This window comes from Vipera berus (assembly GCF_964194415.1).
Source record: "Vipera berus genome assembly, chromosome: 2".
Taxonomy (NCBI): Eukaryota; Metazoa; Chordata; class Lepidosauria; order Squamata; family Viperidae; genus Vipera; species Vipera berus.
The window spans coordinates 65330610-65474788 of NC_138203.1; the positions used below are offsets into that span (position 1 = coordinate 65330610).

The following is a 144179-nucleotide window of genomic DNA, read 5'->3' on the forward strand; positions in this document are numbered from 1 at the left end:
CCCTCGGGCTCGACATACTCACAGGACACAGGGGAGCACCGGGAGAGGGATCCAGCCGCAGCCGCGCCCGACAGCTGCACAGCAGCCGACAAAGACCCCGGGCGTCCACGCCGAGGCCGCGCCTGCCCGAACAGCTGTTCGGCGGCCAGAAGCGAGTCGCGGAGGAGCCGCGCCTGCCCGAACAGCTGTTTGGCGGCCGGAAACAAGCCTCGCCGATCACGGGGAAGCCGCGCCAGCCCTAGCAGCTGTGCAGCGGTCTGAAACGGGTCCCGGCAGCCAAGGAGAAGCCGCGCAAGCTCGATCAGCTGTGCGGCGGCCTGCAGCGGGTCCCGTCAGTCACACAAGAGCCGCGCCAGCCTGGACAGTGGAGCAGGAACAGCGAGAGGCGGATCCCGGCCATCGCGCAAGAGGCGCGCCTGGCCGGTCAGCTGCGCGGCGGGCCGCGGCTGTAGTTAAGCGGTCGGAGACAGACGTTTCAGCCGGATGCATACCGGCAGAGCTGCAGGGCGCCCTACAGCTGCGATCGGACGATGGGGCTTGCCAAGGGGCTGCGGGTGTGGCACGGAATACCGAGTTGGTGGAGGGGAGCACAATAGGGACTTTAGGGTACGGGAGAGGGGGATACTGGACTTACACCTTCCTTCACGCTGTATGGACCTCGGCGTCAGGGGAAGAAGCAGGGCGTGGGGCGACAGGATAGGGGGGTGGGGTTTTACGCAGTTCAGGCGGATGCTGGTCTGCGTGGGGGAGGGTGGGGCTAACGGGTGGGGCTGTTAATCAATTATTAGCAACCTTTAAAAGAAGCGTTGGGACGAGTGGTTCCCAACGCTGACTTTGCAATTGCTTGGAGATCCTGCTAGTAAAGGTACTCTCGCAGTCATCCGTACTACGTCGTGTTTCTTTGCTTGCTTGCGTTTCCCGGCGTAGACGAGGATTTGACAGTAAGTCAGCGTTGACATAAATATTATAGTGTTAGAAGGGGGAATTTAGTTCAAGTCTCTGTTTACCACAGAGATTTTACAAAACTGTTACTTCAAGGCAAATGACTAAACAGTTGACTAGAAGTACAACCATGTGTTGAAATTGATAAAAAAATCAAACTAATCTTGATTTAGGCATGGTATACCATTGACTTTCTTAGGCAGTTAAGTTCTGTCCTTAACTTGCATCCCTTCTTTAAGTAAAAATGTACATACTGTAAATAACATGCTATTTATCCCAATGAGAGATTCATTATCTTGGCAAGATAAAATTGAGACAAAGCTCAATATTACATACATGTCTTCATAGTGATTAAAGATAGTAACTCTAATTTAAAAAGTATATTTCATAAGTACATAATATGCACAAGATAAATATCTAAATATAACATGAGGAGCTCTCAGTACTAACCTGTTATTTGCATTCACTTTGTTTCATATACTTCCAGAATAACATACTAATTTAGATTAGATCAGTGAATCATTTTCAGCCACTCCTCTTTGTGACCTTTTTACACCAATGTTAGATTTGTGTTTGCATTTTCCCATAACAACATTATCATATGGGGAAACTATATAAAGGAGATTGTGTTTTCTTCTGGCATCTAAGGAGATATAAATACTACTTCATTTGGAAGATGCAATCCATTTGACTGCAGCTCCCTGGCCTGTAGCCCCAATCAAATCAATTTAAGAGAGAATTCTTTCACTTTGCTTCTTCCTTATTTATTGGGCCTGCAATTTCCAATTAATCTAGATTCTAGTGAGTTCCAGATACTAAAAACATGACAAATAATTAACATTTTGGTGGCAAGAATAATTCTAGCTCAGCTACAGAGCCATCTTTCAAGAACCATCTTCTAGTATGATCGCATTGTTTTTTGTTACTCTATCTGCTTGACCAATGACAATCAAGAAATGAAGTTTTTCCCATCCTCATACTGTGTTCCTGTTTGTTAATTCTATATTGAACATTATATGAAGGGGCTACTGCCTCTAACCATCAATTAAACAAGGGAGAAAGAGAACACAGAACTTTTCACCTTGTGGGAAATAAGATATAAGACAAAATGTTCAGGCACGAATATGTGAGAAACAAGCTGACTATCACCTTTCAGAGTACCTAGCCAATGAAATCACAATCAGTACTGATAATTTATGTACAGTGCCAGCTACAAAGATAAATTCTACTTTTTTTGCAGAAGAAACTTCTGATTTATTCTGAACACAATTTTTAGTCTACGCCTGTGAGAAATTAATGATCTCCATGGAAAAATACTTCCAGCCAGGAAAACTTCCCAGTATTTTTCATTAAAATATATTGTAAAATGTTATTGCAGTAGAATTTTATATAACATAGCTCTTCCTGTGCATATGCTGAAATGCTACGTTGCTTTAGCACATCACAAAACATAATGTGCTATCCCCAGGGCTATCATGGCTGTGATTGGGACTTGCTAATGCTGAAAGACTGTAGCTGGCAACTTGTTTATAAGCTCATAAGCTCTGCAGATGAGACCCTATATTACCTTGTATTTTATCCATGTTCAGCTGAAACATATCTTCAAATCAGGATGAAGTGTACAGTCCACTAACAATCCCATGGCACATTTTATATGGTAATAAATCCTTTAGGCAAATTCATTTTATTGATAAACATTATTCACATTCTGCTTTTCTAAATGTCCCATTTGGGAATGAGGATAAGTCTATAAAATTTGTTGTTTTCACTTTTCTTTTCTCAAACTTGATGCTATGGGATGCTTAGCCATTGTTTCCTTCTGGGAGTTTTTCCTCATTTTAGAAAGTCAATAACACCAGATAATATTTTAAAAAAACACAACTCTCCTAGAATATCATTGCCAATCTTTTATAATATGCTAGGACTACCAGATTTCAATTGCAAAAATGAGGATAATTACAAAAATATTGCCATCTAGTGAGAAAGTGGATTTCTGCAGCCTAAATATATCATTATAGTACAATATGTGAGACTAGAATTTTCTTTGAAATTAGTTATACTGTACCACAAAAAAAAACAACAACCTGGATGAAGAGTACATAGTACTTAGGAATTAGCATTTTCTATATCTCTTTGCTGAAATCTAATACTCATTCAGATTTTTACATGAGGGATTTAACTGAAATTGCAGTTTGTATTGCTTCTACCAATTGTTCTAGTATAATTTATCTGATTCTTAAAATGAGTCTGTTTAAATGTCTTATATGTGATAACTAACTTTAGCATATTTGATTCTGTTAATTCTATTTATTTTTTAAATATGAACATAATGGATAAAGTTACTTTTATTTAATTTTATTTTGGATCTTATTAATTTGTAATTTAAAAATAAAATACAAATTCTAAAAGGGACGCAGTGGCTCAGTGGGTTAGGACGCTGAGCCTGTCGATCAGAAGGTTGGCAGTTTGGCTGGTCGAATCCCGAGTGCCGCGTAACAGAGTGAGCGCCTGTTACTCGTCCCAGCTTCTGCCAACCTAGCAGTTTGAAAGCACATAAAAATGCAAGTAGAAAAATAGGGACCACTACGGTGGGAAGGTAACAGCGTTCCGTGCGCCTTTGGCGTCTAGTCATGCCGGCCACATGACCACGGAGACGTCCTTGGACAAACGCTGCCTCTTCGGCTTTGAAATGGAGATGAGCACCGGCTCCTAGAGTCGGAAACGACTAGCACACATGTGCAGGGGAACCTTTACCTTTACCTTACAGATTCTAAATGATGTATAAAATAAAATGCCTTGCTCAATAAATGAAATATTTTTAAACAATTATAATAAAATAGCATTAATGAATAATAAAGCTAGTTTTAAAAATAGAGAATAGAGAATAAAATAGTTTTAACAGAATGTTTAAAAGATCTTGAAGGAAAAAGCACTATTTTTCCTAGTGCTATAAAAATATTAAATTGCTTCTCTGGGGTAAGTTTCACTTTTATATCCAGTGGGTACAACCAAAAAGGAAGCACCTTTGATGAAGTATAAAAGCATTCACCTTTTCAGTTATTAATTTGTTACCAGAATAACATAATTGTGCAATTATGAGAGATTGGAATTTTATGAGTGTCACAGCTTTCAAATTACTGTGTTAACATCATCATTACGTCCATTTAATGAAGTAGCCTGTGATCCACAAAATCTTCCATGATAATAAATGCGAGTCTTTTAAGACTTTTTTTGCTGCAGAATAACATGCTCATAATACCTCTCTAGAAACTTGTACAGTTCAATATGTGAATGGTATTCTTTTGATTATTTCTCCTTTCAAAGGAGGAGAGGGAAATTACTCATCATAAAACTGTCAGCAGACTAAGTACATTTTTCTGCCACTGTGAAATATCTAAGTTAGATGGCTAAGTAAATATAGGGTACATGTGCTGAACAATTGAACAGAATTATTGGGATATGGGTTCAGAACATCAATCCCAAAATAACAATACCATCAAAAGTGGTTCTTATTTATGAATTGTATAGATTTTGTTGGAATAAACATTGAACACACAATTGAATAGCCAAATATAGAGATACCCTCAAAGACATTTTTAAGCATGCAACACATTGATGTTTCTGGTATTTTAGCTGAAAAATCTTCATGGGCCCTCAAATTGCTCTTCCAGAGTCAATACAACAGAAAGTTTTCCATATGTTTGAAATAATATATTTTAAAACTAACACTACTATAAATAGTTACACAGGGAGAGGATATTGGTTTTTATTTATTCCACTATTCTCTTTCACTTTTATTCTGCATTTGTCAGGAATATTTAGATCTTGATTGACTTACAACTGTGTGAATACTAAATACTAAAGCTCGGCTTTCAACACCATTTTGCTGAGCATTCTCATCGAGAAGCTGACTGACTTGAAATTCTCCCCCGCCATCTGCGTTTGGATTCAAGACTTTCTTAGGGACCGGTTACAAACAGTGGGAGTCAGGTCTGCTTTGTCCACCCCCATGAAGCTTTGCACCGGCTTGCCACAGGGCTGTGCGCTTAGCCCCTACCTGTACTCTTTATACACATATGACTGTGTATCATCTGACCCATCCACTGCGATAATTAAGTTCGCAGATGATACAACTGTGGTGGGTCTCATTACAGGTGGGGATGAGACAGCATACAGGGCGGAGGTACAAAAACTATCCACATGGTGTAGTAACAACAACTTGCACCTGAACATTGGCAAGACGAAAGAGATGGTGCTAGACTTCCGTAGGAAAAAGGAGGAACCTGCCCCACTTTACATTGGGGAGGACTGTGTGGAGAGAGTTTCCTCCTTTAAATTTCTGGGAGTCTACCTCTGCGAAGATTTGACCTGGAAAGTTAATACAACCCAGGTGGCTAGAAAGGCCCAACAGAGGCTTCACTTTCTCAGGGTCTTGCGGAAGAACAGGGTAGAACAACGGCTAATGACCCTCTTTTATCGGTCTACTATAGAGAGCGTCCTCTCGTATGGTATTGTGGTTTGGTATGCTCAGTGCTTTTTTTGTAAAAGAAAAAGGTGCCAGAACTCACATGTGTCATACAACCCTCCTTGCCCTCCCTGCAAGGTTCCATCCAAAAAAGGTGCCGGAACTCCGTTCTGAGCGTTCTGTGAGAAAAAAAGCCCTGGGTATGCTGGTCTGACAGCCGCGGATAGGAAAGTATTACAGAGAGTGGTGAGTACAGCACAAGACATTGTGGGCTGTCCCCTGACACCACTGGATGACATCACCAGGGCTCGTTGCTTTGGAAGAGTGAGGAAAATTCTCAGGGATGACTCACACCCTGGACGGTATCTCTTTACTCTCCTACCATCGGGTAGGAGATATAGGAGTATAGCCAGCCGCACCAACAGGCTGAAAAACAGCTTTTATCCGTGGGCTGTTAGGCTTTTGAATGAGAAATAACTTTTGTGAATTTTATGCAGAATTGACTTGGGAGGCCGGTGTGTGGTGTAGTTGGTTCACATGGTGTAGTAAGATGGAGGGTTTGTTGTCACTGTGTGTTGGGGGGTAGGAGCACAAAGGGAGGCTCAGCTAATCTCAATGTACACATAGTTGTACTTTGACAATAAAGGTTCATTTCATTTCATTTCAAATGTTTATGGAAGGGCTTAATAATTATTTAGCATATATTTTCCTTTCGTATAAGATGTGGGAAAGTGAACTAAACTAAGCATGATTCTTCATCCATACTTTATATTCTAACCCTTTGCCATTCACAATACAATGCTTTGAACCCATTTACCGAAGCCTGATTTGGGTGCCAAAAAGGCGCCAAGAAGCTAATATTATCAAGATTTACATCCTCCACTTGGCAGAACAAGACATTTTTAGGAACTGGGAAAAGCCTGACCCTGACAGTTGCCAAGCGTATTGTACGTGATATCTGTTAAGCTGCTTCTTGGATACATAGACAGGGAGAAAAAAACAGAAGAAAATGAAGAACAAAGAAGGCAAGGACAATAAAAAACCAGTAAGAAAGTTAATGTTATATTTCTTCCAATAAATTGCAATAGCCATTTTCTTTTAACAGGCAATTAAAATCAATAAAAGGGTTAAAAACTATCTAGCCACAGGGAAATAATATCAAAAATTAAAGACCTGCAGAAAAAAACACACATAAAGGATAAGGGAGGAAAGCTAAGAGAAACAATATCCAAATTATGGATGCTAGCTGAAGAAGGGGCTTAAAGTATTTCACAAACACCAACTACATTTCCCAGTTTTCACAATGCTGTTTCCCCAGAACTTTCTAAAGTGACATAGTTGAACAAATTTCACAATATAGCAAAGGGGCTCTTTTTCCCCCTCCAAGGTCCAATCCTCATTGTTCCTAAGGTATGGCATAAACATTCCCTGGTAACAAATTTATTTTCAGCTTTGTTCCCAGGATGTTGCCTTCATTTCATTCCATGTGGTAGCCAGGCTTAAAAGGTAGGAGTATTTTCTCATTTATTCAAACACCATACAAGGGCAGGCTCAAGGCATACCTTTCAAGGAGGTTGGAAGATTTCAATAATCTAAAAGAGGCAATAAAGGCAGGATAAAGATCAGTCATGGCCCACCAAAGCCAGGTGGCATATTCCAATGTTCAGTGCTTTTTTTGTAAAAGAAAAAGGTGCTGGAACTCACACGTCATACAACCCACCTTGCCTACCCTACAAGGTTCCATCCAAAAAAGGTGCCGGAACTCCGTTCTGAGCATTCTATGAGAAAAAAAGCTCTGCCAATGTTAATTCATGAATGGTTGGATCAGTAGATTGACAGCTCTTCAATTCACCAGTGCAGAATTCTCCAACTGATAATCAGAATAACAACTTCCCCATTCCCCCCCCTTTAGAAACTCCGGGTCCTGTCCCTCTTATAATGCACTCTGCTCCATTTGGCATTATTGTCCCACCTACTTTCGTTCTTAGGGGGGAAAATGACAAAAGGAAAGATGGAAAATAATAATTAGAGTCATGATCTTCATCATCTCATAAAATTATGAAGAAAGAATGTGAGGGAAAAGGAGGAAGAAGAGGCAACCATGAAAGGAAAGATCCTTCTATGGATAGATGGCACCTTGCACTATCAACCAAAGTCCCTCCTGCAGGTGGGCAGCTATGCCATATTTCCTTTTCAATCCACGTTTGTATTAAGAAAAAAAAGGATAGGCGGTATAAGAAAGCAGGCAAAGATTAAAACTTAGTAAAATTAAATTAATGAGTTACTGCAACTGCACAATAATACTCTTCTTTGGAAGCACCCAAGTGACAAGCAAATGGAGCGAAAGAAGAAGCGGAAAGAAGAAAGAAAGGGAAAATAAGGGATATTTCTGTGGTAGAAAAGGTGAAGAAAAGCACTCGGAGGCCAGGGAGAGACGCTAGAAGAAAGGTGATCAGAGATTTTTATTTTTTTTTATTTTAGGTAAGCTACTACGATAACGGCGTACTTGTATTCCATCTCACACCGCCGGATTTTTCTTTATTTTTTTTAACCACGCAAAGATAAAAAGGCAAGAAGCGTGGGTATATATACTGGTTACAAATGGAAGGCAAGGGCTGTCTGGACCCTCCAACCTTTCGTGAATGAAGCTTCGTTGGAAAGCACCCCGAACAACTGGGGAGGGAATCGAAAGAAGGCAGCTAAGGGGCACACGGAAAAAGGGAAAAGAGGGGAAAGCGGGCAGGCAGGCAAAGCAGGGGAAAGCGCGGGAGGTTGACGAGAAGGCGGGAGGGAATGCGACTGCGGGAGGGGCAGCGGCGAGCCGAGGATGCTGCTGAGGCGGGAGAGGAGAGCAGCGCAGAGCCTGACGCAGCCGCGCAGTCGGCAGGAGCCTCGACAGCCCGTCGCCTCTCGCGCCCCCAAGCGTCTCCCCCAACACCCCCCCCCACACACAATCCAGAGCTTGCGCGTGCCGCGGCCACGCGTCTTCCCCAGCGGCAGCTTTACGCGGCGGCGGCGGCCCTCTGTGGAGCGAGAGGTGGACTTGCCGCCTTCGGCGAGGCAAGCGAAGCGAAGCGGAGCGGAGCCTCCTCCCCCCCTCCCTTTCCAGCATGTTCGCCCAGCAACAGCAGCAGCAGCAGCAACTGGAGCCGGCGCCGCCTCCTCGGGGCTGAGTTGTCCGCCGGCCCACGAGGCAGGCGCTGGGTCGCTCCCTTTTTCGGGGTTTCCCTCCCGGCGAGGAGGGGCCGAAGGAGCGGCAGGGCTGGTCTCCGGCCCCCAGTTCGGGATTGCGGTGCATGTTCGCTCCCTGCGAGTGCGTGAGGCGAGGGGGCAGAAGGACCATGAAAATGATCCGGTTCCGGAGCTCGAGCATCAGGTCGCTGAGCCAGGATATGAAATGCACGATCCGTCTGTTGGACGACTCGGAGATCTCCTGCCACATCCAGGTGACTCGACCCTTCGGGAAGCGGGGGGGGGGGGCAGCTCCGAAGGGGGGGGGCTCACCCTCACGCATCCCTCCCCCTCCCGCCTTCCTTCCTTCCTTCGCGAAAGGAAAGCTGGCTGGCGTTGCCCGCCGCCCGCTCCGCTTCAGTAGCATCCGTGCTGTGTCACCTGCCCAGCCGCCCAGCTCTCTCGCGCTGCCCCGTCCCCGGAGCGTCCGCGCCCGGCTCTAGTGCGAAGTTGTTTACAAGCGAAGCGCCAAGCGAGGCAGGGCTGGTTCCCCGCAAGGTGGTGGCGGGACGGTGGAAGGCGAGAGAGCTCGTGTGGAACCGATGGGAGTGTGTTAAGGTAGTCCTCAACTTAACGACCGCAGTTGAGCCCAACGTTTTATGTTGTTAAGTGAGAAATTTGCTGCTGAGTGAGTTTTGCCCCATTGTACGACTTCCCTTGCCACGTTTGTTAAGTGAATCCCTGCAGTTGAATTAGTCACGTGGGTTGTTAAGGTGAATCTGACTTTTCCCCATTGACTTTGCGTGTCAGAAGGTCTCAAAAGGAGATCGTCATAAGTGTGAGTCAGTTATTATTATTATTATTAATTTTATTTGTATACCGCCCTTCTCCCAAAGGACTCAGGGCAGTGAGCAAGCATCCGAGTGTAAATCATCTGACCATGGGGGAAATGCTACAATGGTCGAAAGTGTGAAGAAGGGTGCCGTTGTAACTTTGAATGGTCGCTAAATGAACTGCTGTAAGTCGAGGATTACCTGTATTGAAGACCCCAGAGTGTTTTACCACACAGCTGCACAGCTGTGAGCATAGTTATGTGTGAAATCCAGTTGGCACTTTCCTCAGGGGAGGTCAGGCTCCCTAAGGGCGGGTTTGTTTGGGTTTCAATGAGAAAGTATCCTGACTTGCCTTCCTAACATATTTATGTGCACAAACTAATCAGAGGAAAATAGGGGAGTTACAAGTGGAGGAAGCTGGTGTTGCTTTGCCTTAGAATCCCAGTATTTTCCCAGAGTTTAAACAATGAAGTTGATGCTTTCCTTCTCCAGATGGACGATTTTTGTGATTTGGAGTGCTTTCTGGAATTTGGCTGAACACTGCCAGTGTACAAAAGACATTTTACTGCACTGTTTATTTAATGTAAAAAAGACAACTGTCACATACAGTAAGGGAGTAATCTCCTGGTCCCTGTTAACTGATGCTGGTTACTGTAGCTCAGGGCCTGAGAGTTCAAGACCTCTCAGTTTATATATGAATATATTTCCACTGTAAACTGAAAAACATAAGCACTCAGTTGTTTCCAAAGAAGGGAGTGGCAGTAAACAACATATGGAAAGAATCAGGAGTTGCACTAATAAAATTATATGATTAACAGTTATATTTTGGATTATGTTTAGACAAACTGCTGTGGTTTTTTTATTCATTCTTCAGAACAATCTTTGAAGTGATTAGGGAGATGAAATCCAGAGGTGCTTGAAGTGTCTTTCTGGAGGGGCAGAGAGATCGCCAATATTTTTGTGTGTGTGTGTGTGTGTGTGTGTGTGTGTGTGTGTGTGTAAGGGGATGGGAGCTGCTGCATTTGAAGGTATTTAATTTCAACCAATCTCATTTTGATGGAAGGAAGAGTGAGATGGCTCATCACTACACAAGAGGTTTCCAGTAAATAGGGCTTTTTTATCTCTGTATGATTTCATCTGGTATCTTTAGCACAGTCAGCATTCTTGTCCTGTATAAAATTAGTGTATTTTAATTTTGCACTGCTACATCCCGAAGGTTGACACTTAATTGAGTGCTGACCATATTTGTGTGGTATTTCTGTTATCTTTTAGACCAATATATTATCCAACATTTGAACTGTAAGTTAAAAACATCTAAGCTGCTAAATAATATTGAGGGGAGAAAGGGGGGAGAAAGAGATATATTTCTTTATTTATTATAGATGCTTTATCCTACTTCCATCATCAACACTTTAAATGACCTATATCATATATTTTAAGCAAAAGAAATAATCATGACTATCTGAGTTAAAATCTGCAATCAAGGACAAGTTTCATAACAAAGTTAAGTACTGTATATTGCAATGTTTTGTGCATATTTTTTCAAAGCTTAAATATGTTTATTTTTGAAAAAATAGCACATTATTCACAGGGATAAATGAATGTCCATTTTTAATAGTTTTTTTCTTTCATTAACTGCACCAGAACAATATGAAAATAATAATCACATTTTAAAAGCCCTTATATTATTAATGAATAAAACCTCTAACTGATTTCTCTTCCAATTAAAAAGATTAGAATTTTTAACTTTATAAAGTTTCTATTTAAAAGTTATTTAATTATTTTAAAATTCTTTTTCAAATCATGTAGATATGGGCACTAAAAATTAGAATATGTTAAGTTGTTTCTGTCTTTAATTGTCAGGACTTTTGCTCCAAAAATATTGTGTACTCTTAACGTGGTTGCAACATAAGGAAATACAGTTTAGACAGTATCTATGGAGTATTTTTATCAAATCCCAGGAATGGTTTCTCTTTATTTTGTGTTAGTTAGACCTTATTGTGGATATGGTGTACAGTTTTCAAGAAGGATTGAGATAAAGTAAAAAAAATCAGAAAAAATCATGATCAAGGTTATAGAAATAATTGAAGAATGTAGCATTAAAAGAGAAAACTAAGAATAGATATGACAGCAATCTTCAGATATTTTTTTAAAAAATCACACATAAGAAGATCAAGACCTGTTTTTGTCACCTCAGCATACAGAAAGATCCACTTAAGTTATGGGAAGGTTGGTTCTAGTTCATTATTAAGAAATCGGTAATGCAAGACCGATTTGATACTGACATATAGAGATAGTGGAGTGCAGAGATTTGGCAGTCATCTTTTCGGAAAAGCATTATGAGCTTTACTGTCTCATTTAGTGATTTTTGCAGTTATGACCAGTAATGAAAAAGTAACTTTAACCAATCTTCACAGTTACAGTCTTAGCAACCACTTTGCTGTCCCAATTATGGCTGTTAAATGAGGACTACCTGTAATTTGAATATATGTTTTGAACAGATGCTGGGTTTAATTGTTAGCTGCCACCTTCAAATCTGTGATTCTGCGATCAGTGACTTTTATTGTGAAGATTTTTGTAGCACGTTTCATCCAATCAGGGATAAATAAATTTTTTTGGCTAGCTGAAAAAGTTATGGATTTCTCTCAGAAATTAAGCTATGTTGTATGCAAATAAAAATATGCTGTCCGCAGTGATTTCATGTTCAAATGAAACATCTGAAATCATTAAAAAATTGTTAATGTATTACCCATTCTTAAGAGTAGAATAGGTAATATAGGATGATATTTAAGATTGCTTAGGCCCAGCAGATGGTAGAGTCTATGCTGATAAAACCTAGCACCTTTATAAAAGGATATTTTAATAGAAGCAGCTGTTCTCATGGTCTCAGATGTTATTAAATATATTAAGTGGTGTATTGTAATTAACTAACTTTGGTTATATAGAAAATCAAGTTATATATAATTGTTTTTAAGACAGAATTTAAAGAATAGGCAATTCTGAATAGTACCGGTAGCTGGAATTTCCTACAACACATTATATCAGTTTGGCAATCTTCTCAGTTCCAGGAGCCAACTGCTATATCAGAGGCTGCACATTTTCTACAATTATGCTGATAAACACAGTAAAAAGCTTACTTTATCCCATTCATCCCATTTGAGATGAATCCAGTTCAGTCAATCAGTTCAGCATCCAATTAGGATCCGCTTGTGCACTTCATTTTGGTGCTCAGTTGAAGGAGCCGTATGTGCTGTGTTCCCATAGGATGCAAGGTAGATGCACTGAGCAGTTACATTGATAGTGTTGCAAAGCCTGTGCTCCATCTAACGTACAAGATAAGTTCATCTATCAGTCTCATTGTTTCAGTTAATGTTTTTAATTTCTTTAGACAGAACATAAAATTGAAGAACACTATTTTTTAAGTGGTTTCCATGCTTTCCTATAACATATTACAGGTAGTCCTCAAATTACAACCACAATTGAGCCAAAAATGTCTCTTGTTAGGCAAGATAGTTGTTAAATGAATTTTGCCCCATTTTACAACCTGCCTTGGCATAGTTGTTAAGTGAATCCAACTTTCCCCATTGACTTGTCAGAAGGTTGCAGAAGAAGATCACTAGATCCTGGGACACTGCAACTGTCATAAATACATGCCAGTTGCCAAGCTTCCAAATTCTGATCATATAACTACAGGGATGCTGCAACAGTTATAAATGTGAAAAATGATCAAAAGTCACTTTTTTCAGTGCCATTGTAACTTTGAATGGTCACTAAATGACTGGTTGTAAATCGAAGGCTATCTGTACATCAGAGTGTGAGAAGTTTTATATCCAAATATATTTCATTTTTTATACTGTTTACATCTTCCCCCTAAAACAGTGATGGCGAACCTTTTAGAGACCAAGTGCCCAAACTGCAACCCAAAACCCACTTATGTATCGTTGGGTGCCGGGTGGGTGTGGTCCATTGGGTGGGTGTGGCCCATTGGCTGGGCGTGGCTGCAATGGTAACGGCAGACTGGGTGGGACTAAAAAGTCCGATCAATCAATTCCAACTTGGAGAGACCTTTTTTTCCCCCGCAAGAAATTGAAATTGATTGATTGAACCTTTTTTTTTTGCACACAGCGGCGGAGGCCTAAAGCGAAAAGGTTTTATAAAACCCAGCTGAAGGCCTAGGACTGGGGCGATGGTGCATGTGCCCACAGAGAGGGCTCTGCGTGCCACCTGTGGCATGCGTGCCATAGGTTTGCCACCACGGCCCTAAAACATTAACAGAATCCACATTGGTCTGAGAATCAGAGTCTCCACTAGGTTACTGACAGTCAAGCTGAAACTAAGATAATCAACTAAAATTAGCAAACTTCCTCAAATAAGTTAACCAGACCTAATCCACGTTAATTAAAGGATAATGTCTGCAAACACAGAGTTAATTAAATTAGATCTCCCAGATGAACTGCATATTCTCAAGAATAAATATACCTACACACACACACACACACACACACACACACACACACACACACTCCTCAGTGTCATTCTAGAGTCAGCACATGCCAGACAAGCTCCCCCTATAAAAATCTGCTGTACCCCATTTCTCTGCAGCTTGCCTCTGTTTTGCTTTAAGGAAGAAATATTCTTTCCTCACAGCTGTCGGGATCTCACTTTTATTTATTCTTGTGCAACCGCAGCTCAGCCTCAAACCTCAAATTATTCTTCTGGCAAGATCTTAGCAATCATATACTGTTCTGTATGATACAATAATCTATGCAGATATTCACCATTTTCACATTGAATGTGGTTAAAATAACATAATTTTTCTTAAACATATTCTGAGGTTCATGTGGATACACATGTCTGTATGTGTACCGCAGACTTGTGTTATTTACACTTCAGGATAACCTCAGGATATTTTTACATGTAATAACTCAGGTCTAGATGAATGCAACTGAATGTTACTTAATCTGCTGCTGTTGATGAAATGAAACATTTTTGCTTCTAAAACTATATTGTCCTTTTAAATATATAGTCCTCAACATACGACCACAATTGAGCCCAAAATTTCTGTTAAGTGTGACAGTTGTTAAGTGAATTTTGCCCCATTTTTTGACGTTTCTTACAGTTGTTAAGGGAACTACTGCAGTTTTTAAGTTAGTAACACAGTTATTAAGTGAATCTGGCTTCCTCATTGACTTTGTCAGAAGGCTGCAGAAGGGTGATCATCTGACACTGCAGTCGTCATAAATATGAACCAGTTGACAAACATCTGGTGATCATGGGGATGCTACAATCATTATAAATGTGAAAAACATGCAAAGTTTTTTTTAAATGCTGTTGTAAGTTGGATGGATGTTTTAATTTGTTTTACTGGTTTACTGTGGTTGATTTAATCTGATAAGATATACCAGAGCTATTAACTGTCAGAATTCGAGTGGATTACAATAATATGAAAGTTTAATAAATATGTGTAATTTTTTAAAACTATGTTTATCATAATTATTCCACAACTGATCAGTAGTGATTTTATGGCTTAAATGAACATGTGATCATAAATATCCTTTATAATGTTATTAATGAAATATGCCTGGAAAATCATAGACCCTAAATATGAGATTCAAAACAAGGGGGTTCATCAGATGAGCAAGTATGATAAAGCATATTAAATTGTGGGCAGATTCATGCTGATTGACATGAGCACAGATTTGGGGATTCAATTTACAAAAGCTGCAAATGAATGGATTTGTAAGAGTACAAATTTATTTGATTCTACTTGGTAAAATGTTAACTGCCAGCTGTTGAATATAAACAGAATATTTACAGTCCCATAAAATATGATTAAAATATGATACTGCCACCCAGAACCGGTTCCCTCACAAAAGAAAAAACTGGGAGCCGCAAAGAAGAATGCGCATGCGCGCGCATGTGCAAAACAAGAGACTTGACAGAACAGTGGAGCCTAAGGGGAGACATACAGGTGCCCTGCCCCCTCCGCTCTCATTCACTCACCTTTGCTTGGAAAAGTTTCTCTCTCGGTCTCATTCACTCATGTTTTGTTTGCAAAAGCTTCTCTCTCGCTCTCTCATTCCCTCACTCTTGCTCCAAAAAGCCTCTTTCATGCTCTCATTCACTCACACTGCTCAAAAAACGTTTCTCTCTCGCTCTCACCAACTCAAAAGGCCAGCCGCGGCGCCTCCATTGACTTCCATGGGGACGCTTGGCAATTAAAACCACTCCCGCTACTGCTGCTAACTTTTTCACTTGCTGCTTGGTTCCGATTTAACCTGCAGAAACAAATCCCTGAGCCAGCCCCCATGGCAGCAGCGAGCCCCAAGGAGCGGGGCGGCCCAGTGTGCTCACTGAGACGCTGGAGCGAGATTGCCCCCAACAATCTGAACACGAGATCGGCATTTCTCAGCCCGCGCTGATCTCGTGCTCCTTACAATCTCTCTCTCTTTGTTTCAGTTTGCTTTCTGCATTTGGGACAAAGACTCGAGATTCGGTGTTTCTCCGCACCCGCTGATCAGCGCGTGCGGAGAAATGCCCATTCCCTCTGCTGAGCCATCCCAGTTACTTCCCTGGAGCACCTCCACATCTTGCAAGGGCGCACAGGGAATCCGCGTTTCTCTGCGCTCGCTGATCAGCGCGTGCGGAGAAATGCCCATTCCCTCTGCTGAGCCATCCCAGTTACTTCCCTGGAGCACCTCCATATCTTGCAAGGGCGCACAGGGAATCCGCGTTTCTCTGCGCTCGCTGATAAGCGCTTGTGGAGAAATGCCCATTCCCTCTGCTGAGCCATCCCAGTTACTTCCCTGGAGCACCTCCATATCTTGCAAGGGCGCACAGGGAATCCGTGTTTCTCCGCGCCCGCTGATCAGCGCATGGGGAAAAATGCCAATTCCCTCTGCTGAGCCATCCCAGTTGTTTGCGTTGCAGAAGGCAAGTATTTGGGATGAAGACTCGAGATTCGGCGTTTCTCAGCCCGTGCTGATCTCGCCCTCCTTACAGTCTCCCTCTCTTTGTTTCAGCTTGCTTTCTGCATTTGGGACAAAGACTGGAGACTCGAGAGAGGGAGATTGTAAGGAGCACGAGATCAGCACTTTCTGCATTTGGGACAAAGACTCGAGATTCGGCGTTTCTCAGTTCGCGCTCATCTCGCGCTCCTTACAGTCTCCCTCTCTCGAGTCTTCATCCCAAATGCAGAAAGCAAGCTGAAACAAAGAGAGGGAGACTGTAAGGAGGGCGAGATCAGCGCGGGTGGAGAAACGCCGAATCTCGTGTCTTCGTTCCAAATGATTGCCTTCCGCAGTGCAAGCAACTGGGATGGCTCAGCAGAGGGAATGGGCATTTCTCCGCACGCAGGAGAGGTTTGTTAGGGAGGCGGTGGTCCGGCGTTGTTTACCTCCTTCCTGTGTGTGTGTGTGTGTGTCAGACCTGTGGGGAACAGCTGGTAGAGGTGGCCGTCCGGCGTTCCCCCCCTCCTGTGTGTGTGTCGGGCCCACAGAGAGATGCAAACACCAGACTACCACCACCTCTACCAGCCGTTCCCCGCAGGTCCGAGACACACACACATTGCTATTTAGCAATTTACCTCCATTAACTGCTAAACATTTATTTGTAAGACAGCTACTTTAGGAGGAAATTCTGTGGAATAATGCATGCTTTATTTTTATTCTTTTAAAAATATGTAGTAGTGGCTTCTTGTCATTCGTGTTGCCAATTTTATAGTGTTCCTGTGGAACTAAAATTGGCTATTAAATTTAGTATGAATTCAAATATTCTCAGATACCTAGAAATAAAATAGTGTACAATAGTGGTTGCTGTATAGAATTGTTCAGTAGGCTGAGTTAGATGAGTCATGTAATGGGGAATTCTACGACATTAGGCTAGGCATTCATCCAATGTTCAAACTGCTTTTTCATCCAAAGGACTTGTTGATGAAACTTCAAGTGAACGTGGCCATTGGAGCTGAAAAGAATCAAGACTATAAGCAAAAGATTTACATATTTTTAAATGTACACACACACACACACACACACACACACACACACACACACACTGTAGTGATCACCTTTTGCAATCTTCTGACAAGCAAAATCAATGGGGAGGTCAGATTCACTTAATAATTGTGTAACTAATTTAACAACTGTGGCAAGAAAGAGAAGATGAGAAGGATAATAATAATACTACAGCCATACAACATGGATAAATATACTTAGACATAAGACAATACTGTGAGTATTAGGTGTTAGCCGAATGATGGCATGAGGGAAAAAGCTGTACCTGTGTCTATCGTGTTTCCCCGAAAATAAGACCCGGTCTTACTTTCTTTGGGGCTCTGAAATAAGCACTAGGATTTACTTTCGGGTAGGGCTTACTTTTTGCTTGTACCAGTAGGCCGTGAGTGCGTGGGGGTGGGGCAGGGCATGTGCATGGCACGGAGAAGCAACTCAGCGATGAGAGCATGGTGGCGGACCAGGTATGGTACCGGGGCAGGCTAGGCGTGTGCCCTTCCTGTGCCAGGCCAGCCCCTGCAGCCCCGAGGTGGCCATACTGGGCGGTGGCAGGAAGGGCACCGAGGTGGGGGTGGCCAGGCTGACCAAAACAGCAGGTGGAGCGCCAGAGGCTTTGGGAGGGAGGGTGGTGAAACAGTCGGGCATCCTGCCATTAGCACCCATGCCAGCTGCCCCTTCCCCATGGAGCTGGAGAGCTTTCCACACCACCACCCAGATGCTCTTGCTTCCCCCAGGAATTGCATTTCTTTCCTTACCTGACTTCCAGCCCCGTGCCATTGCTCCTTCGCAATCTGCTGCTGCCGCATGGAGATAAACAAAAGAAGTTTGTGGGGGGAAAAAAAGGTCAGTTAATTTCAACTTCTTGTAAAAAAAAAGGAAAAGATCTCGCGAAGTTGCTTCTGGCGGCACTGGCAGCAGGTAAGGCGGGGGGAGGTACATGATCTGGCCTGCCAAAAAAAACTACGGTGGGATGGAGTGGGCGGGGTTAAGTAAGACTTACTTTTTGAGGTAGGGCTTATATTAGCCCGAACCCCTCAAAATAAGCTAGGTCTTATTTTATGGCTAGGTCGTATTTTCGGGGAAACACGGTAGTTGTTTTGACCATTCCCATTTTCACTGTTGTAGCACTTTTTATGCGGTAAATTGCTTGGTGTTTGCTGTTTTATTTTAATTTACCAGTTTTCATTTTATTTTATGAATAAGAAATTCAAAGGAGAAAAGAGTTTTGGAGAAATTCAAATTTTGGATTGTTATGGTTTTGCATCAGTTTAGAAACAAGGTGGTCAAGGATTGTATGTGAATATCATATCTTTTATTGTATTATAATTTTTGCAGTGCACTGCAGCTTCCCTAACAAGCTTTCCCATGTTTCAGTTAAATCCCAAGAGAAGGCATTTGTGTTGCTACTGACTCTAGGAAGGACAAGTGTTGCCCTGAAGAAATGGAAGAAACTTTCTTCCTGTGGAAACTTTTATTCCTGAGGGAAGACTAATTAGAAAAGCATACATAATAAACTCTGATAAGTTATTTTATATTAGTGTTTATCATTGGTTTCCATTGTCATTTTGGTAGATTTATACTTTTCCTACAATAATTTGGAGATAAAGATTTTATTTCATCTAGTGGCATAAAATGTTGCATTTTTTTTACTTGTGTTCTCATGTTTCTAAAGGGAAAATATTTATGGTATTCTCTGTGCCCCTGATTTCAAGGGTAAGGTTCATGGCAGGATATTGTTCACATTTACTCTACTCTCAGTTGTACTTTTTCTATTTTAATTTTCTATCCTGGTATTGAATAATTGATTGATTTTCTAACTCTTTGAAAATTTGCCCTAGAACATTAGAGGTTGGGAAGTATTTCAAAAATACATTTAGGAGAAATGTGCAATGCCAGGCAGATCTTTTTAAAAGATAAGATTATTTTTTAAAAAAACTTTTTCATAAAAGTTTTTCCTTTAAATGAAGCTGTATGAATGTTTGACAAAAGGAGACAAGAGCTTTTTAAAAATAAATTGCATGGAAAAGGTTTGTATTAAAAGCAAGAATAAAACTTAAATGAAGTAAATAATGTCTCTCAGCTACTAGTGGATAAGGAAAAAGGGTGAATGTGTATGTGTGTGTGTGTGCGTAGTAAAAATTCAGAAATTCAGAACTCAGAATGAATCATCTAATTGATTTGGAGTATCAAATTGAATGTGATACTTCTCAGGGAATTCAACAGACGTTTGTGTGGGTAGAGTTCTTCCTTTTTTCTGGATCAAATTACCAATGCAAAGTACATCAATAATTCAACTAAAAGCAGGCCTTTACTGTATTTGCATCAGTCTAAATAGATGTGTGGCTCAGTGGGTTAGGACGCTGAGCTTGTCGATCAGAAGGTCGGCAGTTTGGCGGGTCGAATCCTGAGTGCCACGTAACAGAGTGAGCGCCTGTTACTTGTCCCAGCTTCTGCCAACCTAGCAGTTCGAAAGCATGTAAAATTGCAAGTAGAAAAATAGGGACCGTTCCGTGCGCCTTTGGCGTCTAGTCATGCCGGCCACATGACCACGGAGACGTTCTTGGACAAGCGCTGGCTCTTCGGCTTTGAAACGGAGATGAATTAGAAATGACTAGCACGCATGTGCGGGGGAAACTTTACCTTTACCTTTGCCTAAATAGCAATGCTCTTTCCACCTTTTCCCAGTTTGCCATTAAGGTTGGTTGTTGTTGTTGTTGTTGTTATTATTATAAAACTTTTATTCATAAAACATGAAACTCAGTCAACTGAACACTCAAATTGACTGGTACTAATGGTTGACACCGGCTGCTGCCAGCATCCTAGGTATCCACCAGGTATCTCCTTAAAATGTAAGATGTTCCGAGTAGCGCAGTTTTTTGTAGCTTTGCTGGAGTTATTGCAGGAAGTTGCAATTTCTTGATGTGTTTTATAAAGTTTTTGGACATAGTTCCCAGTGCCCCGATGACAATGGGTATCACTGTTACGCGTTTCATCCATAATCGCACAGTTTCGATGGCCAGGTTGCGGTATTTCGTAATTTTTTCCAGTTCTTTTTCTTCGACTCTAGCATCTCCTGGTACAGCGATATCAATCAGCTGTATGCTTTGGTTCTCTACAACTGTGATATCTGGCATGTTGTGTTCCAAATGGCGATCTGTCTATATTCGGAAGTCCCACAAGATCTTCACCCTCTCATTCTCAACTTTTTCCACCCTATGTTCCCACGACTTTTCAGACACAGGCAAGTCGTATTTTTTACACAATGCCCAGTGGATTAGTTTAGCAACTTGGTCATGTCTAGCTTTGTAATCAGTTTGCACGATTTTGCTGCACTCGCATATTAAACGTGAAACAGTTTCAGCTTTGTTGTTGCAAAGTCGGCAATTTGGATTGTCAGTAGATTTTTGTATCTTTGCTTTCATGGCATTAGTTTGTAGTGCTTGTTCTTGAGCAGCCAGTATTAAGCCTTCTGTTTCTTGATGGTTCCAATCTTAAGCCATGCCCATGTCAAGTTGTTATCACATTTTCCTTCAATGTTTTTCAAATGTTGTCCATGCAAAGCTTTGGTTTTCCATCTATTTAATCTATCATCTAGCTGTTTTTCCTTATATTCTGCCTTCGTTTCTGTTATTTTGATAATGCTCTCTGTTTTCACAGCCTGCAGCAATTTTTCTGTACTTTGATTCACATAGTCATTTAAACTTCATTTTTCTTCTTCTACAGTTTGGGGGATTTGCAGTAGCCCTCTGCCCCCTATTCTTCTTGGCAGGTACAATCTGTGGATGTTACTTCATGGATTTAGAGCATGGTGAATGTTAAAAAGTTTATGCGTTTTCCGCTCTAGGTGTTCCAATTCAGCCAATGTCCAGTTGATAATTCCAGCTGGGTAGCCTATCACTGGGGCTGCCCATGTATTAATGGCTTTAATTATATTTCCACCATTCAGCTTTGATTTTAGTATTTTGCAGACTCTTCTGATGTATTCCTTTTGTGTTGACTCTTTGACTTTTCCATTCAAGATGTTATCTGCTTCCAATATGCCTAGGTATTTGTAACCGTCATCCTTTTCTAGTGCTTTCATAATACTTTCGTTTCTCAGTTCTATTCCTTCTATTTTTTCCACTTTTCCTCGTAGCATGGATAATATAGCACATTTTCCAAGTCCAAAGTCCATTCTGATGTCGCTGCTAAACAGTTGAACAGTATTGAGTATTGATTCAAGTTCAGTGTGGCTTTTCGCATACAGTTTTAAGTCATCCATGAATAGTAGATGGTTTATCTTGCCATGCTGCTTGAGATGTGGTATCCCAGTTTTGTGTTTCGTAATATTATTGTCAATGGAATTAATGCGATGTTGAACAGTAGTGGTAAAAGTGAGCCCCCTTGGAAGATTCCTCGTCTGATGTTGATTTCACCAATGTTCTCCCCATTTGCTGTTAGAACTGTTTTCCATTTTTGCATATTTGCTTTCAAAAATGTACAGATGTTTTTGCTGATTTCAAAGTTTTCCAGACACGCATTAATCCAACTGTGGGGTAATGAGTCAAATGCTTTCTTGTAATCAATCCATGCCATATTTAAATTTGTTTTTCGTTGTTTTGCATTTTTAAGTACCATTTTGTCAATGAGCAGCTGATCTTTTGTTCCTCTTGATTTTTTATAATTTCCTTTTTGTTCTGCTGGATACAAATTGTTTTCCATCAGATGATTGAATACTGAATTTACCAGTATTCTTGTAAAAAGTTTGAACGTTGTTGGAAGACAAGTAATTGGGCGGTTGTTGCTTGATTCTGTGCTCTTTTCGGGGTCTTTCATTATCAAGTATGTTCAACCAGCTGTTAACCATTCTTCACTTGTGGCATTTTGAAGCATTTCATCAAACTGAGTGGCCATGTGGTGATAGAGGCTGGTGAGATGTTTCAACCAGTATCCATGCAGCTCGTCCAGGCCAGGTGCGCTCCAGTTCTTGACCTTCTTTACTTGTTTTGCAACCATATCAGTGGTTATTACAATATTCTCCATTTTGTTTTGTGTTGCTTGTTTTTGGATATCTTTGATCCAGGAGGCAGTTTTATTATGTTCCACTGGGTTTCCCCACAGTTCTTTCCAAAAGTTTAAGGTTTTTTCTTTACATGGTACAACTGTAGTTTGGACTTTATTTTCATCAAGTGACTGATAGAAGAGGTGCTGCTTTCTTCTGAACTGGACGTTTTCACGATATTGTTTTATTCGTCCTTCATATCTTTCAATTTTCTTTGCCGTTGCTATTACACGCTGTTTTAGGTTTTCCATGATTTCTGTTATTGTTTTTTCCTCCAGGTTATATTTTTTGTATAAACTATTTTTCAGCTTTTCGTTCTTTAGTTTTTCTTCTTTCAAGTATTTCAATTTGCTGACATCTCGTAGTTTTTTTGTTTTATTTTCAAGTTGAATTTTCCACTTTGGTTTTCCAGTGGGTTTCTTTTTTGGCATTTTATAACCCAATTCTGCAGTTATAACGGCGGCTGTACTGTACATTAGTTGGTTTGTTTCATACAGTGTACTAGATGGGTTGGAAGTTAAAATGTTGTTCACAGCATTTAGTAGTTCTTTCACTCGTTTGCTATGCACTTCACGGATGGCAGGCAGTCTTTTTCTTTCTGTGTTTTCTTTGATGTGGTTTTCAGTCTTTTCTTTCAGCATTTTTGCTAGATTACTTAGCTCTACACTTTCGAGTTGTTGCACAGGGGAATCTTCATCCTGTGTGGTGGCTTCTTCCGCTGGTTAGTCAGTTTGTTGGTCAGTTTGTTCAGGTATTGGAACAATTTCTTCAGCCTCTTCTTCATCATTGCTTGTTGTTTTCTTTTTAGCCAATGTTCCTAGATGTTGAATATCCACATCTGTAAAAACTTTATTACGGATGATGAAACGTCTTTGATCCATTAATTGTTGTTCGGTTACATCACTTTCCGGATGCTTTTCCTTCCACAGTTGCATAACTCTTTTTTGAAATCCCCTGGCTGTTGGTTCTTCCTGGTAGTAGCATTGGATGATTTCTCGATTTTCTTCAGTTGTCCAGGTTTTGCACTTTTGTTCCAGTCGCTTTACAGTTGTACGCTCTGGTTCCCCAGCAGTAGCAACTGAGCCCTGTGGCCCATTTTTAGGCAGATGTCCAGGAGCCATGGCATCTGACGCGGTCCTTGTTGACCCGGGCGACGACCTATTCAGTATGGATTTTTTAAAATTTCTTCTCATCATTGGTGATGGGAGGTGCCTGGGTTGGTTCACGGCCACTACCAATCAGAAGACCGGTAATCCCATAACATAGGGACCGCACCTGACAGCTGTCCAGGCCCAGCCACGGGTATTATTATTGTTGTTGTTGTTGGTAATATTCTGATGATTGTAGAATGATTTCAATAAAATGTAGAGCACCAGCCTCTTCCTTTTGGGAAAGAAAATTATATATCATATAATGGGGTATTATCTTCCGATAGCCTGAGAAACCAGAGCATTTTGTCTAAATCTCAAGACAACCCATGTGTCGCAACACTATTACATAATTTTTAAAAGAAACTTGTAAGCATGTTGTACATTCTGGAGGTATTTGAGCAATTAAAATAAATTGTCTCTTTCCAGTTTTGATGAAGTAGTAAAAATGTAAAACAAATCCCAAAGGTTAAAAAAGCAAACCAGAACAGTCACATTCCTAATATAAAACAGAGCAGGAAATGGAGAGCTGCATGCAGCAGTAATCTGTAGGCTCACATATTCCAAACGGAAAAGAAGCTGGACCAAGATGGAGAATGTAGTATTTGATTTATATAAACTGATTCAGCTCCTACTCCAGATCTTAAATAGAGCACTTAGAAAGTACAGATGGAGACAGATTCTTTTCAGGGCCTGTAAAGAAGACACTTGACCTCCAACCCAACATGAAAGTGCCGGAAATACTCAGTGCCTTTGCTCTGTGGTCCAATCCCCAGATTGTGAATTCTTCGGAAATGTTTTACAATGATATTTTGGTCTGTTCTTGGATAACATTAAAATTCTTCCTTTGAAAATCAGCAGGGTTATCAGTTTTGTCTGGTCATGCAGCCTGAGAGGCCAAGAAAAACGTACTATTAAATTTTATGCCGCCAGTATTTTGGATGGTATACATATTTGTATAATTTCCCATTTTATAAGATAGAAATACCTGCCGGGAGATTACTTCTCTTTTTCCGAGACCTTGACATTTGCACACCTTGAGTCCCTTTTTGCACTTGCATCTAAGTGCAGCACAAACATACCCCTCAGCATCTGTTTTCTACTGTGTCCTTTTGGACATTGGTTTCATCAGGATCCCATCTTTTGCCTAAGGCAGCTTTACCGTGTATTTGTGTGTGTGATGAGATGGGATCCTCTAACAAGCATCACATGTGCTAAAATGTCAATATACTGACAATATTCAGGCATAACATGGTTAATGTGAAAGTGAAGAGGAAGAAATTAATACTCTTTCAAGAAATTTAAAGAAATAATAAAACTACCCTACAATAGTTTAGAAAGCAGCCCAATTTGGTTACTAAAAATCTCCCATGTCTTGATTTGCTTCAAAAGGAGGAACGTGAAATTTTAAAATGCCATCTGATGGATGGGAACATTACAGACTGTTGCAATTCTAATGCAAAGTGTTGCAATATGTCTTTTGGATGAGCAATCCTCTTGCACAAATTAAGAAAAATGGTTGCCAGTAATTTTACAGAATGTGATTGCTGGATACTTGTAGTTCTCAGTCTTCAATGTTGTAGTTATCATTTTTTTTAAAAAAAAATGTTTTATCACATAGTCTTTTTCATTGATATGAGACAAAGAGCTGTTTGTCAGAACATTGAGATCTGCTAAACCTATGACTGTTTTCTAGCTTGTTTCTGTCCAAGGATTCATCTGCAGCTTTTGGAATAATTAGAAGTGTGTTTTTAGACCATATCTGGGGCATGTTTATAGTTGCTCAATAAAAATTCAGATACTACTTTGCATCTGCAAAGAAATGAAATTGCCACTTCATGTAGGGTTGCAGCACCATAACATTCTGCAAGAATAAACATATATTCTTATGGCTTACATTTGTTAGTCAAATCCTCATTTCACCTCCTACCTAGTGGATAATATTCTGATATTTAACATTCTAAAATGGTCAGATATAAATCTTTAAGATGGTTAAAAATATGTCCTAGTTATAATGATCAGAAGAGAAGGCATGTAGATTCTTATTTGGCTTTAAAACTATACACTATTACGATTCGCCCCACTGTAAACCAGATGTTCAGATTGCATTCACATTTTTATCTACCTGTTGAGTCCTTGCTGAGGACCTGGGAGAGTTTAGTGGTATTAAAGGTATTGTTGCAGGTTGTAAGCTGTTCCGAATAAAGTTGCCTTTTGCAATTGACTGATGGTGATTTTGTCAATGCCAGTGGTATTCAAGTGGTGTTCCAGTTGTTTTGGGATTGCACCCAAGATGCTTGTTACTATTGGTACCACCTTTGCTTTCTTTTGCCACAGTTGTTCTATTTGTATTTGCAGGTCTTTGTATTATATCATCTTCTCCAGTTCTTTATCTATTTTGCTGTCTCTACCTATCACAGTGTCCACTATTCAGACATTTTTGTCTTTCTTATTGACAATTGTTAAGTCTAGAATCTTATGTGGCAGGTGCCTGTCTGTTTGAATTCTAAAGTCCCAGAGCACTTTAGCTTCTTCATATTCTATTACTTTTTCTATTTTATGGTCCCACACGTTCTTGCTTGCAGGCAAATGATATTTCTTGCAGATCTTCCAACGCACAGTTGTTGCTACTTTGTCATACCATTGTAGTCAAGTCTGTGTGATCTTCTTGTAGCATCTAACCAGGTGGTCCATGTTTCTTCAGCTTCTTAGCAGAAGCAGAACTTGCTGTCTTCTCAGTTCTGGCTTTGCATGCATTTGTTCTTAAGGCTTGGTCTTGTGCAGCCACAATTAAGCCCTCTTGTTTTTTTCTTCATCTTTTCTGCTGTCTGCTATTATTAGAATAAGGTCATGCATTTATGATTAGCATGTTTTATATTATTTTATACTTTGAAATACATAATTTAATGTGTGTCCTTATTCAGGGATCATAGAAACAAAATGTTTACTGTTGTTTTAAATATTTAAAATATTATTTTTATATTTAAAATCTTGAAGGTCATAGAATTCTATAAGCTGTTTTCAGTTCACTATCATGTTAAATCACTGCTAAAATTAATTATTTAGTTTTCAGATACTTTTTTTTAGAAATGTGAGTTAAATTCTACAACTCAAAAGTTATGTAAGTACACAAATTCACATAATGCAGGTTTTCAAGTTTTCAAAAAACCTTATTAAAAGCTTCTGATATATTTTTACGAACTTTTAATTAGAATAATCAAGGTAGATCCCAACTATGGAAATTGGAAATTTTCTTAGGGCCAACATCTTTTTTTTTTTGTAAGAATAGTTTTTCACCTCCTCCTGGACCTAAATGAATAAAAATTAACAGGTATCATTAATAATTAAAGTAACTCTTTCTTTTACTTCAGGGGTGTCAAACTGCTGACCCACGGGTCGGACGCGTCTCCAGGAAACTGCGCCCACCCCATTGCCGGCAATGGGAAAAAAGCTCAGATACATCACGTGATGTCATGTGATGTCACGGGTTTGACATGTCTCTTCTACTTGATTTTATGCCAGTCTTTTCTCATATTAATCCAAGTAATTCATAATGCTGCTCAGGATGAATTGCATCTTGTTTCTGAATCCAAATGCAAATGGAAGATAATCATACCTTTCTCTCGACTGTGGATGAAAGATCACATGTAAATAAAATAATTATTGTTAGCCTTTGTAGCCTCAGATCCATAAATTTCAAAAAGATTCCAGTGTGTTTCTGAAATCAGAATATTCATAGAGAATATTTGGCCTAGATTGCATTAAAATACTTTTAATTGTTGTAAAAGATAATGGCTGCATTACGATCATCCATGAAAAATATGTCTGTCTGTCTGTGTCTCTCTGTGTGTGTATGTAGGTCCTCTGGAATCAGTCTGAGGAAATGATTGATGGTTGGTTTGTAGATCTGTGGTTTTCTTTGACACATTGGTTTTATATATTGTCTAAATATCCATTCTTATGGTTATACCGTAGACATATGGTTATCACCATTGATCATGGCACTAGAGTTGTAATTCAGCAACCTTTGGATGAACATACATTTCCATATTCTAAAATAAGGAAGATTAGGAGTAACATAAATTTATGATAATTTCACCGTGAATTGTATAGGTAGGATATACAGCAAATATTGTTAATTTCTATATAAAGCGATATTTTGTTTCTGGCAATATCCCTAGTATGTAAGACAAAATAATTCATTATTTCCATCAGATAATGGAACTAGATTCTTTCCTGGCATAGGTTTCATTTTCCATTTAGTGACATTGCCATAGCATTAAGGGTTTGAATTCCTTGGAGGAACAATGAAACAGAATCTTTTGTAGAGTGTCTCATTATTGATGGATATCTTTCCGTGATTGCTTTTAAGTACTTCTTATCATAAATTATTTATTATAATAAATAATAATGACCACATATTCACATTTAGAGAAAGGAACTTACTACAATATCTGACAAATGCCCTAATGTTAAAGATGTTCTTCTGCTTTATATAAATGCAAAAAATGTGCTCTTCAGAGATATTGAATTGCAAAGTTCTTTGGAAGATAATATTACTAAAATAGGACAAAATTTCACATTGTTCAGAATTTTTTATACAAAGATGTAAAGGATAGCTACCTTGAAAATGGTTGCATTTGTTTTTTAAATATTTCATACTCAACTAAAACATATTCTGTATGCCAGAATAAATTTTGCCTCCTATCTATTGCTACATTCTTAATACAAGATTTTAGCTGTACTGATATGTAGGATCACATTTTTATATTATGTTTCAGATAAAAAATGTTGCCTAGGCAGGTCCCAAAAGACAAGGGCAATTTTAAATCATGTATGAATCTAGTAGAATAAAACACAACAATGGGATGAAAAACAGATTATATTAGGAATACTTCCAGGAAAATGTTGATGGAGATCCTCAGGTCATGGTTGTCCCAAAGGTGCTTTTTTCAGGAAGCAACTGGACTTGTTTTTTTCTTTGAAAATGTTTTGCTTCTCATCCAAGAAGTTCTTCAGCTCTGACTGGATGGTGGGGAATGGAAGGATTTATATTCCTTGCAGACAGCTGGTCATTTACATTCATTTAGAGAGTCATTGAGGCCATTTAGAGCTTTACCTGTGTCCTCAGGGTCATCTGAGCAGTGCAAATGTGTGTGGAGCCTTGATGTTTTCTGCCCTGTGTCCATTTACTGTTGAAGACAGGTGCAGGCTGTTGGGGATGAGTGTGTTGTCTGCATCTCAAACTGAAGCGCAAATGGTTCCTGTAGTCTGCAATGTTTTCTGGAAGTCAGTTCATACTCCCACACCATTCAAAGGGTGTTCATCCCAAAGTGCATGGCTAAATGGCTAAAGAATGCAAAAGACCAGCTGTCTGCAAGGAATATAAATCCTTCTATTCCCTTCCATCCAGTCAGAGCTGAAGAAGCTTCTTGGATGAGAAGTGAAACATCTTCAAAGAAAAAACAAAGTCCAGTGGCCTTCTGAAAAAAAGCACCTTTGGGACTTCCAAGAAAACCATGCTAAAACAAAAGCTATAGTAAAATATATAAATCTGGCATTCAAAGGATGTTTTGTTTTTAATTTGGTGTCTTCCAAATTGCTGAGAGTTGCAGTCCAAATACTTCAATGGGCCCTAAAGTTAAAAGAAGGCTGCACAGTTGCTCTCTGTAAAGTATGCTACTCTACAATTGTAGCGAAGTATTTAATAGACTGTTTGCAGAGGAATGTAGATTTTGACCTGGATATGGCTCACAGAATTTACACTCTCTAGGCATTACTGGAGGTAAGCTATTTATAGTTTCATTCATATAATGGATAAATTGGAACGGCAGCAAGAATTTTGGCAGAATACTTAAGAGATGAGCCTGAACTTCGATTTCTTTTCAATCTTAGATTTTAATTTAAATAAATGCTTAGACTCATGAAAGGAGGCCTGGCTACGGCAGTCCTAAGGTAAGAAATTCCCCGAAAATAAGACCTAGTGCCTCTTTTAAAGGCAAATGTAGAAGACAATCTTAGAAGATAATCTGTAATACATTGTTGGGTGGCGTGGAAGGTTAGAAACTTGAGAATCAGTGTTCCCTGCAGTCTGTTATCAAATTCTGCCAGTGCTACATTAGTTATATGGAAACCACTCTTAGAATTTGAGAACCATTTTCCACATTTCATTCTAAACGCTCAGCTTTTTAAAAAATCATTTTAAAAAGAGATATTTGTTGACATTGTTTTTAACTTGGCTGTGTATGTGGAGTTTTGTAAATACATTGCAAAATGCAAGCGATGGAGATACTTGAAAGACCATTTAAAATGGAAAGAGTTGAAATGATGCTGAACCAGACGAATAAACAAGGTCACATCCTTCTGTTGTTTTTTTCTTTCCTTTGTACTTTCCTGTTCCTACTTTTTATATTTTGTGTTCCCATTGTGAGTCTGTCTTTGCAGCTTTGGGTTTACTTTTCCTGTATGGCAACACCAGCAACTAGATGTCTGAAAAGTTTTAATCTAGCCATGTCATAAACACCATTACAAGGAGTTCTCGACTTACAACTAGTTGCTTAATGACTACTCAAAGTTATAGTACTGTTCAAAGGTATAGTACTCAAAAGGTTCAAAGGTACTGTTCTGAACCAGCCTGCTACCGGCCTTGCAATAAGGCAAACCCCTGTTCAAACAGTAGAGACTGGAGAGCGTCTAAGGCTGGAAAGCGTCTGCCAAGATTTATTACTCAAATAACAGAACAAGAAACAAAAACACTGGAACTTGAATCCTCAAACGGAAGGGTTGCTTTCAGCAACCAGCCCTTCCCCAAACACTCCTTTTATTTAGAGTTCAGGGCGTGGCCTCCCTGTGCCTCCTCCCGAGGAGTCCCACAGCCTTTCTCTGTTTGGTCCTGCTCGACTGCCTCCTGCGTCGGGCGTCCTTGAACAGGGCCAGCTGTGGGTCATCATCCTCCGCACTATCGGGCTCACGCAGCTGAGAAGAGGGCCCCGGCTGGGGGCTCTGCGAAGCCTCCAAGCCATCATCAGCCGGTTCGTCTTCCACACACTCCTCCTCCCCCTCATCTGAGTCATCCGAGACATCTGAGCCGGCTGCCGGACCCACAGGCTGGCCCTGAGTCACAACACGTACCAGATATGCCCCCCCATATACTACCACTAGGGACGCGGCGGCTCAGTGGGTTAGGACGCTGAGCTTGTTGATCAGAAGGTCGGCAGTTTGGTGGGTCAAATCCCGAGTGCCGCGTAACAGAGTGAGTGCCTGTTACTCGTCCCAGCTTCTGCCAACCTAGCAGTTCGAAAGCACGTAAAAATGCAAGTAGAAAAATAGGGACCACTACGGTGGGAAGGTAACAGTGTTCCGTGCGCCTTTGGCGTCTAGTCATGCCGGTCACATGACCACGGAGACGTCCTCGGACAAGTGGTGGCTCTTCAGATTTGAAACGGAGATGAGCACCGGCCCCTAGAGTCGGAAACGACTAGCATGCATGTGCGGGGGAACCTTTACCTTTACCTTTTATACTGCAGGATGCATAGCTGTAACGTGCTTGTCGCTATTGCATTCTGTGCACTTGACAGAGGCTTTACAATCTTTAGCAAAATGGTCATATGAAGCACAGCACCTGTAGCATATTCCAAGTTTTTGGAGAACCTCTTTCTGCTCTTGAACAGTCTTTGCTCTAAGCTCACCACATTTCGTAAGAGGGTGAGGTTTTTTGTGAATAGGGCACTGGCGATTAGGATTTTCATCTCCACCACCTGAACCACTCCGTTGAGGAGGAGATGGTACAGGAGGTGAGATGTCCATTTTTTTTGTAAACGCAGCTCTACGTAAGTCTCTGTGTTGAGCTGCTGTGTTAACATACCTTGGTGATGATGATGGAGCAGGCACACTGGATTCACCGAAGTTGAAGCTGGGATCATTTCTTATCCAGGCTTGGTGGCTGATGAACCTGCAAAAATATGAGAATGGGGGGGGGAAAGAAACACCATAGCGTCCTTTGTAGTCTGAGCCTTGCTGTGTCCATTTCTCCTGCAGGCCGTATGGCAGTTTTGACACCACTGGATTGACACCATGGGAAGTGTCCAGGTAGCTTAGACCAGGTAGATGTGGGTCTGTTTTTGCCAATTCTATCTCCATGAGGAGATCACTTAGTTCCTGGAGCTTGTGATTGTCTTTGTTGCCTATCTTCGGAAAGTTTTGTAGTCTTTTGAATAGAGCATTCTCTAATGCTTCTGGGCTTCCGAAGGCTTGTTCAAGTCTTTCCCACGCAGCAGCGAGACCTGCGTCTGAAGAGTCAACATATGTACTGATCTCAGTCTTTTAACACGATCTGCAGATTCTGGCCCCAGCCACTTTATGAGTAGATCAAGTTCCTCCTTGGCGGTAAGGTTGAGATCAGCAATAACAGCTTTGAAGGTTGATCTCCAGGATCTGTAGTTCTCTGGACAGTCATCAAACCTTGAGAGGCTAGTGGTGATGAGCTCTCGACGAGTCATGTGTCTGGCGCAGGTCTGGTGTCTCACTCCTTGATGCCAAAGAAACTTATGGGACCCCTTGGGCCTGAAAGTTCTCTGGTGAATAAGGGTGAGGTATGCCAGGATAGGATGATGTTGCAAGAGCATTCAGCTGTGGTGATCTCTCACTCCTTGATGCCAAGGAAACCTGTGGGACCCCTTGGGTGTGAAAGTTCTCTGGTGAATAAGGGTGAGGTATACCAGGATAGAATGCTGTTGCAAGAGCGTCTAGCTGTGGTGTAGCCCAGGGGTCTTCAAACTTGGCCCTTTTATGACTTGTGGACTTCAACTCCCAGAATTCCTCAGCCAGCAAATCTGGCTGAGGAATTCTGGGAGTTGAAGTCCACAAGTCATAAAAGGGTGTAGCCCTGGTGTAGGGTGTAGCCCTGGTGTAGCCCCTAAGGCTTGTGCTGGCTGTCGATTCAACCGTTGTTTATCGCTGGAAGTTACGTTGTCATTGGCGAGAGGTGATGCAGTTTGAAGTGTTGGCGTACCTGTGTTGTAGTGTTGAAGGGTTGCAGGCCTTTGCAGTTCTGGGGTGTCTGTGTGGTGAGTCAGGACAGCGTTGTTCATAGGAAGTACAGAAGATGGCGCACTTGTGGTGTTGAAGAGGTGCAGGCCTTTGCAGTTCTGGGGTCTCTGCGTGGTGAGTCAGGATGGCATTGTTCGTAGAAAGTGCAGAAGATGGCATTGTTCGTAGAAAGTACAGAAGATAGCGCTGCATTGTTGCAAACATTATGCTTTAGCACATATTGACTGGTGCGTTCCATCGGATCTTCCACTTCTGTTGGGATGGAACAATCTAGATTGGTGCTTTCCTTCATTGCCTGTTCATAGACCTTCAGCTTTGCTCGGGCAGCTGCCTCCTCCCTTTCCATTCACAGAATCTTTATTTTGGATTCTGACTCTGCTTGACGGGCTTCCGACTGCTTGGCGGGCTTTGCTCTGAGCTTCTATTTCAGCTTCCTTTCTGGCAAAGGAAACATGCACTTTCTTTGCCTCTACAAGTGCTCGGGCCTCTACTAGCTTGTCACTCAATGTTGAAGCTCTGGAACAAGAGGATCTAGCAGAGCGTACTGTGACTTTAGTTGATGTGGATCTATGAGATCTGGTCTCGTGCAGTTCAGCAATACGGATTTCTGCCTTATTCTTTGCATCTTGCACTACTAGGGAATCTCTTTGCTGGTTTAGTTCATCAATCGTGGTTAGCTCTGCTGAGGAATCATCTACATTAGAGTCATTCAAAAAACCTGTGTATTTTGCAGACAGCAGCTGGTAACGTTCATAAGCTGCAGATAGGCGATTTATAGAGCCTCTTAATTCAGCAAGATTATCATTAAGGCTCTGCAAAATTGACATGCAACGCGCAGTTTTGTCCCATAAGTCTGACAGATTACTGGAAAATTCATTTCTAGTTACCTCATAGTTTTCTTTGAGTTTCTGGGTTGGTCTTATTGTGCGCTTAGATTTTACAGCAGGATCTGCACCATCAGCTCCCTGTATATCTGTGTGGCCAGAAGCCTGAGGCATCTGCCTTGATTCAACGCTAAAAGAGCGCTCTGAGTCTTCTCTAGACATTTTTCAAGTTTTGCAAAAATAAAATAAAATAGGTACTGTCTCTTTAAGCAAACGAACTGTAGCTTAGATAGGGTTTATAACAAAGTTCAACGTACAGTTTTCAGCTTTGCACAGGAAATGCCACTGAGCTTGTGCGACCATGTGCTTTCACAAAATGGTGGATTGCACTGAGCTTGCTTGCAGATTACACGCACACGCATGAATTGCAGGCAGTAGGAATTCATGTGCGGGGGAACCTTTACCTTTACCTTTTATACTGCCACTGTAACTGAATCTACCCATCTTACTACTGGTTGTCTTCTTTCCTTCTACCTTTTCCAACATTACAACCTTCTCCAAAGAGTTGGATCTTCACATAATGTATCCAAAGTAGGATAAAATGAGTCTGATTATTTGTGCCTTGAGTGAGAACTCTGGGTTGATTTGTTTAAGCATATCCTGAGACAAATTAATTTCCAAAAATGTGTGGACGTGTGGGAAAAAAAACATTAAGAATGTAACTAATGTTACAGTATATGAGCAGTAGCCACTAAAATACACTTGCTGTAGGGTTAGTTTTTATTTTCCTGTTTACAGCATCTATGGGGATTTGTCTCATGTTGTGATGCTATAACGTTCAGATGTCTTAGCTATTTCCAGCCAGTGATGAAAACTAAGTGATAGGAAAATGCTGAATGTTGAGATCTCAGATCACAATGTATATTTGAGTAGATTAAAAAGAAAAAAGAATGAGATAATAATTTTTGGCAGCAATTATTTATTTATAATTGTATCTACTGTAGTTTGACTCTGTAGTGTATGATGATCACCTATATATTCAGTCTTTTGCTTGTTCTCTGTTTTCCTGTTTTGAATTTGGATGACTGAACAGAAGTTTTGCATTGTTTTTATGCTCACTTGATGGACTGGAAATATCTGTGACTCTGATGTCAGTAAGTTGGAACCAAATGGCATTTTGTTTTAAGATAGAATGGCATTTACATTAAGTAATTTTGTGACTGGGACTAAATGCTTAGTATATTTCAAAGAATGCACCCAATTACATGCAAACATTTTTGTGTGTGCATGTGATGGAAGGAGTGGTATAAAAAGAAAGGCAACATTTATCCACTGAATATGCTATGAAAAAATTGTGGAGGCCCTTCTTTTAACATGAGGAATTGTCTAGAATTCTAACATAAAGCAACCTAGATTTGTAACATACAGTATAAAGAAGCATTGGAAAATCTTAGTTCTACAAATGAACAAAAAGCCCCTTAGTTTTCGGCATGAATGCATATTTTTATTTTATTTTTCTTTAATAAATGCATAATGGACATATGACCCAATTAAGAACTTATCCTAGTTCACTTGTGTATATAAAATATGGAGCGCATCTTCTAGCGCATGGGTGTCAAAATTGTATCCCGTGACATATTGTGACATATCGCGATGTTTTTTGCCTTTGTGCAGCCGGGGTGGGCATGGCCTGCGTGTGATGCATCCGATCTGCAGGTCACCAGTTTGACGCCCCTGTTCTAGTGTGTTATGAGTCTCTGCTTTATAGCTTTGCTTTTATTTCTTCCTCTTTACAAGCTTCTTTGATATGATTGATGACATTGAGTTTCTTCATTTTACAACCATTTATTCCTCTTTTTGGTCCTCAGATTACTTCTTTGATTGCTATTTCATAAGGAATGTGTGCATGTCTAGTGCAGCATATTTTGCTAAGACCTAATGTGGTTCGTCTGGTTATGGATATTGTATGTGTTTAGCTATTTTGAAGTGTATTCAAGAAGAAAGGAAGATAAAATAGAATTATTTGCAATTATAATAATAATCATGCTGCTTTGCAAACAGTAGAATATAGTTTAGCATATGTATAACTCTAGTCAATTGTTTGTTCAGTAATCTCTGATTAATAAAACAAAGTCTTGCATATTCTATTTAGGAAGCATTGGAGGGTTCCATCTAATGTTATGTGAATAAATCATCTCCCTTTTCTCTTTGTCCCTGCAGTCTTGTGCCTCCAGTTTCATTCAGAAAATTTTGTAACTCTACAAAGCAAATTTCATATTCATTCAGGGAGTGGAGGGGGAGAATTTGTTCCACTAGCCTTGTCTTGAGTGTTAGTGACACTATTATTTCGTATATTTAGAATATTTTATATCTGAAACAAAACCAGCTCTGCTTTCTGAAAATATTACATTGGCTGAATTGTTCATCATGAACATTCTTACATTAGATTACTTTTTTGTCTCATTCACTAGGTATAATATATGTGTTGTATATGTTGAAATTTGCAACTATACAAGTGATTTACCTTGTGTCCTTAATTTAGCATACTGTTTTGTAGGTTGGAAAAAATGCCTTACTTTTATTATTTGACCTTCTAGGCCTAAGACTGGAAAATCAAGCTTGAACTATATCTCTCTACATCAAAAAACTATTATGTGACTGTAGGTTATCTGTTAACTTAGAACAAAAATGCAGTTAATACATAATTTTGTTTTATGGATAAAGGATATATCAGTATCAATTGATCTAAGTAGCTATTGTTTTTATTTATTTATTTATTTATTTTATTGCATTTATATACCGCCCTTTCCCTGAGGACTCAGGGCGGTTTACAGGGAGTTAAAAATCAAACATACAAAAGTTAAAAACCAAGTTAAAAAATATTAAATCAACCCTGTACTATTAAAAACCCCAATTAAAATAATTTTCTCCTCAGCCTGGGCCCGAGAGCTTAAAGAGCCAGGTCTTCAGGCCCCGGCGGAATGATCGGAGATCGGGGGCAGTCCTCAGCTCCACCGGAGGCTGGTTCCAGAGGGCAGGCGCTCCCACTGAGAAGGCCCTATCCCTGGGTGTCACCCGCCGGCAATCTCTTACCGGCGGAACCCTGAGCAGACCCTCCCTGTGGGAACGCACTGGGCGAAGGGCGTTTGAAGCCGGCAGCAGGTGTTCCCTCAAATACCCCGGACCCAGGCCATGTAGGGCTTTATAGGTAATAACCAGCACCTTGAATTTCACCCGGAGGGCAACCGGAAGCCAATGCAGCTCGCGGAGTAGAGGTGTTACATGGGAGTATCGGGAAACCCCCATTACAACTCGCACGGCCGCATTCTGCACCAGTTGAAGCCTCCGAGTGGTCTTCAAGGGCAGCCCCATGTAGAGAGCGTTACAGTAGTCCAAACGGGAGGTCACAAGCGCATGAGTAACTGTGCGTAGGGCGTCTCGGTCCAGATAGGGACGCAACTGGCACACCAGGTGAACCTGTGCAAAAGCCCCCCTGGTCACGGCTCCTATGTGATCTTCAAAATTGAGCCGTGAATCCAGGAGGACGCCCAAGTTGCGAGCCCTATCAACGGGGGGTAACACCTCACCCCCCATCGTTAGAGGTGGAATAACATGGTTAACCCAAGATGCCGATATGCACAGCCACTCAGTCTTGGCGGGATTGAGACGAAGCCTGTTTCTCCCCATCCAGACCTGAACCGCCTCCAGGCACCGGGACATCACGGAGAGGGCATCACTGGGTTGGTTCGGGGTGGAAAGAAAAAGTTGGGTATCATCAGCGTACTGGTGATACCCCACCCCGAAACCACGAATGATCTCGCCCAGCGGCTTCATATAGATGTTGAACAGGAGAGGCGAGAGAACCGACCCCTGAGGAACTCCACAAATGAGAGGCCTCGGGGCGGATCTCTGCCCTCCCGTCAACACCGACTGCGAGCGGCCCTGAAGGTAGGAGGAGAACCACCGTAGAACGGTGCCTCCCACTCCCAACCCCCTGAGACGCCGCAGCAGGATACCATGGTCGATGGTATCGAAAGCCGCTGAGAGATCTAATAGGACCAGGACAGAGGAGCAACCCCTGTCCCTTGCCCTCCAGAGATCATTCACCAGCGCGACCAATGCCGTCTCCGTGCTGTGTCCGGGCCTGAAGCCCGATTGGTACGGGTCCAGATAATCAGTTTCCTCCAGGAACAGAGGGAGCTGATGCGCCACCACACTCTCAACAACCTTCGCCAGAAAGCGAAGGTTGGAGACTGGACGATAGTTGTTTAAAGCAGCCGGGTCCAAAGCAGGCTTCTTGAGAAGGGGTCTCACCACCGCCTCCTTCAAGGCGGCAGGGAAGACACCCTCCTTCAAAGAAGCAGTTATTACTGCATGGAACCAGCCTCGTTTTTGTGTGAGTCACTCTATCTGGTAAATCATATTCAGGTTTTTAAAAATGAGAACTTTGATTGATAGCCAGCTGCATTTCTTTCTGAAAGATACTGATCTTAATATTATGATGCATACTCTGGAAACCTCTAGGCTTAACTGTAGTAATGTAGACTCTAGATAGGGGTTACACTTACATTCAGTGTGAATACTTAGGTTGGTTCAAAACTCAGCGGTGAAGTTGGCCTTGGGAAGAATGGGGTGAGACCGCATATAATTTGGGTAGGTGTGTTTGTTTCTGGGTGAAATGCAAAGTGGTGTGTGTGTGTGTGTGTGTGTGTGTGTGTGTGTGCATACACTCATACATGTGTGCATTTTTTACTATGGGTGACTGCGTGGATTACTTGTAGCTCCTGTAGGTTTTCTTGGCATGGCTTTTTTAAAAAAATGGTTTGCCATTCCTTCCTTTCTAGGACTGAGGGAGAGTGGTTGGCTCAAGGTCAGTCAGCTGGTTTCATATTTAAGGTGCTATAAGAACTACAATCTCCTGGATTCTAGTCTGATGCCTTGTTCACTATATCAAACTGGCTCTGTTTTTGTTTCTGGGCAAAGAATATATTAAAATATTTTAAAACCCCACGTGGCGCATATCCAGGGTTCTTTAGATAATGTTCTTTCTATAAAAACTTCAATGCTTATTGAGCGTTGTTGTCTGTTGCCAGGAGTCCTTGGAACATACTCCCTGTAGAATTAAGGAATTCTAACATCGTATTTTTTTCCCTAAAACATCTTTAAAATGTGTCATTTTGTATAGACTTCTAGATGTTGATTTTGTTAATTTTAATTATTTGTTTACTTTTTTGCTTGCTATCTTAACAATTTTTAATGTCATGGTTTTAAATGTGTTTTTATTGCAAACTGCTAAAAGCAGTGGACAAGAGATAAATTAAGCAAGTAAATAAAACCAAAATTGTATGTTTTCCTGGCAGCTGTAATGGTGAAAAGAAGGAGATACAGTGTAAACAAAAAAGATGATGAATTTTTTGGGGGGAGGAAAGAAGAAGCCAGATGGGAACAAAGCTACTGAGAAATTGCAGCAGGATTGTAAAGGAAGCAAAGCAGAAGAATCTTTGCTCTTGTTTCAAATCAACTGTAGAAAAGATAGGGAAAAAATTCCTTCAGCCTCCAAACTGAGCCTACAGTACATATCATGTAAGGCTTCAGTCCATGTTCCAAAATGGCACAAAGCTATTGTTTCGTTTGGAGATTAATTCTATAAAAATTATCTGGAAGTATCTCGCATTAGTCTCAAAACGCTTGCGTTTTAGAATTACACTATGGCTAGGCTAGCTTATTAGATTCTCATTCTATATTTTTTTTGTCTTGTATTTCAAGAATCTTGATCTCTGTATTCATGTAGTATATTGGCACTGGACTGAATTTTAACTAAATTATCCATTTTATTTTGGAAAAAACCCCCAGCAAAACCCAAAAGCTTCTGGGCTGTCAGAAAAGAGATGTCCAAATGGCTGTAAGGAAAAGAGGCGAAATCTGTTATGACAGCACAGTGTTTTAGGTTTGATTCCAAAAGGGTAAGTTTAGAATACATGGACTCAACCGTCTGCAACTCCTCAAAGCAGCCTCACCTTTTCTGGGATTATGTAGTTTTCTTGGGATAATTCTGTTTGGTTTTAGAGCATAGTTAAGAATATCAAGGTGGATATTCCTACAAAAAGGAAATGTTCTTGGTCAAGCTTGATTTTTGGTTACTTCGGGGACTCATCCATGTAGATTTCCTGGCACCAATACAAAAGTGGTTTTCTGTTACTTTCTATAATGTTTCAATATTTCAGTCTAGTTTGCCATCCAAATCCTTCCTAATCTCCTATCCCAATTCTAACTGGATATAGTTCTCTTTAGCTTTATGAGATCAGCCAAGGTTAGTTAGTTATTGCTACTTAGCTAGCCTTTATAGTGCTTCAGTGAAAAGGCATATTCTCCAGCATGATAGATGGAGAATCCACGAATGGGTTAACTCTGTCTTCCTGCCCAATTAGTCTAAGTCAGTCAAACTTGCCACGCCTGTCCTGGGCCAGGACACCTCCCAGTCACGACTTAGTCTGTGCCCAGAATAGACGTGGTAATTTTGGCTCCCAGAATCTTGCTGAGTCATCTCTTCTGAGTAATTAAGCAGGTCGTATATATTTTTCCCCTGTTCCTGGATTCTTCAATTAGATAGCATTTGCTGTAGTTCCTTTCAGGATCAAGTTTGCCTTCCGGAGGTCTCAACTGTTTTCATTGTTGCAAGTCCGTAGGGAAGGTTTTTTCAATTAGATAGCATTTGCTGTAGTTCCTTTCAGGATCTTTCTCTCACAAGCCCCAGGCTAGTTGCAGCCGCCATTTTGAATTCCAGCTTACCAGCAGCTGGCTGAGAGGAGGCTCTTCCTCAGAAAGCCTTTTTTAAGCTGCCTTTTTAAGCACGCTGATAGCATCAGAGGCACGCAAAGACTCTCAGAACTGCCTGCCTTCTCTCCTAAATTAAGGGGGAAGGACAGGTTGCTTCTTTTTTTTGACTATCAGCAGTAGCGGCCGCCATTTTGGGTGTCACGATCGCATTGCTTTTCCTCTGAAAAGGCTTGTGCAGACTTTTTTGCTAGCTTCTGAGAAGGGGGGGGGAGATTTCAGGCCCCCAAAAAACCACAGACTTCAAAGGTGCTTACCTTGCCTTCCAGCTCATGGAAGTTGGTCAGTTCGCAGGGGTCCTTTTTCAGGCTTCTCCTCTCACAATCATTGCAGAGGGTTCTGAGTTCAGATCCCTTCTGACTGTAGCACAGTCATTGTTTGCCTTGCCCGAAACCTTTCAAAGTGGATAGTCAAGTACAGGAGGCTTCAGCTGTAGCTCTAGGCCTCAACCTAGCTGTCTCATTGTCCATTCCAACAGAAGATGTGTGCTGGCTGTGCCATTCTTGGCCTCGCTGCCACCAACTAGGACTAGTGAGCTGGGTGTTATCACTGAGGTGATCTGTCGCCACTAGGTTTCTACGTGAGCTGGCTATTATCACCGAGGTGATCCGTCGCCACAATAGACTTGGCCTGTGCTCCAAAGGTGCTTCAACTAGTCTTAAGGCCATCAGGAACTTTGCAGGTGTGCCAGTTGTCCATTAAGTTGGGCCTGCAGCCACCATTGCCATAGAGTACTTATTGATCCCTGGGAGTGGCACACAGCCTCAGATCAGTACTCTGCTCCTCTGTTTGAGATCCCTCTCACTGAGATATCTCCCAATTGTGATGGCAGACAACACTGCACCTCAGGCTTCACACATTGCCCCCAACACTCCTGCACAATCATAGCATAAGTCCTCCAAACCGGAGGCTACTGGAAAGCTCAAGGCCAAAGCCAAGGCCATCTCTAGCAAAAGGTCCTCCAAGGCGGTAGAGAAAGAGGCCAGCAGGAGGCACCAGGCCTTAGAAAGGCAGTTTGCCAAGGCTCAGAAACAGGGCACAATGGGTGCTGAACAGGTCTCTTCTCCTCTGGCAGAGGAATCTGTATTTGGGCCACAGCTTGCTCCTCCTCCCTCGTCTGCCCAGAGGGTCTGGTCTCCGGAGGGGGATGATGATGACCAACCTTATCTTCCCAGGGCTGAGCATGAGCAGATGGCTTCCTTTACCCAGGGACCAGGTATCCGACTGACGCCTCCAGTCCCAAGACCAATGCAGTCCAGGCCCGAGGCCACCTTTATGCCCACAGCAGCCGGGTTTCGGCCCTCAGAGGCACAGGGAGTGTGGTCGCTGGAGCAGTTTCAGGCTCTGATTTCCCAGGCGGTCGCCCAGGGATTGGCCTTACAATGTCAACAAAGGTATACACCCAAATCGGTGGCCGCCTTATCTCCCCCAGTTGGGAGCACCAGAATATTCTGACCCTATTTTTCCTGCCTGGTCTCCTTGCAGCGGAGTATCTTTTTCTGAGGAGTACGACCCTATGGAAATGCCGCTCTTGGAGGATAAGGATCTTATTCCGGACCCTCCTCCCTTTGTTGGTCTATTCAATCCGGCGCTCTTTAAATCTCTGCTTCATAAGGCCAGCACTACTGCTAAGATTGGTCCTGACCAGGTTCCCCATCCTGGTCCATCCACCAGCCAAGACGCAAGGCTGGTATTTTCAGAGCATGTGGTCACTGAGCGTCACATCCCCTGTCTCCCTCTCTTCCTCAACACGGTACATAAGCAATGGGGAACACCTGGCACTTTTCCCTCTCCAGGGGGGGGATGGACGGAAGCTCTTTAATGTTGACCCGGCCTTGTCGGAAGTGCTAGAGGTTCCTTCTGTGGATGAACCTCTGACTCCACTCTTCTCCTCCACAGTGTCCGGTGATATGGCTGAGACCTTGAAGGCAGAGGACAGGAAATCTGAACTTTCCTTCCGCAGGACCCACCAGGCGGTGAGGGTGGCCACATCCACCTCTTTTTTTGTCAGAACCTCCCTTCTCTGGCTCCACCAACTTCAGGCCAGAGTACCTCCGGAGGAAGTCCGAATGCACTAGGACTTAGCCAAGTTAGTGGCTGCTTCGGAAAACATGGCGGACGCATCTCTATATGCCGCCAGGTTCTTTTCTAGGGCCATAGTCTCCAGTGTTACTGCTTGCAGATTCATGTGGCTCAAACACTGGCAAGCGGATGTTAAATCCAAGTGGCACTTGGTGGCTGCCCCTTACCATGGTGGTCAGCTTTTTGGGGAGGCCTTGACACCTTATTTGGTGGAAAACAAGGACAAGCGTAAGGTGATGATAGACGGCCTACTCCATACGTCCATATGTCCGCAGACAATTTTTCTGGTCAGGGTCAGAGTTTGCTCAGCCCCCCCCCGTTCCTTCTCTCCCAGGTCTGATCGTCAATTTGACCGGCCGGGAACCAGAGACAGACCCAGGTCGCAATTCCAAGCAAAGCGGCCCTTTCGAGGCATGGGGGGCCGTCTCTTCAGAAAGTCTAAATGACTTCAGGGCGGTCTCCCCAATTGGTGGCAGACTGACGTTGTTTGTTCAAAAATGGGAGACCACCATCACAGATGCTTGGGTCCTCAACACTATCAGGAGTGGTCTGTCCCTAGAATTCATGTACGTCCCCCCAGAGTGCTTCATTCTTTGTCCGCTATCAAAAAATGCGGTCAGGAAGGCGCTCATGTCAGAGGCTATTCAGCACCTCTTAGAAATAAGGGCAATAGAACCAGTCCAGGATGGGCAGCTAGGAAAGGGGTTCTATTCTATCCTTTTCGTTGTTCCGAAGACATCTGGAGGATGGAGGACAATACTCGGATCTAAAGGGGCTGAATGCTCATCTTGCATACAAGAAGTTCAAGATGCAAACACTGCAGTCCATCTTGGCCAGCATCAGGCGGGGAGACTTCCTGATGTCCATCGACCTCACGGAAGCATACCTTCACATTCCCATCCTTCCCGCCCACTGGAGGTTCCTCAGGTTTTGCTACCAGACTCACCATTACCAGTACAGAGCCACCTTTCGGCCTTTAGTAGGCCCCAAGAGTGTTTTCCAAGATCTTGGTGGCGCTGACCATGCATTTGAAGTCTGTCCCCGTACGCATCCATTGCTGTCTGGACGACATTCTCATCCAGTCCCTATCGGCCCAGGTGGCTCAATCAGACCTGGCTTTGTCTATCAAGACTCTCCAGGACCCATGGGTTCTCAGTGAACTTTCAAAAGAGCCAGACAGTTCCCTCAACACGCCTTCTTCATTTGGGCGCGGTCATAGACACCAAACTGTGCAGGGTCTGTTTATCTCAGGACCGTCAGGACAGCATCAGAGCCCTGGTCCTTCAGGTCCGGAGGGAGCATTAGTCACCATGGCCATTCTTTCCCAACTGTTAGGGAAGTTGGTTTCCTGCATGGGAATAGTCCCATGGGCCAGACTACATTCCAGGGACCTGCAGTGGTTTTTGCTCCCGTTTCAGAGACTGGACACCAGCTCCTCCAACCAAAGGGTAAGGGTTCTGTTTCGAACCCTAAACTCCCTTCAGTGGTGGACCTTGCCAGTGGTTGCCAGGGGCTCTTGTTCCAGAAGCCCGTTCGGAGCCTGTTTGGCTGGGGGGCGCATCTAGTGTCTCAGTTGGCTCAGGGCCGGTGGTCCTGGTCCGACCTGAAGCACAACATAAATTAGTTGGAGCTCGGAGCCATACATCTGGCCCTATGCCACTACCGCAACAGGGTGGTGAGACAATGTGTCCTGGTCCTCACGGACAATGTAGCGACAAAAGCCCATGTGAGCTGGCAAGGGGGTACTTGTTCCAGGACCCTTATGGCCGAGGCCCAACTGTTGGGCTCTTGGGCAGAGACCAACCTCTCATCACTCAGGGCTGAGCACATCTCGGGGGAGGCAAATCAGGCGGACTTTCTCAGCAGGTCGACAGTGGATCACTCTGAATGGCCCCCATCCCAGTCTCTTCGAGGAGGTATCGGAGAGGTTAGTTCGGCCAGTACTGGATCTGTTCGCTTCTTCGGTGAATTCCCAGCTCCCGATGTTTTCCTCCTGGTTCCCCTCTCTGGGGGCAGTGAGGACGGATGCCATCCACAGCCCTTGGCCCGGGGGCTTGCTGTTTGCCTTTCCGCTTCTCCCTCTGATCCCGGCAGTCATCCGCAAGTTACTGCAAGAGCGGGCAGAGGTGATACTTGTTGCACCACACTGGCCAAGATGGCCGTGGTTTGCCGACCTTGTGAGTCTGTCAATCTCTCCCCTGTGGAGGATTCCTCCAGATTGCGTTCCACTCAGCCAGGGAGCTTTGCATCATCTAGAACTCCAGTGGCTCCAGTTGACCGTCTGGCACTTGAACGGTGGCTCCTGACACATGAGTCTTATTCATTGGAGGTAATTACGATGATTCAGGCCTCCAGATGGCCTACAACAAACAGGATCTATAACTCCACTTGGAAGAGTTTCTGTAGTTGGTGTGATAAGAACCAGTTAGATCTTTCGGCTATTACTATCCCGAGGATCTTGGACTATTTATTGGAGGGGCTTAACAAGGGCTTTGCGTCCAATACCATCCGCTGACAAGTAGCAGCTCTCTCCACCGTATTGGGGCAATTCAGAGGCATTGGCTCAATATCCTATGGTACGCTCATTTCTCAAAGGAGCGACCAACACACCTCCAGTGGTTCACTGGTATCCCTCTTGGGATTTGTCACGGGTCTTGCAGGCCCTTACTTCTCCTCCATTTGAACCCATCAGGACCTGTACTCTGCGGTTCTTGACAATTAAGGTGGCCTTCTTGATAGCTGTCACGTCGGCTAGACGCATTTCTGAATTGGCAGCTCTCTCTGTCAGACAGGACTTATGCGTTTTTTCATGCTGACAGGGTGGTCCTTTGATTGGATCCCTCCTTTATTCCTAAGGTCAATACCTTGTTTCATAGAGCGCAGGAAGTCATTTTGCCAGATTTTTGTCCTCATCCATCTCTTGCCTTGGAACGGCAACGGCACAATCTGGACGTCCGCAGGGCTTTGCGCCACTATATTAAGTGGACAGCGTCTTTTCGCAAGTCGGAAGCCCTCTTTGTTTCCTTTCAACCCTCTTACTATGGGGCGGAAGGTTTCTTCCTCCACTATAGGCAGGTGGATCAGGGCTTGTATTGCAGGGGCGTGCCAGTCTCATTCCCTGTCAGTTCCCAGGCGTATCACTGCTCACTCCACTCTTATTGCTGCAACTTCTGCGGCTTGGGCGACACAGGCATCCATTGAGGACATTTGTAGGGCAGTGACATGGTCCTCGCCTTTTCCTTTCGTGAGGCATTATAAACTGGATAGGTTTGCCTCCGCAGATGCCTCATTTGGCCGGAGAATGCTGCAACAGGTAGTGCCACAGGGTGGGACAGGCCCAGACTGATTCCCTCCCATACGGACAGGGCAGCTATGGTATGTCCCATTCGTGGATTCACCATCTATTATGCTGGAGAAGCGTTGTCTTACCTGAATGCCTTTTCTCAGCATGATGATGGAGAATCCGCACCCACCCCTTAGTGTCCATCAGGTCCTGTGTCAGGGGTATGGGAGCCAACATGTCAGACTGTCGTCATTTGTTTCGCCTTCGTCATGACTGGGAGGTGTCCTGGCCCAGGAGAGGCGTGGCAAGTTTGACTGACTTAGTCTAATTGGGCAGGAAGACAGAGTTAACCCATTCGTGGATTCTCCATCATCATGCTGAGAAAAGGCGTTCAGTTAAGACAACGCCCCTTTTGCAAATTTTAGAATTGCATATAAGGGCAGTGAGAAAAACAGCTCATGGAAAGTTAAAAATCTTAGAATTGTAAAATGCTTGTATTTGCAAAAATGTGTCTTAAATTGCACAGAACATTGGTAAAAAGTTTGATATCATGACTGGTTCTATTGGTGATATTCTTACACTGATAACAGAATATCAGTGTAATATCAGGAGTCCTAGTGGACAATCACTTCAATATGAGCCAGCAGTGTGCTGGAGCTGCCAAAAAAGCCAACACAGTGCTAGGCTGCATTAACAGAGGGATAGAATCAAGATCACGTGAAGTACTAATACCACTTTACACTTTACGTTGGCATCAAGGGTGCCTATGGGGGCCTGGGCAGGAGTGGGACAGATCTGAGGGTCTCTGGCAGAAGGAGGGTCTCTGGGCCAGGGCCAAGGCAGTGGGAGCCGTTCCCTCACTGTTTCCAGGATGGCTTCATGGGCCACATGAAACCACTTCACTGGCCGGATCCGGCCCCCGGGCCTTGTGTTTGACATGTCTGCTCTAGAAAGAGTACAGAGAAGAGCAACAAAGATGATTGGGGGACTGGAGGCTAAAACATATAGGGAACGGTTGCTGGAACTGGGTATGTGTAGTTTAACGAAGAGAAGGGTGAGGGGTGACATGATAGCAGTGTTCCAATATCTCAGGGGTTGCCACAAAGAAGAGGGAGTCAAGCTATTCTCCAAAGCACCTGAAAGCAGGACAAGAAGCAACGGATGGAAACTAGTCAAGGAGAGAAGCAACCTAGAACTAAGGAGAAACTTCCTGACAGTTAGAACAACTAACCAGTGGAACAACCTGCCTCCAGAGGTGGTGAATGCTCCAACACTGGAAATTTTAAAGAAGAGTCTGGACAGCCATTTGTCTGAAATGGTATAGGGTTTCCTGCCTTAGCAGGGGGTTGGACTAGATGACCTCCGAGGTCCCTTCCAACTACTTCTTCTTCTTCTTCTTCTTCTTCTTCTTCTTCTTCTTCTTCTTCTTCTTCTTCTTCTTCTTCTTCTTCTTCTTCTTCTTCTTATTATTATTATTATTATTATTATTATTATTATTATTATTATTATTATTATTATTAGAAAAATATTTCTAAGTGGGCTCTCCCTTTCTAAATGTGTTTAATTTAGAGTGGGTTCCTCAGCTTAAGGAACAAGTTTAAGAAAACAGTACCATGCAGAGTGCAGTAAGGTATTTTATTAATCTGCTAATCTGAGATACATGCAGAATTTTTGATAACTTAGATAAGTTTTTCTATTTGATTGAAAGGGAACATTGAATTGAAACATAAGTTAATCTTAGGTGGATTCACTGAAATCAATCAAACTTGGTTATGCTTAATCAGTGTTCTTATTCAACGTACAATTCAACGTTCTTATTCAGTGTACAATGTACAATTAAAATAAGATACAACCTATATTTCTGACTGAAGAAATATGAATAGGAATTTTCCATGAAGAAAGATAATAAATATATAATGGGTGTATTTAAATTTAATAAAGTTAGCTCTGTGTGTGTGTGTGTGTGTGTGTGTGTGTGTGTGTGTGCGCGCGCGTGTGTGTGTGTGTGTGCGTGTGTGTGTAAAATACAGTTATATATGCATATACCTATAGGCTCTATCTATTCGTATTGCCTTTTCTTTTTCAGAGAGAGACCAAAGGCCAGCTTCTCATAGATCATGTTTGCAACCACTACTGTTTGCTAGAAAAAGACTATTTTGGCATTCGCTATGTGGATTCTGAAAAGCAGCGGGTATGTATACAAATTCTCTCATAATTTCTTTAAAGTGATGTTATTTCAGTGAAACTGCTAGCTAGTATACTTTCATTCTCCTGGCACAAATGCTTTAAATAGTGATGTCCGAAGAAATGATACCGTATATACTCGAGTATAAGCCGACTCGAGTATAAGCCGAGACCCCCTAATTTTACCCCCCAAAACTGGGAAAAGTTCTTGACTCAAGTATAAGCCGAGGCTGGGATCCGCCGAGTGGCTTTCAGCACTGGAGAAAATGCAAAATCGCTCGAGACCAAACTCGAAGGAATCAGCTGCCGGTGGGAGCGAGGCGATCCGTGCGGTCCCGTGACAGCCAGTCGGGCAAGCAACGCGAAGAGCGGCAGGGCTTTATTTTTGCACCGTGGAGCTCCCCCTCCCCCTCCTCCCAAACTCCCCCTCTCTCCCCTTGCAGAACGGCGGATCGAGCCTCTGTCGCCGGCGGCTGGATCCGCGCTCCGCAAGCCTCTGCCGCCGGCTGGATCCGCGCCCTGCCGCCGGCAGAGGCTTGCAGAGCGCGGATCCACCCTCCGCCGGCGGCAGAGGCTTGCAGAGCGCGGATCCAGTGGGGGGGGAAAAGCCCTTTAGCAGGATTTGCCTGCATGCCGGCGGAGGGTGGATCCGCGCTCCGCAAGCCTCTGCCGCCGGCTGGATCCGCGCCCTGCCACCGGCAGAGGCTTGCGGAGCGCGGATCCACCCTCCGCCGGCAGGCAGGGCGCGGAGGTCCGGAGACCTGCCGACGTTTGGGGAGGTTTGGGGAGGTGCGCGCGCACCTCCCCAAACCTCCCCAAACTTCGGCAGGTCTCCGGACAGCGGCGGCTTGGGAGAGGTGCGCGCGATCCCGGAAGCACCGAAGCCTCGGCCGCGCGCAAGTCCTCGGTAAGTTCTTTTTTTTTTGTTCACTGGAGTATAAGCCGAAGTGGATTTTTTCAGCCCAAAAAGTGGGCTGAAAAATTCGGCTTATACTCAAGTATACACGGTAAGTGTTCGTTTTGAGCCAAAATATATGTTATTGCTGGAGAATCGGCAGCTAATTAAGGATATAATGTGAAGGTAACTGTGTGTTTACTGTTGTGACACTTCCTCAACAATGACTATTTCAGTGCATTTGGAATGGGATTTCTAAGGAAACTAGTTTTAAATTATAAGGATTACCATACAGCACGGGTGTCAAGCTTGCCACATCACTTGACGTGTCGTGACGTATTGCGACTCTTTTTGCATTGCTGGCAATGGGGTGGGTGCGGCTTCGGTATGATGAAACCGGCCCATGGGCTGGCAGTTTGACACCCCTGCCATAGAGCCAGTCTCAGGTAAAGCCTTTTTAGCTTAATTAGAGCTTCAAGTGATACACAATTTTAAGAAGACATCCTTCATCTTAGAATGTACTGGGTTCTGATTACTAGTACTTTTCGTGGCAATACCAGAGGCATATCTTGACTGAGTGATAATCTATATTTTGATCTACCTTCACAGGCATTACTTTGACCTGCTTAACTGAGATAATGTAATTAAAAATTGACTTTCTTTCTCTTAATGTACTGTAAGCAGAATGTTTCAACCTGGCTAATATGATTGGATTTAATTTACTTGAATCCAACTCTGCCCAGCATTTTTCATATAGGCAAACAATAAAATATGCGAACAGTGAGTTAGGCAATGCAGTGCAACATCTTTTATTGAAAATAAAATCAGAATCCAAGAACATACTTCTGAAATCAGTTGTTGAAAATTTTCAACTTGCAACCAATCTTCAAATGGCTTCTTAGACTTTTAAAGTTATAGCTACCAAATCTGTCTGTTGACATTCTCAGCCATCCAGGTCATGATTATCCCAAAGTTGTTTTTTCAAAAGGCAGCTGGACTTTGCTTTTTCCTTGATGACATTTTGCTTCCCATCCAAGAAGTTCTTTAGTTCTGATTGAATGGTGGAGAATGGAAAGATTTATATCTTTGGAGTCATCTGAAGGAATATAAATGCTTTGATTTGTCACCATTCAGTCAGAACTGAAGAAGCTTCTTGGATGAGAAGCAAAACATCTTCAAGGAAAAAAGTAAGTCCACTTGTCTTTCAAAAAAGGAGCTTTGTGTTGCAGAAATTCACATAATCAAAAGATGACTGCAGAGAGTTAGCATTGCTGTATTTCTTTGTTTCCATCTAATGGCTTTCTGGATTTTTTCAACCTAGATTTTGTAGCCTTATTTAAATATCCTCCTAATCAAGAAACAAAGCTTTCAGTAAAGTAGTATATCTGGCAGATGCACCAATAAATCTGATTTATCTATTAAAAGTATTTGCAGGAGGTGCCTTCCAAAATATATATTTTATGAATACAGCATCCCTTCTCAAAAATTTATGGTTTGACTGTCTATAATTTTGTGTGTGTGTGTGTGTAAATTTTTTGGCTTGCTAACTAAGGTTGAAATGATCATATCTGTCTCCCTTTATTCTTTGTTAGCAAGCCAAAAAATTTACACAAATATGAGCTGCCACTGCTGTGGCTACTGCCTGTAGATGGCCTTGGGTTAGGCTGAAACAGGAAATAAGATTTGTCCCGTGTTTGGGACCTAAGCAAGTGCATTCTAAATACTTAACAAACATTTAACATATATATATGTTAAATGTGGCTCTGTGAGTTAGGACGCTGAGCTTGTTGATCAGAAGGTCAGCAGTTTGGTGGGTTGAATCCCGAGTGCCGTGTAACAGAGTGAGCGCCTGTTACTTGTCCCAGCTTCTGCCAACCTAGCAGTTCGAAAGCACGTAAAAATACAAGTAAAAAAATAGGGACCACTACGGTGGGAAGGTAACAGTGTTCCGTGCACCTTTGGCGTCTAGTCGGAGACGTCCTTGGACAAGCGCTGGCTCTTCGGCTTTGAAATGGAGATGAGCACCGGCCCCTAGAGTCAGAAACGACTAGCACGCAGTTAACGAAGAATGTGAGTGCTTTGCTTCTTTGTGCTAACACTTTTCAAATGCTTTGCCCTTCTATATGTTTACACATAATACAACCATTTAATACAAACATTTAGTCTTGGCCTTCATATAGCAAAATATCTAAAACTTTTGCTTTTATGTAATTAGTACAAAAAGAATGTGATGCTTTTCAGGTGGGTAGGAAATGAAATCAATTTTTACATTTTGATGCAAAAACAAAACATGAAAGTAATAAAAATTGTTAGATCAGAATATTGTTTAGCTTATACCATCCCAGTATTTCTGAATTGTGCTGCTTGACTTTCAAATATGACAGTTTGCTTAATTACAGAATGTGCATTTCTAGAACCCTATAGCTCAGCTAAGATTTATTGCTTATATTGAAGGATTCATTCAGATTTATGAGTGTGTTAATCCATTGCTGAACTGCACAAAATGATAGGACTTTGATGGAAGAAATAATGCACACAGCCAGCTGGATAGCAATAGTTCAGAGTTTTTATAACAGTAGCAATATTTATCCTTTGAAATTGTTCTTTGTTAGAATTTGATCTCTCTCAGCATCTCTTTCAGATACTCCATTATAAAATGCATTTTAATCTATGGCTTAAAATAAAATTGTCAGATATTCTGGAGAAGTGTTGTTGTTGTCCCTAAGACTAATCTCATACTTTGCTGATATCTGTATAGTAGTTCATAAAATAAAAATAGCTTCAGGCTTCTTGCTGATGCAGAGGGATTCATTTCCACTTTTGCTGTTATTTGGAAGTAGTCATATCCATTACAGAATAGGATCAATATTTAAAAATGTAGCTCATGCAGCAGCTTTTATTTAGCTAATTAAATAATTCTGCAGTGGAGAAGGATAGGAAAGTAAAGCCCAATTCTTATGATTTTAAAGCTAGCAGAATATTTTGACAAGTCTTAATATTGGCTTAAGTTGCACTAATTAAGAGCTAGTCTTGCTTGTAAGGGCAAGTTGAATATAGACTCTAGGCTTTTTCCCCAGCTTCTTTCACACAGCATTGTATTCCAGCTGTTGTGACACATGCCTTTGGGGGTAAGATTGAAGATGGAACTATAAACACTATGACTTTGTTACTGCATTTTTAAAGGCTGCTCTAATTTTTGCCTCCTGTCAGTATAGTGTATATGTCATTTGTGTATGACCGACATAGTCCACACAAAGGAGACAGAGATGAGCAGATCATTAGTTTCCTTTTTTTTCTAGCCACAGATTCAGTTTCTATTTATTTATTTATTTATTTATGTATGTATGTATGTATGTATGTATGTATGTATGTATGTATTTATGTATTTATGTATTATGTATGTATGTATTTATTTATTTATAAATTTATAGGCCGCCTATCTCACCTCAAGTTATGAACTTATGAACCCAAAAATCCATTAAGTGAACAAACTTCCTTCATGGATGTGCTATTATTGCCTAAGATAACTAACTGGCAGCTCATACTGATATCTTATTATTCAGTTTTCTAGTAGAAATAGAAAATAGATACAGAATAGATACATGGGAACTCCTTGAAATTTGATGCCAGTGGCTGAAATCTAGAGGTAGATTTCAGAATAGTTAGACAAGTGGACCACAATAGTAGCCTACAGACAAAAAACTACATGGAATTAAAATCTAGTTTACTTTGAAACTATAGTCAAGAGTGCCAAATAAGCTGAAATGTAATTAAAATCGGTTTATTTTTATGTGAGGTCAGAATCCCCCAATAGAAAATTGTTCAAAGTTAATGGGATTTAGTATTTATACTTTGGGACTTCTTTTTCTATTAAAATTTTCACAACAGCAATACTCCTTACAGTTGAGTCCTAAAATAAGTTCCATAATTTTTATCATCATTGACTCTGTTTCTATTTTGTATTAATTGAGAAAGTAAGTTAAAGCTAATAGTTCTTTCCAAACAACCATTGATTTCCCAATCAGTCATGTATTTTCTTTTACAATTTTCCTCCTTTAATCTTCCTTTGTTTTCTTTCTTCTATTAAATCAATAACATTCCATAGCCACTAATCATGCTCATTCATCAATGTTGTTCTTTTCTTTAGAGGCAAGTGCAAGAGGCTAGGGCAGGGGTCAGGAACCTGAAACAGTGAAAGAGCCACTCGGAACCGGTTCCCTCACAAAAGGAAAAACTGGGAGCCGCAAAAAAATGTGTGCACATGCGCGTACACATGTGCAGAACAGGGTTTGACTGAAGAGTGGAGCCAAGACGTGATACCCTGCATATTTGAATTGATTGGTTGAACTTTTTTAGTCCCACTTTTTTTTTTTTGGACTGCACATGGCAGAGGACTGGGAGCCGCAGGAGATGGCTGAAAGAGCCGCATGCGGCTCCGGAGCCGCGGGTTGCAAATGATGAAAGCAGTACTACACTATTACAGTCCAAAGTTCTGTCCATTTTGTAAGTGTGTTGTGAAGTTTTACACACAGTCTAAAAAATGGCAGAGTTTTAATGCAGGCTTTAGACCTAATATTTGTTTAGGTTTATTTTCCTAATATTTATGTTTATTTATTTTATTTATTTATATATCATACTTAACTACCCATAGAGGGGCTCCGGGCAGTGTTATTTTCTGACAAATCTACTGACACTTCTTTACACAGTTGAGACTATGATGTTATTTCAAATATAAAGTAATTAATAAGTCTGTGCCTGCATAGGAATAATAACAATAGACATATAACTTTAATTAACTCGATGCAACCTGCATAACACTCAAAAGTGAATAGTGTTTCTTAACTTTGGCTATTTTAAGATGTATGGATTTCAACTTCCAGAATTCTACAGCCAGCATACTTGCTGGGGAATTTCTGGAAGTTGAAATGCATACTTCTTAAATTTGCTGAAGTTGAGAAATACTTCTCTAGAGAAAAATATAATTAGTGAGGTTGTTGAATTTGCAGATAAGACACTTTTTTCCAAATAATTCCAAATTCTCAGACAGGCTGAAAAACTGCAGTTTTTTCAAAACCTGCTGACTAGATAGCAAAAGGGTAGATTGGAGTCAACATTAATTTCCCTGTCCCACCCATCAGGGACACACCTTTCATTTGTTGATAGATCTTAAACTTAGCTCTAGAAGTGCTTTGTACATGCACATGTCTTACAGTAGAAATAAAACATAATGGCACTGTCTCCTTATCAGAAACTAATATTGGACTACTTTAAATCAGAACACTTAGCATCTCTATGAATGTCTCATGATATAGGAAAATATAATCAAAATAATACTTTATTTCTTCCACTCATGATTAATGCTTCCATAGATGTAGGAATAATAGGCACATATAGGAAAATTGGCATTTAATATTCTTAAATCTTTTTTTGAAAGACCCTTGTAAGTTCCAGTAAAATAACCTTTCCCATGTTGAGGCTTTGTGCTGTGGAGGCATACATAACAAGTAAGTCTGCTCAGCAGTGTGAATAATTGCAAGGACACCTGCCATGGTAAATAGCTAGTAGCTACTGCTGGATATTAAAATGCTGATTAGAGATGATGTTTAGAAAGTGTAGAGCAATATACTTTCTTCTTCTTCTTCTTCTTCTTCTTCTTCTTCTTCTTCTTCTTCTTCTTCTTCTTCTTATTATTATTATTATTATTATTATTATTATTATTATTATTATTATTATTATTATTATTGCATTTGTATATAACATTTTTAAAAATTTCCATACAAGCTTGAGTTCGTTAAAACAGTAACATCTTCAATTTCCAAACAGGTTTTTGAATAGTTTTTGAAGAGTGCACTGCTTTAATATGTAAATATTTTGTTTAATTTTATCTCGCAGTGTTGTTTTGTGGATAAATTTTGTACAAAAGAATAGGATCTTATAAGATTTCCAGACTGCCTTAGAGGGGTAAAAACTAAATAAAAATGTAGCAAGATAAAGTAAGGATCTTTTTATTAAATTAGGAAACCGCTAGTATATTTGTACCTTTTCTTAGAAACTGCATAATACTGAATCTAAAATCTGCCATTCTTTATCCCCCTGTTCAAGTTTGAACAAACTTAAATATATCTATTATGTATTTGTGATCTCATTAGCTGTGCTGTTCACTTACAGATGTTACTTTCTGTCTTTCCTCAAACATGTATGTGCCTCATTTTGAAGCTGTTAACAGAAACACAATAGAAATCACAGCTAAGACAACACTGTTATCAGTTTACTACAACCTTATGTTTGTAAGAAAATGATATTTTTTGCAATACATTTGACTGGTGGCTACTATCTTTTTTTACAGCATTGGCTTGAGCCCAACAAATCTATCTTCAGGCAAATGAAATGTAAGTGTTAGAAGTCCATTTCATATATTGAACTGTTATTTTAAAATGCCAGTGTTTTGCAATAGTTTTCTGTATTATGCTTTATTTAAAAAATAACTTCAATAAATAACTTTCATATATTCTGTTTAACAGGCATTGAGCTCTCTATATTTTTTAAAAAAAAATTAGAACAGCCATCCTCAATCAAATGTGCTTTCATACACTATCAGCCAACAGGATTAATGGATGATGGGATTTAAAGCCTAACACACAAAGAAAAAGCTGATTGAGAAAGGCTAACAACTTGAGGAAGGAACTTGGGAAGCAGCTAAAGAGGGGTGGGGTCTAAAAAATATATTCTTCATTTCATTTTAAAGTTAGTATTCTATGGATTTGTCCCCTTAGGCTTTATTGGAGGATTTTGCCTAGCTTTTTAGCAGTGTTATCTAATCTGTGATGTAGCTCCAAACACATTCCTCTACAAAGCTCTCCAGCTGGAAACTTCATAGTTCTAAGCTCCACATTGCATTAGGAACAATGAATTATTCTCCTTTCCTGCCCACATCATTTGCTTATTTTTTAAAAATAAAAACAGCTTGGCTTTTCCAGAGACTTACTTTCAATAACTGAATCAAAAACAAATATTCCATTAAGTTACGGTTTGAAGTATCTAAATCTACATTATATATATGTAACTTGCAGTACCGTTCGAAATCCAGTATGCAAGAACAGTAACTGACATAAGGCCATTCATAGGCTTTTTGGATGACTGGGATGGTTAATGGGCTCTTGGTTTCAAGTATGTCATTCCTAAGCCAACCCTAGTCTAGACAGAACTCATAGGCTTTCCATTTTGTTCTTTTATGGATTCTGCTCAGGGAACAAATGGGGATTTGAACTATCCGTCCCTTGAGGAGAAACGGATTTGCGTTAGAAAGACTGGGAAATAGGAATCCTACATTTTTGCCTGCCCAGCTCTCAGAGACTCAGTTAAAGTGTCCTCTGTTCTAAGGGATAAAGTTTAATTTCATTTAAGCTGTCATTCTGTGGTTACTTCTTTTAATTGTGGAATGGCTGTCTTATCTGTTGGCACAATTACTATGATCTTCTAGAGCAGGCATGTCAAACTCACAACGTCACATGACATTGTGCGACATATTGCGACTTTTTCCCCATTGCTGACAATGGGGTGGGCGCGGTTTCGTTGTGATGCATCCGGCCCGTGGGCCAGCAGTTTGACATGCCTGTTCTAGAGATTGCATAATAAGTCTTCAAAGAAAGCTCAGTTTGCAGTCTGTAAACACTTGAGGGTGAGTCCTATTGCTTGATCTATTGACATATACTTTAGCTGCTCTGTGACAAAAAGAGTTTTATCCACATGTACTCAGTAGGATTGCCATTTCTAATAAAGGCATTACTGCCATTTCTAACATCTAGCATTGTGTTACAGAAGAAGAATCAATATACATAGATAGATATAATTAGGGCTCAGATTGTATACTTGCATATTCCACTAATGGCTATTGAATCAATGGAACATCTTCTGTTTAAACATGTATAGGACTGTGTTGCAGCCTTAGCTGTTGCAAGCATTTTTTTATTTTTAGAACAACTAATATCATTTAAAGTAAGTTTTCTAAGGGAGATGAAATGCATTAACAAATCAATTATATATTACAAGAAGTATTGAATATACTTGGGAATTCCTTACCCCTAATCTACATTATCTTTACCTAATGTTCTTCCATTGGAATATGAGACTTCTTGTTTTAGGAAGACCTTCAGTTTGTAGTGACTTACAGGTTTTACTGTTTTATTGTTGCTTTTACAATTTTTATATTTTTCTACTTTTTCTATAATCTTTCAAATATTTTCATAATATTTTAATTTCTTTCCCTTTTAAAGTGAAGGTGTGTGATACTTATTTTGGGATTGTTTAAGTTTAAATAATCCATAATGTCTTTATTAAGAACCAACCATTTTCATCTTTTTTCCCATAGGGAAAATATGATGTGTTGCTTCAAATGGTAGTATAATAAGATTAGATAAAAACACTCAAACTGACCAATATTTACAAATTTCAAGCAGATGCAGGCTCTTTTGCATTCAACTTCAATTCCCAGTGTGTGGTGTACGGATACTGAAATTATTTTTCCCCCTTTGTTTCATACCATTGCATCTCTCCTCAGGGTCTAGATAAGACTCCCCTCCCCCCTGTTTCTAAATGTATTTGAATAGAACTTTCTAAAATAAGGGCTGAATACATAAATATGTTTTATTTTAACAAAGAAAATGCTAGAATCAGATTAATTATACAATCAAATATCAAAATTCATGATATTTAGCAGAAATAAAGGTAGGGAAGCAATTATATATTGTGTAATTGTGCATGCATATATATAATTAATATGTACATAATTACATACATACAATTATGTGCATATATAATTATGTACATAGGAAAGCCCTATTGCAGCCAAGTTGTTTGAAAGACTACCTCTCTCCAATTGTATCTATCCACCCACCAGAGCAGGAAGGGAGGGCATGTTGCAGGTCCTAACTATCAAGGAAGTACACCTGGTGGGGCCTAGGAAAAGGGCCTTCCCTGTGATGACTTCCTTCCTATGGAATATCATTCCCCCAGAGGTAAGATTACTCCCATCTTGTTGCCTTTTAACAAGGCCTTTGAAGACATGGTTTTGTCAGGCTGCTTGGGAACAGATCAAATGGCTTGTCTGATTGGGTTGGGATGAGGTTTAAATTGTGGGGTTTTAATTGAATTTTTAATGTTGCATACCACCTGTATGGAGTCAACGTGTGTGAGTTGGGCAGCTATATAAATTTGACATTGGTTCAATGGAAGAAGCTGAAAAATTGCCTTTTTATTGTCTGCTTTCTCTTGCAACCTGCTCCTCTTCACTTCTTCTACAATATAGAATGAGAGTTTGTTGGCATTGTCTAATAATGTATCACAGAATCATACACTTGGAAGGAGCCATAAGATTCAACTTCCTGCTCAGCACAAAAGCCCAGATAAAAGTATCCCTGTCAAATGTTTGTCCAGCCTATTTGAATACATGCAATGAAAGAGAGCACACCATTTTCTTAGGAAAGTGGTTTCACTATCATGCTGTCTTAATTGTAGGGGTTTTCTTAGCACTTAAGTGAACTGCTATTTAAGATTGTTATTCCATGCCTTATACTCCGGGACAATAGAAAACAATTTGCATCCTTGTGTTCACCTTCACATTCTTGGAGAATGGCATAATATCCTTGCTCCATTGTTTTTTCTCAAGACTAAACATACCCAGTTGCCTAACCTCTTCTTGTAGGATTTGATTTTGAATCCTTTGTTCGGTCTTTTGAAAAGTATGATCAACCCTATGCTGTTGGTGAGTTTAGCTATTTCCCTTTTCTCTGCTTTATAAATGGTTAAAATTAGACAAACATTATTGCTTATTTCTTTAGTTCAGAAGTCAAAAATTTAAATTTTAGGCTGTATTTAATCTAGGAGGATAGACTTAATTATGTTGAATTGTGACCTATTCCCAGGACATAACAGTATCCACAGATGCCAATTCCAGCATTTCTGATTGGAAATGTTCCATTTTCTAGATCCTTTCAGGCAAGGATTGACAGAATAAAACCACCCTATCTTTCAAGGTCTTTTCATATATCATTTGTATCCAGCAGTTTGGAATGAAGTGTCACCAATATATGGATGATACACAGATGTACATTGCTACTCTAGGCTGGGCCAAGGATATACTATGGAAAGCTTGAATAAATATGTGGAGTTTGTCTGGCGGATGCAAGATAGACCAAATTCTTCCAAGGCCAAATTGCTTTTTAGGAATTTTAGCTTAATTAGGAAGAGGTGGTAATCTCTCTGAAGGAGTTGGTTCATGATCTGGAGCCCTTAATTCACAGCTGCTGCTTACGCTGTTGGTAGAGTAGCCAAGGTTGTCCAATTTTGAACTACTGAAGTAGGAGAACTGCATAGAGGTATCTGATGCTTTCATCACTACTTGGTTGGATTACACTACTGTATGTAAGTTGAGCTTTGGCCCAAAATCTAGAAGCTGGATTGTTTGATGGAACAATCCTGTCATAGTAAACTAATGCTGCTACTGAGGTAGTTGCAAAGGGATATCAGTAGATGTTGAGGTCCAGTTCAAAATGCTGGTGAGGACATGCAAGGCCGTTTGCAGTGTGGCACTGGATTACATCAGGCACTGCCTTGCCAAGGCTGAGTCTGACTACCAATAAAAATACCACAAAAAGGCCTCCTCAGAATCCCCACTTAGTATGAGGCAAAGGGAACACAGACTAATGCAGATTTTCACTATTGTGGGTCTGTAGTTTAGGTCTCCTTCCTTCTAAGCAACTCCTTCTCTCCTGACACTTTATAAAACTATTAAAACAACACTATTCCCTCCTGCTCTTTGGGTGGCCATCTAGTGGATTTCTGTTAATTGTATCCATTTCATTTTTGTTTTTATTCAGTATTTTTAGGCTGTTGTATCTATCCCTATTGCTGAATTGGGACAGGGTACAAAAATGAGAAATTAATTAATAAGCACATTCTAGAAAGTCTTTTTTCCCCCAAGTCTTTCTTTCTTGTTTAGAGTTGGTTTGAATTGCAAGTGATATTTAAAATATGTATAAGTTAGCTGAAATTAGTTCTGATTATATCTCAAGGTTCTCTTCATATTCAGTAGTATCTTTATTGAAACTGGTTTCTGGTCCATGTTGTCACTGCATGTGGTATACATTCACATTTGTATAAGGAAGATTTTTCTCCTTCCCTTTCCTTTGTACTCAAATATTGTTTTGTAAATTAGTAAGTTATTAGCATAGCTTTAGCTGTATTGAATAGAGTACTATAACCATTAAGATCTTGAATCTATTTTGGCAAAAACTGGCTCAAATGACAGGAGAGATTGGCAGAGCATTGGGGCTTTCAATATGACATTGCCGCTGGCTTTCTTTGACAGATGAAAGACCATTCTGCTACTATAAATTTGATTATTATGCACCTTCTTTGCATAGGAATAATTTTGCTTTTTGACTGTTTACATTTATACTTGTAGTTTATTGACAGACTGCTACTCATTGGGTTTGTTGCATGATATATACATATTTAACTGACCCAGTACGTTTTTCCCCCCCCATGAATTGCTAATGTTTCTCTTTTTATGATCTTTTAGCACTTACTTAAAAGAGTATAATATGTGGTGGCTGATACCACTAAGATATAATTTATTGTATTTCTTTGGTAAGTTTCTATCCCATTTTTTGGAACACTGGGAAGAATAATAAGCTGAGTTTATTTTTTATAATTTGACTCTTCTCTCATCTGTTAAGTTATGAGTTCTCTTTTTGTACAGTAGTTGGAATTCTTTTTACAGTTAGATCCTGCCTTGAATCTTTCTAAAGGGGGAAAGGTGAAAGGAATTATTAATTAGCAGGCTGATAATTTCTGTGAATAAGGTAACAATTAAGGTTAGTCTTTAATTTCCTTATCCACATACTATAAAGGATGTGAAAAAGGATATATTTATCTTGCTTATGTTTTATAATGTATACTTTTGATTAGGTTAAAATACTACGACTATACCAGAAGCCTGACTGAATTACTGTTTAGTAGGTTTTCAGTGATTGTGACTTTAAAGAAACCAAATATGGTTGCTTTAAATTGAGAGTTCTGAATGTAGAGAAGTAAGCTGATGACAGCTAGGAAGTCAGATCTTTCCAGTCAGAAAACCCTGCTGGGAAAAGACACAAAGATCAGAACTGATGGTTCAGGAAAGGAGGAAGCCATGCTCTGACAACATTTGACAATTCAGACAAACAACACAGCCTATTACCATTTAGGCTTCAAGCAGCAGTCCTCTCACAAATAATTTCAGCAGATAGACCTTGAAACACATTCATCCAAGAATTCAGAGACCTTGGGAAGAGGTCCCAAGTCTTAAAGTTGCCAAGGTTGAGGACCCCCTGGTTTAAAGCAAGTACAATATCACATTATGTTAGTAGTTGTAAAAAGTAAAGGTAAAGGTTCCCCCGCACATGCGTGCTAGTCATTTCCAACTCTAGGGGCCGGTGCTCATCTCCGTTTCAAAGCCGAAGAGCCAGCGCTTGTCCGAGGACATCTCCGTGGTCATGTGGCCGGGATGACTAGACGCCAAAGGCGCATGGAACGCTGTTAGCTTCCCACCGTAGTGGTCCCTATTTTTCTACTTGCATTTTTACGTGCTTTCGAACTGCTAGATTGGCAGAAGCTAGGGGTATTTAACCTAGAGAAGTATATATTGAAGACTGCATGATACAGTAGTCCTAAGTCCTTTTCTTTTATAATCCTGGCTTGTGCTGCTGCTAACATTTGAATGCAAAGTATCAACATACTTGAGCTGGCCTTTCCCTGCTATTCCATAGGAAATACAGAGAAAAAAATGGTGTAATTTTTTAAAACTATAATCCTCCTAAAACAGTGCCTACAAACCAGGAACATCTACTATTATGACATCAAAATATCATTGTTTCGTCTATACTATAAAGCTGGATGTGAAAAAAAAAATTAAAAAGTGCAGCTTGTGGCAGCTTAAAAAAATTGTTCAAACTATTACCTTTGATTCAGTCTGTCTCTTTTTTCCATTTGGAAAAGAACCTTACAAAAATAATATCTATAATAATTGTCTTATTTTTTGTCATCCTGCACACTAGCGTTTCATGGCGGTCACAGTCCCTTGTCACTGTTACATAGCATTGATAATGTTTAAAAATTATGATGTAAAATTATACACATCAGTACAATACCTCCTTGATATGTGACTGAACTATATTTCATTTTAAAATCTGAAATTAATGTATTCATCTATATCTACAATTGTACATGCATAGTCAATGTACATGGGCTTATCCGGGATGTTAAGTCTTCTGCCAGGCTGCTCACTCATGTGCATGAAAATAGCCACCTGAATAGAAACTGGAGTTTGGAATAACCAGATTCATTCATTTTTCCTGTCTGTCTGTTCTTCAGAAAAATGCTCAAGATTATTGCTAACTTGGGGCCATTGCAATTGCGTTAGTGATCCTTGGCTTTACTCTTGGGTTTTCATTTCTTATTCTTTTTATTTTAGAAAAAAATTCCAATGGTTCTATTCCTGGTGTATAGTACCACAGCATGATTAGAATGCTGCCTAAATCCCTGAAGAGCGATTAACGTAAATAATACAAGGCAGGTTTCTATGTACCCTGAAACTGTGTTCTCATACTGACTTTGGTTTTCAACTATCCAGCATTCAAGTGGATCTTAAATAGTAAAAAAATCTAAGGAAGCATCAAAAGAAGCAAGGTTTTTAATAATGCTTATTAGACCAAAAATATGAATACATACAATGGAATCTCAGTCAGAATTCTCAGAAGGAAGGGAGGGAGGAAAGAAAGGGAAGGAAGGAAGGAAGGAAAGAAAGAAGGCAGGAAGGAAAGAAGAAAGGAAGGAAAAGTAATATATGGAGAATAGGAAGCAATAGATGATACATGATAAAAATGAGAGCATCTACTTGGAAGAGTTTTCTCTGATGCATAACCTTTAGTAACTGCATAAGACATTTTACACATAGGATTCTTATTTGATTTGCTTAAGTTAATAAGTTGTATTGTAGAAAGATTGAAATCTTTCTCTTTGTTTAGTTGTTATCTGAAAGTATAGGAAAAAAAACTTATCATAAAAGAAAAACAAGGAAGAACTGTAAATTTGGATTTGTATGAAATGTAAGGCCATAGTGTATGGTACAAGCTGTGATATGTCCTGTGTGTCATCACATCACTACCCAAATTATATACAGGTAGTTCTCGACTTACGATCACAATTGAGCGCAACATTTCTGTTGCTAAATGGGACATTTGTTAAGTGAATTTTGCCCCATTTTAAGACCTTACTTGAGACAATTGTTAGGTGAATCAGTTGTTAAGTGAGTAACACAATTGTTAAGTGAATCTGGTTTCCCCATTGATTTTGCTTGTCAGAAGGTTGTAAAAGGGGGTCACATGACATTGCAACCATCATAAATAAGAGTCAGTTTCTAAAAGTCTGAATTTTGATCATATGACCACAAGGATGCTTCAACAGTCATAAATGTGAAAAACAGTCAGAAGTCCCTTTTTTCAGTGCTGTTATAACTTCGAAGAAACTGTTGTAAGTCAAGGCCTACCTGTAACATGGTGACAGAATGATACACACAACATCACTTGTCCCTTTTTTTCTCCCTGTTGAGAGCCATGCATAAGACATCTTTCTTCCCATACAAAGAAGACCCCGGCTTGCCATGTAAACATGGGTATTATGTCTCATTATGATAAAAAGAGTAACATGATAATATAATAAAAATATTGATGAATAATAATGTAATAATATTTATCTATCACAAAGCTGATTAAATATTTCTCAACTAGCCACAAAGGTTAGTACAGGTTGTCCTCATTTACTGACTGCTGTGTTTATCAACTGTTTGCAGTTGCAACAGTGATGAAAAGGTAACTTTATGACCAATCCACATATTTATGATCTTCACAGGTCTATAAAGGAAAGCAAAGCTGAAGTAAGATCATAAGCACAGTCGTGGTTTTACTTAATGACCGCTTATTTTAATAAGTTGCCAGTCTCAAATGTGATTGCTAAATGAGGACTACGTCTAGTGTAGAATTCTCATACAAAAATGAATGTGGTGAAGATCTTAGCAACACTTATAAAGGGTGAAATTTATGGAAGATTGAGATTATTTTTCAGTAAACATGCATAGCGCTGCATTATCAATAAGTTGCAAAATGCTGGTTGTATTATCACTGGTACAGTGTCCTTTGTTTTCCCATTGAATAAACAATCTGTAAATTGTTACAAAATAGCAGTAACCATGTTAATAAATAATATAAATAATATTTAATAAGATACACTTTTCTACTTTCAAAATGTACTAATCAACAGATGCAGCAAATCATTTGCTATTCTGTACTTGATAAAGTATGTGAAATGAATACTCTTCTTAGCAGCTGCAACAAACATTAGAAAGTTACCTGAATTCTCCTTACTGGTAAAATCAGTGTCTTGTTGCAGAAATCTTTCCCTGTTGCATTCCTGTTTTAAGTTTAGGATTACAGGGTTCTGGATTAATAATTACATTGTCCAATTCTGCTTTTTTTGTATTCAATCCAGACAGACAGAATAATTAGCAGGATTTGTGCATAAACCAAGCAAATAAAAATTACAGTGTGACATATATATATATATATACTGCTCAAAAAAATAAAGGGAACACTTAACACAATGTACTGTATTTAATAGTAGGATGTCTTATTTTCTGTTCCCTTTATTTTTTTGAGCGGTATATATATATGCATTAACAAGCTGTAGCTTCCTTATGCTTTGAACTTTGTGCCATTACTTTGAGCTTTGTTATTTATCATTTGCTTTTTTCTTGTTAATTTAATGCACTGCATCTCACAAGTTGCATCTCATGAGAAGTCATGTTTTATATAGCTATGCTCATGCTTTTTTTATATAATGTTTCAGCTCATCCACCATATACCATGTGCTTTAGAGTGAAATTCTACCCGCATGAACCCCTGAAGATTAAGGAAGAGCTCACCAGGTATTTTTGTCCTGTCCATGCATTTAGTGCTTTAGTAAACTTCTGTGCTTTTGCTGGCTTTTAATTTTATACATATTTTTTAGGATTTAAAGAACAGTTTATGAGATTTTTCAATTAATAGTATATGTGTCGCACATAGGTATGTTAGATATTAGAGCTACCTTAAAATATTAAGATAATAATTTAATTATCAATGCCTATATTAGGCACATTCTAATTTAAAGTACAGTGCGTAAACTTTTGAGTGATTCAGTTTACTCTGTCAGGTAAGATATAAACAAAGCTGCTACTGCCTTTATTTTTAAGTGGAATGTGCGTGTTACTTGATAATTGGTAAAAAAGAAACTAAATGGAAGGAAATTTGATTGCTGCTGTATTAACAAAGAGTAATAGAGCTGCAAAAGTGCTGACATTGAGCATTACATATGTAGAATTGTGCAAAGTATTAGAAAGAAGGGCTTTGCAAAGCTTATGGGTGTGAAAGAAGTACTCTTCCTTAAAGTATTAAAGCAGCTACATCCTTTGGAAGGCTTGTGCAGCTTGTTCAAAGGCTGTTCCTAGCTTTCTGTTCAAATGTATGCATGCACAACCATTTCATCTTGCTAGTAGTCTTGGAAGAAGAGTTATCTGTTTATACACCTGCACAAGTAGACAAGTGGGAACAGATTTAGCACTTTGAGAACGGGTGTTTTGCCCAGGCTGACAATTTCACAGAAAAGGCTGTGTTTTGGGGAGCCAAAACTCATGGCAGGAAATCTGGTCTCAAAGTGCCTTGAATTAATGCTTAAAATTCTAGTAGAGGATCTAGCATCTCATCCCGTACACCTGCATAATGAGATAGTTTGCTATTTTAGATGAATGATCTCAAGAACTATTCACACATAAGAAATCCTGAACTTGTGTAATTTTGTACAATAACAATATTAGAAATACACGAACAAATAATTAAGCCAGTAAAGTGTCTGCTCTGAACAGAATTAGATGGGGAAAACAGCATTTAGATAAGGAGAGATTAACAATAGGTTCTAAAGAAATGCATTGTTCTAAGAAATACTGATCTGCATTAAAGAAATGAAATGTAAACTGTTTTTTTTTTATTTTGGGGAAATAAAAAATAAAAATAATAGGTCATGAAACAATGAAATCATAACTACTATCTCATCCCCATGGAACCTGTATTACATAGGTTTCATATATTCTATGATAAATTATTTCAGAGCGGTTTGGAAGTACCGGCAGGACAATATAGGATCCCAAAGGAGATACATATAATCTTCATCATCAATCATTCTATACTCTAAGAAAAAATAATTTTTTTCTGACATTTGAACAGCAGACATACAAATTTTTTTTTGCTATAGGAAACATGTTTTAAATCCTAATCAAATTAAATTTACAGGTTTTAGACGGTGTCCTACAGACATCATATCTGCCAAATTTCAGGGAGATGGACAGAATATTTGTATTTAAAAGGCAATTTATCTGTTTAGGAGGGCACAACTTCATCAGCTTTTCACAAGACTTACAAACTTTTTAAAAGACTGATCTTTTTAAATAGTGCTTTTTAGATCATTTTAAACCAGAAATCCTAGATCAGTCTTGCAGGGGGTTAAATTAGTATGGCAGCTTTGATCTGTACTTTAATTCCAAATAGATATAAACTGTGGAATTTTGACATGACCCTTTCAGAGATTCTAGAAATTATCAGAGATTCTAGAAATTACTCTGAAAAGTTTTTAAATTAATGTAGAGTGGATACCAAAAATGATGATAAATTTGCTATAAATAAAAGCTCTGATGAGATCAATAAATACTGCTTTATCACCATTGTCTTGACTCTTCTCTCTGGGTACCTATAGTAACAGCAAATATTACATTTTGTGAAAAGTTCTCTTCATCTATAAATTTTGCTTTTCAAACAGGATGGAAGTGGGGGGTTTTGAGTTGGTTATTGTGTCAGAATAATAAGTGGGTATTAGATATGAATGAAAAAGAAATTTCTTGTCTTACCATTTTCATCTCTTCTCTCCATGAACTTTTGAAACTTGATTTTCAAATTTTTCAGTTGGCAAGAATGCAGCATAATATATTGCAATGCCAATCAGTAATTCAACCCAAAAAGTCATGAAGAGAAATAAATACATATGCTTTTGAAATGATATTTAAATGAAAATGTAAAAAGTTCTTCAAATAAGCTATTTCTTATTTGAAATAGCAAACAAGCATCGTTATATCTTCAAAGGAGATGTTCCTGTTTCCATTCTCTTTTGTTTGAAAAAAAACCAACTTTGACATCCCCAAAGACAATCTCTGTCAAAAGTATGTTATTTTATTTTGATAGCGTATTGTGAATAAATAATTTCTGCTGTTCGCTGACAATGGTAAGGAAGTATATTTCTTTCTATGGTTTTGTAAAGAATTTTCACAGATATAATTTAATACATTTGGGGAAAATAAATCATCGCCACAAAATACAAAAGCAAATGTATTCTCACTTTAAATTCCATTTGCATTTAGAATTGATAGGGAAAAAGTAAAGCCCTTCTGGTTTAAGTTCTTATTTGGGGCAGATTTAATATTTGTAGCAATAATTCTTTATTGACCTTCTTATTTTATTTTGTTCCTAAAATATGTTAGGTGGAGATGTAAGTTGGCGAAACCAATCTGAAACTATTAATTCCACAACTGCTGACAAATAAAGCACACAAATTTACTAGTACATATATATATATATATATATATATATATATATATATATATATATATATATATATATATATATATTCCACACAAAAATACAGTCTTCATACACTGTATTTGCATTAAGCATATATATGAGCAATTATTTCCTTCTACCATAGTAATCTTAATGGATTTGCTCAAAAACTAATTTTAGAGTGAAGAGACTCAAAAATGTCCTCCGAAGTCATCCAGTTTTGTGCTACCTTATGCACAATATGCCATAGTTAGGTTTGTTATTTCTTATAATAGTATTTTGATATTAGTATTTCTGCCTTGAATTGTTTTAGATCCTATTATACTGATTGTTATTGTTCATCAGATAGATAGATAGATAGATAGATAGACAGACAGACAGACACACAGACACACACACACACACACACACACACACACAATACTTCTATTATTAGATATTTTGATTGAATCAGGACTTAGGCTGTAATAAAAATTATTGATTGAGACTGAAGAGAAAAATATGTAATTATTAAAGTAATTTTTAATCCAACTCTACCCTTTTTTCTGTTATGAAAATTAAAAGTTGGTCTGTAATTTTCAAATTAGTATTTTTAAAGGCTTTTAGAATATGTTCAAAACTGGGGGAATCCTGAAAAACAGCACATAAACTCATCAAAGTGTTAAGCTTGGTGAATCCAAGTATGACTAATTATATAGTAAATTTATCTATTCCTATACCATTTACAGATTGTCCTTGACTTACAGCCACAATTGGGACTGGGATTGCAATCGTAACTCAGGGCTGTCTTAAAGCAAGGAACTGTACTGATTTACAACAGCAATCCCAGTGTTCCCCATTGCAGTTGTCACCTGAGAATCATGGGTCATTAAATGAGTACCCATCCTGATTCAAGCCATTCCAGATTTGGTCCCTCCCCAAGCCTCATTAAAGTAATTCCCCCCCCACACACACATCCCTCTCTCTCCCCATCTATACCCTTTTAGCCACCCACCCTGCACCTTGCCTTGTGTGGCTCTGGGGCTACTTGCCACTGTCTGGGAAACCTCGCCCACCTCAGCCTACCCCAACAAGCCCAACAATCATTCACCCTACTGTCTTCCCCAGAACCATGTGGCTCCCCATGCTTAGCAGATGTCAACAAGATTTAATTTGCTCCCAGTCCAATCCAATTCACCAGCAAGTACGACCAGGTATCTGTTTGCCCAGCTACCTTCTCTCCTAATTCCTTGCACAGACTTTTCACCTTTTGCTGTTTCCTTTCCTGACCCAGCTTCTCTGGAGAATGTTTCTGACAACACTCCCTGAGCCTCTGGAAAGCTGTGCTGTCTTGCTAACACTCTACTAACTTTCCAAAGGTGTTCCAGACAGCACATTCAATAAAGGGAAATTCACCGTGTCTTTAATTCACTGGTTCCACACTTGAACTGCTCTTGTTATTAGGAAGTGGGCATATGTTGATGAGTTAAACGCTAGCAACAGCTCCAACTTATCTCAAAGCAACCATAGAAATATGTGCCCTTGGACAGACAACCCTAATGGGCAGAATACAGATAGAGCTAGTTGCTTAACAACCTTTTGAATTCACAACAGACTTGGGAAGGATGATTTATGGCTTGTAAAGCATTTCTGACCATTGCAAAACTCACACACTCCCGCGGGACATATGATTGCAGTTCTGAGGGGTTGGCAACCTGTTCACACTTACAGGCAGTTACCAAATGCCTGGCAATCATGAGATTGCCATTAGTAATTTTTCCTAGAAAGTCAGCAAAGAAAATTGCAAGCTGTTGTCACCTGTTGTGAGGACTCCCTCATAGGGAGAGAAGATATGGGGAGATAGGGAGACAAGGATTTGTTCATTTTATACCATCTTTATTATTTTTACAAATAAGGTAGCAAATACATCCAATATGTCTTCTTCATGGTATTTTCCCCACAATAACAATCCTGGGAGGTGAATTGGGCTAAGATCACTCAGCTGGCTTTCATGGCTAAGATGGGACCAAAACTTACAGTCTTCTGCTTTCTAGCCTAGTGCCTTAACCACTGGACCAAACTTAGCATACTAAAATACTTGTTCCCTGCCTCTCTGTGCCTTATCTCCTTGCCTCTCCGTGTCTGAGGCTCTGCAGGCATAGAGAGGCAGGAAGAGAAGGATTTTAGCTTTTCCGTTTGCTTAAACATCTGTAAGATTGCTTAACGACTGCAGCTGGGAATGCTGGGATCATGGTCATTGACTGAAGCAGTCACCTGATATCTAGCTTAACTACTGCTTTGTTCAATGACTGTTACATTTTCAGTTCTGGTTGTTAAGCAAGCTATGCTTAATCCTTTCCCTTGCCACTACGTCAGTAAATAATCTTGTCTCCTACTGCTTTTTCTAACTGCCAGAGGCAAAATGCAGCTACCCATATCCTTTCTCTTCTGATTCCAAATAGTAGCCTAAGGGAGAAAGAATAAGTACTCCTTTTCTCACTATCCCTCTATTCAAAATATCAGCCTTCTATAACTGCTTGTCCTTTAAGGACATATTGAGCAACCATAATATTATTTCTTCTTGCAAATTGAACTGCATAATACACGTCTATTTAAAAAACTATTTAAAATAGAAAACAAGTTGAGTGCATAGACAGAAATAGAAGGTATACATTCCTTAGTGTTTTCCCATAGTGACAATACTATACTTTATAGGATTTTTGTTTTTAAAAAAGAATAAATTGCAATACATGTTATAAGCCAGACATTGTAACTCAATGTAATGCTTCTAAATACTATTTTTCTTTATTGGAAATATAGTATGGTAAGTAGAGAAGTGATTCATTCTCTCCCTCCCTCTCCCTCTCCCTTTCCCTCCCTCCCTCCCTCCCTCCCTCCCTCCCTCCCTCTCTCTCTCTCTCTCTCTCTCTCTCTCTCTCTCTCTCCCTCTCCCTCTCCCTCTCCCTCTCCCTCTCCCTCTCTTATGTACTGGGCTTTTGGATTATCACCACGTGTGTTGTTGGAGAACTAACGGTTCTCCAGCAACCCAGACAGGACGTCTCCAGTCCTGCAATTGGTCAACTTTGGGCGGTAAACATGGGTTCAATCCGATTGGTTGCTACCAGAGGGTCTGGCTATATATTGAGGCAGGGTGACTCCAAATCCTCAGTACAGTTTCAGCTTAATAAAAGAATGAGTTTCTCTGTACTCAACTGCATGTCTTCATTCCTGCTCATCAGAGCCCATGACATAATAGTGGCGATGAAGGTGGGATCCTGTTTCACCGCCTAAGGGCTGAAGTCACAAGGGGATGGCATTACTCACTGGAGGGAAGAGGCATCTTCCCCCCCCCTCCCTAGCTGGCTAGTAAAGCTACACTAGTGGCCGTGTGCTCAGAGGACGCGTTCCCTGAGCCTAAGAAGCAGGATCCAACAACTCAGGAATCGAGGAAAGATGCCGAAGGTCGGCAAACTCAAAGAGTTCAACATTAAACATCCAGAAGATTGGCCGTCTTACCTCTCACAAGTGGAGAACTAAAAACGAGCAAACCAGATTGCAGAGGAAGGCCTCAAAGCTGCAAAGTTGCTGTACGTGTGTGGACCAGCGACTTTCGATCTAGCGGAAAATCTCTTCGCACCAACGCCCATTGAAGCAGTATCGTTTGCTGACCTTAAGAAGAAGATGACCAGGCATTTTCAGCCAAAAATGTCAGAGATGACATGGCGTTTTAAATTCGACCAATGAGTGTAGCTTCCCGGTGAGACAGCATCAGAGTTTATCGCGGGCCTAAGGCAGGCCGCACACCTCTGCAAGTTTTCGAATTTAGAGGAGCGTCTGAGAAACCGACTCGTCTGTGGCCTGAGAGACAGAACCCTGCAGCAGAGATTGTTTGCCAGACCAAATCTCACATTCGCCGAAGCACAAGATGAGGTCATGGCTGACGAAGTAGCCGGAGGTGCAGTACAAACAGTGCAGCCCACCAAATCTCCAAAGATAGAAGATTCCGTCCACCACGAGGTCGCCAAATGCGGCGGAGAATCATCAGAAGACGAAGAACCCGAAATAAACAAGCTCCAGAGACAGCCAAGCACGCAAAACCGTGGCAACCAGCAAAGAGAGAATGATTACAAGGCAGTCCTCTTACCTAGATGTAAGGGGTGTGGAGGCAACCACTCTCGCGCCAATTGTAGATTCCATTTGGCCATGTGTAGAGCTTGTGGAAGGACCGGCCACATCGTGGTGGTGTGCAGAGCTCGCCAGAGAGACAGGCCACCCAAGCACCAGTCGGAGGAACCGACTAGGAAAGGTACTGGGGCCCTGGGTCCAGTTAGTGTGGGGTTCTTCAGGAGCCAGAGAAGCGTTTGTCGCACTGGGGCTTGTCGTCCCCTTAAGCCTAAACTTAAGCTCTCGGTAGAGCTACAAGGAATTCCATGCAAAATGGAATTGGACTTTGGCTCGGCAGTCTCAATCATCTTGCATGACACATTCAACTTTGTGTGCAGACGCAGCAACCAGTGGGCTAAACTAAGACGCTCAGATATTATTTTAACAGATTTTCAGAATGCTCAGGTTAAAGTTAAGGGTGAAGCCACCTTATTGGTGAAATTAAAGGGTTTTTGGGGCACCTGGATGTCATAGTAGTAGAGGGCCAAAGAACAAGTCTTATAGGACTTGATTGGTTTGAGGCTTTGGGCATTCAAATAACAGGCATTAACCGGACACAGACAGCAGACCTCATGGCTGTTTGTGAGGAATTTGCGGATGTTTTCGAGTCAAAACTGGGAACTTATACTGGGTCACCAATTTCCTTTAAATTAGATCCTAACGTTGTACCGATTAGGGTCAAGCCTCGCAGAGTTCCTTTCGCCTTAAAATACAAAATCGATTCTGAAATCGATAAGTTAGTAGAGCAGGGTGTATTACAGCCTGTTGATGGGGGGGAGTGGGAAACTCCTATTGTCACCCCACTAAAGCCCAACGGGGAGGTTCGCATTTGCGCAGACTACAAATGCACATTAAAGCCTTAAATCAACATGCATACCCGGTCCCGATAGTCAGCCATATTCTTGCCTCTTTGCAAGGGGGAACCATTTTTGCTAAACTTGATTTAGCTCAGGCGTATCAGCAACTGCCGGTAGACGAGGCCACAGCCACGGCTCAAACAATAGTAACTCATAGAGGGGCATTCAAAGTCAAACGCTTGCAGTTTGGAGTCAGCGTTGCACCGGGTATTTTCCAAGGAATTATGGAATGCACACTTAAAGGTATACAGGGTGTCTGTCCTTATTTTGATGATGTTCTCATTGCCGGGGAATCCCCAGAAGTATTGGCCAACAGGCTCAGGGCTGTGTTACAAAGGCTCCGCGATGCGGGCCTCAAATTAAAGAAAAACAAATGTAGTATTGGGGTTTCATCAACGGAATTCTTGGGGTTCTGTATTGATGCTAGTGGAATTCACCCTGCTGAGTCAAAAGTTAAGGCCATCAAAATGGCTCCTAGGCCAAAATCAAAAGCAGATCTGCAAGCATTTTTGGGTCTCCTGAATTTTTATCACACATTTCTACCTCATAAGGCTGCAATAGCTGAGCCCCTCCACAGGCTACTTGATAAAAAAGCCTCTTGGAAATAGACTGACTTACATGAAAAAAGTTTCCAGGATCTTAAGGCCCTTCTTTCAGAAAAGTCCACTGTAACTCATTACATTGAGTCTAAACCTGTATGTCGTGCATGTGATGCATCTCCCTACGGGGTGGGGGCAGTCTTAAGCCACATAGACAAGAATGGGAAACAAGTTCCTATTGCATTCTATTCTAAAACCTTATCTGTTGCTGAGCGTAATTATGCACAAATTGATAAAGAAGCCTTAGCCATAGTGGCTGGAGTCAAAAAATTTCATGATTATTTATATGGCAGGGATTTTACTGTCTACACTGACCACAAACCCCTTTTGGGCCTATTCACAACAGATAAACAAACTCCCCACATACTATCTCCAAGAATGCTGAGATGGTCTATATTTTTGTCTGCATACAAATTTAAGTTAATTCACAAACCTGGGAAGGAAATGGGCCATGCAGATGGGCTCAGCAGACTACCACTGCCACTAATGGATCCTGATCCAGCTCCTGCTGCAAAAATATTGTCCATTCAGGACTTGCCTGAGTTTCCCCTCCATGCTGGGGATATTGCTGCTGAGACTGCCACAGATAAAATTCTGAGCAGAGTACTGTCATGGGCATACACGGACTGGTTGGAAAAAAGTCCAGGCCCTGATTTCCAAAGTTATTTTGTCAGAAGACATGAATTGTCTGCACATAAGGGTTGCATATTATGGGGCAACAGAGTCATTATCCCCACATCATTGAGGAACAGAGTCTTACAATCCTTACATGAAGGCCATCCAGGCATTGTACGGATGAAAGCCTTAGCTAGAAGCTACCTTTGGTGGCCTGGCCTAGATAAGGCTGTGGAGGATCAAGTCCATGGTTGCTATACCTGCCAGAGGTCTAGGCCTGAAATGCCTCAGGCCTCAGTTCATAGGTGGGAGGAAACACATACCCCCTGGTCCAGGGTTCATATAGATTACACTTGGCCTTTTCAAGGACAACTTTTTATGGTAGTAGTGAATAGCCACTCAAAATGGCTGGAAGTAGTTCCAATCCCTAATACGACTACTGCTAGGACCATCCAGGTGCTGAGAAAACTCTTTGCAACACACGGGTTGCCTGATGTTTTGGTTTCTGATAATGGGGCTCAGTTCACTGCTGCTGAGTTTCAGGCTTTTCTCAGAGCTAACCTCATCAGACATGCTACGTCTGCACCATTTCACCCCTCTTCGAATGGACAAGCCGAACGCATGGTGAGGACAACAAAGGAGGCGCTCAAGCACATCATCACAGGTGACTGGCATCATAGACTGGCAGATTTCTTGCTCTGTCAACACTCTACACCCTGCACAACTACAGGTAATAGTCCTGCTGAGCTTCGTTGGGGAAGGCGCTTAATTACTAAACTGGACAGGTTGCATCCAGACAGAGTGGCATCCAAAGCATCTAAACCAAAACCCCTGAGGGGGCTGCAAATAGGTGATTGGGTTTGGGCCAGGAATTATGGGCCTGGAAACTTGTGGGTTCCTGGTCAGGTGGTCAAAGAATCTGGACCCCTATCTTATAAAGTGGGGTTGGAGGGAGGGCGACTGGTCTTAAGACACATTGACCAACTTAGGAAAAGGTTTCCAGAACGGTCACTATGTGAGCACTATGACAAGTCCCTCCCGAAGTCCTCAAGCTGGCGCCCAAGCCAGCTCACACCAGAACCACCAGGGTTTTCCTTTCTCAGTGGAACTTTATTCTGAGGAGGAACATGGCAGCTCAGAAGTGCAACATGGGACCCCTGACCAGGCGAACCAGCCAAATCTCAGTGATCGCTGTGCCTACTCTGGTAAACAGTCTGAGTCTGGGGTGGGCCAACCTGGAGAGGCCAGCCAGAGCAATTCAACTCCTCTGGACACCGGAGCACAAGGGGACATGGGTCTACCCAGCCCACCGGGTAAGCTGGTAGATCACAAAGTGACTGGAACTCCAAGGCGTTCCTCCAGACCACACAAACCCCCAGCATATCTTACAGACTATGTTGTAAAATAAAGTGATGTGTAATGTGTGACATTGTACCTCTACCTACAGAGATTGGGGGTAAATTGTAACTGCTCTCAAGCATGTTCACTCAGACGTTGTTTTATCTCTTTGTAGTTATACTGTGTTGACAAGCTATTTTATCCATTGTTTAATTTCATTTAGTCCATTCTACAAGGCACATCTGTAAAGGTCGCATAATGTCATTCTAACTACCTTGGCTTAACAAAGCATTACATTTATTGTTTTATTATTATTTTGGTATTTTGGTTGTTGGGAGTGATTAATAAGCCTTGACTATTGTCAAGGGTATTTAGCCTGATCTTAGGAGGGAGGGGTATTATGTACTGGGCTTTTGGATTATCACTACGTGCGTTGTTGGAGAACTAACAGTTCTCCAGCAACCAATTGGTCAACTTTGGGCGGTAAACATGGGTTCAATCCGATTGGTTGCTACCAGAGGGTCTGGCTATATATTGAGGCAGGGTGACTCCAAATCCTCAGTACAGTTTGAGCTTAAATAAAGAATGAGTTTCTCTGTATTCAACTGCATGTCTTCATTCCTGCTCATCAGAGCCCACAACATAATACCCTCCCTCCCTCCCCCCTCTCTTTCTCTCTCTCTCACACACTAAATTTCCTTTTCTGCATTGCTTTACAGATTGCAGTTCAGACTTTCCTAATCAACTGCCTTCTAGATATGCTGCTGTTCTCATTGTGGCATTTTCGGCCAATATCTGATAATGAGTAAATTAGAATTATTGAGAGAGGAGGAGAGAAAATAAAAATAGAAATCTTTTCCCTTACAAAATGCAGGTACCTTTTATACCTCCAAATCAAAAGAGATATTTTCCATGGCCGTTTGCTGTGTGGGTTCTCTGATGCTGCTTACCTGGGAGCGTGCATTATTCAAGGTAAGTGAAATGATTATACTCTGGTACTTTTACTTCAGCGCACTATAATAGCATGGTTTTAAAATTAATAGTGTTATATCCAAGATAGATGAATTATACTTTAGGCTGGATTTTGTCCACTTATAATTAGGTATATAAGTTAGACAATAGGCTGTGGCTTTCCACTGTTTCTAGTCTACTGCTTCTACTGTTGCATATTCCTGCCTTCTATTCACATTCCCACAGTATTTTGAAATAAAGGATGAAAACATATTTTTTCTTCACCTTATAGGAGAATGATATTGTTGACACAGGTAATGCTGCTGACCTTTCATGCTGTCTCAGTAAAAAGCTACATATTTGTAGGGCTATACAGATCATTGGATTGAGGTGCTCATGAAAGCAGCTCCTCTCTTTGAATTGTCTCTTGTAAGGCCTGTGTGGTAGTTTCAAAAACTAGATATTTGGCAGGTATGTACACTTTGAGAAGAAAGTGAAGCAAAGTGGCTATGCACATACATGCGTGGGGAAACAATTAAGAAAAACCTTTGAGGAAGCTACTACTTTCACTATTCATCTAAGCCAGGGGTCTTCAAACTTGGCCTTTTTATAACTTGTGGACTTCAACTCCCAGAATTCCTCAGCCAACCTTTTCCAACCTTTCAGTTGGAAAAAATGATATTTCAGAAATCAACATCTCAGAGATAAATATAAAAACTTTAAAGATAAGTATCAGAGCTTTGGGATTGTGCAGTGAAACCCATTTATATGTAAACTGTAAATAGTGCATTTCCAGTGTTGAACTTCTCATTTAGTAAGAATGTATTTGGTGTTTCCTCTCTGTTTTTCTTTTTCCTGTACAGCTGAACTAGGTGATTATGATTCTGATGAACATGTGGATAATTACGTCAGTGAATTTAAGATCTTCCCTAAACAATCTCAAAAGCTGGAAAGAAAAATTGGCGAAATACATAAAAATGAATTCAGGTAATTGAGATTGCCATTTAAGGAAGTTACTCAGTTATTTTTAGTGAATCTGCAGGAAAATTTATTTTCCCTTGGATTTGCTACTTACATATAGGTGCAGTAAAATTAATATAGTCAAGATGTTAATGGGTTAAGATGTTAAGTGTAGTATGATATTTTAAAAACTACTACTACATTGTAGACATGATACAATACAAAAGTAAGGTTACCCAAACTCATTTGTTTCAGTGGAGTTGGGATTCTGTGGCTTTCCAGATGTTTTTGAATTATAACTTAAGGTTCTTTTAATTGGTGATGATGGATGGGATTGCTGGGAATTGTAATTCAGGCACTGCTAATTCTATATCCTTTTCTATGTGCTCTGGATGGCTGTTGTGATACTGCTAATGCTTTTACATATCTAAAGATTTTTTTTTCCTTTTTGAATTTTATCTGCAATGTTAATCATAAGAATAAAACATTTCTCCTCCTACTATGTATCAAGCAGTGGGGTAGTCTCAGTTGCTGTCATTAGGCAAATTCCACATGGTTGCAGTGTCCCAATGTCACATGATCACCATTTATAATGTCAGATTACCATTGACTTTGTTGGAAGCTGGCAATGAAGGTCCCAGTGACAATTAGGTGACTATTGCAATGTCGAAATAGTGAGCTGTTTGCCAAGAACCTGAATTGTTTATAAAACTGAATATTAAAGGCATGCATTAATAATTATTTGAATCCAATTTTCAAAATCAGAATGTATTGTTTGATTATTAATAAATTATCTTTCCATGTTTGAAAGTGTATGAAGGTATTAGTATTTTTTTAAGATGACAGTGGAAAATCTGAAAAGTATCTTTGCTTTTATGTTGGCGAGATTTTTATTCTATGCTATTCATTCGATGATTAATTCTGACTCTGAAAAATAGGAACATTTTCTGTAGTGCTTTTATTTCTACAAGAGGAACTTTCCAGTTTGTCACTAACACAAAGGTGAGAAAATTGTCCTTCAGTCTGATAAAATACTGCTAATTTACAATTTTATAATTAGACCTTTTTATATATAACTGCTTCAAGATGCCATAATTTTGGTTGTTGAAACACTATTTGCTGCTATTGAAAAAAAGATTTCAGTAAAAGTTTATTGTGTCACAAAGAGATATGTAATATAAACAGTGCCGTTTAGAAGATCTGCTGTTTAAACAGGCTAATTTTTCCTCTTTTGATTCAATTTTTGCTTCCCATTCTTTGATCTTTGTTTCTTCTACATTTGTTTTAATTATATGTGTAGGACTAGTATTTTATTTGTTGCAATCACAGTATATATAAATTGTCAAACATCTTACTGCATGTACATTGATTTTATTTCATCTATATTTTAATGATGTTTTCTAACATCTTGCTTGATTCTTCAGTCTGATTAGTCTGTGATTGAACTGTAGCTACCAGACTGAACTGTAAAATCTGGACATCCACTAGAGAGCAAAAACAGAGAAAACTCTCTTTGCTGCCATCTAACAATCGTGGAGATTTTTTGCAGTCCAGATGTAGTGATGCCTAAATATGCTTGGGATTAAAGCATTTTGAGTACAAAAAAGCTGCTAGCATTAGTTATTACAGTATTTACTTTACTGCACTTTATACTACAGTAAGTAAATTAGTTTCTTATCCCAAGTAAACAGAACAAAAACTTCTTGCTCTGTCAAACATCTTCATTAAAAATTAATTAAATACCAGCCATAATCTGTACAGATGTTACCATCTCTGGACTTTTAAATCTGTTCTTAGAGTTATCTTAAGGCAGTTCCATTTTTTCAATCAGAAGCCCACTGTGTACCTGAGCTACAGAGAGGGTACAGGAAATGCTTTGTTGGCACAAATTTCATGACCAAGAATTCAACAGGATTTAGACTCTTGGGATGGAATAGGATTTAAACACGTGTGGCTGATTTCCTGAAGTAAAAGCTTCTTGGAAGATATGCCTGCGGAGGAAATATTTGGGAGGAAACTGCCCTCCCACTCTGAGGCAGATTCACCATGGAAGCAAGATGAAAAGTATCAGCCTGTATTGCAAAGACATAGTTGGATGTGTATGAAGGAAGATAGACCGACAATAAGTGCCTGTTTGAAGTAAGATCCTTGGACATCAGAATCTGAAATGATGCTATAGTCAATGGAATAAGTCTACAGTGAAATTACCAAAGACTAGTAAATGTTGCATGTAACTGAGGCTCTCAAAACATAATGAATCCTATCTTAATTGGATCCATCTGAATGGCTTTCAACAACATACAGTATAGTGTGTTTTGCACTCAAGAAATCAAAGGTGAGGCCACTATGCGCTTTATTAATCTGTGTCTATTCCCAAGATTATTGAAAAATGTGGAGATGAAGTAAATTTATAGGGACTCATGGTGACTGGCAATAGTGGAGATTGGTCCTGAGCAAAAGATACTAATTCTGATATCAGTACACTATTCACAATTTCCTTTGTATGTATCAGTACATGTTTGGACCATCTGAGTGTGTGATGTTGCTTGTGTTGCCAGAATGTACATAAGCTTGCAGTTATTGTTCAAAAGTTGTCTGTGTCTGCAGGGTAACAGGAATAATTAAATGCTGATAGTAGCTCTGCATATCTGGACTTAATTTCTGGTTGCCCCAACTTTTGAAACCTTAGGGCGGGGACTCCCATATTTGCCAGTAAGCCAGATCTTGGATGATTAATGTATCTGGTTGCAAAGTACCCCTTTTTCTCACTTAGACCACACTTGGTTGATCCTTTAGAAAGGAGGTGGCGGCGTTAGTAGGCAGTGGTCAGTGGCCAGGTTTTTCGTAATTTACTTTGTATGCAGTGACACAAGTTTTTTTGTTTAATAGCAGAGTGATATTTGCTTCTGGTTGCACAGATTTAACATCTGAAATCTTGGATATGTGGGTAAATCAAGAGGACAATGTTGTATTTCTGTACCACCCATCCAGTGGTGGAATTCAGATATGTGAACAACCAGTTCTCTGTGTGGATGCCGCTTCCAGAACTCCATTCTGGGCCTGGAGAACAAAAATTAGCTACTGGTTTGCTGAACTGGTGGAAACTGGTGCGAACTGGCTGAATCCCACCACCACCTCTGCCTTATATACACTACAAATATATAAATTTCAGTATATGGGCATAGAAAGTGAGGTAAAATTGTAGCTGCTCAGATCCCACCACCGCACCCATCTCATGCTTCAATTTTATTAATCTTTCATCAGTACTCAAGCCAACCTGGATTATAAAATTGACATAAACTATGGAATGCTCTGATGAATGGATTTGCCAAATATTTTATCTGCTATTCCCTCTTCAAGGGCTGTTCAGTTGAATATCTTTTGTTCTAAGCTATATCCAGGGATAACACCAGAAAATGAGAAGCACAGTTCCTATACTGAAAATATACATTGGAATTGAGAGATTACATCTTTGAAGTTAGCCTCCAGTGTGTCGCCAAATTAGTTTCTTTGTCCAGGTTGTTTATAGGATATGTGTTTGTATGAGTACATGCATGCATAGGTAGGTAAGCAGTCAGATATGAAAATGAGGTGGACCATTAGAAGGCTAACGTAGTCAAATATAAACTAAATGTTTTTTCATATTTTCCTATTTATTTCAAGAGCAGGAAAAGATTAACTTAATCTGAGCAATTCTTCTCAAGGAATTTAGGAAGTAAATGGATAGAAATCAAGATTGACACTTGTCCCTTATTATGTTCCAACTGCTTATACTGTGTATATTAAAAGATAGAAAATAGTTGAATGCAGTGCTTTTTTTGTAAAAGAAAAAGGTGCCGGAACTCACACATGTCATACAACCCGCCTTGCCTATCCTACAAGGTTCCATCCAAAAAAGGTGCCGGAACTCCGTTCTGAGCGTTCTATGAGAAAAAAAGTCCTGGTTGAATGATACTTGATAGCCCCTGATTAACTGCACAACTCACTGGAGCCCTGCAATATGTCAACAGGAGCTAGGCTTAATCCAAAGGAATTAATTTTTGTGGCAGAGTATCAATAGAATCACATGAAACTTTCTTATTTCCTATTTAGCCAATATTATTGGTTTAAATTGTTCATAGTTTATCACAAACTATTTCTCTTTTCATGATTTCTAGGGGCCAAAGTCCAGCTGTTGCTGAATTTAATTTATTATTAAGAGCACATTCATTAGAAACCTATGGTGTTGATCCTCATCCTTGCAAGGTAGAAAAGTTCTAGACTTTTTAAAAAAATGATGTATTTTTTGTTTTCAAAATTGGGTAAATGTCTCTTCTACATGCTTCAGCTTATACAATTTATAGTTTATTCAATTTATTCAGGATAGATAGATACTGTTAAATAAGACCCAGTCTTCAGGAAAAGGCCTCAGGAGCCGAGAAGGGAGCCCTGGGCAAAGCGAGAGGCAGCCAGTGGCCACAGAAGAAGTGGCATGGCGGCGGCTATGAAGGCTCCTAGTAGGCGGGGCTATCAGTGCCGCCACTGCGAGGGGAGGCAGGTGTCGGACTGTAGGAGGCCTGGCTGAGGGAATCCTGAGGTAAACAGGTGTGGGGTGTGTGAGGCAGCTCCACCCCCTCTCTCACCTGCTTTGTTTCACCTCATGGGTGTGGCACCCCAAACAACCAGACGGAATGGGGTGGGTGGTCAGCTGTGCTCTAAAATAGGGGTTATTTTGGAGGTAGGGTTTATATTAGGCCCACCCCAAAAAACCAGGCAAGGGTTTTTTTGGGGGTGGGTTTTATTTTCAGGGAAACATGGGGTTTATTGTGCAATTTTTATAACTACAAGAAGCTGGATATATACATTTAATAAAATGAGAGAATACATTATGTAGGAAAATTGATATCGCTTTCATTTATAAGTTTACATTTTTTCAAGTATTTTATATTGTTTTTAAAGGCAAACTCAAGCAGTTTTGCTGCAAAGTAGATACTTGGTTCTGTACAAAAGCAATTGTCATACATAAAATTCTATATCAGAAATTCGCATATCTTATTTCAGTGCTAAGTTGATCTCATTCCAATAATATACAGTAGCACCAGACATTGTTATATCAGTGTTTCTATATAGATATAAAGTTGTTTAATGGTGTTCAAGACTGCACTTTAAAAACTCTATATAATTTTATAGTAATCGTGCTTTGGAAGATGGTTAGAAATTTGTAGGGGGAAAGATACACATAACTGCTTTCATGCCAATGAATCCCCTACAAATATTTCCTTTATCATTTAAAAATCTTCCATCATGTTTGGCTTTGTAAGTGGAAATGCCTTCATGGAAGGAGATACTGTATTGTAAAAGTATACATTTCTGGAATGTTTGCACTTTCCTATAATTCTAATTAATATTCTTTTTTTTCCTTAAAAGGATTCAACTGGGACCACAACATTTTTAGGATTCACAGCCACAGGTTTTGTGGTTTTCCAGGGAAATAAAAGGATACATTTGCTAAAATGGTAAGAACCTGAATGTTTTTTTAATAGAATACAGAGAAAACTTTATTTGAGACACTGTTTGCAAGTACACCCGACAAAGGGATGGGATATCTTGACAGCCTTTGGGGCAAATTCACTGCATCTATATAATGTACTGTTTAACTAATCCTTTGATTTATTCCTAAAAGCCCCAGGTTTGTCTGAGATTAAATCCTCCTGGTCAGTTATTTAAATTTGACTATAGCATGCCAGATTCAGTCATCTTGTGACCTGGCCTGCCAGGAAATGAAAGTGAGTCCCTTGATTAGGAAGAGGGAACGAGGAGTCATTTGAGTTGTCTGAATATAGCCAAAAAACCTACAAAAAACTAAAGTTATCTTATTGCTGGGTCATAAACTTTAGCAGCATTAATTTTAAATATTAAAACCTCTTCTTCTGTAATTCAAATGTTTTAGAAACTAGTCAGGAGTAAGAGTAAATTTGACATTGGTGGAGGGTTTTTTTTTTTAGAAATTTTGCTCCAGATACAAACGTTATTTATGGGAACAGTTGAATAATTTTGGCACAAAGTAAATTAGAAGTACAGCAATCCAAACTGAATAACATGGTTAAGAAGTGAATAAGTCATTTCTAGCAGTTTCTTTTTGTCTTCCATATAGTTACATAGAAGTGTCAGCTGCAGTTTGTTTTCCTAATTTAAAAAAGCTTTTTTTGTTATAGGTCTGATGTCTGTAAACTGAAGTTTGAAGGGAAGACTTTTTATGTGATTGCAATTCAGAAGGAGGTTAGAAATTTTGTTTCTTACATTCTGAAATAGTTTAGTTTTAAAATTAAGTATTTCTCATAAAAATGAAATATGTTTATTCTTGCTCTTACAAAGTAACTTTCTGTCTTAACTATTTGAATAGACTAGTTATGCTACTATATGAGTGAGTAGTGGCAAAAAGTTTTAACCAAAAATGCATGAGATAGAGATAAATTATATAGACAGGTACACAGATAGATGGATGTCTGTGTATAATAAGAAAGGATTGTGTGTGTATGTAATTATATATAATTAACATAATCTAACATGTTAATATATTTTATTTGGTTTATACTTTAAATTAAAAATAATAAGAAGCAAATTTCCAGAACAGAAGTCATAATACAAATAGTAATTTTGTGAATTTGTTTTGGTTTGCTTTTTTAAACCAGGATTCCCCAACTATTAATATATCATCTAATGCAGAGGTCCTCAACCTTTTGGGCACCAGGGACTGGTTACGTGGAGAGAGGTTTTTCCACAGACCGGAGGAGGCGTGGGTTTTGTGTGCTGCCTGCATCCTGCAAATTGGGTTTTGCTTGTTTGTGCGGCCTGGTTGCTGGCATGCCACGGCCTGGTACCAGTCCACGGCCTGGGGGTTGGGGACCCCTGATCTAATGAGTTTACATGCTGCCACTATTTCAAGCTACCTAGAATAGTTAATAGTTTTGACATATCTAAAATAAACTTTATACAATGTATGACTAACTTATTAGGCTAATGATGGTCTTTTCAAGAATACTTAACTTGTACTTTTCTTCTTCATACCTTCATGGCAAATAATCCCGTGGAATCAAGGGAAATTTTAGGAAATGACCAGGCTGAGCTTGAGGAAAGAGTTCAAATGTATCATCAGTCCTTTCACACACACAAGGGATATAGGTCCAGCCCACCTTGAATTCTTTCTACCCTTATCCACCACCAATTCCTTTTAATAGTCCAGATTCTTGTAGAGAGCTTACGCTTTCAATAAATGTTTACACCTGTTTGAACTACCCGGATCTCCTGATTTCCCTGGCCCTTGACAGAAACTCAGTGAGGGTTATTCAGGTCTTTTCAATAGTTAGTTGATGGTCCATTCAATAGGACTTCGGAAAAGTTCTGATCAGCTGTTTTTTGTCCTTTCCCAGGGCAAATCCACACTTAACATTTAAGCTGAATCTTGTCTTTCTACCTCATGTTACTCGAAAAAAAACAGTAAAATGATGTAAAACTAAACAAGTTTTTTTTAAAAGAAAAGAGAAAAGTAAGAAGTTGAGGACAAGAAAAAAGTATCCTAGTCATTATGCTATATAGAACTCATGACAAAAGTTAGCTTTATTAGGTATTTGAGAGTATGATGAGCATTGACTTGATTGAAAAAGTGTTCCTTTCTTTTCTATTTAAAAGGATAGGAGCCTCAAGGTAGCATAATATGGAAAAGTGTACTTCAGATATAAAACAAACTTGAAGTTGCTTTGTCAGCTATTGGGGACTCAACCAAAAATGATTGCCAGCCTCATGTGACGATGGGGCAAGCAAGTAATGCAGATAAGCCCACTGTTTAATATGAAGTAATTATGATATTAATATAAGTGAAAATCATGCCTTTAGACTAACATTGTTAAATAAGTCAAATTTTATTTTCTTTTGTTTAATTTTTTTCTCACATGCTTAGAAAAAGGCTATGTTATCATTTCATACTTCTACACCAGCAGCTTGCAAGCATCTCTGGAAATGTGGCGTGGAGAATCAGGCTTTTTACAAGTAAGCAGAACTATTCCTATCATTGAATAGTATAAATTCACTTCAATAATATAATACAAATGTGTAGATGAGCCAAGAATATCAAGTAATCTGAGATTCTTTTCATGTTAAATCAGCATGCTATAAAGAGAAAATGGCCTTGATTTATCTACAGATTACTTTATTGAAAGTTTTAACAAATATGAAATTAATGAATTGGATAATTATGAGGAATACTTTAAAATAATCCAAAATATAAGATTAATTATATTTTATTAAGATTTTTTGGACATCAAACAGAAATTTCTTTTTAAATTGTGATATTTTGAGTCTAGTAGCAGAATAATCTCAAACTTGAAGTATTATTAGTCTTGGGAGTATGAAGATTCTATACACTATATTCAAGGTTAATTGATTTCTGGTTCTTCAAACAATTACAGATACAGATAGTCTTTGACTTATAACCATTCGTTTAGTAACCGAAGTTACAATAGCACTGAAAAAAACCAATTTATGATCAGTTTTCACACTTACAACCATTGTAGCATCCTCATAGTCGTGATCAGAATTTGAACACTTGGCAACTGGGAAGTATTTATGATATTTGCAGTGTCCTGGGATCATGTGATCATCATCTGTAATCTTTCCAACGGGTCTCTAACAAGCAAAGTAAATGGGAGAAGTCAGATTCACTTAATGACCACACAATTCACTTAACAACTGCAGTGATTCTTTTTAACAACTGTGGCAAAAAGGTTGTAAAATAAAGCAACACTCACTTAACAACTGCCTTGGCTAGCAATGGAAATTTAGGATTCAGTTGTGATTGTAATACGATTGTAATTTAGATTGTAACAGTGATACTATCCTAAGTCTTGACATGTTTTAAAATAAAAATGGACATAAAACCTTTCCCAGTATAGGGAGTATAGCCTGGCAGATCAATCAGCACTCTTATTTCACTGGAATACAATCCTACCTGCTAGTGTAAGTAATCTGTTATCATTTGCATCTCAGTAAATAAATACCTGCAAACATAAATATCTAACTGTCTGTGTGAGCACCACACAATGCAGGTATGAGTTATAAGTTATTGGGTACCATGCTGTAGGTTTCGTACATTATCTTCTTTAAATACTTCCTTGATAGGGAATGACTAACTAAAATATTTGTAATAAAACAACTAGAAATATATTAATTGAATACTGGATTGCTTGTTAAAAGAAAATCTGCTTTTTAAAGGTTATTTGAAACTTCTTTTTGCAACAAGAGTTATAAACAATATATACAGATACACACAGCCTAAATAAGTATGTATGTCTGTTGGTAGACCAAGACTTTATTTTCTTCCTTGAAAAGTTAACTATTTCATTTTGTTTCCTCTGAAGGTATGCAAAATCAAGCCAAATCAAAACCATGTCCAGCAGCAAAATATTTTTTAAAGGCAGCAGATTTAGATACAGGTAAATATTATTTTTATCCCAACAGGAAGAAATTGGACAGGACAGGACAGGACAAGATGGATGGATGGATGGATGGATGGATTCAATAAAAAAAAATCAAGTTCCTTAAGACTGCAAGCTTACATACAGTTATCTGAGTGTAAACCTTAATGAAAGCAGTAGGTCTGTGTGCACAAATATAAGACTGTATCATTTTAGCCCATGAAATGGTCCAGACTGTTTTTTAAAAAATACTTGCTTTTGACTGTATTAATATTTTTATAAACTGCTCTGGAAATATAAAAATAAATGTGGAGAATATATAGGTAATCCTATTCACATGGACTTGAAAATAAGCACCAATGATTATAATGGCAATTTAGGTCTGATTACATATACCTAGAATTATGCATGTAAAATATTTATGAAGAGATAAAAACAAATGGTTTTTGGTAGACAGTATATTAGACAGCTTATTGCTACCAATTTGAGCAGAATTGTTCTTGTAAATTGGGACTGAACGAACCATAAGTCCAGTGTAAGCCCCAACTCCATTTGTATAGGTATTCAGATTCTCAAAACCACAATGTTAAAATCAGATAGCAAACCACCAATTTCTTTCAGTATGATTTTTAAAAATATATTTTGAAAAAGATAAAAAATGGATATTAACTCTATCTTGGGCTTAATGATTTTTCTGCCTTTAAAACTGATCAGACCCATGCACACATATGGAGGAAAAATTTCAGCACTAGCTTCGATATCACCAAAGATTAGTTTAAACTAGTTTGAACCGCCCTGAGTCCTTCAGGAATAGGGCGGTATATAAATTCAACTAATAAAATAAAAATAAATATATAAATAAATAAGTAAATAAGTTAAGTAAATAACTTCAGCCCTTATTAGAAGAGTATTGCCATAATTAAAATGCCAGCTTTCTAAGGATATAGTTGCAAACATCCCACAATGATAGTTTTTGAATATTCAACTCCGTTTGTAAAGACAAAGCTTTTCCATTACTTGGTATCCTTCTTAATATATGAGTTGCTTTAAACACTTGGTTACTGCACAACAAATAATTTTTTATCATACAAAAATTAGTTTTTAACATGTATGTTTTGTCACAGTGGAAAAGTTGCAAAAGAAGTTGTTGAAGCAAGTTCAAAGATCCAGAGGGAGCCTCCAGAAGTACACAGGTATTTTCTGATCTAAAACGCGTAAAGAATCTACTAACATTGACCTATGTATTACAAATTGAAAAATTATATGACATATATTTAATTACTGTTCTCCCAGGAATAGAACATTGCTATTGGCTTTTAATATGTAATAGGAGCTGAAGGATTTATATTCATTTACATCAGACATGTCAAACACAAGGCCCGGGGGCCTCATCCGGCCCGTGAAGTGGTTTTATGCGGCTCGCAAAGCCATCCTGGAAACAGTGAGGGAACAGCCCTCACTGCCTTGGCCCTGGCCCAGAGACCCTCCTTCTGCCAGAGACCCTCAGATCTGTCCCACTCCTGCCCAGGCCCCCATAGGCACCCTTGATGCGAACGATGTAGAGCTGGCCATGCCCACCCAGTAGGCCATACGCACTCTAGCCACGCCCACCCAGTAGGCCACGCCCACCCAGGCCACACCCACCCGGCCCCCTGAGGGCAACCACAATGCTGATGCGGCCCTCAATGAAATTGAGTTTGACACCCCTGATTTACATTATAGGATATTTTTTTAGTGTTTTCTGACTCATTCCCTTCAATAAGGAACAATATTTTAACTCAAATCCCAATTTATCAGATTAGGGAAATCCAAATGTTTTCAAATCAGTTTGGTAGATAGGTAGTCCTCGACCTCTGACCAGAATTGTGACCAAAATTTCTGTTGTTAAGTGAGACATTTGTTAAGTGAGCCCTGGTCCATTTTAAGACCTTTCTTGCAAAGTTGTTAAGTGAATCATTCCAGTTGTTAAATTAGTAACATGATTGTTGGCTTTGCTTGTCAGAAGTTGCAAAAGGTGATCACATAGAAATAGCACTTAGACTTTTATACCGCTTCATAGTGCTTTACAGCAGTCTCTGAGGGATTTACGAATGTCAGTATACTGTCCCCAACAATCTGGGCTCTCATTTTCATCTCAAAAGGATGGAAGGCTGAGTCAACCTTGATCTGGTCAGGATCGAACTGCTGGCTGTGGGCAGAGTTAGTCCTGTAATACTGCATTTTAACCACTGCACCACCTGGGCTCTCTCCCCGGGGCACAGTCATAAGTGTGAAAAACGGTCAGAAGTCACTTTTTTCAGTGCCGTTGTAACTTCAAATTGTCACTAAATGAATGGTTGCAAGTCGAGGACTACCAATAATAATTGCATAATTCTATTTCACTGTTTCGGGTTTCACTAGGCATTGGCTACAAGAAATAAAAAATAACTTCAAACTGTTCTGCAACATGTTTTGTACAAATAAATATTTTGAAGAGGATAGCAAGAAGATCCTGTTTCTTTTTTTATATGCCACATAAGTATCTTTCTTCATGTATGTGTCTACATACATACCTACATCCTAATTTATTATATAGTCAGTAGGATAATTTATCCTTTTTTTTCACAGGACCAACATTACTCAAAGCCGTAGCTCTTACTCTTTAAGCAAACAACTCATAATTAACATGGAACCTCTGCAACCTCTCCATCCATCACCAGATGACCAGGAAGAGGTTCTTTCTGATGAAGGCAAGTCTAAGCTAAGAGACCCCCTTCTGTGTTTTATTTTTATAAAGCATATCAATAAAGTCAACAGCAATCAATTTTTCAAAATGCACAGATTGCATTTGTATGTTTCAAAAGTTATTTTCATTCATATAACTAGCAAAATGGCTGGACAATTGCTGATATGTTGCTGATGAAAATGGATTGGCGGCAGTTTTAAATTACTTAGATTAAAATATTATTTAGATTATAGAATACTAGATGTTTAATAAAAAAGAGTGGGAACTGATTCACCTTGATCATAAATTAGATTTTCCATTTAATAGATGGGGGTTCATTCTGAGACAGAAATTCTTCACAACTTCTCATTGCCTGGTAGTTGTTGATCTAAACTCAGTACAGTTAGTCCTCAAGTTACGACCACAATTGAGCCCAAAATTTATGTTGCGAAGTGAAACATTTAAGTGACTTTCCCCCCATTTTACGACCTTTCTTGCCACAGTTGGTAAGTGATTCATTACAGTTGTTAAATTAGTAACGCGGTGGTTAAGTGAATCTGGTTTCCCCATTGATTTTGCTTGTCAGAGGGTTGCAAAAGGAGATCACTCCAGGGCACTGCAACCGTCATAAATATGAACCAGGTGCCAAGCCTCTGAATTTTGATCATGTGACCATGGGGATGCTGCAACTGTCATGTGTGAAACATGGTCATAAGTCACTTTTTTCAATGATGTTGTCACTTTGAACAATCACTAAATGAACTGTCTCAAGTCAAGGGTTACCTGTATCATAACTAGGTCAGAAGTCTGCAACCTTGACAACCTTAAGACTTGTAGACTTCAGCTCCCAGAATTCCTCAGCCAGCTATGCTGGCTGAGGAATTGTGGGAGCTGAAGTCCACAAGTTGTCAAGGTTGCAGACCCCTGATCTAGGTAATCTTAGGATAGATTATTGTTCTTCAATCTTTTCCTTAAAATATTTAAGGAAATACTGCCATGGGATGGGACTAAGTCACAACCTATTGTAACATTTCTAAATAGAAAGCTTACAAATACCCCGCCATTAATATCAACTAGTCAAGGAACACTTTTAGACCAAGTGCACGTAACTGAGTTCTGCCCACTTTATATTGCACCTGGGGAAGCTTCCTTAGCTCCATTTTCTCGATTCTTCATTACATTATATTGGGTTTCTTTGGCAGTGTGACTGGGAAGCTCTTAATGCAGCATCTTTTCTCTTAACTGCTGCTTCTATTTTTATACCCTGTCAGGGGAAGATCCTGCTATCAGTCCCCACCTGGTACAGCAAGATCCCATCCCTGTACTCCTTCCTGGAAGCCTTACAACTTGGAAATCTGGATCTTTCTCCATTCCACGTGATACTCCTTCCCGTATCCGTGCCCCCGGATCTCTTAGTGAGTGTTGATATGGGGGTGTGTGTCTGTACGTGTGGTAAGGTACAGCTGTCAAGCTTTCTTATTCAGGAACTCAGTGGCTACTAACTTCTCAAAGAATAATGCAGCTAACTTATTACAAGCAGAATAGCTTCCAGTTGGACAGCTCTCATTGTACATATATAGAATTATATACATACGTATTCAAATCATTCCACCTGTTCCCTGCATATTATTAAATTAAATTAAATTAAATTTTCCTTTTGTCAATTCAAGACCAGCTTTTCCTTTGTTACTCTCCCATCTTCATATTGTCAGCATTCTTTTCCTGCAAAGTAGATAGAGCCTTGTCCCCGACATGAGAAACAACCCCTTCCGTGACAATAGCTAATCACAGCATCCAGGCATGTATGTACATGCACTGTTTGGGTATTTTAGTGGAAAAAGGAAGAAGGTTGACAAAAGATGAAGACTGTGTGAATAGTGGGGGAACCTTTTCTCCTAATCCTGAGTTTTATGGAGGGCCTCTTGCTTTCAAAACTTTGAACCAAGAGAATTCCTATGAATATTACAGTCATGTGTCTCTTGGAATTGCCTTGGATCTGTCTGATCTCTCATGTTTCTTATAATAAAAGATTTTGCTATGGAGAGGACTTGACAAACACGCTCCTTTGGATTTATATAGCAGTATGTTCTAGAGCAGTTTTCTGCTCAGATCCCTTCTGATTTTGTAGGTACACTGGAATTATCTTGTTGTAACAGAAATACAAGTAGTCCTTGACTTAAAAACCACAATTGGGACCAGAACCTCCGTCCATAAATGATACAGTTAAGTGGGTCATGCCTGATTTTACAATCATTTTTTTGCCACAGTTGTTAAGTGAATATGGATTCCCCCATTGACTTTGCTTGTCAGAAGATGGTTGGGAATGCCACAAATGTTGATCACATGATCCTGGGATGCTACAACTGTTGTAAAAGCAAGCTGGTTGCCAAGTGCTTGGATTGTGATCATATTGCTGTGGGAACACTACAACACTCATAAGTGCGACAACTAGTCATAAATCACTTTTTCAGTCAGTCAACGCTGGGGAAAATACCAGCAGATTAAGTGTTGGTCCAAATAATTACTGTCTACTGTAGACTTAGAATAGTGCAGTTCAACATCAATTACCACTAGCAAAAACCACTACTACTGTTTCTGTTTTGTGACTTCTAGCTGGGTGCAAGGTTTTCCTACAATAGCAGATATAGAAGCAGCAACATCAGGGCCAGGCTTCGTGTCCAGGCTTGCCAGTAAATCTTAGATTTGCAGTTATTTAGTTCTGAATTAAAGTCTTTTTTTACATTTGTGAGAAGATTCCTAGCCACAATTTGACTACATTAGATTATTATTTACCCCAGTGCAAAGAAGTCAGAGGCTTCCTATATCTGTGCTCTAGGGCAGTGTTTTTCAACCACTGTTCCGCGGCACACTAGTGTGCCGCGAGATGTTGCCTGGTGTGCCGTGGGAAAAATTCGAAAGATTTTTAAAAAAATGTCCGCCCGAAGAAGCTGGGGCCACATGAGGCCGGGGCTCCGGACAGCCCGCACCGTAGTGCTTCGGAGGCGGCGAGGCCGGCAGTTGCAGTTGCAGCTGCTGCTGCTGCTGCTGCTTCATCGTCGTCCTCCCCGGTGCTTCCCTCACCGCCGCCGCCGCCTTCGCCGCCTTCGCCGCCTCCTCCTTCTTCTTAGACAGCTCGCTGGGCAGAGCGCATCCTCCATCCGCCTGCCCCGCTCCGCCTGCCCTGCACGTAGGAGGGGAAAAGTTCGCCGGAGGTTCACGAGCTTTCTCTCCTACCCATTGCCGGCTTGCCCAGCGTTGGGGTGAGCCTAGGACCCGGGGAAAGGAAGCACCCCACTCCCCGCCGCCGCCGTTGCCTCCCCGAGCGGGCTTTTCAGTTCGGTCTCTCCGCTGCCCAGGCGGCTTTCAGCTCCCTCTCGCCTCGCAGCGCCGCGCTCCAGTCAGTTTTGCAGGCTCAAGTTACAAGTCCCGCGGACGGCGGGGCCGGGTGCCCGCAACTCGCTGGAAGCAAAAAAAAAAGTTGTTTGCGTCTCTCGCCTTGCAGCCACCTTCCTCTCTGCCCAACTCTCTCTCGAGCTCCCGGGGAGAAAAGGGGAGGGGGCACCGTTGCTCACTACCACAACACCCCCTGGAGGACGGCCGCGACGGATCGGGCGAGGCGGTGGGATCGTTCGAGGCTTCTCCGAACTCTGCTCGAATCCTTCCCTGGTGGCTTTGGGATGACATTAGCGCCCGCAAGCGCTAATAAAGCTTTAGACCGCCATAATAATGATAAATGATTACATTAGATTTTTTTTTTTTTAAAAAATGATTAGCTAGCAAACTAGGGCTTCCTTGTTCTCAGGGTTGTTTGGGAAGATACAGTATTTCTGTTTATAACGAAAAGGAACCTCTCTTAACTTCCCTCTGCTTGGCCTTAAAGCAGGGGTAGGCAACCTTGGCTCTTTTATGACTCATGGACTTCAACTCCCAGAAGTGCTCGAAAATTACTGGTGAGAAGAATTATTTTCTTTTATGGTTTCAGGAACCATTAACGGTAAAATTTTCAGAAACCATTAACGGTTAATTTTTTTAACATTTTCTAATGGTGGAGTGCCTCGTGATTTTTTTCATGAAACAAGTGTGCCTTTGCCCAAAAAAGGTTGAAAAACACTGCTCTAGGGTTTAAACTCTAGGTTTCTTCTTCCCACTTTTGTGAATGAAAACTCAATGGGATTGTGTGATAGTCTTGGGACTAAGACAGATGTACAAAATGCCTCAGGTCTGGAAACCACTGGGACCCATCCTGCCAAACTCAATATTTATACCTTCAACTTTTAACAATCATTAGACTGAATTAAACAGGATTGCCTCTGCAGATAATTAAAAGTGTAGGTTCAAATTTAAAAAATAAAATAAATGCCCATATAAAAGTTTCCTGCCTGAGCAGGGGGTTGGACTAGATGACCTCCAAGGTCCCTTCCAACTTTATATTATTATTATTATTATTATTATTATTATTATTATTATTATTATTATTATTATTATTATTATTATTATTATTATTATTATGTCATAATGGCAAACTTTTATGTCTATTGCTTCAGTAGTCTGCATTATAATGCAGTAAACAGTTCAAGTGCTTAGACTAGTATATATAGTGTATAGTGCAGTTGTTAATTAACAACTGTTAAGGGAATGGCTGGCATTTGCTGTTAATTACTTAGTGTATTATGAGCCAGTTGGAAGGGTTTAAAAATAGGCACTCACTCCGTGCTCTAGTAGGCTATTTCTATTGGCTGAATTTGAAGCTGTTATTTGATTCATTCAGCTGGACTCTTCCAAGCTGGACACAGTGGAAACTTGGTAAAGGTCACAGCTGGTATGGGCGGCTAGTTCATTAAAGCTGAAATAGAAAAGACAGCTTTTAGTCAATATGGTGAAATGCCTGGTAAAAATCCAAACCCGAAGGAGTATTCATTTGCGAATGGTTAACCACTGTAGTAAAGATGTGTGCATTCGTCTGTTGAGACATGGGTCGAAGATCACAGCTAAAAGTGCTGGTAAGGTGGGGCTTTTTTGCCTAGTTACTTAAATATTTTTAAGGACAGTGCCCCTTTTTCCTTTTTGTATATTGATAAGGGTCAATACTCAGGGAATAGTAAATTATAGCACTGGGATTTGAATAGTTTTCTCTTTGTCCAAAAGAGCAAACAAAGAACAGCTGGGCTAGGATAAGTAGGAAAAACAAATTCTTCAGTGAGGAATGTCCTTCTAATAGATGGAGTTCACTTGTATATTAAGTTATTTTAACCAAGTACCTAATATACAGAGAAATATTTTTTAAATGTCTTTGTAGTAAATGCATGAATCTATGAATTATAGATAGTACAATTCCATGGCATTTAAAACTTATAGATATCGTTAGGGAATCATTATGCCCAAGTACCTTCACCAAAAACCATATTAAATTGGAAAAAAAAGTGATACTTCAACTGAGGAAGACCAAAGGAATTATTCTCAGAAATGTTATAGCCTATTTTATTAGTGAAGCTTTCTGAAATAAATTCCAGGACATCTTTCTTCCAGGAAAGTGATAATAAATCTCAGTGACAGTGATTCTCAAACTACAAGTCAGGATCCTCATGAGTCACAAACAGTTTTCAAACAAGAATATTTAAAATCTTTAATACTTTTAAAACCTCACCAGAGTTGTGCGAAGTAGGAGTGTCATCAAAACCTTGGTGGAACTTTGCTTCTCATTTTGCTCTTCTGGAAGCAGAAAGTGGGGGGCTGTGCTACCTCACAGATTCAGATTACTGTAAAATTTAAGTATTAAAAGTAAATGGTATATTTATTTCTTGCTCAACTCTAATCACATTAAAAGCATTTATCAACTGGCACAGAATTCATGGGTAGTTTTGTGTGTTTCTAGAACATCATATGTCACACCTCTGCTCTGCAAGATATATTGGTTGCCAGTTTGGTTCTAAATCCAATTCAGGGTACTGGTTTTAACATTAAAAGCCCTTCAGTGCATGAGACAAGGTTATCTGTGGAACTGTCTCTTTCAGATTAGCCCATCCCATTAGATGTGGCAAGAAGGCATATTATGGTTACCATCTACAAGGGACTTAGATTTGGTGGGTCCCAGGAGGCAGGTCCCATTTCTCTACTGTGGCACTGCCTTCTAGAACATTCTTTCCCTCCCTCCAAGGTTAAGTTGGCTCCATTCTTTTTGATGTTCCGTAAATCATTCAAGACCTGGTTATGTCATCAGGCCTGGGGATACCAGGAAACTGAGGACATGTTCAAAGGGCTCCACTAGTGAGGTGGATATACTCACTCTCTCCATGCTTGGGATTTGTATGTTTAATTTTGATTTTAATTTTGAGCATGTATTTTTACATATTTACTGTATATGATAGTTTTTATATACAGTATGTGATGTTTTATTGGAATATTGTATGCTGCCCAGAGTCACCTTTGGTGAGGTGGGTTACCATCTAAATCTGATTAATAAAATAAAACAAACAAATAAATAAATATATTTTATTCATGGCAAGAGTGCTATTGCACACAAATTAATGTATCATTTTAAGGCACTTTGTGTTCTTCAAAATTTGAGAACCCAGAATCCCTGGGTCTTCTGTTGCAGATAGAATTCCTTAACCTAAGAAAGAAGGTATTTCTGCAAAAATATTTTCACTTCAATAAAATTAAATTACATTGACAACTATCATTTTAATACTGTCTGAAGTATCAACAGTGTAAATATTTTAAGTATGTCTTTTAATCAGAAATCAGACCACTTTACTATAAATTAATTTTATAGTAATAAAGTTAATAAAAATAAATCACCAGCACTGTAATAATATAACATAGATACAGTACATATTGTAACAACCAACTATAAAGGCAGACAACAAACATTGCAGAAAAGCAGTTTTTAGTTCTTTCCAAATGTCTGTATGCATTCGCTGCTGGTTCTGTTGGAATGGTATTTCATTGATCACTTGTCAACATTGAAGAGATACTCTTCTTTTTACAGAATTTCTGTACTTCAGCCATCACAAACATTTGAAATGGATTCTCAGATACCAAGCTAAGTGTTGGGGATGAATACATGGGAAGATATTTTGACATGTATCCAGGACTCAATATTCCTATGTTGAGATTATGAAGGCACTGATAGGGGCTAAATATAACCTGCAGGGAATAGTAGCAAAAAATTATCTAATACACATGGGTCATTTGAAGGACTACATTATTTGAATTTCGTTTAGAAACTCCCTCTTTTTAGAAACTTGATTGTCAAGTTTTATGGCAAACTCCTAGTAGGTCGAGAGCTACTTCTCTGTGATAACATCCCATTCATTTCACTACAATATCTACAATACAGAAATAATGTGGATGAGACTTATCACATCAAGATCTGGCACACAGTACATTACTTTCATAGAATTACCTTATTAATATGCGTAATAGAGTGATGTAAGATTTCCGCTTCAACATTATTAGCAATATTTATGCATGGGTGCTGAATGACCTTGTTTACAGAGATACTAAAAACTTCCTAGGTACACTCAGCCATGTACACAAAGTTTGGGAAGTGCAGTGAGACTTTGTGCCTAGAATAAGATATGAAGATTGATTTATGCAATTTAACAAAACACTAAAATATACTAATTGTGAGAAAGCGTATAGAATTTTGTTCATTTAGAAATATCTATGATAAAGTCAACAGCTTGAATTATGAGATATCTAGCAGAAATGTTGAACTGAAGATTTGATGTTTGTGATAAGAACAGTACATGGTGGAAGTAAAACGAGAATAAATGAAACAGGATTGAATGGTTCAACACGGAATAATAAAAAGTGCAAAATGTGTAATAACCTTTTGATTGTTTATGAAAAATGTATAATAAATGCTTGTAATATTAGAGATATATTGAATGGAAACATGAATGTTGCATTTGAAGGCAGCTGGTGCCATGTTGTAAATGTTAGCTAAATTAAGTGCTGCAATAAGGTAATGAAACTGGAACTTAATATATTTATTTTATTACATTTATTACATTTATATACCGCCCTTTCCCGAAGGACTCAAAGGCCAAGGTAGTTGAATTTGACAAAATTAAATCAACAATTACAATTGAAGTTGTGCATAGGAAAAAAAATCAGGGGTCTTCAAACTTGGCCCTTTTATGACTTGTGGACTTCAACTCCCAGAATTCCTCAGCCAGGCATGCTGGCTGAGGAATTCTGGGAGTTGAAGTCCACAAGTCATAAAAGGGCCACGTTTGAAGATCCCTGAGACACATGGATGAATGTGTACCCTGGCAGACTGTTTACTAAAAACGGGGAAAGAATTAAGACATTAAAAAAGTAAGAATAACTAGTAAAATTTGTTGTGCAGAACAAATGTCAAAATAAGTTAAAACAGATAAAGTACAATTTTGTTCTATGTAAATAAAATGTTAAGAGAAATATAAAAGTAAGTTATATGTAGTAGAAACAAGTAACTTAAGTGTTGTATGTATTATAAAACAAAAATAGGTTTAAAAAAATAAATATATGCTGAATGGTGAATCACCAATATGAAGGAAATATTTTGAGATGTTTTGGTCCTGGAGATAGAATGAATGAAGATTGAATTCCTAAAGAAATATATAAAAGATGAATGTATTGAGAGGAAAACCCTGAATAGATGGAGTTGATAAGATCTTTAAAAAGGCAGAGGTGAGATGTTACAATATAAGAAATAAATGTAGTGTATGATGTAATGCATGGACATTGTGGATGTAAGGATGGTTTGCTGGAATAAGAAAAATATGAAGAAGTATAATGAATGATATTGGTATAAATCAGATTTCTTTTTTTCTCCTATCCTTTTTGTAATTTACTTTGCTTACTATTTCTTATTCTTTTTCTGCATTTTTCAAAATGTTGCTTAACCCAAAAGAGAATAGCGTGATGGGTATGTATGTATGCAAATTTTTCTGTGAGCATGTGCATGCAGAGAAATTAAATCAAGGCCAGCAGCCATTTTTGAGGCCATTTTTACTAAACTCTTTATTAAATTAAAGAGGCCATTGAAAGCATTTTGAGCTTTTGTCCTCCATATTTGTGTATGAGGAAAATGCAATTTAAATGAATTTACATCATGTTTTAAAATCATGTCCATACTGAAAAAGTGGTCTTATTGCATTTTAATTTTGTACTGTGTTGTGTTAATGTGCTCTGTCTTTATCATCATCATCATCATCATCATCACCATTATTGTGATGACATAGCTAAAGTCAGAAAAGCATTTATTTTGAATGGTGGCAATGAATGTAAAATGAAATGAAAGAATGTTTTGATATAATCTTTAAAAATGTAGCTTTCTCCAGTAGGCCTAATTTAAAGGTCTAAGTAAATAAATATTATTAAGCCTTCTTTCAAGTTCTTAACTCCAGTGACACTTTGTTTTATGAATTTTAACATGAAAAAATGAGAATTAATGTCAAATTATATATGGCAAAATCCGCCAATAGTTCCTGCTAATGATTAAAGAGTCAGAAGAGGACTGCGTGAGAATAGGTAGGCATGGGTTGTATATGACTTTATACACCATTAAGAAAAACTTGTATACCATTAAGCTTGTAAACAATAGGAATTGCTTATTGACAATAAGTGGGCCCAAACAAATCCCTGCCACAGTCTGCTAATCTCAAAATAAAGACCAGGTTGGACCCTTGTACTACTATGAGATTATCTTTTTTTAACCATTACCTTTTTTAAAAAAGACCTGCCTGGCATTCAACATAAAGATACATTATTTATTTGTTTATTCAATGTTGATGCCACTTTAGTCCAACCAGCTTATGAAGATGATGGTGCCATTATTTTGTCTCCTTATATTTGCCCCCATTCCTGCATCATAGTAACTCAAGATTCCTGTCTTCACACTTCAGAAAGTGACATCATATCCTGTGGTAACACAATTTGACTTGCAAAGTACACAGAGGAGACATCAATAAGAACCATTCTAATTGAATGGGTTTTACCTCCCTTCATAGATCTGCCTCTTTCCTTTCTGCTCCATAATATGGACTAGGGAGGAAAATAAAATTCACATGTCCAAGCTTCAGTTGCCTTCCGTTAAGCCATAGAAATGTCATGTGAACAGGGAAACAATCATTCAAAGCTGCCGATTAACAAGAAACAGATATTAAAAGAGAAATGTCCTTTATCCTGGATCTCATTTACAACTCTAAAAGCCCATAGCGAGCTACAGTACATTTCTCTATCCAACCCAGCCTTCTTATTCAAAGCCTATATTTAAACACGCAGGTTGCACCTGTGTGGCTGTGGCCAGGTTGTCCCCTGTCTTCCATCTATCCATCAGACCAGCTCTGATTGAAATAAAGAGTAACCTTACCAACTATCATACTGTTTCATCCAGGGATGCCTCTAATATCTCCATTAATATCCAGATCCAAATAAACATCCATTGTCCACCTTGCTACTTGAAGGAGCAATCCAAAGGTGGACATTCTTTTTGTGCTTCTGCCTTCAAGATTAACCCTAAATCCTAACGCTTCTTTGATACTATGAATGAAAAGATATATAAATTGTGGAGGATAACAGAATGATCTAGGATTTAAAGTGGATTTTGGAGCCATAAATAAAATCAAGATTGTCTAACTCAGTTGAATTAGATGCAGTTTTAGTTTTATTTGAATAGATGTACAAAAACCAGACTAAATCTAATCCAATTGATATTCAAGAGAAAATACTAAATTAAAAACAGATTGTCAAAAAAGTGATGATATTGTTGAATAAATAAATACATCTGATCATTGGACTCATTGGGTCTGTTGCTGTTTCTTAGCCCCAATTACTTTACAAGACTGTTGCTATAGAGATACAATTAGGGAAGATTCCTGTGCACAGTATCTTTAGTTCTAAGAGTTAAGGCTTATATTCATTCCTATATGTTTTTTGCATTGAAAAATAAACCTCATTTCAGTTCACCCACACAAAAAAGTAATTAAATAAAACTGGACTCTAAATGGAGTTGTATAATTTTAGAAGACTGTACAAAAAATTAGTCTTTGTTGCAAGTTTACATAGAGAACTCTTTTAATTTAGATATTGGTATCATTACACAAAGTTGATGCAAATGATGCAGTTTGTAGTTTAACCATATTAGGAGTAATGAAAATCTTTTCCGCCAGTTAGTTCATTCAATCAAACTGTCTTACGTACTATAATGCATTTTGTCACTTATGACATCCTTGTAGTATTGATTAATATTGTATTTTGAGAAATAGAATTATGTGATAACCAGTATTTCCCACCAATCTGTAATTTCTCATTTACTGCTATCAATAGTCTATTAATAGATTATTTTATTTATTTTAATTCCATTTATATCCCACCCTTCTCCGAAGACTCAGGGTGGCTTACAAGCTTAGCAGTTTATGATTATGATACATCCTTCAGCAAACACACATTATACACGTGTCTGATAATACAAGTACAGTATTTCTCATGGTCTCAGAATCATGGAACCTAGTTCTGTGCAATGAAATAACCAAAGAGTTTCATTTCAGGTTCACAAAATGCAGATTTTTATTTTTTAAAAACTTGGATTTTGTAGTAAAACGAGTAATGGTAATGAGTTATATTTAGCTTGCTGAACTAGGAAGAAGTCCCCTTCACTTAATATAAACCAGTTAACGGTTAAATTGTAAGCAGTTTTTTCTTCGGTTGTTTATGTTTTGTGTATAGTTTTATCTCCTTCAAATGTAAGTTTGAGAATCTAAAAGTGCCATTTTACAGGAATCCAGCTGCCGAAAGAAGATATTTCTCTACCTGTGATATCAAGCTCTCCTACTAAAGGAACAGATGATGGTTCAGATCTTTCAGTTGAGGAGGGTGAGAAAATCAAAGAGGAGCCTTTAACAATTTCAGAATTGATCTACAATCCAAGCACCAGCTTGCTCCCCACTCCTGTTAATGATGAGGAGATAGACCTTCTCTTTCAAACTTCTCCAAGGGCAGAAAATGGGAAAGAAGATACAGATTCATTTGAGGAACTGGAGGCGGATGAAAATGCATTTTTGGTTGCAGAGGAGGAAGAGTTGAAGGAAGCCCGAAAAGCACTCAGGTGGAGCTATGACTTTCTGATGGGTAACTTGAAGGTAAACGCTGCTGTGAAGAGTTTTTCCAGACTTCTTTTTGTTGGGCTTGGAGTATTGCTTGTGGTTTTCCCTCTACTACTTGTCCTTCTGGAATCAGACCTTGACATCTCCTTCCTCCATGAAATCCGCCAGACACCAGAGTTTCAACAGTTTCACATTGAATATTACTGTCCTCTCAGACAGTGGATAGCCTGCAAAGTAGACTTCATTAGCCATTTGTTTGGCAGCTCTTAAACATAAAAAAACGTGCAAAACTAAGGGCTATATTCAAAACTAGTGAATTTAGTCAATAGTTAGGTGCTCACAAACATCCTGCAGGTTATCTTCAATTAGTTCTTTATTTTGATAGATAATAACTTCAAAATTCTTACATTTACCGTACTTTTCATAATTGAATAATTGATGTAGTAGTGGCCTTTAAGTAACCAAAAAGCAGTCTTTGTTTTTATTTGCTTTCCTGTTTTTATCAGTAATTTAAGCTGAAGAGAAAGCTATCATTTCTATTATATCAAGCCATGATATCCTAATTTTAAGCATTTACTACAAATAATGCTTTTGAATATATTCCTTAGTAAAACAATATCTACTAACCAATGCCTATATAAGTACCCACCGATTGCTCGGGTTTTATTATTTTTTTGTTTGATTGATTTTTTTCATTTAAAAATATTTTTATGTCTACAAATTTTGGTAACTTTTTAGCAAATGCAATTTCTGAAAATATTTAAGTGTACAGATGAATAAATGCACAAAGACATAACATGAATTTTTAAAGCATTTTAGCATTTTTTTTTAAAAAGACTAATATTCAAGATGCACAGGGTGAATAATTCAGATGAAAAACAGGCATGTCTGATCTATATGGAAAGACTGATTTTTCAATTAACAAGTTTCGGAAGAACTACACATTAAGATAAATCAGTGTAACCATGATTTACAGGTGAGAATTGCATGGGAGGAGAAGATACTCCTTTCTTTGTACATTGTTTTTTTCCCCTCTATGCACAATCAGCTCGGAAGGTTATTTGCAGAAAAAAATCAGTGGATGCAGAAATGGTTAAGCATTCTCTCCTGTCTGTTGAACCTGTCCTGCATATTCCTCATGTCTCTGAGGAATATTAATATTAAACAGCAGATACACGACCAGTATAATGTATAGTACCACATTGCAGAAGTTGTTCTGAAACTGAAGAATGGGATATAATTTTCTCAAGATGGAAATTTGGATTTTACTTTGATGCACTCATGAAAGCTTTTTACCAAGTAGTGCTAATACAGTTTTGAAGGAGATTTAGAAATTTTGAATTGAGTGTACATGATTGTAAGTTACAGAGAAATGGTGATTTTTAAAAAAAAAAAAAAATAAAGCTAAACTTACTAAAATACATAACAATTAAAAAATTAACCTGTTTCCAAAGATAGAAGTTTCAGTGAAAAACCTCTGTGAATTTCAGACACCTGAAAAAAGTTAATTTCTGATTATACTCATTAATTTTCATTAGGATAAATCCCAGAGTCACAATTTTATGCCATTATTTTTAAGCATGCTTTCTTACCTGGTGTAATTAACAATGGATGCACATGATTTATTTATAAAAAGTCCTTTTGACAGTGATGTATTGTTATCTTTGTTGTCTTGATGGAGATTTTGTGCCTGTGTAAAACTCCAAGCTCTTTTAAGAGGATGTGACTAAAATCTCATGTGTTTAGAGAAGATCAACATTTCCACATGCCCAATTTTCAAATGTATGCAGGTAGAAGCAGAAGAACTAAACTGAATAGCATATTTGCCAATCTGGATTTCATGAGACAAAACTCACTCTTCCCCTTTCCTAACTACACCAGCAATATTTACACACAGTCCTACACTTGTTTCCTTAGAAATATGTTCAGTTTAGATCCTTGTTCGAGATTAATAAGATTATAGCCTTTTGTTTCAAGGAAGCTCCCAAAGCATTCTTCTACTAAAGTTTCAGAATTATTATTACAAAATAATAAATTATTATTTTTAAAATAATTGAGTAAATGTATGAAGTACTTAAAGTACCTTTTAAACTTAAAGTTAAAAACTTTTAAAATATTTTTATTTACATTTCTTATTAAAACTATTGCAACAAGCCTAATCCCTATTTCATCTACCTTCTAATATATAAACTTTTCTAACTATCATGTAATTCCCATGTGCTTAATGAAAAATCAGATTGTGTTTGTAATTTGTATAAAGAAGATGTATGCACTCTAGAAGAAATTATGAGCCGATATGGAATAGTCCATTTTCTGGAGTTCTCACAGTTGCTAAGAGCAACTGGATCAGGACACAAGCTTTAAACTAGATTTCTTTCTTTATATAATTGGCTAGTAGTTGAAAAGCTTGGGTAATTTCCCTTGCATGTATTACATCATCTAAAAAGTAAATACTTGTAGTTTTTTTAGGGCAATCTTTTCAATCATAAGTAAATAAATGAAATGTTATGACTGAAACCATTTTATCTTCAATATGTTTTTGAGCTTTTCCTTAATTATTTCATTGCTAAGAAAAATTATATTTATTATTTGCATATTTAATCCTGTTTGAAACTTTGAGCTGAATCAAAACCCAGTCAGGAAGCATCTATTGTTGTTTTCCAAACCAAAATAACAGTAATCCTAGAGATAGTTATAAAACTAGACTATATAGATATTGCAAGTATTATAATAGCAATAAATCCAAACTCTTGTCTTGGTCCTCTGGGTATTCATACCAAGCTGTTTATAGATCCTGGATTCTAAAATGTAGTCTTGTCCATGTACTATTGCCCCCAAATCATTAGAAACCTTTGTTAGTAGTAGTTAATTTGATCTGGGAAAGAATTGCCTGAGGAACCAGTTACCTCAGAGAATAAACTCTGCAATAAGGATATGTATACAGTGAATGGCACGTGCATGTACATGAAGGGATAGAGATATATCAATCGGTGAGGACTTTTCTAGATTCTAGACATAAGAAAAGACTGAAGAATGTGTACATAAATCAGAGAAGTCTTGTCTCCAGAACTGGAATTACCAGATGGCATATGAAGAGTTCGTAGGTGCAGTATTGTGTATTTCTGTTTGTGCTTAGACTATATTGTAGAACATTCTGTACTTTTGATGTATATTTTGTGGTTTGTTTAATATTTATAAACACAAACTCTGGGAAGAATTAAATAGGGATTATTTCTCTGAAATGCAAATGGGCAAGAATTCCTGGCATGGGTAGGGCGGGAAATGTAAACCTGTAAACTTGAGCCTTATCTTTGTAAAGTGAATTTAACATTTCTATGTCCACATCTTGACTGTTTTATATGTTAATGTAATGATAAGACTCCCTAATAAAAATACATTGAAAAGAGCCACCATGGGCTAATAGACTCATGTTTAAATATGACTGGTGAAAAAGGAGACTTAATGACCGGTCCTTTGACTAGTGCTGTATGTTGCCAATAAAGTCAGACAATAATGACAGAAAGTAATGAAAACAAAAGTTTCAGGCACATAAAGTCATCAGCAGAAGAAATGAAAAACATGAAATGCACTCATGAAGGACAGAATGAGCAATACATAGTTGGCAGGTCCCAATTCTTTTTTGATTAAATCTGTGCAACACAAGGATAGTGCTTTCTTGAGAGAGTACTAATTTTCTAAACACAGGACTAATACTGAAATCACTTGAGACCAGGCATTTGAGGTAGGACAGGTCAGGAAACAGATACTGCAAAAATACTAGAACTGTTACTGAAAGAGGCTATAATAAGCTTGAAGGCCTAACAGCATTTTTCCTTCTCCCTCTTAACATCAAAGAGAATCAAGACAGGATAATCTTGAGTTTCTCACATTTTTGGCTTCCCAGAATATAATTGTGCATTCCTTCTCCAAGATCTTATACATCACTGCATTCAGTCAAGATTTAAAAAATCAAATCTAATACTTTCTCCAAACAGCACTAAAGTCATGCGTTGATAGATAGACCTTTTTTCATGTTTTACTGTGTGCACAATGGCACACATTAAAAATGAAATTTAGTTGCTTGCTCTCAAAGTGTACATGCAGGCGCTGCTGTGCCCGCTTCACCAGTGTCTTGCTGTTGAGCGACCAAGCCAGCCTACTTGTTAACTGCCTGCCCAGAAATTTGATGCTGGTAACCATCTCCACAGGTGAATCATTAATGCACAGAGAAGTGTGGCTTTTATATTTATAGCTTTCTTGTGGGATCTTTCAAACAGAAAGCACCAGTCAGCATTCTGAAGACAGATGCCTCAGCAGAAGGCAGGTACCCAGTGAATCTTGCAGCTGACATCCAAATGCCTAGAGCACAGGTCTGCAACCTGCGGCTCTTTCAGCCATCTCCTGTGGCTCCCAGTCCTCTGCCATGTGTAGTCCAAAAAAAAAAAAAAGTGGGACTAAAAATGTTCAACCAGTCAGTTCAAATATGCAGGGTAGGTGCATATCTCGCCTTGGCTCCACTCTTCAGTCAAACCCTGTTCTGCGCATGCACGCATGTACACGCATGTGCACACATTTTTTGCGGCTCCCAGTTTTTCCTTTTGTGAGGGAACCGGTTCCGAGTGGCTCTTTCATTGTTTCAGGTTGCTGACCCCTGGCCTAGAGCAAGGGTGTCAAACTTGATTTCACTGAGGGTTGCATCAGGGTTGCAGTTGACCTTGGGGGGTGAGGGGGCTTGGCGGGGGGGCATAAATATGAGTCAGTTGTCAAGCATTTGAATGTACACCACATGACCATGCAGATGCTGCAACAGTCCCAAGTATGAAAAATGGTCAAACTCACTTTTTTCAGTGTATTGTAACTTTGACTAGTTGCTAAATGAATGGTTGTAAGTTGAAGACTACCTGTATTCTAATTTAAATCTGGAATAGCTAAGGACAACTTTAATTGGAAACAAAGGCAAAGACATGTTATGGGATAAATCTATTTACATCCGTTAAGAGGACATGAGAATGAAGTGTTTGTTTTACTTGCTTGTTTCTTCTGTGCAGAGACAACAGTAATGCCTTAGGCTAATCAAGCAACTATCCAGAGTCACCATTCCTCAACCTCCATCTTCCATTTTGGCCTAATTTTAGTAAATAAAAAAGGAAACCCAGAGGGACCACTTTGCTGTCCTTATCTGGATAACCAGGCAGCCAAATAAATCAGGTGATACATTTTTATATAGCCTTACACCTGGCATGCAGTTGATGCAGCCTACTTTTAGTCAATAAAATCTCCAATCATTTCCCCAGAATCTGCAAATGGCATCATGTCACCATCATTCTGGGGCAGCAACAAAGTCAACGGGAGGAGGGGGAGGAGAATTAGAGAGAAAGAAGCAGCGGGTTAGGAAGAAGTCGGGGTGGTGGTGGTGGTCTCCAATCGCGCTGTCTTCGTGGGGCTCCCAAACTCTAAAACTGCGAGGTGCAGGATATCTGAGGGAACACCTGCTGCCGGCATCATGTTCCCTTCGTCCAGCGCGCTCCCACAGGAAGGATCTTCTCAGGGTGCAACCGGTAAGAGATTGCCGGCAGGTAACACCCAGGGATAGGGCCTTCTCAGTGGGGGCGCCTGCCCTTTGGAACCAGCTGCCAGTTGAGCTGAGGACTGCCCCCGACCTCCGGTCATTCCGCCGGGGCCTGAAGACCTGGCTCTTCGAGCTCTCTGGCCCAGGCTGAGGATTAATCTTATTTTAACTGGGGTTTTATTTATGTAGGGACAAATATATTTTTTTTAAAATTTGTTTTTAACTTTTGTATCTTGGTTTTTAACCACCCTGTAAACCGCCCTGAGTCCTTCGGGAAAGGGCGGTATATAAATGTAATAAGATAAAATAAATAAATAAATAAATAAATAAAACCTTCCGTGCGCAAACTGCGCGTATTCCGCCATTCAGAGCCAAGCTTACGCAGGAAGCGCACGAGGGAGAACAGGGTGCAATTCCTTCAGAACTTTCCCGCGGAAATGGGTCTTTTTCTTTCTCTGCATCCGACAGCGCCCCCCAGTGCAACCGCGCTCACCGCAAGGAACGTTTGTCTTGTCCCTGTAGCGTAGCAGCTGGAAGCCTATTTATTCCGAAGAAAGTTTCCAGGAAAAAAAAAGAATAAGGATAATAAGGAGATACAGGCGGCAGCCGGAAAGCCTATTTGAAAAAAAAAAACACGCTCAAAATTCATCTGATACGCTTATTGTTGTCATTACTTAGGATAAAAGTCAGGTATAGCGGGGCTAGTTGTGTGGTGTCGCATTGCAACCACCGTTCTATGTCATTTAGCAGTCTTCAAAGGAGAAAGAGGAGGAGGGAAAAGGCGGGCGGAGACGGCTTAAATGGAAAAGGAGACCCTGGTTCAGACGCGCTCAGCCACGGAGAAGGGAGCCGGCATCTCCACCCTTTTCCCTCGGCAGCTGGCTCCACCCTCGGCGGTTGCCACGGGGATGGCGGAGTACACATTTCCTACGGCTGGTGTTAGAGAAAACTACCCAGCGGCTCCGTCAGTTTTGGCGCCGCTTCTTTATCTTTTTCTTCCAAAGGAGAGGGGAGAGAGAGAGAGAGAAAAGGTCGGCCCAACCTGTAGTCTTCTTGAGGGCGCCGCGAAAACTGCAACCGATCCGCGCAAGCAAAGGGTTTCCCGCTGCCGCCCAAAGGAGGCTCGCAGTTTCCTTTGCTTTTGGAGCCTTTTGGTTAGGACAGGGGTCGGCAACCTCGGCTCTTTTATGACTCGTGGACTTCAACTCCCAGAATTCCTGAGCCAGCTATGCTGGCTCAGGAATTCTGGGAGTTGAAGTCCACGAGTCATAAAAGAGCCGAGGTTGCCGACCCCTGGGTTAGGAGGATGCTAGCGATGGAGGAGGTGGGTTTTACTACTCGTAGCCCAGGCTCATGGTTGGAGAGAGGGTTTGTTGAGGTTGTCACGCCGAAATCCTAACTAGGCTGCCAAATTTGCCAGAGAGACATTTTATTTATAACTCCCTTTAAAAAAAAAACAACAAACACAACTCAAGGCTGTGTGAACATATCCAACACACTTTCCTATTTTCCTCACAACAGCAATCCTGTGAGATGGGTTGGACTGAGAAAGAGTGACTGGCCCAAACCCACCCGACTGGCTTTCGTGGCTAAGGTAGGACTTGAACTCATGGTCTCCTACTTTCTTGCTAGATGCCTTAACCACTTGGCCAAGCTGGCCCGAGATCAAACTGACATCTCAAGCCTTACCCCTCCATATTTTTTTTTCTCCTGGTAACTTAGAAGGAGCTGGCATGGCATAAGAATGCTTTGTTATCACATTGTCTGTGACTCTGAGAAATAAGACTTGGGCGCTTCATAAGACGTTTTCTCCCTCGTGTAAACTGGAGTCTTAAAATCAGCAAGGTTAGAATAAGTATGCTTTATGGTCTGTCCCGAATCAATAGTTATAAAATCTACAGATTGCTCAAGTCAGGATCCTGATCTCAGGAACATTCATATGTGCATCCTGAATGTTTCAACCTCCAGCACTATCGGCCCATATAGGGGCTGACAGAGAAGAGGGCAGAAAACGTGCCTTTCCCACTGCTTATCCCTATCCTGCCTCTACACCTGCGGGTGGAAAAGGAGCAGAAAAGAGGACAAGGGTCCATGTATGTAAGTTCAGTATTTGCATCATGATAACACCACATGCTTGTCATTTTTGTATCATCAGGGCTTGTTCAGACGCCACCGGTTCTGGCTTGTTGAATGATGGTGAACTCATTTCATGTGTGACAACAGGGTGTTCTATTGATTCAGTCAGATGTGCCACACACACAAAAAAACTTGAAGTTTTAATCACACAGGTGTGACTGCCATCTTTATTTGTTCTTCTCCTATAGATGCTTCTAGCTAGAATTTTGCTCTTTTAATCCTCAGTCAGCTTGGCTATTGCTTGGTCATTTATAAGTCCTGTTTCTCTAAAAAAACAACAACAAACCTGAGCAATTTATATTTTGTTGTGCTTTGTTTCAGCAACTTTGTGATTAGAAATCTGTGTCCTGCGCTTGTTGACTAAATTATTTTGAATGATTTTTGAAGACTTGACCTCAGTTTGCTGTTAGGCATGTTTCTCCATCCCACTTTTTCAAAATGCATAACTGGCCACATCCGCTTACATTATTTTGTAAGAGCTCTGAAAATACTTATTCCATAAGTGTCCATTGGTTCAGGAAGATGGACTTCATTGTTTTATGTAAATAAGATCAGGATTTATGGTATTTTGCAGAGATTATAATAGAGCATTTTTGCTATCTTAACTTCTGAGAGGTGCAGCCTTATTAGTTTGAACCAAATATAATTATTTGAAATATTGGTATCTAATATCTGCTGTGAATGTGCAAGCCCTCAGTCCCATATTCTTGGATTTTACAGCCATAGGAATCTGCAGCATCTGGAGGTTTCTTCAACGTGATAAAATGTGTATCCAGACATTACAGCACAAGCTGTGACCCTTAGGTGTTTGTGTGCAATGTCACAACACAAGTACAAAATCAGTGAACTTTACATCACAGTGTGACATGTTCTGTCATTTATTTACCTCTCTCTCAGATACTGACTAGTGTAAATGACACTCTTGAGTTTCTGCCAACATTGAGGTGACATGTAGTTTGTCATATATGATACTGAGTCAAATATTCAACTTCTTCACTCCTAGGGAGAGAGGTCTGCTTGTCTTTGCATGAGATGGCAGGAAATATTTATACGGGAGAAAAACAGGTATGCTGTTTTGTGAGTGAAGGGAAGCAAAGGTTGAAATTTTTCTTCAGCTGCTGAATTTAGCTTGGACTTTTCAGAAAATCAAAAACTAATAAAGCTGAATCGAAAAGGAACTGTGCAAGCTCAGCTGTTGTATGTTTGATGCCTCTTGAGATCTCTGACAAGCAGTTCAACTTGTGATTTATCACGAGATTACCTTCTCCTTTATAGTTTTTTTTAATAGCAGATTGCTTTAAGTACTATTTGTGGATTTAACAGCACTGATTTTTTTGTTTTAATTTCCTGAAACATTGTTTGTGACTATCTAAAATAAATAATAAATTTTTGCTTGTCCTTTTTTCCTTTTCTTAATAAAGTGTGATTTTAATTATAACTTATATCAATCTAACTTCCAACAGAGGGCCCTGTTTTCCCTAATCATTTAAAATTCAAATTGTCAGAGGAGTTAGAGAATTAAATTCATTATTTCCTTTTCCCCCCTTATTTGCTGGTAAAGCATCTAGTCTGTGACTTTTTCTCCCTGTCTTATACACCAGCAGTAGGGATAGGATGCCAGGCAAAAGCATTCTTTGGAAGAGAAGTAGTAGTAACAATAAGTATGTAGCAGCTACTAAGGCAACAAGGTAAACCAGGGTATGTAAATTCAAAGGATTTATGGGAGACAATATTTGAGAGCTCCAACGTTTAACTGTTTAGTCTCAGCATTAGTTTTCATCTTCAGATAAAACAGCTTTAATATGCATTTTTTTTATTTCTACAGATAGAATATCTGTCTCAGAACATACTATACCCATCTGTTGGTGATACTGTTCATGAAATCTCTGTATCATTTACTCCTATAACTTGCTATGGAAAAATAGAGCCTTATTCAGCAGATAATAACAATTCCATACAGTCTAGAAGTTGTTTGTTGAATTTTACAACTGATACTAAGATGGGCTTTGAAGAACCCAGTGAAACAGTATATAGAAAAAAACCTTCAACTATTGGGAAGCTCTCTGAAGTGACCTCTCTAAGAAAGGAAGAAACAGCAAGAGCTACAGCTGGTCTTGCAGGAAGAAAATGCTTAAAGAATACATGTATTTCAGGATCAGATAATGAACTACACAGGGAATGTAGCATCCCTGAGATTCAAAAACTCAAACATGTAAATTGGACAGAATTGTTTCTTGATCAGTCTCCCATTCAGGAAAGTAATCAACCTGTCTGGGATCACTGCATATTAAAAAAGATGGTTCAAAGTAACAGGGGCAAAGATAGCATAAAAAAAAAGCCTGACACTTTTGATCCAAATCTAATATATGCAAATATTTTAAAAAGCTCTGTAGCCTTTGAAAATAATTCAGAGAATATTGAACAAGAAACTCCTGGGACTTTGGTAACTAATAATATATCATGTCCTGCAAGTATTATTTCAAATTCCATCCATCCATCCAAGCATAATAATGAAAACTATTTTTGGGCTCCACTCAGTGACAGTTCAGATGAGGAGTGGACAAATATGACAGAAAATAATTTAAAGTCGACAATTATGGACAGCAAAAATTATAAAAGCCTTGGTGACAGTGCTAACTTTGACAGTCCAACTATTACTAAATATTTCAGTTCGTCAATGCCGGAAGATGAATTTGCCTTCAAAATAATGCTTGACAGCTATGAAGCATGGAATTCAGGAATGGAAACCTTGGATATTCAAGAATATAAATGCAAGAGTTTTACCCAGACTCCAAAATATGAAGATTTTAATGGAAGACGGAATTCCATAAAAAGCAACCATGAAAAGTCTACAAATGGAAATATCCATTTTCGTTGCAAGCCTACAGTAGAAAAAGATATGCTGAGGGATCAGATGTCAGATACTCCACCTCTAGAGAGAGCCTCAGACCAGAGAAATGAATCTAAATTACAGCAAACGCTGGAAATGGACAAGATCTTTAAAGGGAGGAAAAATAAACAGGAAGTCGATTTTAACAAGAATAGTTATGATACATATCAAAAAGATGCAGAATTAATATCTCCATTGGAATATTCAGTTATGAAAATTAAGAGCAGTTCGGGGAGTTCATTACTGAAGCCTTCAGAAAATAATACTTATACAGTAAATAATACTTACAAAGAGGGCTTAGACTCTTTGAATCACAAAAGCATGAATAAGAGCAATAGTGACTGCATTTTGCTAGTTGGGCCTCACCAGATCAGTGATGACCAGGTAGTCCATAAGCCTTGTATCATCTCCAAAAATAAACAAAGCTCTGTAAATGATAATATTTCTACAAATGGCCTCAAATCAGCATTTGGTGCTGAAGAATTTCTCACTGCAACTGTTAAAGGGGATGATCATGAGAAACCACTTTGCAGCAATACATTCCTATTAGATTCCAGCCATAGTGATGGCATTTTGGCTAAATATTATTTTTATTTGAACTATCTGAATAAGTCCAAAAGATTTCAGTGTGAAAATGCCCATCGGTTCTTTTTTTGTCAACGTGATTTTTTCAAAGAAGCCTACGATACTGGACCCCATTGCTGCAAGAATAATAGCATGTATGAGGAGCAGACAGATGACAATATGAACAATGATCTGGGAATTTCTGAAGGCAATAAAAAGACTGAGATCATCAAACAGCAAAATCATTTCAAAGATCAGGTGTTGAAGCCTCAGTTTGCAAATAGCCTCAAACAAATGGAGAGAACAGGCAGTTTTAAAGGTAAAATTGGACTGTTGCTTTCTAGTTAGTCATATGTACAATTATTTTAAAATGTCTTGCAAGAGCAGGAAACTTGGATGTTTTAAACCAGGGGTCTTCAAACTTGGCCACTTTATGACTTGAGGACTTCAACTCCCAGAATTCCTCAGCCAGCATTGTTAACAGGTGAAATCAAAACTGTTTGGAGGATATCTAATTACTGTCCTATGTTACTTTGTCATAAACACAAAATATAAGTGAAAGCTTCTATATTTAAAAGAAAGGTTATTTTATTCTTGTCCTACTTTATTCAAAATGTAAAATTATGAATCCATGGTATGGCAGTGGCTAAGGTTAAATGACATAATCTAGGAAAGGTATTAGCCATAAACTCCTTTGAAAACAACAGGATTTATAGGGTTTCATATTTAATACCATAATTTGAATTTTGAATTTGAATTTTATTGAATTTATATACCGCCCTTTCCCGTAGGACTCAGGGCGGTTTACAGGGTACTTAAAACAACGATACAAAAATTGAAAACAATTAAAAAAGTTTAAATTAATCCCTGAAGAAATATAAAAACCCCATTTAAAAACTCTCAGCCTGGGCCGGAAAGCTCAAAGAGCCAGGTCTTCAGGTCCCGGTGAAATGAACGAAGGTCGGGGGCAGTCCTAAGCTCCACGGGCAGCTGGTTCCAGAGGGCAGGCGCACCCACAGAGAAGGCCCTCCCCCTGGGTGTTATCCGCTGGCAATCTTTTACCGGCGGCACCCTGAGAAGGCCCTCCCTGTGGGAGCGCACAGGACGAAGGGAACTTGATGCCGGCAGCAGGTGTTCCTTCAGATATCCCAGACCCAAGCCATTTAGGGCTTTATAGGTCATCACCAGCACCTTGAATCTCACCCAGAGGGCAACCGGAAGCCAATGCAGCTTGCGGAGTAGAGGTGTTACATGGGAGTATCAGGGAACCCCCATCACAACACACGCGGCCACATTCTGCACCAGCTGAAGCCTCCAAGTGGTAATTGTAGGGTTTATGTCAATTGCTCAGGAAGAAGTTAAATTTATCTTCCATGTATTAAGGAGAGGGAAAAATAACTTGCAGGCTCTACAAATCCCTTGGAGTGCTGTATGATGCGCTAATGATGGCGGAAACTTCTAGATTCCCACATGTCCTGTCCACCACCATAATAAAAGAGAGAGCATAAGAGTTTTGAACTAATATGTGCTATGGGGAGAGAGTGCTAAGAAATAAATCCTTTCTCCAGACATCTTTGTGTCTGATAGCAGTGGCTCTTTCATGAAAATCCTAGCTCTGGAAGAGGAAGGAAGTGTTAAAGTGCTACTGCTATTCAGTTTAAAAAAACTTGTCCATACATTTGTCACTGCACCTCAACTTCCTACTCTAGGGCCAGTTGTTTTCAGAGCCCCCTAATTTTTATCTTCATTTTTATTATTTACTAATAAATTTTGGTATTTTTAAGAATAGACTTAGAAATACATGAAATTATGAATAAACATACTTTCCATTTGAGACTTTTTATGTATTCAAGGTATTTTCTGTGTTCTGATCTCACAATATGTTCAGTTCTTGGTACAGCATTGATTTTTTTAAGGTTGGGTCATGAAGAAGCTGCTACCAGCATACATGCTCTTAGTTTCATTGCTCCTCCCAAATGAGATAAACCTCCAAAGTACATTTTACATAAACCATAAGGAGAGTGCTCCCAAGTAAGGTAGGATTGTTTGGTTCTAGTAACAAGGACAATCCACTTCGTAGTGATTTAGTAAATCAAAGGTTGGAACTGATCTTTGCATACTCATGAAGTGACATTGTTGGCATTGCTGTAATGGTGCAGGCATTACTGGGTCAGGGCAAATGAAAAAAGCAACATCTTGCAGTTGTGCTGTAAACTCCCTTCATGTATCTTTGTGATATCACATTCATGTATGAAAAGGGCAATGTTTTCAGCACAATGGTGCAATTCCACTATCATAATTTTGACAAAGGCATTAGTTTCTCTGGATGCCCCTGGGAATAAGCTTATTCTTCTCTTATATATTTGATTAATTACTGGCAATCTCTCTCCCCTTCCTTCTCAGCTGAAAGCAGATGCGGAGAAGTTGTAATTTGAACCGGCACCTTTGTGGCCACTAAAACCAACATTTCCACAGCTGATACTCAGAGTTCCCCTTCTATGTCCAAATGTAATGAAATTGGGAAATCCAATCAGATTCCATATATTTTTTCTGGTTTTGGACTCATTACATTCTCATATGTCTTATGAATGCCAAGGATGTGTTTTAGATGTTTATGTCATTCCCTGGAGCTCCTTTAACTGCATATTGCAATTAACTAGGACTGTGACTATATTCTGTGGATTATCTTTTATAGACCAGGAAGTTTTTGAAAGCAGGAAATCAAGCCCCAAACAAACTAGTCCTAAGAAACATTGGGAAAGAGCCAGCATTTCATGCTCATCTTACACACAGAGAAAACTGAAGCCAAGGTTTGCTTATTTAATATTTAGTACAACTGTGTGAACAAAGCAGTGCATTTACAAAAGGCATACCTCCTCTGTGGTTTGGTTTTCCATTTTTTAACTCTGAATTTATAATGGTTCCCTGCAGGTTGCTTTATACTTTATAAATATCTCATGATATCAACACTTCTTTTACAATCACACTGGTATACACCAGTTCTGAACAATCTTACTATTTTAAAGAGAATACTGGTTTCCTATGTTAATGTTTTCCCTGCATAACTATTTCCATTTAATTATGAAATATTAATTTGAGATGGATTATATTGAGTTGTACACCTATGTGTAAATGTCTATAGTAATATCTTTAGTGTATTAATATATGAAAGCAAAGATAGGGTGCAGTAGTAGAAAGTACACAGAAGTATGGTAAATCTTGTTAGTATAAAGTTGATTTAGTTAGATTATATTTTATTGCCTCTAGTTTCTTCTTCTCAACAATTTTTAACTCTCTTCTGTGCTTTGCATAGTTTTGCTTACCGTAAAGGGAATAACATTGAAATGCATGCATGAGTATAATCTAAATAAAAATAATAGTTTTTGGCATAGACTTTGTATCATCAAAGTGCATGAATTTCATGAGAGTAGTGAACTTTGTACTTTTTAAGACTAAAGTTAGAGAACCTATTTGGTATAATGGTTAAGTGTTGGACTAAAAATCTGGAGGTACCTAAGGCACAAAACCAGCTGGGTCATCTTGGTCTGGTCACACTGTGCCCTAGGAAGAAGGAAATAGCAAACCACTTGCAAAAACTTTGCCAAGAAAACTTCAAGGGCTAGTCCAGGCAGTTGTCAGAAGTCAAAACTGACTCAAAGGCACAAAAGCAAAACAGTGTTAATTGCTTATTTCTTAATTTTGATTTTTAAATTTCTTCATCTTTTTTTCTATTTGAGAAAATCTGTCTTTTATTTATGGGTAATTTATGTTTGATCCTCCAACAAGTGTAACAATCTGTTTGTTTATCACAGCCGAGGATTAGCGCTGGTGGCTGCTTTTCCCCTTAAAAAAAAAAAGCAAAATAACAGAAGTTAAAGTAAGCTATGTAAGCAAGGTAAATTTGGTTCAATACTACTCCCCACTTTGCCCCTGCTGCCTGTATATTTTTTCTTGTTCAAATCATGAAGAGAAGTTTGGAATAGATAAGTAACAGCTGGCTCAGTGATCTTGAGGCTGAGAAAGATTTGAACTATATATGTAAATCAAATATTCTAACTATTGTTTCACAGGACATCTTATGGAATTTTTTCATTAATGTTGCACTATGTTTTTTGTTTGCAGTAGATCACATGTCCAAAGACCTGCAACAGGCAAGAAGTTAATAAGAAAGAACAGTTATAACTCTGAGAGCCATCCATCTTCAGGTTTGTACAATCAACAGGTACTCACTGCCACTATAATTAAGTTCATGAGAAATAAAACATATTGAAAATGTTGTTTTTCTAACAGATTTTTTTCGGTAGTAGTGTAGGAAAGGTGGATGTGTAGGAAAGCACATACAACACAGAACATCATAACTGGCACTTTAAAAGGGACTGGGAAACTGACTGGGAGAATCAGAGTAAGTTTTATTGAAAAATTAGCCACTAGAAAGCTCTGAATTCAGATGGTGTTTTCACAATTTGAACTGCGCTATAGTTATGCCAGAATACGTTTTGCTTGGTAGAATAAGAGATTGTTTCTGCATTGCCTACATTCAGCAGAACTACTAAGTTTGTCCTGGAAAAAAATGCAGATAGATATGAGCAAATATCACTTTGCTGCGATTTTGTGATTGGAGTTTTGCAATCTAGCTATGATTACTGTAGCATTCAGCATGTCAAAATATATAATTTTTCCATTCTCGCATATGCCAAGCAAATGACTTCAATACACTCTTGTAAAAAAGATTATATATAGCCTCACTACTTTAATATTTTAGTGCAATAACTGTGCAACTTAAGTTACAATGAAAGGAAATTGGTATGAGCCAATGAAATTTCAAATTTCAAGATGAGTGTATCTTGAGCTACAGTGGAATTTCAATGAATATTGTCAACATATTAAAAGCTAATGATTCTGTAAAGCTTGCTGTGTTGTCCCAAATAACTGCATATTTGGAAAACTCACAAGTTCATATTTCTTTTCTAGGGACACAACGTAGGCTGCAGAATGAAAACACTCCTCAAGGTTATAACAAATTAAACATGGTAAGCATATGTTGTCTTCTAAGTTATATATTACAACAGTAGCGCCAGAAGAATTTGGAGAATGTATGTATACCATTATGTAGTTAAGGTTTAGAAATAGAGCTTTGATAATGTTATAAATCAAACCTGTTCAAATCTTCTGTGTGAGCTAAAAACTTTGTAGTTATTTTAAGGAACTGACTTATTACAGTTAATATAATTCTTAAAGCCACCACATTTTTTTTCAGGCTTGTGCAGAAGTGTGAAAAAAGATGGACTGCTTTAATAGAAGTGAGATACTATGCTCATGAGAAGTCTGAAATACTTCAGAATTATTTTTGAAACCTGCACAATCACAATTAGACAATATATAAAAAGCACTTTTTAAAATGACTGTGGCAGAGTTCCTTGTAGTTAAGAGATTTGATTCGTGAGTAGCAGCAAACATTGGACTCCAAAGATCTAGAAAACCCGCTGCAGTTTATTCTTCCCATATACCCTTAAGCATTCAGGGTTAGGAACTGAAAACGAAACAGTGTCAGCAGTCCAAGCATGCAAAAGAAAATTTCTCAAACATAAAATATACAAATCAAGGGACACATCAAACGGGACAGGCAGCAATAGTTTGAGGATTGATATCCTCCAAGCCAGCAGATACAGAGGGTGCCCCAGCTACACAAACAGACAATGACTTCTTGTGAAGGCTCTGGCCCTTAAATTTCTTTACATATAGAATTCCAATAGTGCCTGACAAATGATCTGGGTCCCAATCAGGCAGCATAGACAGATGGGAGAGTATGTTTATAGAGGCCACGATAAGGGAATTTCCAGCACTTTCTCTGCAGTCTTTTCTTCGTTTGTCATGCTCTAGGATCTGTTGACTTCTCCACCTTTTTTTCCAATTACCCCCCATCCCCACCCCATGCACAACCCCTGCCCTTTTGGCAAAGCAGCCTTTAAACTAAGCCAGCCTGAGTTTGCAGGTCATTACAGTCAGGAGTTATGGTTTGCTTACGAGGAAATTGGTGTTTTCCCTTCACCAGAGGGACTATTCAAATTGGCTGATTTTGAAATAGTTTTCTGGGTCTATGGGATAGAATTGATGATGGCTGTGTTATCAGTTTGCATAGTTCTTAAGGAAATCTAATTTGTTGTATGGAAATGCACCTGTTCAAAACAAGTTTCTACACAGTATTGTAGGCTTCCCATTTAATTGTAACAACCCTTTCAATATAGGTGTGGTTGTTGTTCACTCACTTCCTGAGTCCTTCGGGAGATAGGGCGGGATATAAATCCCATCAATAAATAAATAAATAAATAAATAAACTTTTCATAAGCAGACAATAGAAACTGTCTCAAATGGTTGGTCAGTAATTGCTTCCTTGACTTTTTTGTAAGCTTATGCTGATGTTATCAGTATTGATACACTGAGACTCTATGTCTGGCTGCTATATTAATCTGCTAGCATTGAAGAGGAGCATCTGATTTAAATAGCCACAGGCAATTGGGGCCACAGTGGCCAAGGGAATAAAATAAAGCTAGTGTTCGACTTATGACCGTTTGTTACTATTTGAAGTTCCAACAGACCCCTCCACTCAAAGGTATTTATAACCTGGTTCTGAAGTTCTGATGGTTCCCCCTCTCCACGATTATGTGACTGCATGATGGACACTAAGCAACTGGCCTGCATTCATGGCTATTTGCAGTATTCCATTGTCACGTGACCAGCATTTACTTCGGTTTTTCAAAAACATCCCATAGAAAACACTTTATGACTGTGGCATCTCTTTAAGGACCGCTGCAAAAAAGGTAGTAAAAAACGTTTCTGGTCACATGGTCACATGCTTTATGACTGCCATGACTTGCTGCAACCATAATGGGCAGGCTTCATTATAGTTGTAGATCGAGGACTATCTATTATACATTCACTAGTAGCCATAGAATGCCAGTGTAGAAAATACAGCTGAGGCTGGAGTTCTGCTTTGCAGCATGTTATCTTCCCTTCAAATCTTTTAATTAAAATAATCTTTTAAAAGTACCCATCCTCATCATGGTTGCTCTTTATTGTATGGGTTTGTGTTCTATAACTGTATTGTATGTAAGAAAAAATGGAGATCATGACTATGACTCTCTTTCTACAACATGCTAGCCTATATTTGGTTGGGCTTAGACAGGGGCCTCGGGTGGAGACGTATTAAGAGGCCTCTGATACACTTTTTAGCTGGTTATTTTAAAAGGTTAGGGAGGGTGAGGGTGGGGAGGGAATTATTAACCGGCACTCAGTCTGGGCCGGTTAGGGGTCCCGGTGGCACGGGGTTTGGGGTAGAGGCTGCTGGTTCTGGATGTGTTGGGGTGGGGTTTCAAATCCCCATGATGATAGGGAAGGGCAGCAGGTGTGTGCACGGAGGGCCGTATCGACATCCGGGATTGCGCCCCCGCTGTCTTTGAGCGGTGACGCGCTCCGACCCTCCGGTTAGCACCCTTTTGCCTGGGGGTGAGGGTGATCAGGTCCCTGAGCTCAGGCTGGTTTACCTTAATGCCAGATCCGTTGTTAATAAGGCTCCCCTCATTCGTGACTTGATCGAGGAGGAACGCGTGGATCTGGCATGCATTACGGAAACCTGGTTGGGCTCGGAGGGAGGGGTCCCTCTGATCGAGTTATGCCCCCCAGGTTTCCGTGTGCTACACTGGCCACGGGCTCAGGGTAGGGGTGGTGGGGTGGCGGTGGTTATTAGGGAGACTTTATGTCCGCGGGAGACCACCATTGTCCAGATTGGCGGGAGTGAGTCCCTCCTCCTGAGATGTGGCCCTCGGGTTCAGATGGGCTTGTTGCTCACATACCTGGCGCCCAGCTGTGTGGCAACAGCTCTGCCCGAGCTGCTTGACACCCTCTCAGGGTTGGCAGTGGAGTTCCCCAGGCTTATAGTGCTGGGTGACTTCAACCTGCCTTCCCTGGGAGGGTCGTTGGAGTTAGCCCGGGAGTTCATGGCTTCCATGACGGCCATGGACCTGACCCAGGTAATTCAAGGCCTGACTCATGTGAGGGGTCACACTCTTGACCTGGTGTGGACAGTGGTTGGATGATTTGGGAGGGGGTTCACCGGTCGTTGTTCCCCTGTCATGGTCCGACCATCATCTCCTGTGGCTGGTCTTCTGTTATGCCACCCCCCGCCGCTGGGCTGCGGAACTGACCAGATGGTTCCGCTCCAGGCACCTAATGGACCCTGAACGGTTCCAGATGGCGCTTGGGTCTATACCCATCGCCCTCACTCACAGCCCAGTTGATGCCTTGGTTGATGCCTGGGAAAAGGCGGGCACTGAGGCACTCAACTGTGTTGTACCCTTACGACCTCTGACCTGGCGCAGATCCCGCTGGGCTCCATGGTTTTCTGTGGAGCTCCGGGAGGTGAAGCGTTGGAGACGGGGTCTAGAGAGCAGTTGGAGGTCCAGCCGTTCCGAATCTGACCGATTGCAGCTAATAACCTTTATAAGGTCTTATCTTGCTGCGATGAGGATGGCGAGGGCTAATTACTTCGCTGCCCTCATCGCGTCCGCAGATAATTGCCCGGCCGCCCTGTTTAGGGTGACTCGCTCCCTCCTTAATCAGGAGGTGAGAGAGGAGCCCTTGCAGGGGCGGGCTGAGGAGTTTAGTCATCATCTGATGGACAAAATCGCTCAGATCCGGGCCGGTTTGGACTCTAACTGGGCACAGTCGGATGTGGAGGAATCGGACGGTCTTGAGCATGTTATCTGGACTGAGTTTGATCCTGTTTCCCCTGATGATGTGGACAGGATTATGGGAGGCTGAGTTCCACCACCTGTTTATTGGACCCTTGTCCCTCTTGGCTGATTTATGCGGCTCGGGAGGAGACACGAAGCTGGTTCCAGGCAGTAATATCTGCCTCTCTGAGTGAGGGTGTCTTCCCCGCTGCTTTGAAGGAGGCGGTGGTGAGGCCCCTTCTCAAGAAGCCTGCCCTGGACCCAGCGATTTTAAACAACTATCGTCCTGTCTCCAACCTTCGCTTCTTGGCGAAGGTTGTGGAGAGCATGGTGGCGCATCAGCTTCCTCTGTTCCTGGAGGAAACTGATTATCTGGACCTGTATCAATCGGGTTTCAGGCCCGGGTACAGCATGGAGACGGCATTGGTCGCACTGGTGAATGATCTTTGGCAGGCTCGGGACAGGGGTTGCTCCTCTGTCCTAGTTCTATTAGATCTCTCAGCGGCTTTTGATACCATCGACCATGGTATCCTATTGTAGCGTCTCAGGTTTTGAAGACCATATAGGAGCCGTGACCAGGGGGGCCTTTGCCCAGGTTCGCCTGGTGCACCAGTTGCGGCCCTATCTGGACCGAGATGCCCTGTGCACAGTCATACATGCGCTCGTGACCTCCTGATTGGACTACTGCAACGCTCTCTACATGGGGCTGCCCTTGGGGACCACCAGGAGGCTTCAGCTGGTGCAGAATGCAGCCACACGGGTTGTGATGGGGTTTCCCGATACTCCCATGTAACACCTCTGCTCCGCGAACTGCATTGGCTTCCGGTTGCCCTCCGGGTGAGATTCAAGGTGCTGGTGATGACCTATAAAGCCCTAAATGGCTTGGGTCCGGGATATCTGAGGGAACACCTGCTGCCGTCATCAAGCTCCCTTCGTCCTGTGCGCCTCCACAGGGAGGGTCTTCTCAGGGTACCGCTGGTAAAAGATTGCCGGCGGACAATACCCAGGGGGAGGGCCTTCTCTGTGGGTGCGCCTGCCCTTTGGAATCAGCTGCCTGTAGAGCTTAGGACTGCCCCTGACCTTCGTTCATTCCGCCGGGGCCTGAAGACCTGGCTCTTTGAGCTCTTTGGCCTGGTCTGAGCATATTAATTGGGATTTTAACTGTTTTTTAACTGGGGTTTATTGCAAGGTCTATATAATCTTTTTAATTGATTTTAAGTTTTGTAATTCTTGTATTGTTTTTTAAAAAAACCTTGTGAACCGCCCTGAGTCCTACGGGAGAAGGGCGGTATATAAATTGAATAAATAAATAAATAAATATATTTAATTGAATCTTTGTTTACTAAATTAACTTGACTACTGGCAGTTGCACAACATAATAAATCATGGACTACTCAATCACAATTTATCTAGTACTTATAAGCAATGATTATATTAGCTTTGCTTGTACACATTTTTCTAAGTTATGATTGTTTAGTTTTGCCCATTAAAATTGCAAACAAATTTAACTTTTTGTGTTAAATGATTTATGTGCAAAGGTTGTCTAACTTTCAGTTTCATGAACATGCACAGTAAGTTACATGTGTATATATAGGAATTATGTTCCATTCTATAGCCTTTTATTTGAAGTTAGTTTTTAAAAAATACAGTGATAATTTAGTTTAAGCATTCAAAATTTTTGAAGCAGTCAGCCTGTTAAAAGAAAAAAACATAGTTACAGGTATCTTCCAGATGAGAGCGAAGTACACAAATTCAATTTGTGAATTGAATCATAAGCTTGATCTGCTACTGCCTTGATCACATCTGTCTCATTCATTCAGTATTGGGCTGACTTGCATGCTTGTTACTGTTGTTTTGGGATTCAAATGCTTTCTTGTTTTGTTTTGTTTTAGAAAGATGACTGCAGTCTCACACCATGGCTGCTGCTTCCTGATGAATTGTGGCTTTGTATCTTTTCCCTGCTGACTCATAAATATATTTCTCGGATTTCCCAGGTCTGTCATCACTTTTATCAACTAGCTGGAGATAGGTCCTTTTGTAAGTACATTAAAATGAATAAACATTAAAAGGTTGGAGTAATATAAAACTCCTGTACGGTCATTTTAAAATCTCATAGGTTTAAACATGTACATTTATATCTAGCTGGGACAACAAGAGCAAAGCTTTCGTGCCCTGACATCAAATTAAAATAACTTACATATATGTTTGTTTACATATTTATGCCATTATTGGAAATCTTTTACATTGTAATTCTGTTTTTGTATTTCTTGTTTACATTACTTGTGCATGCTGTAAACATACTTTGCTTCACTTTTGTCTGGTTATTATCTAGTAAAAGCATGGTTGTAATTTTTAAAGATTGTAGTACTGAATTACACCAAAAGGTTTTTACATATTTTTAAAGGCAGAATGTTTTTCCTCAGTGCAAAATAGTACATTTCAAGGAAATGCTCAGTCAGGATTAACAGGAGGACAGCTAATCCTATGTATAAAGTTGTGTGGTTCACCCTTCTGGGTCACGACTTGTACAGATGAGTAACTGGGATGAGCCATGGAGACTTAATATCACAAATGTAATCATCAGGGTTTGAACTTGGCTTGAACATTATCTTTAGAATGCACCAACAGAACACTATTCCTGTGTTGCACATCTGTACTGCAAGACAATCCTTTTGAAACATGATGAGACTGATAGTAGTTGGGAGATTCATCATAAGTTATGCACTTTTCCTCTCTATGTCATGGTAAACAGACTTTAAGTATTAATTCTAATGGCATGTACGTGGAAACATATCCAGGAAAAAATTGATGAAAGTTAGCTGGTAGGAGCAAGGACTTAACTTCTCTCTCTTGTGCTGTCTCATGACATTTTGCTGCCTGAGGTAAATGCCTTCTTTTTCTTTTTCCTAAAAGTTTGGCAGACGAATCTTATATAAATAGACATTCTGATGACTATAGGCAAGCATAAAATAAATTTCTGATCAACTATGCATTACCAATATTTATGTTAGCAGCATTTATGTGAGGAGCAATGTAGTAACAATAGTGACAGTAAATATAATCATGATTACCAAATTAGGCCTGCATTTCAGATAACCATTTGGCAGTAGCAAGCAGTCATACATTTCTGCACCTTTTTGCTGCCATTTAGTGGGTATCTGAATTTTGCAATCTAGATACTGTATGGCAGCGTTAATCATATCAATATCTGCCAAGCCTGGCATGAGCTGGCTCCTGTCAATCTATTTGTTAAACTAGGATGTTGTCAATAGACTTTCTCGTGATATGACTCATACATAGCTATATAATACAAACAACCCAACCCTGCAAAAGGTAAATAGGGCTGATTCAGAGCATAGCTATTGTGTGTGTGTGTGTGTGTGTGTGTGTGTGTGTGAGAGAGAGAGAGAGAGAGAGAGAGAGAGAGAGAGAGAGAGAGAGAGAGAGAGAGAGAGAGAGAGAATCTTTTCCCAGGATTCACTTCCTGAGTTGGCCATTTTTAAAAAAATTGACTTCCAATTAAAAAAAATGGTTAGGAATATACTGGAGGACATGACAAACTAGGTACCGGTATTTCCCCCCTTTTCCATTATGTTATAAATTTTAGTACATTATGTTGTTTCCATACTTTGATGTTTGTATAATATGTTTAAAATTATTAATTTTATTATTTAAATAGCTTAGAATATTGAGAATAGAAAAGAGAAAGAAAAAAAATCCATCTAAATTACATTTTATTTAATAGCAACAGTGTATGCATAAAATTGTTTAGCTTTTTCATCCAAAATTGAGCATAACATTGAAAAACATTACAACTCATATAAAAGTAATTTATAGTAAGGTTTTAATCTTAATTATGTGACTTATTAAAGTGTCCTTTGTATTGTTGCTTAGTGTGTGCTTATATATTACCTACTAATAAAACAAAAAAATAAAGCAAATTTAATGAGAATTAATTACTAAACAAAAGGAAGAAAAAGGAACATAATAAAAAGAATTGTTAGGGCCCCTCTTTTATAGACATCTGCTGATTTGCAATATTTGTAGATACTTAGGCCCCCTTAGAAGCCAGAATGTAAGTGATTATATTTGCCATGCATTATATGTATAGGAACAATTCTTGCTTACATTTAATTCAACTTCTGTTGTGTACATATACTGCTAGTTTTGCCATCGTTGTGTATTCTCCAAGTTAAGTTCCCAGTCAGATGTAGTCAAAGTTTTGTCTTTCTTCCAATGCTGAACAAAATTTCTTTTTGTTGCTGTAAGCTATATCTCATTAAATTACAATTGGTTTTTTTTGAAATTATGCCTTGTAGGAAAAGTTGTGGTTCATTTCAGATTTAAATTGCAGAATTTTCTGCAATGTGCTATGTATCTTTCCAATACTTTGGTTTTTTTTAAAAAAAATGTTCACCACATGAGAAAATATTCCCATTTCATGATATTTCCAAACATCTGTTGCTATATGATTTATCTAACTTAGATATTATTAGAGAAAACTGAGGCGTGCAATACAGGATTTGGTGCTGCTGGTGAACTTCTAAGAAATGGAAAATGCTTTCCATAGTTGCTATAGAAGAAAACAAATTGAAGGTCATTTGCTTCATGTCAGTAGCTCTAGGCTTGTGTTAGTTCCCACACTGAATTCCAAAGCAAACACTTGGCGCCTTGAGTAAAGAAAGGCAGCCAATTAGATGCAGCCAAGATCTTTTCTTTCAGTAATGTGTAAATGTTGCATAAGGTGTGTATATATTTTAGGCTTGCTTTTGTAAGGTGCGTGATCTTTGCATCATAACACTCCCCCCATCTCTAAAAAAAGTGGCTGAAATACTTTGCTGAAAGACAATAATCAATAATATAATTGGCATAAGTAAAAAAACCCCTGATATTTGCATAAGCGAACATTCTCTTTCCCAGAAGTGTAATAATAAATAGTAAAAAATGTAAACTTCCAAAGCCGTCTGCAGATAACATCTCCCTCCAAGCATCTTTTTTTTAAAAAAAAGTTTATTTGTGTGTTGTGGAGTGGGGGGGGGTGAATGGGTTGAGTAGGCATATTTGGAAAAAGTTAAATATTAAGTTAGTAACAGTTTTCTTGCATAGCATCATCAGGTGATTGTGTTCTGCAAGAACATTTGAGCTTTGAATACTTTATACCAAGCACAACTCTACCACCATATCTAACATCTTATATGCAAAGAGATATCAAGTTATAATTTTAGCCTTGGTGGAACAGTGGGCTAATGCCTCCTTAAGTAACACCAGCTGCCTGCAATTAGTGCAGGTTCGAGTCCCACCAGGCTCAAGGTTGACTCAGCCTTCCATCCTTCTGAGGTAGGTAAAATGAGGACCCAGATTGTTGGGGGCAATAAGCTGACTTTGTAAAAATGCCGTGTGGGGGGGGGGCTGAAAGCCTAATAAGCAGGCATATACATAGAATGAAGGCTATGGCTAAGCACATTGATTTGTGCTTCTTAGATTGTAAGCCACCCTGAGTCTTCGGAGAAGGGCGGGATATAAATGGGATAAAAAAATAATTTTACCCACAAAAATAGCTCTGATTCTTAAGAATTTACAGTATTAAAGCTCTATATTTTGGAGGTAGTTTTTTTCTTTAAAAATTATTAGCCATAATGGTATTTTACCTTAAGTGGGTATATTTATTGTTCACTGTAGAAAAAAAATTCAGCTAGTTCTCTGTTATTTTGGGTAAAGCTAATTGTTCTCTTCTGTATTTAAATTAAGTAGTTTAGAGAAGTATGAATATATACAAGGTAGGTTGATGTGAGTAATAGAGTAAGAAAAGAGTTACTGAGACTTCTAGAGTTTATAGTGAAGTTCCACCCAGCTTTAGAACAAGGATAAAATAAAGTTAAGCTCTAAAGACATTAGATTCAAGAGTAATTTGTTTAGATAGAGATTAAGTATTGCAGTTAGTCCCCGTTGACTAATGACTATGGATGCTATGACCACAGAGTTACTGAGACTTCTAGAGTTTATAGTGAAGTTCCACCCAGCTCTAGAACAAGGATAAAATAAAGTTAAGCTCTAAAGACATTAGATTCAAGAGTAATTTGTTTAGATGGAGATTAAGTATTGCAGTTAGTCCTTGTTGACTAATGACTATGGGATGCTATGACCACATAGAATTTTCTTAACAATGGCAATTGGGACTGCTGCAACTGCCATCGTAGGTCAGCATGGTCATGTAACACTGTGCTTTACAACCACATTGACCGAGTTGTTGGTCCCATTACCATTGTTAAATGAGGATTACCTGAACTTCAGTTGCAAATAAAGTGTGGTAAACTGGCCTGGCTGCATTGTGGATGCCTTTCTTGGGTTTGGCTTGAGAAATCTGTCCTAGCAAGAAAGAGCAAAGTTCAAGGCTCCTGTTGGGACTTCTGAAAATCAAATATATGAAATGAACCTCTTATTCTTTTTTACTATGTCAAACTGGGGCAGTTGCAGCTTCCCAGGTCATGGCAAGCAGCCACAGAACTGCACGGTTTGGGGGCTGCTTGATGTTCCTCAAGGCAGGGTGCAGGGCAGCCAAAAAGGCAGAAAATGGGGGGAAGACAGACGGGTGGGTGGGGAGTCCTTTACCTTACTGATGCTCGGAGCTGGGAGGGACCAGTACCAGAATGGCTTGGTTTGGGTCCTTGGCTAACAATTGGTAATCTTCGCTTAATGACAGCAATGGGGATTGCCAAGATTGTGATCACTAAGCGATGTGATACATGACATCTTCCTTTAAACTGCATTGCTTAGGAACAGAAATTCTAGTCCCAATTGGGGTTGTAAGTTGAGGACTACCCATACTGGATCCTCCAGAATAGCATTGCAAGACCACTTCCTGTTCGAGTTGAGCCTTGTTTGAATAACAAGGCCCCTCTGAGGTTTATGGTTTTTCCTCAAATCGTGGCCATTGCTATTATTATGTCGTGGGCTCTGATGAGCAGGAATGAAGACACACAGTTGAGTACAGAGAAACTCATTCTTTTATTAAGCTGGAACTGTACTGAGAACTTGGGTGCACCCCGCCACAATATATAGCCAATCGGATTAAACCCATGCTTGCTGCCCAAAGTTGACCAATTGCAGGACCGGAGATGTCCTGTCTGGGTTGCTGGAGAACCGTTAGTTCGCCAGCAACGCACGTGGTGAGGTGCCACAAGCCCAGTACATAACACTCCTCCCTCCTAAGATCACACTATAATACCCTTATTAACTTGACAATAGTCAAGATTTATAACTCACTCCAACAACCAAAATACTAAATAATAATAATAATAATGCTTGTTAAGTCAAAACAGTTAGAATGACATTACGCGACCTTTACAGACGTGCCTTGTAGAATGGACTACAATGAGATTAAACAACAGATAAAATAGCTTGTCAATGCAGTATAACTACAAAGAGATAAAACAACGTTTGAGTGAACATGCTTGACAGCAGTTACAATTTTACCCCCAATTTCTGTAGGTACTGGTACAATGTCATAGCACTACACATCACTTTATTTTACAATATAGTCTGTAAGATATGCTGGGGGTTTGCGAGGTCTGGAGGAATGCCTTGGAGTTCCAGTCACTTTGTGGTCTACCAGCTTACCCAGTGGGCTGGGTAGACCCATGTCCCCTTGTGCTCCGTTGTCCAGGGGAATTGGAATGCTCTGGCTGGCCTCTCCAGGTTGGCCCACCCCAGACTCAGACTGTTTAGCAGAGTAGGCACAGCGGTCGCTGAGATTCAGCTGGTTCGGCTGGTCAGGGGTCCCATGTTGCACTTCTGAGCTGCCTTGTTCCTCCTCGGAATCAAGTTCCACTGAGAAAGGAAAACCCTGGTGGTTCTGGTGTGGGCTGGCTTGGTTGCCAGCTTGAGGACTTCGGGAGGGACTTGTGCCATAGTCCTCACTTAGTGACCATTCTGGAAACCTCTTCCTAAGTTGGTCAATGTGTCTTCTGACCAGTCGTCCTCCCTCCAACCCCACTTTGTAAGATAGGGGTCCTGATGCTTTGGTCACCTGACCAGGAACCCTGTGAGGCTTGACTCTAATCAGTACAATGTTAGGATCTAATTTAAAAGAATTTGGTGGCCCAGTATACGTTCCCAGTTTTGACTCGAAAACATCCGCGTATTCCTCACAGACAGCCATGAGGTCTGCTGTCTGTCCGGTTAATGCCTGTTATTTTAATGCCCAAAGCCTCAAACCAATCAAGTCCAATAAGACTTGTTCTTTGGCCCTCTCCTACTATGACATCCAGGTGCCCCAAAAACCCTTTAAATTTCACCAATAAGGTGGCTTCACCCTTAACTTGAATGTGAGTATTCTGAAAATCTGTTAAAATAATATCTGAGGGCCTTAGTTTAGCCCACGGATTGCTGCATCTGCACACAAAGTTGAATGTGTCATGTGAGATGATCAAGACTGCCGAGCCGGAGTCCAATTCCATTTTACATGGAACTCCTTGTAGCTCTACCGAGATCTTGAGTTTAGGCTTAAGGGGGTGATGAGCCCCGGTGCGGCAAATGCTTCTCCGGCTCCTGAAGAACCCCACACTAACTGGACCCTGGGCCCCAGTACCTCTCCTAGTCGGTTCCTCCGACTGGTGCTTGGGTGGCCTGTCTCTCTGGCGGGCTCTGCACCACCACGATGTGGCCGGTCCTTCCACAAGCTCTACACGTGGCCGAACGGAATCTGCAATTGGCGCAGGAGTGGTTGCCTCTGCACCCCTTACATCTAGGTAAGAGAACTGCCTTGTAATTGTTCTCTCTATGTTGTTTGCTGCAATTTTGCGTGTTTGGCTGTCTCTGGAGCTTGTTTATTTCGGGTTCTTCTTCTTCTGACGATTCTCCGCTGCATTTGGCGACCTCAACGGAATGTTCTATTTTTGAAGTTTTCGTGGGCTGCACTGTTTGTACTGCACCTCTGGCTGCTTCGTCAGCCATGACCTCGTCCTGTGCTTCTGTGAATGTGAGATTTGATCTGGCAAACAATCTCTGCTGCAGGGTTCTGTCTCTCAGGCCACAGACGAGTCGGTCTCTCAGACGCTCCTCTAAATTTGAAAATTTGCAGAGGCGTGCGGCCTGCCTTAGGCCTGTGATAAACTCTGATGCTGTCTTTCCTGGAAGCTGCACACATTGGTCTAATTTAAAACGCCATGCCATCTCCGACATTTTGGGCTGAAAATGCCCGGTCAGCTTCTTCTTAAGGTCAGCAAATGATACTGCTTCAATGGGCGTTGGCACGAAGAGATTTTCTGCTAGATTGAAAGTTGCTGGCCTACACACGCACAGCAACGTTGCAGCTTTTAGGCCTTCCTCTGCAATCTGGTTTGCTCGTAGATAGTTCTCCACTTGCGAGAGGTAAGACGGCCAATCTTCTGGATGTTTAATGTTGAACTCTGAGTTTGCCGACCTTCAGCATCTTTTTCTCGATTCCTGCATTCTTGGATACTGCTTCTTAGGCTTAGGGAACACGTCCTCTGAACACGCGGCTGCTAATGTAGCTTTACTAGCCGGCCTAGGGAGGAGGGGGAAGATGCCTCTTCCCTCCAGCGAGTAATACCGACCCCTGGTGACTTCAGCCCTTAGGCGGTGAAACAGGATCCCATCCTCACCACTATTATGTCGTGGGCTCTGATGAGTAGGAATGAAGACACACAGTTGAGTACAGAGAAACTCATTCTTTTATTAAGCTGGAACTGTACTGAGAACTTGGGTGTACCCTGCCACAATATATAGCCAGACCCTCTGGTAGCAACCAATCGGATTAAACCCATGCTTGCCGCCCAAATTTGACCAATTGCAGGACCGGAGGACTGTCTGGGTTGCTGGAGAACTAACGGTTCTCTAACGGTAAGGTACCACAAGCCCAGTACATAACAGCTATGACTTACGGTTTCTTTCTCATTCTTGCCTTTTAGCTTCTAACTTATGATTCTGATTTGTTCTTCAGTCTTGTACACTGCTTGTCCTAGACGGTTTGGTTATTATCTCACTTAGATAACTGCCAATTTATAAAAAGCAAATTACAAAAACCTTGAGTTCTCAATTTGGACAAGTGGCACTTTTATTACTCTGGCCTATATTTCAAGATTATTACAATATTTTTCAAATTGTTCCATGTGATAAATATTAGATCATTTACTTTATAGCTGTAATTTTTCATATGGTATTCCTAGAGTGGAATAAACTTCACTAATTCTGCTAGAGTTTGCACCTGTGTAAACATGCATGAGACAGCACTATAAATTTGTGAGGCATAATGGAAAAATATAAGGTTGAATCTGAAGAATCATTAATGGAAGAAATCAGCCAGCTCTGCTATGCAAACACTTTTAAGAATCAGCACATATTCAAACAGTTGACATTGCTTCTGGAAGAAATTGCACACAGTTTTAATAAAAATAGTTATTTCTTTTTTTCTCTCATTACTCTATAACAAAAATTTAATCGAATTAGGATGAAAGGAGAGGTACTTTTCAGTTCTAGTTCATACCATTTAATTTGCTTGCTTTGATATTGCCTAGTGTTTATTTGGTACATAAAGTTTGTGATCCAAAGAGCTACTTTAGAAGAGGCTAAGAGCTAATTCTGCCTCACTTATTAGGATTTTTAGTATTTATTCAGTAAATGAATAATTATCATTAGAGACTGCCTCAGCAGATGACTCTTAAAATGTGACTCCCATGACCTTATGTAATGCCATTAGCACACCAAGATGGATTTGCTTTCTCCAGATGGCTGTACAATAGTCAAAATAATATACTAATAAGCCTTGACTAGCATGAAAATTTTGATTACAGTTATACAGGCATTTTCCTGTGTCAGCCAATTAACAGTGCAGCTTTCTTTTGTGGTATCCCGAATCTTCTTCCATGCTACTGATATATCAGATATAGTGGTTGGAAAATAAAATGGGGTTTGAGAAAATCTAACTTCCAAATATTTGCCTGTCAGATTTAGTGGTTGATTGTGATGAGCAGTTGCCACAATATATCTCCAAGGAAAAGAAAACCACACATTTTGCCCTAAACCTTGCTGAGGAATATTAAATGGACATAAACTGTTTTAACTTCACCTGTCAATATGCCACTATAGAGCATTCCATGCCAAAACAACTAAACACAAAGATAGTTTCTTCCCCCATGCCATCACTCTGCTAAATACCTAACTCCTACAGCACTGTCTTCTGCCCCAAAATATTTACTCATGTAGTAGGCTGTATTGCTATTATCCTTATCATCTTCTCATCTTTCTCACTACTCATCTCCAAGTTGCATATTATGATTTATCAATTGTTGTTGTATCTTATGATTTATGATTGTATCTTATGATTTATGATCTATGGTTTATCACTTAGTTGCTTGTACGTACATTGAGAGTTTACGCACCAGAGACAAATTCCTTGTGTGTCCAATCACACTTGGCCAATAAAGTAATGTTTTATTTTTATTTTAAATGAAATATTGTAAAGAGTGTTTAGTTGATGAATAAACATCTACCTGCACCAAATAAACTAGGTTATTGTTCTCTAGGGAAGAAGATTCAGCTTAAAGATTGCCACTGCTTGAATGATGATTGGTTGATTAGTTTAGGAGAACACCACCCTGAATGTTTCACTCTTGATCATTGCCATGATCAAAATCAGAGAATTTCTGAGGTTGGGCTAAAACAATTCTTCCAGTACTGTGAAGGATATCTCAAGGTAATGTCCACTTTAAATATAAAGTTTTGTTTTGTTTTTGTAATTATAGCAAGTTGGGAAATATTTATGATTTTTCATTATAATTTTATGTAGATTTTAAATTATACTATTCTGGGTGAACATAGTATAATATAAGGGAAATAAGAAATAAAGTTTCTATACACACTACTGGATTTTGATGCTCACAGTGGGCCATATTCTTTCTAATTTAATACAATATCAGTAATATGATTTCACAAAATTAGAAATACATTCTACTGAAAACCAAGCTCTACTCACTTCAGTATGGTTTCCATATTTACATTAATAATAATAAACATGAATAAGAGTAGATTGGATATTTTTATCCAATTGGTTTCTCCTCTTATAGAATCTCTTGCATCCAAGAGCTGGGAGATCTTATTTAATTCTAAGTTCCTAAACAGGTACTACAGGGTATCTTAAGTAAACTTTTTAAAGCTCCAAGGACTCTAAGGAAGAGCAAAAAGTCCTGTAATATGCACAGAAGTTCACTCATACAAGTTAGATTTGACCTAAATATAAAGCTGGCCGCACCAGATTCTTGTGTATAGCCTTGAATACCATCTTCTATGCTGAAACTTTGTGAATGGTCCTGATTCTTTGCACCTGCATTAATCTGGTCAACTAAAGTTCCACTCTAAATTGACACCAGATAAGGGTCGATGGAATTCAAGAGGGGTTGGACTTAGAGTGCTTGTGGGAATGCAGTGACTCTGAGCTGATGATGTGCTTAACTCTGCCCCCACCTCTGCCTGCTCTTCTCCTACAAGTTCCTTAGAATTATTATTCCCAGATGTTTAAAATATTCAAGCAACAAGCAGAACTCTACTTTTTACAAATTTTCATACACATACTACCCATAGGAGATATGAAATGTATACCAGTGCATTCAATAAGCTGATAAATTACCAGGATTGTACAATATAAGTAATTTTTGTACAATATACACTATAATTATCAATAAGACATAGTATGCCATTTGCATTAATAACAGCTTGCATTCAGTCCTCTTGTTCTTATACTGAACATGTCTATCTAATCAGGCAAACCGTGGTTCCAAAATCAAATTAAAATAAAAAAGACATCTATGACAAGCTCATAAGACATTATAGATAAAAGGGTAATTCTATTTGTAATAACACTTCCATATTAAAGGCCATTTTCACAGTCAATAAGACCAGAACGGCTGATTTCAATTTTTCTGACTGTATATTCAGAACAATAATGAGTAATAATCTAATTGTAAAAATTATAATTCAGGATGTTGAGATAACAAACTGGCTGCCTACTGTAAGCAGTATAATTTTAGAATGTGGTATTAGAAATGAAAGCTAGATGTTGATCTAATTTTCTGTTGAGGTCATCCCAAGAGGACACGTATATGGCTGTATGCTTTGTTCTTCCTCCGTGCTTTCCTCAGCTGAGGAATTAATACCAGTATAAATATGAATTAAAAAGAAAAGCAAACTTTTGCAAGGCAGTGTCTTTCTGTGTCATTCCACAAATTATACAACATTAGTGCCTGAGATCAAGAGGTGCTTTTGTTTATCATTGCAGTAGAAAGTGTCTGAGAAATGGTGATGGAAGCTAACAGAAAAACTGGAAAGAAGAAAAATATATTGAAAACTGCAGCTACAGTATCTCTCCCCCTTTCCCCCTTTCTTTTATCTCTTATAAACCATGTAGAGTTGAAGAATTACTTTGAGGCACAGTCCTGAGTATGAAGTTGAAGCAATAGTAATCAAATCTGGATAATCTTTATGAATCTTCAATCCTTTGGTTTGATTGTTAAAAAAACTTAGTCTAGAATTTGAAAGGAAGCTTATTGTAATAAACACTTTGTTTTCTTCTAACCATCCTGTTGTAAATATAAGCAGTAGGACTGGGTGATGTTTTAGATTCAAGGGATGATTTGGGGAAAACATACATTTGCATGAAGCTTCTATCAGCAATTTGTTAAACACATTTTTCCCGGGATCACATTACAGTTGTGAGATTCTAGGAAAAGAAGCAGCTGCCTTAAGGAATTGCTGACAGCTTACAACTTCCAAACACCCTTTTTGCTTTACAACTAAAGTATGGCACTGCCCTAATAAACAATAAACATTTCTGATTGATGCATAAGAAATGCTAATAAAAATAATTGTTTCAGTCAATTCATTCCAATTTCCTTTTTTCCTCTGTTTTGTGCTTAGGAACTGAATATAAAAAACTGCAGTGGTTCTGGATATAAAGGGGACAGCATTCTACTTCATGCAAGCACCTTTTGCCATAACTTGGGAGTTGTAGATATAAGTTGGACAGGAGCTACTGATTTTGGACTCAATTCCCTGGTTAAAGGTTGTAGCAGGTATCTGAAAAAAACTGCAGTGGTTCTGGATATAAAGGGGACAGCATTCTACTTCATGCAAGCACCTTTTGCCATAACTTGGGAGTTGTAGATATAAGTTGGACAGGAGCTACTGATTTTGGACTCAATTCCCTGGTTAAAGGTTGTAGCAGGTATCTGAAAAAAAAATTCCTGAAAACCCCATTGCCACCAAATACTTTTACCACCATTTGTGCAACCAGATGCAAAACAATGGGAAAGGCCAACTAGATTACATAGGAGTTTGTTGCAGTTTGGAATGCCCTTTTTACCAGAATTCTTCAGTTTCACTCGTCATATTGTTCTGTTCTCTCCATAAGACATTACTAATTTATAACAACGTATTGTTGATTTTGATTTTCCTCTGTTATTCTCTTCCACTCTAGTATTTCTATTAATCGGAGCGATTCCACTCACTCATGCCATGGTCACCTCATGGCTTGACTATACTGCAACTCTCTATTCATGAGGCCTTCCCTTGAAGTTAGGATTAAAAATACAGTGTTAATAGGTTTGGCAGAAATGACAAGAATCCATACTGGTTTTGCTAAATGTAGGTAATCCAGTAAAAGATAACTGCTTATATTTCATTAAAGCACAATATCAAATTATGGATTTTAAACTATGCTGCTTTTAGCACCTACTTCAGAGGAAACATTAAACAAGGTGGGATTGATTTTTAACTAAATATGTACCTGCTTGGTGTAGAAACTAAACTTTGATTAAATTTGGCTAAATTCATGTATTAAGCTCTAAGCCACGTTTTTTTTTATAATCCTCTTTTTTGAAAAGTTTTTTGTTTGATTCACATATAATATGAAATTGTAATGTATGATTCCCTAAATCTGCTGAGATAAAACAAATCATATTATAATTCATCACAATTTTTTTAACATAGCTGCAATATTTTAAGCTCATTATTTATATTGTTTCATTTACTATAAAAAATGAGATCAGTGCAGGTGCCTATATTTAAGACCACATCTTATGTTATAGATTCATAATCAAAACATATTCATTGTAAGAAAATGTACCGGTAATATTTTATATAAGAAAATACTTGTATAAAAGTAACTAAAGACAGTTAAGAGGATTGACAGGAAAAGAATTCTTGTGTATAGATCAGGGGTCGGTAACCTGAAAAAGGAAAAGAGCCATTGGGAACCGGTTCCATCACACACAAAAAAAATTGGGAGCCGCGTGTGTGCATCCATGCGCGCTCATGCGCAAAAAAGTTTTGCGCTTGCGCAAAACGTTTTTTCTTGCGCATGCGCGGACGCCCGCGGTTGCCACTTTTTTTGTGTGTGATGGAACCGGTTCCCAGTGGCAGCGGTGCCGCTTGTTCGGAAAGCTGCCGCAGCTCGTTTGCAGAGCTGCCGCCTTCGGCAGCCTGCAAACGTGCCGCGGCAGCTTTCCCAAAGAGCGGCGCCACTGCCCGTTCATGCGGAGGTGCGCGCGCACCTCTCCAAAGGTTTGGAGAGGTGCACGCGCACCTCCGCTCGTTCGGAGAGGTGCGCGCGCACCTCTCGGAACGGGCAGCGGCGCCGCTTGTTCGGAAAGCTGCCACAGCCCGTTTGCAGAGCTGCTGCTTTCGGCAGCCTGCAAACGTGCCGCGGCAGCTTTCCCAAAAAGCGGCGCCGCTGTCCGTTCGCGCGGAGGTGTGCGCACACCTCTCCAAAGGTTTGGAGAGGTGCACGCGCACCTCCGCTCGTTCGGAGAGGTGCACGCGCACCTCTCGGAACGGGCAGCGGCGCCGCTTGTTTGGAAAGCTGCCGTGGCCCGTTTGCAGAGCTGCCGCTTTCGGCAGCCTGCAAACGTGCCGTGGCAGCTTTTCCAAAGAGCGGCGCCGCTGCCCGTTCACGCGGAGGTGTGCGCGCACCTCCGCTCATTCGGAGAGGTGCACGCGCACCTCTCCAAAAGGGCGGTGCCACTCTCCATTTGGAGAAGTGCGCGCGCAGCACTGCCCGTTCGAAGAGGTGCGCACGCACCGGGCGGCTGGGAGCCGCAGGAGACAGCGCAAAGAGCCGCATGCGGCTCCGGAGCCGCGGGTTGCCGACCCGTGGTATAGATAGATGGGTGAAATTTGCTCCTCAGATTTTTCTGCACATCAGAAAGTCAATATCTGTGATACAAGAAGCAGGATCAAATCAACATGTTACTGTATTATATGAAAAAATTAAAGTAATTGCTACTGTTTCTTTAGTTTACAGTGTTTTTCTGCTAATGGATGCCAGATTACCAATGAGTCAGTAATGGCCTTGATTGGAAAACATGGAAAAAGGTAGGTGCATGCCAACTGAAATTGTGAATCAAAATTCAGTACAAGGTGGTACATCATCACTGCTTTAATTTAGAAAGGTTCACAACGATTTCCACCCTTAATTTCTATAAAATTGGACTTTTTTTGCTGCCAAATCACAATAACTATAAAAATAACCTTTTTTAATGTGTGGTAGTGGTTAGCTGTGCTTGGCAATTGTAGTGTAGGACAAAGAAGTCAAATTCATGAATTTAAACACAGAACACAGGCTTTTCTAACTGAGTCCAGACCATTGCAGGATGCTAAAGGAAAGCATCATGGACAAATGACTCTTTAGTTTTTGTTTGAATACATGATCTAAGCAAAGAACCAGCCACGGCCTCACTGTGTAATTGGTTCTCTTAACAAGCTTCTCTGATCATTAGAAAGGGATCTCCATCTCAATTCAGTGGAATTTACCATCCTTTATGTTGAGCTGTTCAAAATCTTAAAAGACGATGCAGTAAAAGTGCTACACTCAATTTGTCAGCAAATTTGGAAAACTCAACAGTGGCCACAGGATTGGAAAAGATCAGTTTACATTCCAACTCCAAAGAAAGGTAGTGCCAAAGAATGTTCAAACTATCGCACCATTGCACTCATTTCACATGCTAGTAAAGTTATGCTTAAAATCCTACAAGCTAGACTCCAGCAGTATGTGGATCGAGAACTACCAGAAGTACAGGTAGGATTTCGAAGAGGCAGAGGAAATAGATACCAAATTGCCAACATACGCTGGATCATGGAGAAAGCTAGGGAGTTCCAGAAAAACATCTACTTCTGCTTCATTGACTATTGTAAAGCCTTTGATTGTGTGGATCACAACAAACTGTGGCAAGTTCTTAAAGAGATGGGCGTACCAGACCATCTTATTTGTCTCTTGAGAAACCTATACGTACAGTCATGGCCGAAATTGTTGGCACCCCAGAAAGTTTTCCAGAAAATCAAGTATTTCTCACAGAAAAGTATTGCAGGAACACATGTTTTGCTATACACAGGTTTATTCCCTTTGTGTGTATTGGAACACAACAAAAAAAGGGAGGAAAAAAAGCAAATTGGACATAATGTCAAACAAAACTCCAAAAATGGGCCGGACAAAATTATTGGCACCCTTAACTTAATATTACCAATATTACACCCTTTGGAAAAAATAACTGAAATCAGTCGCTTCCTATAACCATCAATAAGCTTCTTACACCTCTCACCCGGAATTTTGGACCACTCTTCCTTTGCAAACTGCTCCAGGTCTCTCTTATTGGAAGGGCGTCTTTTCCCAACAGCAATTTTAAGATCTCTCTACAGGTGTTCCATGGGATTCAGATCTGGACTCATTGCTGGCCACTTCAGAACTCTCCAGCGCTTTCTTGCCATCCATTTCTGGGTGCTTTTTGACGTATGTTTGGGGTCATTGTCCTGCTGGAAGACCCAAGATCTCGGACGCAAACCCAGCTTTCTGACACTGGGCTCTACAGTGCGACCCAAAATCCTTTGGTAATCCTCAGATTTCATGATGCCTTGCACACATTCAAGGCACCCAGTGCCAGAGGCAGCAAAACAACCCCAAAACATCATTAAACCTCCACCATATTTCACTGTAGGTACTGTGTTCTTTTCTTTGTAGGCCTCATTTCGTTTTCAGTAAACAGTAGAATGATGTGCTTTACCAAAAAGCTCTATCTTGGTCTCATCTGTCCACAAGACATTTTCCCAGAAGGATTTTGGCTTACTCAAGTACATTTTGGCAAACTAATCTTGCTTTTTTATGTCTCTGTGTCAGCAGTGGGGTCCTCCTGGGTCTCCTGCCATAGCGTTTCATTTCATTTAAATGTTGACGGATAGTTCGCGCTGACACTGATGCTCCCTGAGCCTGCAGGACAGCTTGCATTCCTTTGGAACTTGTTTGGGGCTGCTTATCCACCATCCGGACTATCCTGCGTTGCAACCTTTCATCAATTTTTCTCTTCTGTCCACGACCAGGGAGATTCGCTACAGTGCCATGGGTTGCAAACATCTTGATAATGTTGCGCACTGTGGACAAAGGCTAATCTAGATCTCTGGAGATGGACTTGTAACCTTGAGATTGTTGATATTTGTCCACAATTTTGGTTCTCAAGTCCTCAGACAGTTCTCTTCTCCTCTTTCTGTTGTCCATGCTTAGCGTGGCACACACAGACGCACAATGCAAAGACTAAGTGAACTTCTCTCCTTTTTATCTGCTTTCAGGTGTGATTTTTATATTGCCCACACCTGTTACTTGCCCCAGGTGAGTTTAAAGGAGCATCACATGCTTGAAACAATCTTGTTTACCCACAATTTTGAAAGGGCGCCAATAATTTTGTCCGGCCCATTTTTGGAGTTTTGTTTGACATTATGTCCAATTTGCTTTTTTTCCTCCCTTTTTTGTTTTGTTCCAATACACACAAAGGGAATAAACCTGTGTATAGCAAAACATGTGTTCCTGCAATACTTTTCTGTGAGAAATACTTGATTTTCTGGAAAAATTTCTGGGGTGCCAACAATTTCGGCCATGACTGTATGTGGGCCAAGAAGCAACAGTGAGAACTGGGCACGGAACCACTGATTGGTTCAAAATTGGGAAAGGAGTCCAGCAAGGCTGTATACTGTCGCCCTACCTATATAACTTATATGCAGAGCACATCATGAGAAAGACAGGGCTAGATGAATCAAAAGTTGGAATTAAGATTGCTGGGAGAAATATTAATAACCTAAGATATGCAGATGATACCACTCTAATGGCAGAAAGTGAAGAACTAAAGAGTCTCTTGTTGCGGGTGAAGAAGGAGAGTGCAAAACCTGGGTTGAAACTTAACATTAAGAAAACCAAGATCATGGCATCCAGCCCTCTCAATTCCTGGCAAATAGATGGGGAAGAAATGGAGGTAGTGACAGATTTTATTTTCCTGGGCTCCAAGATCACTGCAGATGGGGACTGTAGCCAAGAAATTAAAAGACGCTTACTCCTGGGGAGGAAAGCCATGGCAAATCTAGACAGCACACTAAAAAGCAGAGACATCACCCTGTCAACAAAACTGCGTATAGTCAAGGCTATGGTCTTCCCAGTTGCAATGTATGGCAGTGAAAGTTGGACCATAAGAAAGGCTGAGTGCCAAAGAATTGAGGCCTTTGAACTATGGTGCTGCAGAAGATTCCTGCGAGTCCCTTGGACTGCAAGGCGATCAAACCGGTCGGTCCTAGAGGAGATCAACCCCGACTGTTCTTTAGAAGGCCAGATCATGAAGTTGAAGCTCAAATACTTTGGCCACCTAATGAGAAGGAAGGACTCACTGGAGAAGAGCCTAATGCTGGGAAAGATTGAGGGCAAGAGAAGAAGGGGACGACAGAGAATGAGGTGGCTGGATGGAGTCACTGAAGCTGTAGGCGTGAGCTTAAATGGACTCCAGAAGATGGTAGAGGACAGGAAGGCCTGGAGGAACATTGTCCATGGGGTCGCGATGGGTCGGACACGACTTCGCAGCTAACAACAACAACAACGTTAAATCCTGTCATGACTAGTATCAAGGATACCTGATACTGTGCTTTTGTGCTGTTTTCCAGCTTTTAATAATTAAATTGTCAACAAGGTAAGTTAGAAATTTTGTGGATCATGTTTGATAAAATAGATCCCCAGCATAAGTAAGGGTAATTAAAAAATTCCCTATCACAATCACTCTATGTAGCTTTGAAAATTCTACAGTTTATTTTTATATAACTTACCACACATCTGTTATTTGTGCTTGTGCTGTGATAGTGGTCATCAGTATTACTTTTGTTCATTCCTCTACATATTTTAATCCAGATGTTAATTGTAGTATCACTAAATTCATCTCTTGGGTTTCTGAGGAGGTATGATTTTTTTAACCTACAACTGTCTTTTAATATTTCTGTTACTTCCTTTTGAATAAATTGTGTTCTTCAGTACTACTTTAGTTGTAGAAATCATACAATCCAGGTTTCTATTATTCTTAATATGCTTTCTTTACTATATTCATCTTATTTTATTTTCCATAATCTGAACATCAGTGCATAGACTCAGATCACAAATTTTATAAAATAACTTTCTGGTTGTTGTTTTTTTATTAAGTAGTTTCAAAGGCCCTGCTATTGCGATAGGAAAAAAATACCTTACTATGCTTAAGCTACTTTTACTAATCTTTGTGGATTGCAATGCATGGTGTTTCAATAGTCCATTATCTGGATAACTCAGACTGTGATCCTACAAATCTTTCTTGGACACTATCTCATTCACCTGTCTTTTTTGAAGTGTTTTCTGTGGATTACTTTTGAATAAATGAGGATATAAATGAATAAATAAAAAGACTAGGTTATTGAGTTCCCTTCCTTATCTGTTAAATTATGATACGATTGTAGCTGTGTATATGTTCCCGTATGTATAGCTTGGGAGAAGCAACAATTGTTTGTGAATTTGCTAAGTCTTGGAAGTTCTTTCAGATTCCTGATTCTTACTCCTTGTACTTAGCTTACAGTACTTCACAAGCTCACTGATCCTGCTGATGAACAGTATGTTAGTTTCAGTTCTTTGTAGCAATAGATCAGTTACAATTTTTTTTTCTATAATAGAAGAATATTTTCTATGGTAGAAAAGTACTTGCAGATCAGGGTTGAACTGTGGGGTCCTTGGTGCTCTCTAAGCTCAATTGTTTTCTTGCAGATGTTTCATTATCCAACCAGGTAACACCATACCTTTTTTTCTCTATTTTCTTGAGAAGTGTTGCTGCATCCTCTCTGTCTTTCAAAGATCTATATCCTATCTTTTGTTCTACAGTGGCTCTTCTCTTGAAGCCTCAGACATAGAATCTTCTCAGAAAGATCTATGTGAGCTCCAACAATACAGAATGTTCTCTTTGTCTTTTGTTCCTGATTCTCTCCTGCTTTTTTCAGTCTTCTTTATAGACAGTTGCCTCCATTGTCAGCAGCTTTGGTAAGCCCTTCTTTCATTTAATCATAAATCCACTGAAGTACAACCAATTGTTGCTCCGATCATCTCACTTTTTAGCTGGATACCACTAACATTTGCGTACTGCAAATATGTGCCAGCTTGTTTCCAGGAAGAAACATAAAGCATGGCACAAGCACTACAAGATGTTGGAAATCTTGTTTTAAGTTATTCATGTTGCCATCATTCAAGCACTTTGTAGCAATTTGAACCTGCAGGCTAATTGGTTGTTTGGCTTGCTTTAATGACAAAAAGAGCTTCAATAATTATTATTATTTAATAATAATATTTGGTGGCCAAAATATTTGAGCTTCAGCTTCAGTATCTGTACTTCCAAAGAACAGTCAGGGTTGTTTTCCTTGCAACCAGGGTTGACTCCTTAACAAATGCATTAAATTAGGACAAATATTCAGTCCCAATACTAACCAAATTTACCTTTAGCTTGAGTCATTCTTTGGAAAAAGCATGGATGAATTGTTAACTAAATGATCAGAATGGAATGCACAAGGTTAAGCATCGTCACCAAAATTAAGAAGCCATTTTATGAAGCTGAAGGCAAACTTGACTGTATGTTATTTCATAATTTATTGTCATATGTATTCACCTACAGTAAGATTTATATCTTTGCCTGAGATAGACACTTAACTTCTTTCTTTCCCTGTACACATTATATTTATCTACACAAACAAAATATTTAATTACAGTTAGTCTTTATGGTTAATTTGAACTGTATAATATCTTTTATCTACATGAATAAAAATATTTATATAAAACCAAATGCAGTACAAACATTAGCAATTGTTTATATTTCCATTTGGTTACCTAACAGATGGTAACCAGAGACTCCCAATGTGACTTTTCTTTTCCTTTCCTACAAACTGTTCATAGTTTTTCTTTTCCAGTTATGAAGAATTGCTGTTGCCCTTTTGAATTTTTTTACTCTTTTCTCTAGTGGACAACTCTCCATACTGTTCAGAGCCCACTTTTGAGCAGAATAAATGTCTGTTGAAAGGTCTGAAAGTGGAGTAGAGAAACAGGAATAACTAGCATCTGGGCTGAAAATATAGAGAAGGAGAATTTTTAATGATGATAGGAAAGTGTCTGTATCTTTTTTTCCTAGGTGCTTCTTACTGTGCAACCTTGTAAGATAGATCAATATATGATCTGACAAGAAAATAAATTGAGGCCGAGAGTCAGTTACTCGTCTGAGGCTATTTAGTGAGTCTGAGTTGAATAACAATACACATTTCTAAGGCTAATTTGTTACTTGTGGTTTATTTTGGCACAAGAATATTCTGGCAAGCCACTTTTTTCTTCCTTGATCAAATGATGCTGGCTTTATCTTGTCCCTAGTCCAGGATTTCAACAAATACATGCTGAACCTTCAAGGTCCTAAAAATTATCCATTTTCTGTGTTAAATGTGTCACCTAACCAAAGTCTGCAAATTTATTCTGTTTTTTCTTTGTCATTTTCTCAGTTGGATATGGCCAACACAACTTTTATCACTCACTGGAGAAATTCCACAGATAGGCCTATTTTGAAGGGGAGGGCATTTTTATGGATGGATTGTTTATAGTTATCAGGAATCCTGCAACTTACTAGGGTTCTTACATACATTCTTATTTTCTTGCCATATAGATAACTGCAAATAGTCAAATAAACAATCCCAAGTGTGCTTTCTGGAATCGACTATTATAGAAAAAATATAGT

General features: G+C 39.6%; 1 protein-coding gene across 1 annotated transcript; it reads left to right on the top strand.

Annotated features, from left to right (window-relative positions):
- Window positions 1-8646: 8646 nt before the first annotated feature.
- FRMD3 (FERM domain containing 3) lies at window positions 8647-103362 on the top strand. Its single transcript, XM_081317831.1, has 14 exons — window positions 8647-8853; window positions 47767-47871; window positions 55106-55148; window positions 64699-64777; window positions 75920-76017; window positions 76860-76983; window positions 81114-81201; window positions 82363-82451; window positions 83151-83214; window positions 84893-84981; window positions 86349-86423; window positions 87530-87598; window positions 89013-89134; window positions 100879-103362. The coding sequence occupies exons 1-14, from the start codon at window positions 8704-8706 to the stop codon at window positions 101472-101474; spliced, it is 1791 nt and encodes a 596-aa protein (XP_081173957.1). The 5' UTR covers window positions 8647-8703; the 3' UTR covers window positions 101475-103362.
- The last annotated feature ends 40817 nt before the right edge of the window (window positions 103363-144179 follow it).

Coding starts and splice junctions, on each gene's coding strand:
- FRMD3 (XM_081317831.1), top strand. CDS start 8,704: ATGTTCGCTCCCTGCGAGTGCGTGAGGCGAGGGGGCAGAAGGACCATG. Junction 8,854..47,766: donor AGATCTCCTGCCACATCCAG/GTGACTCGACCC, acceptor TTTCTTTTTCAG/AGAGAGACCAAAGGCCAGCT. Junction 86,424..87,529: donor GGCAGCAGATTTAGATACAG/GTAAATATTATT, acceptor GTTTTGTCACAG/TGGAAAAGTTGCAAAAGAAG.